Source organism: Microcaecilia unicolor, chromosome 3 (genome assembly GCF_901765095.1).
Source record: "Microcaecilia unicolor chromosome 3, aMicUni1.1, whole genome shotgun sequence".
Classification (NCBI taxonomy): Eukaryota; Metazoa; Chordata; class Amphibia; order Gymnophiona; family Siphonopidae; genus Microcaecilia; species Microcaecilia unicolor.
This window is the reverse complement of record NC_044033.1, coordinates 362,157,915-362,295,577: the sequence shown is the minus strand read 5'-3', so window position 1 is coordinate 362,295,577 and position 137,663 is coordinate 362,157,915. Positions and strand designations below refer to the sequence as shown.

General features: G+C 42.9%; 1 protein-coding gene across 1 annotated transcript; it reads right to left on the bottom strand.

Moving 5' to 3' along the window:
- Positions 1 to 17,409: 17,409 nt before the first annotated feature.
- On the bottom strand, positions 17,410 to 117,001 carry DCBLD1 (discoidin, CUB and LCCL domain containing 1). The gene is made up of 15 exons (XM_030198544.1): positions 116,559 to 117,001; positions 89,550 to 89,768; positions 83,063 to 83,197; positions 68,616 to 68,667; positions 64,220 to 64,292; positions 58,914 to 59,047; positions 54,179 to 54,219; positions 51,260 to 51,466; positions 40,446 to 40,570; positions 39,308 to 39,455; positions 38,207 to 38,323; positions 31,212 to 31,299; positions 29,690 to 29,739; positions 26,457 to 26,576; positions 17,410 to 18,926 (listed from the first exon to the last, which is right to left on the bottom strand). The coding sequence occupies exons 1-15, from the start codon at positions 116,629 to 116,631 to the stop codon at positions 18,385 to 18,387; spliced, it is 2,124 nt and encodes a 707-aa protein (XP_030054404.1). The 5' UTR covers positions 116,632 to 117,001; the 3' UTR covers positions 17,410 to 18,384.
- Positions 117,002 to 137,663: the final 20,662 nt, after the last annotated feature.

The following is a 137,663-nucleotide window of genomic DNA, read 5'->3' as shown; positions in this document are numbered from 1 at the left end:
CATTTTGCTTTTCTGCTTTCAACCTTTTCTTGACATTCAAAGAAGTTGCCATATTTGGACACAGTTAAAGAAAGTTGGATTCTGTGGCCTTCAGGTTTTCTCTCTACTTAACAAACTATGGTGTCCTTTTACTAAAGGGAATTAAGCTCAACACATGGTTCTACGAGGACAAGCAGGCATAATATTCTCACATATGGGTGTCATCATCCACTGGAACCAGGTCAAGTGCACTGTCACTTCAAATCTTTGAGAAAGTGCCCCCACTGCACATGTTTAGGTGCCTTCCCACCTGATGCTCAAGCATGGGACCAGCAGTCTTGTCGTTGTCTGCAGACCAGAGGGGGGGGGGGGGGGGGGGATTAATCTGTCCTCAGCACGTCACTTTTGCCTTTCTGGTGCCTTCCCTTTTTGGGGATATTTTTTCTTCATGTTCTTTTTTTTTATCAATGCTAATTTGATACATGTACTTGTTTGTTCAATTATTTTTCCATTTTTTTTTATTTTTGGCCTTTGGGGCCTCTGAGCCCATTTTTTGCCCGGAAAGCATTGGCCGTTCTTGGGTATGCAACTACTTAAGCTCCCCAGGCCATAGATCCTTTTGACTTTGCATCAACCGTTGTTCCCTTCATGTCATTGAGGGTGCCAAGTGGCTTTAAGAAGTTCACTCAATGCAGTAGGACTATTTCAGGCATAGACACCCATAACTGGTGTGTTCAACGCTTGGGTCCAGAATACTGAGATATACAGTGTATCCTCTATTTGTCCATGCAAGCGAGGACCCTGAAAGCCTGCAGAGACAAGTGTGAAAAACGTTTTGGTTCTGCATCAACATCCTCATTGAGCACGGCAGGGGATTTGGCACTCAGCGCAGAACCAGTGTCGGCATCGACACAACATCCGATAAGAGTCTGATGTTGGACTCAGTACCACGACAGCGTGGAGATCGTACATTCTCTTCATTGGTGCTGGGTACATTGAAGGATCTGCAGTGTGAAAAATCTAAGATGCATCACCATTGTTCTCCCTCCAGGCACTCTGCCTATACCTCCCCTGCATCGATGTCCTCAGTACACAGGATGTGGCCATGCCTCAGTGACTGTTGTCCATCATATTTCTCAGAGAGCCCTCGAGGTCTTTGAGATCTCCTGCGCAGGCTATTTATTACTCAGGCTGTGTCCAAACTGCTTTCCCAGCCACTACTGACCCTACCCTACACGAGGAAATCTGGACTATCCTCAAGATTGAGCTTTCAGGGCTACTACATTTGCAGCCGATACAGACATACAGGATGCTTGAGCCAGCCTTAGCCCAGCCTGTCGATACATCTGAGGGACAGCCACAGGAGAGGTCCCACACACCAGCTTGGCACGAACCCAACTGAAGCATGCGTTGACCGGCAGAAGAACTTTCTCCAATTTCAGAATTTCATCTGCCTCAATGCACCTTGACACAGAGCTGATTCTGTAGTTGACACTCTTCCACGTACTTCCTATGAATAGTACTTCGAAGAGTCAGATTCAGACCTCTCCTGGCAGATGGCTCAAGACCAACAGGACCTCACAGCTAAAGAATCCTATAGCATTCCATCTGATCCTTTTCCGCTGCCTGAGCGATATAGGTCTCCTACAGAAAGTATATCCTTTCCTGGCTTTGTCCATGAGATGGCTCAAGCCATACCTTTCAGATTAGAAATAGAGGAAGAACATTGTTCAGAACATTTTGAGGTTCTGGATTATGTCTCTCTCCTAGAGAAGGAGTCACTGTTCCACTTCATACGATTATAAAACATACTCTACTCAAAAACTGGGAGACTCCACTGAGTGTATCAGTTTTCTTTGGGGTACCTGAACTATTTATAGGATACAAACATCCACTGGGTTTGAGAAAAGTTACCCCATCATTCCCTAGTTGTGGAAGCTGTTTTAAAACGTACTTGCAGTGCAAGATCTCATGCTTCTGCTCTCCAGGAAGAGAAGCTAGAACATTGGACTCTTAATTGGCAGAAAAACTTTTCAAGCTTCATGCTAACCAGTCACATATTGGATTATCAATGTTATTCCACAATTTATGTAAAATCTCTGATAAAAAGTATTCTATCCTCTGAGGAATTTCTTCCCCTCGAGAAAGCTGAGGAATTCCATAAGCTTCACAGGAAATTTCTCAACTGTCTTAAATATCTAGCAAGGAAGGCCTTTGATGTCTTAGTGCATTTCAGCTTTAGCAGTGACAATGCGATATCTCTCCTGGCTTAAGGACTCTGACCTCGAATCTGCTGACCAGGAGTGTCTAGCAGATGCCCCTTGTCCTGGCGAAAACTTGTTTGGTGATAAAAGTTGGGGAAGTGGCTGAGCTAATTTTTAAAAAAATACAGATACTATAAAGACTTTATCCAGACCACAAACATCTTCTGCTACTTCTAGAAGATTTGTCGGAGGATATCGAGCTCCATTTATTGTGTGTCTAAGAGTTGTTTTACTCCTCCTCCACCTCAAAGGATTGCATACCAGTGCTCACTTCCAAGGTAGCAGTGGGGTCAAAAATCCCAGACACCCTCTGTCTAAATAACTGTCAGAGGGAGGCTCATTCTTTTTCAACGATGGTGGCCTCTTCTAACATCTGACCCTTGTGTGCTATATACCATTCAGCATGGTTACTCTCTGTGTTGGCAAAGAAGACCAACTATCCACCAAGAGAGTCTTGTTTCAACTCCCTCTAAATTAATCTATTTCAAGAGGAGCTCTCAGCCCTCCGGCAGAATGCAATAGAACCAGTTTCTGCACAGGACAGGAGTCGAGGGTTCTATTCCAGATATTTGCTCATACTAGAAAAGATGGGGGGAGTACATCCAATTCTCGATCTGTGACCTCTTGCCCCTGCACACAGAAAATTCCTCCGCTTCCGCTGTGAGAGACTGCACTATCAATACAAGGTATTATTATTTTGCTTTGGCTCCTCAAGCCTTCACAAAGGGGTCTGATAGTGGTAGTTACAACACTTAACACGTGGGACATCCACATCTTCCCTTGTCTGGATGACTGGTTAATCAAGGGAGATGTCACTCTATTTTATCCATCATAAACCACCTAGAACTCTTGGAGTTTGTGATCAATTACCCCAAATCACGTCTTCAACCTGTTCAGACCTGATAGTTCATAGGGGCTCTCCTTGATACTACTCAAGGCCAGGCTTTCCTTCCTCAACCAAGAGCAAACAACATACTGATTCCCACCACTCAGGTGTTCAAATCCACCCAGATATCTGCTCTTCAGATGCTCCGCCTACTCGGTTACATGGCTTCAACAATCCACTTCCGAATTCCTCCGTGGATGCTTACGTCTCAGTGGTTCCAAGTCACTCTCCACAGCTATGCCATTCTCTAAAGTGATAAATGGTGACCCAGAATCTCACCCGGGGCCCTTACCATATCACAAGATTCTCACCACAGATGCTTCCATGTTAGATTGGGGCTCGCAGCTTGATGGTCTCCACACCCAAGGTTCTTGGTCCCCACGGGAGAAACAACATAATATCAATATCCTCGAATTAGAGGCGAACTGGAATGCTCTCGAGACTTTTCAAGACCGCATTCTCGATCAGGTAATACTTACAAGGCGGAACAGGTTCTTACCACCTTTGTTGGCAAGTCATATAGCTATGGAGTTGGACAGCTTCTTGGAACATCACTCTAAGAGCTGTTTACCTAGCTGGCACACAAAATGCTGTAGAAGACACACTGAGCAGAGTCCTGCAAACTCACAAATGGTCCTTTAACATCTCTGTACTTCATCGAATATTACAGAAGTAGGGGAACCCAGAGATAGACTTGGTCGCTTCTCCTAACAACAACCTTCCCTGCTTTTGTTCCAGGATATATGCACCCAGCTGTACAGCCCCAAATGCTGCTTTGCTCCACTGGGAGCCTATAAGGGACCATGAATCCCATTGCTCCCTATGGACCTCATCAGATCTGGTTTCCTCTCCTCCTAGAGTTATTATCCAGAGAACCATTGTGGTTAGATTCTTTTCCATCCCTAGTAACACAGAACGAGGGGTCTCACCTCCATCCAGACCCCTCGCTTTCTAGCCCTCACAGCTTGGTTCCTGACAACATAGACTTATGTTCCTTAAATATTCCTGAACCATTCTCTAGGATACTTCTAGCCTCTAGAAAACCTTCTACACAGAAATGTTACCATGTATAGTGGAAAAGATTTTCTATCTGGTTTGCAGCCAGAGCACTGGACCTGCTAGGTGCTCCCTTCTACCCTTATAGAGTATCTCCTCCATCTTTCAGATTCTGGTCTCAAAAATAACTCGGAATACACTTTTCATTCTAGAGTTGATAATAAGCCAGTTTTCAATTGTCCCTTAATGGTTAGATTCATGAAAGGTTTCTTTAATACAAAACCTCCTATCACAATATTTCCGGTGCCATGGGATCTCAAAGTCATCCTAATAGCTCTCATGAAACTACCATTTGAACCACTTCATTCCTGTTCTCTGAAGTTCCTCACAAATAAGATAGTGTTCTTAATAGCTCTCACTTCTGCCAGAAGAGTCAACAAACTTCAAGCCCTTGTGGCAGACCCACCTTACACCAGGTTCTACCACGACAGTGTGTGGTCCAAACCCACCCCAAATTCCTGCCTAAGGTGATCTCAAAGTTCCACCTGAGTCAGTTCATTGTACTTACTTCTTTCTTCTTCTCTATGCCACATTCTTAGCCTGGAGAAGCAACACTGCATACCCTTAGGTAGCAAGCATGCTCTAACATATTATCTGGAGGTATAAAACCTCATAGGGTCAAAGGATACAAAAAGCTGGAAGGATGTCCTAACAGATTAGGGATTCTCATCACCAAACATAACTGTACCTACTTGGCTGGCTGACTGTATCTCTTACACGTATACTCAGGCTGGGCTCACCCTTCATGGCTGGGTCATTGCTCACAATGTAAGAGCCATGGTGGCTTCATTAGCCCATTTCCGCTCTGCTGTCACTGAAGAAATTTGGAAAGTAGCGATGTGGACTTCTGTCCACACCTTGACTGCGCACTACTGTCTGGAGCAGCATTCTAGGCGGGATAGCCGGTTTGGATAAGCAGTCCTACAAAATCTTTTTACTAAAGTCAACTCTGCCCTACAGCCCTTTTTTCCCCCACTAGGCTCACTATCAGCTGAGTTGCGGAATTCATTTATGTTGTGAGTCTGGTAGCTAGTGAGTCCTATATATGAGAATATCATGCCTGCTTGTCCTTAGAGACAGCTAAGATACTTACCTGTAGCAGGTGTTCTCCAAGGACAGCAGGCATATATTCTCACATCCCTTCTGCCTCCCCTTGGAGTTGTCGTCTTAGCTTTAGTACTGTATTGGTGGTCACAGGTTCACGTGTCAGATGGGAAGACACTCATGCATGCGTGGTGGGGGCCCTATCTTTTAAGATTTAACATGACTGTGTGTACACCGGCTTCCATGGATGATATCACCCAAACGTGAAATATATGCCTGCTGACCTCTGAGAACACCTGCTACAGATAAGTAACTTTAACACACAAAAACAAGCTACCACACAAACATATTAAAGCTTTTTATGGTATTTTTCCTGTTTCATCGTGCTAAAGCGTTCATCATTAAATTTTTAAGAATGTTTTTATGAGGGAGCAGAGCATGGCCATGGCAGCATTAACCAGCTAGCTCGTTATGGTTAGCACGCACTAACTGGCTAACGCAGAAATAGTGTAGAAGTAACTCCTAAATAGGAGACACTGAGTGCCCCAGCATTAACTTTCTGCAGGTACCATGCACTAATGGGAACATTAGCGCAGGACATTCAAATAAAGAAAAAACCCTCAGAAACTGTTGCATTAAATCTAAGCTTAGCGTGCAGAAAGGTCCCTCGTTATAACACGTTAAGGCCAGATTTTGCCTCGCTTTAGCAAAAGGGCCTCTGTAACATCTTATACTAAACCATTGGTTCCCAAACATGGTCCTGGAATCACCCCAGCCAGTCAGGCTTTCAGAATATCCAAAATGAATATTCATGAGAGATTTGCATGCAGATTTCTCATGAATATTCATTTTGGATTTCCTGAAAACCTGACTGGCTGGGGTACCTCCACGACCAGGTTTGGGAACCACTAAACACTCAATTTCCTTTGTCTATTGTTGCTTTTCTCCTTGTTTTTGTTCAGAGAATTGGGATAAGAGCTTTTTGCTCATCTGTACTATTTTTTTTATCGTGATATCACCTGTAACTCTGTTATATGATGATAGGCTCTGAACAGTCGTCTTACAGTTTTTCTTTTCAGTAGGGGGAGGGGAGAAATTTACGAGGCAGTTACTTCCTAATCCCTTTGATTTACTAGCTACTTTGAAACTGGCTTGTACTGGGGTATAGTACTGTAAGACTTCATTTGCAACTACCCAGCATTTTCACCCATTTTATAACATCATAACAATCTATCCCAAGTATTATAGCCACAGTCATTGGATAGAGACAACAGATTTCCCTTCTGTTAAACACAACACAGGTACACCTTGAGTCTGATAGCTAGGTATTTCCTTTGCACGAGGGCAGACATTCCCTCTCTTTAGTGCAGTGAATGAGGTCTCTGTAGTACTCCCAACCACAGCCAGCCAGCCAACAGAGCAGAAGTCTGGCTAGGAAGTCAAAACCAAGTCTTTGAAATAACTTGGAACACTAGGCTGGCTTACTAATTTATGGCTTTCACATTAGAAATATAAATTTGAAATTCCCTGTTGGATGAAAAAATGTCTAATTATGTGTAAATGTGGCCAAAAAAAAGTAGACATGCACGAGAGGTACAGGAAATTGAGATTAATGTATTATCTTGAAGGCTTTAGCCAGTTTAATATGCCTCTTATGATAAGCTACTTGGTTAAAAAGAAAAAAAGACCTTTTAGTTGATTTTTGTTCATTGCTGTTAGCTTGTTTTTGAAGACCATCTGGGTGTAAGGTAAATGTCTGTATCTATCTTTTGAAACATTTTATCACTACAGGTGCCATTTTGAATCCTTATTTATTGTATAATTTTCTCATGCATCCTCTTCATAACTAAGGTTGGTGGCAGGTAGAAAGTGTAACATCAATTTTTTTTATTCTGTTAATTTGAGTTTAATATTTTATTAGCCTCTAAATAAAGATATTATCTTCTAACCATGTGTGTGTATCTCTGATTTATACTAATTACAGATATTCTGCATGCTGGCCTTTAAATCTTAACCACAAATGGTCATTGAGCATAATATAAATTTTTAAATAAAATTTAAGAAGATATTGATGTTTCACATTTGTTTAAATATTGATAATTCCAATATAAATGAAATAAAGCAGGAATGTCACATACAGAACCAGCTGTTTAAGAGACAAACTATTGCATGCTGTGGAGGAATAGGCTATGGGAAGAATTCCTAGGAACAAGGACTGATTTTTCCTTAAGTCCTCCACATCTATGAAAAGAACAGGCTAACCTTCCATGTGCTATAATGCCTTGTTTTAACCATCTGTGTGGCCATAGTTTATTATGGGGCCCCAGGCTTGCCTGCTAGTCTTGCTATCACAGGCATAAACAACGCTTTGCCCTCCTATTCTGGCTTTCTTGCACTTCTCTTACTGAGGTTAGTCCTACCTCCCTTTGAGCCAGTGACTTTGGGACCTTTTTTTTTAAATTCCAAGACCATATCTTAGAGCAGTTTTACACGGTTTAATCCCTATCCTCTGTTGCTCCCTCACATTCTGAGAATTACAATTTTGTAATAGATGATCTTAATAAAAATATTGATAGGTTTAGGAGAGAAATTTAGAAAATTTTGAAAGATAAATTGAACAAAACTATAGAACAGGTAGTATCTACACTTGGTCCCAAGTCAAATGTTTTATCTAGGTCCACTAAACCGATTATATCCAAACAGAACACTCTTTCACTCCCACTTGAGCAAACGAGTGGGAAATGTACGTGTAGTGATTCTGAAGACCTCATTACTTCCCTGCTTATGTCCAATCTCTATACCAATGGTTGGTCCTTCAAAATCATTTTTAGAAAGGATCTGGGACAGGGATCACATGAAAATACATTTGTTTTATTATGTTACTTGTATGTTATAGTTGGTGAATGTTTTTTAAGTCACCTAGAATTGCAGATAGTGTGAGATATAAAATAGTTATATGTATATCTCTGTCTTTGATGCTTTTATTTATTCAACAGGGGAAGCAGCAGAGGCCTGACACTTTCTAAATCTGAAATCAGTGTTTTGAAAAAAGGTTCCATCAACAGGTTATAATGCTTTTCTAACTCATATTGGCTTATTCAAGTTCAGTTACAAACTGCAAATCTCACACTTTTTTCTGAGGAATACTTCTACACATAGATTTTTCTATTGTCAAAAATAGTTCAGAATGGATTATTATTATTTGTTACATTTGTATCCCACATTTTCCCACCTTTTGCAGGCTCAGTGTGGCTTACATACAACCGTTAATGTCATTAGTCAATTATGGTCTGAACAAATACATGGTATGAATGAATACAAAGTGATATTGTGGTATAATGAGGTACATGTATGGTAGGAACAATTGGGGGGAACTTAAGAGGGAAATAGGGAAGAAAAGTCAGGTAATGTCCGTTACACTCTTTGGTTATATTGTCACAAGAATTGGTCTGTAGAATAGGATGCAATTTAGGTGGTCGAGCAGGGTATTGTGTTGACTTCTAATTGAGGCTATTTCAAGGTGGTTTCAAGTGTGAGATGAGATCGCTAAATAAGAGCTATGCACCCTCCTCTTTGTTTCTTTTCTGGTCCAGTGGGTGATTTTATATCCTGGAGGACATAGGTTTGAGATGATAGGGCCCTTCTGATCATGGATCCAGGTTTCAGTGATGAAGAGTAGATCAAGTGTGTGACCATCTTTTTTATGAAGACTTTGGAAGCAGAGGTTGATCTAAGGTCCTTTCTGTAAGTTTGTAGTGCTGTGTGTGTGTGTGTGTATATATATATATATATATATATATATATATATTGTAGAAATATAGTCACTTGCTCTCAGTGAAATACAGGCCAATGGCTCAGGTAAGAGCTAGGTCTCATAAAATCAAAAATCATCTCTGATAGAAATTATATTTCACTGTAGCAGGTGCTGAAATGAGGTAATTGAGAGCTGACAGGGGTGGGGGAATCTATTCTATAAACAAGGAAGACTGGCACCTACAAGACGTCATGAACAAAGATGTTTTGGCTTCATGAAGATAGTACTGGGTCAGCTGCACCCCAGATGAGATCATCCAGGGCGGGAGCTGAGGGTGGCAGAATGACCTGTGAAGTAATTTCTTCACAGATGTTGTCCTGAACATATTTTGTTTATACTTAGAGCTTGGGAACATGTGAAGTCATTATCAACTGATAAGAGCCAAAGAGCTCTGGTGAGAAAGTTAGGGTCCATTGGTATGAATAGGGTCAGAATGGTATAAAAGGGGCAGCCTAAAGGGTATTAGATCAGAAGGCTACAGGAGACTCTCCAGAGGGCAGAGGGGTGCGGAAGGCTGGGAAGAGAGATCAGACTGCACCTGCTGTGTGAAGTGGTGTTCCATCATGTACCAGAGATGAATGCCTAATTTGCCTGTTGATCTATGTTCGTAATTTTATTCTTACATATGTTTTTATGCAGTCTGTCTAGAATACTAGCTGGAGTAAACAAATAAGGTAAGGGTAATAATGCATGCATGCATGTAGTGTTTTCTTTTATCACAATTGTACAAACTGTGAAGACTGGTGGGGTTTGGGGGCAAGATCCGACAAAGTCTGCTATTGAGGCAGATATGGGAAGCAACTGCATGCCATGGGATTTATAGTATGGAGTGTTGTCACGATTGGGTTTCTGCCAGGTACTTGTGACCTGGCTTGGCCACTGTTGGGAAAACATGATACTGGGCTAGATGGATCATTGGTCTGACCCAGTATGGCTACTCTTATGTTCTTATGTCATTTAATCAGCAAATCTTCTGTTGGTTTAGTAGGAAAATCAGTATTGGGTGGGTGAAACCAGTAAATTGGGGATAGGAACCTTAATCAAGTGCACAGATAGAAGGGTTGGAGAGCAGGGGCAATGACCTGAAATGTTTGCTCATCTGAGTTATAGGGCCAAAGATAAGGGAGGTGGAGGGTGGGGAAACATGCAAAGAGAGTCTGCATCAAGCTTGCAAGAAGAGGCAAGTTCAAATCAAATAGAATTAGAGAAAGGCCTTGATATGTCATTAGGCAGTAAAAACAGGGTATACTGTATGGGCCAAATAGTTCATCTCAACTATCTAGTTTCAAAACACCTCATCCTATATAGTAGGTCATCTAAAGCACCAATTACACACATAATTTACCTAGCACCTATATGAGTGACTTAGTTATGTGCTAGGCATATGTTCAGCAGTTTTCTATAATTCACAGACAACTGCTTTGGAACATAAATACAAAGTGTCTTTCACAGGGGGAAGAGCATGGGCAGGGTATGTGAGTGGCCAACATTTATACCTGCTATTCACATGGCATACCTGTTCATGCCTAAATGTAGGTATGCTGATATCAACTTCCACTAGTATTTTAGAAAAACACGTACAAAGGGGGATATTCTATATATGACGCCTTAAAAATTGGTGTTGTAAAACCACACGGTTAGTGTGATTTTATATACTATGCCTAAAGTTAGGTGTAGTTTATAGAATACTAGTTAAAAAAAAAAAGGCCCGTTTCTGACACAAATGAAACAGGCGCTAGCAAGGTTTTCCTCAGAGTGTGTATGTTTGAGAGTGTATGTGAAAGTGGCTGTGTGTGAGAGAGAGTGAGTCTGGGTGCGAGTGTGTGCGAGAGAGAGAGTGTTTAACACAGATACACTGTGTGTGAGTGTATGAGACCAAGAGAGTGTGTGAGTGACTGTGTGACAGAGTGAATGCATAGGCGCCCCTTATAAGAGGCTTGGGGGCCTAACCGTGACCTTACCCTGCGCCCTACTTCCCTCCCAACTCAGCTCCCCAACCGGCAGTGCCCTCCCAGCACAGCTCTCTGCTCAGCAGCTCAGCTCCCCGACAGACAGACCCTTGGGGGGGGGGGGGGTGCTCCGCCGCTCCCGCTACTCTTCTTAATGGAACCCCCGGGCACCACCCCTTTAAAAAGAAATGGCTGATGCGGGGGCGAGGCGCAGCACCTCGTGTCTGCAAGTAAAAGAAGCGGATCATCTCATTGGGCCTTCCCTCACTCTGTCCCGCCCTCTGACAACTTCCTATTTCCGCAAGGGCAGGACAACGAGGGAAGGCCCGATGAGAAGATCCGCTTCTTTTTCATACAAATGCGAGGCGCCGCACCACCACGTCGGACATTTCTTTTTAAAGACCGGGTGGCAGAGAGAAGACGAGGCACTGAGGTTCTGGCTCGGGGGGGGGGGGGGGGGGGGTGAGGGACAGATTTGCTGCATCGAGAGGCAGGGAGGGGAAGTGGTATTGCACAGGGAGGGAGGCAAGGAGGGAGAGAGGTGCTGGATGGGGTGGCAAGGCGGGATATTTGTGCTGCATGATGGGGGTCAAGGAAGAAGAGAAGTGATGCATTGGGGCAGTGGGCAACACCACAGGGGAGACAGATTTTGCATGGGAGGGCAAGGAGGGAGAGAGGTGCTGTATCAGGAGGGGTAGGGAGGGACAGAGGTGTTGCATCAGGAAGGGCAGGGAGGGATAGTGGTACTGCATTGGGGGGGGGGGGAGAATGAGGAAGAGATGTGCTGGATAGGAAGAAAGATTCATTGGGGGAAATATGGAAGGGAGAGGGCACGGAGAGAGAAAGAGGTGCTGGACTTGGGAGAGAAGATGGATGGCGGACTTGAAGAGAAAAGAAGTGCCAAATGTACAAGGAGACTTTGTCAAAACAGTTAAGAGAAGAAAGAGGAAATCAGAAACCCGAGACTGGGACCAACACAATAAGAAAAATAAAATGACCAGACAACAAAGGTAGAAAAAAATAATTTTATTTTTTATTGATTAGAATGTCAGTTTTTTGAAGGTGCGTCTGCCAGAACTGGTTTTAGACATGGCTGGGGCTCATAAGAAAAACCTCACTCATTGGCCTTCAATCTCCAGCATAGTGGAGGTAAATCTCCAGCTTTGAGATGGGCTCCACTTGGCATCTCTGAACTCCTTCACCTTTGCTGGCAGGGATACGGAGCCCCACCAGCCAATAAATGAACTGCCACTGCTCTCTGCTGCCTGTTTCTGGCTCTGAGCAGAATGCCAGGACTTCTCAGTGCACGAATTCCTGACATGCTGCTCAGAGCCAGAAACAAGCAGCGGAGAGTGGCAGTAATCCATTTATTTGGCTGATGGGGCTCAGCCTCCCTATAGCAAAGGTATACCTTGAGTGTCTGAATGGTGGGAGGGGAGAGGGAGAAATGCATTGCCCCCTCCCCCCCAAATTGCATGGCTTGCTATACCCAGAAAGAGAGCCTGTTAAAAATTTCCCAGCACACCACTGGGTGTAGAGCCTAAATCATGACATACTACCTCTTGATGGATCTACATATGGTCTATCAGACAACTATGGATGTAAGCTCCACCCCTGGCCCCACCCATAACCCCGCCCCCTTTAGCCTCCCCAAACAGTTGGGCCACCGACCGCCTATGAGTGAATGTGATACAGTGTGAGACAGAGTGTGAGAGATAGAAAGACATTGCCTGTGAGAGACAGATACCTCTCCCCCCCCCCCCCTCTGGTGTCAGGCCCCCCCCCCTCCCTCCCTCCCTCTGGTGTCAAGCCTCCCCTCTCTCTTTCTGGTGTCTGAGCGTTACTGTCCAGGACGCTGAGCTCTGGCTGTGCTTCAAGAAACTGACCAATCCTATTTAATAGAATGCCCCTCCAACATTCTGAAGCCGAGAAACCTCGTGTGGTTGGTCACTCCTGCTTGTGACGAACCTAGAAGTACGTGATGTCAATTCAGGAGATGGATACAGAGAGCAGGAATGCCTCAGCCATGCAGTCAGCTTCAGAATGTTGGAGGTGTGTTTTATTATATAGGATGCTCACATGCCATTCTTGTGACTAAAATTTAGGCCACCTAAAACCAGGCCTCAATGGGTGTGCCTAAAGTTAGGCACAGATCTAGTGTATTGTATAATAGTGTGCATAGATTTTTGAAATGCTCACAACCTGTCCATTCCATGCCCTCTTTTTGACTGTGTGCATTAGAATTTACATGCACTGCTTTATAGAATATGCCTCAAATTGTGTACATAAATTCTAAAGCCATAGTGCTGCTAATTGGTTACATACCAATTATCAGCATTGATTGGCTTGTTAATCAAGTTGTGTATATAATTTGACCATGTGGCCAAATTAGTGCACAACTTAAGGTACCATATTTGGAGGAAATGCTCTTATAGAATAAGATTACTGCCCAAGTAATTTGGGTGCCTAAGTTGTAGTGCCCAGTTATAGAATTGACTCTGCTTTAAAATTCAGACGGGCATCCTCACCATCACATACCCCCGTAAGCATCTTACTTCCATTTACTTAAAGAACAGCTGGACTGAATTTTGGTTTATAATCAGCAAGACTCAGTAAGAGACCTGCCATTCAACAGAGCCGGGAGCACAGCACAGGTGTTAAGATAATTGGCAAGGTCTCTGGAAGAAGCCTTTGTCGTCTGGACCTTAGCCTACCATGAGAGACTGTTTGGCACTACATAAGGAATTGTTAGAAAATGCCTCCAGAGATTCTTCCATAGATTTTGTCCCTGTGAAACAGAGAAATTCGCTCACAGTGAAGTTATTTGCTGTGCAACATAAGCTAAGTATTATTTTCATTTTGTTGATCTGCCTGACAACTTTTTCTTGGAGGTTTTTCTAGACTGATGATGACTTTTTTGACCGATCAGATTGAAAGGTGGCTATAAATGATTTAAGCCCCAACAAATAAATAAATAAATATTGTTGATCAAGGTCTTAGTGAGGTCTTTTTCTCCTTACTTTTTGAGAATCAGATATAAATTCCTGTATTTCCTACAGATCTACCATAATTGCATTTAGAATTGTTCTACACAAATTTTTATGGTATTTAGATCCCCTTTTCTTTTGTCAAAGAGATTGGATCATAAACTGATCAGAATTTTGCAATTTCTGATCTCTGTCCAAAAACAAAAATCAGAACCTAGTTGAACCCTGAGGAATTAAGGCCCACCACTCCCAGATTAAATGTAATTAATGTTACATCTTGGTATTGTAGCAAGTTTGAAAATACACTCTACAGATGCAAAAAAAAAAAAAAAAAAATTATATATATATATATACACACACACATACATACATACATACAAAACACCATTCACCAATGTAAAAAAAAGTGCAAAAATTTTAATGAACATTCATGTGCCATATATAGTGCAAATATATAACTGGTACATGACATTGCCACTGGAGGTTAGTTACTGGCTGTTATTTCCATCACAGGCCCATAAAATTATTACAGCAAGAATGCAAAATTCACAAACATTATTTATATCAGGGAAAATCTCATAAAACAAAGAAAAACCCAAAATTTAAAGTAGGTAGTGTATCTTGTACTACAGTCAAACTCCTACTTTATCAGGCCCAGCATGTGAGAAGGCTTTTGAAAACAGTTATTTTAGTACACAGTACATAAATCTGCTGATATTGCTGTAAAAATCTTCACTTCAAGAGATGATGCACATGGGACCAGGAAGTCCTGTCTGAGCTATGAATTTTCCAGAAGCAGTTGACAGTGTCAGCAGGGGATTTCAGTATTCTGATTTGCTTATTTTCTTCAAAGACCTTTGCCCTTAACACACTTACCACTGCAATTACATTACAACAAAAAAAACCTGAATAAAGTTAAATAAGTATAAAAGAGAGGGATTTACAGCAATAAGAGGAATGTCCTGCTGATGCACTAACATAGTGATAACCAAACACAGTCTTTGAGAACCCCCAACAGTAACTATAATATATAAATTAACATACTGCAACCTAAAGATATGCAAATGTACATTACTTCACTATGAATATTGTGAAAACCAGACATCTGGGATTCTCAAGGACTGAATTTGGAATCCAGTGCTTTGCTGGGTTAAGGGCTCTTAGCTTTGTCTCCCCTACTCAGGAACTGCCTTCAAAATAGCTCCCATTCCAACATGCAGGGAGGAGTAGGTAAGGTGTATTCAACTAATCCTGTGCCCTTGGCTAAGAGGCAGACACATTTTGGTAAGAAAAGAATAATGGCAAAGCTTGGCTGAGATCAGGAACCAATTTTTGATTTATGGGCTTCTCAAACTTCTTCCTAGAGCTGCATCAGTAGGAGAACAAAGCTCTGATTACATGGATAGGCACTTAGCAGAGCCCACTCACCAGTCTCGCTGACTGATCATTTCAGCAGAGGTTGACCAAAACTGATTTTTTAAAAAGTTTTGGCCAAAATGGGTACCGAAAATGTCTAAACACTTCCAGCTGAAACTTCAGCCAAAACTAATCGCTTGGTTTCAGCTGAAGCCAAAAACAAAACTTTGGTTGTGTGAATGTGAACCAAAGAGGCCCACTGGGGATTGTCAGAGCTTGCAGTAGGCAGCCCTCTGCTGGACCCACAGGAGATTTCTCTCCAGGACTAGGGAACTGCGAGCACAAGTTGACAACTGGGAAAGCTATTTTAACAAAGATCTCTCAACAAATCTGGCATATTGAGGTTCTCACGTCGCAGATGTGGTTAAACACGGAACTTTGTGATAAAGTGTAAACAAAACAAACAAACAAAAAAATCATGCCTGGCGATATTCGACATGATTAAATTCTTGTCTGTGGCCAGCTGTACATTCAACAGCACATAAATAAATATTCAGCAGCACTAACTGGTTATTTGGCCTTTGCTCACACCTTTTCAGCAGTAGCTCAAGGTGCGTTACATTCAGATACACTGGGTATTTCCCTGTCCCTGGAGGGCTCACAATCTAATTTAGTACATGAGGCAATGGAGGGTTAAGTGACTTGCCCAAAATCACAACGAGCAGCAGTGGGATTTGAACCACAAGACCGGTGCTCTAATCATTAGGCCACTCCTCTACTCCATTTTGGGAGCAGTTGGCACTTATATGGTTAAATGTTGATATTCAACCCTTGTCTGCATAACATAACTGCTTAAATTAGGCCGCTTAAACAGCAGTCCTATCTAAGTGGTTCAGCTTATGTGGTCAAGGGCTGAATACTACACTTAACCACATAAGCTTTAGCAGCCAACCTAAAACTGGACATTCAGTGTCTGTGTCCGGACATATCCTAGCATTGAATATCCGGGAATACAGCTGGTGGTGGACATAAAAACGCTGACCTCCGCCAGCTGAATATTGACTGGAAGATTACCAGCATTCTCTGCGTACCCAAACTGTACAAGTAGCAAGAGAAAGCAGCACTGAGATGTTTCCCGTTTAAGGACAAGCATGATATAGATTCTTCCTAAAATAGGGTAAAAGGAGTCCAGACACTGGTCTACACTACAGATATTACAGCAACCTGGTGCAGAATCCAGAATAAAAAAAAGCCCATTGATGTTACTGAATGCAAGGACTATATGCTCTGAAAAATTAGTATCAAGAGCAAATACGAATTTCTAGGCTGTACTGGGTATGATGAAGATGCCGCGTTTATTCTAGCTTCTGCATGCCATACGTTTGATTAAACGCGGCATCTTCATCATACCCAGTACAGCCTAGAAATTCATTAGAATTATCCAAACCAGAAATATATAATAATTTAAATAATGAAATACCATATTATACCTCCAAGCAAAATAAGACTCTGCACACATGGACCTCAGCTAATGAAAACAAACTAAAAGCCACAATGCTTTTACAACGGCTGACTGTGCCACATTTGGAGTGAGCTGATGATATCTTTCTACAGAGAGGCTATTTCCTAAGGAGTTTATCAACCCAAATTTACAAGTTCCTGCTAAACGTTTGTATCAAAAGCATTTATTTGGAGCACTTTACCATATAAACCACTATATAAGATCATAATTGTATTAGTTGCAACCACATTATACATAAACACACACACAAAAACATGCAAAGAGTAACCCCCCCCCCCCCCCCCGCCGCGAGACTGGGCCGGAACCGCCCCCCCCCCTCCGTCCGCCACCAGGCCGGGCCCCCCCGCATTCAAATCATCACAGCACCTCACCTGTCACCTCCGTGACTGAAAACGCAGCAGCAGCGGCAGATCAGATTTGCCTCCCTTCGGGCCTTCCCTCCCTGTGTCGTGCCCTCGTCTGATGTAACTTCCGCGAGGGCAGGACACAGTGAGGGAAGGCCCGAAGGGAGGCAAATCCGATCTGCTGCTGCGCTTTCAGTCACGGAGGTGACAGATGAGGCACTGTGATGATTTCAATGTGGGGGGGCCCCGCGGCGGATGCTCCACGGAGCCGAGGGCGGGCGAGACCGGGGACTGTGGTGCCGGGCCCGGGGAATTTTGTCCCCCTCCCTTTCCCCCCCCCCCCCCCCCCCCCCCGCAGCCCTGGATGCATGGCCTAACACTCTTGAGCTTTTATTTAGGTTTCCCCCCTTAAAGTCTTAATTTTCTTTTGATTTTTTTCCACTTTTAAAATCTGAAGATGAATCAATAAGCAGCTTTTATCTTTTGGTGCTGGACAAAAGCTGTACTTTTGAAGTTGTGGGCTTGTGATTGACAATTTGCACTATGCCAAAACCAAATTTCTTCAACAAGGGGTCAGCAGGAAGGGCCCCATCAACTCACAAGACAATTCAAGATGGTCACACAAAGCCAACCACCAGGAATATGAACTTCAAATGCAAGTTGGCCTATCAGACAGCTCTATTGATTTCTCTTTTTGAACAGCAGAATTTTTGTTTTTAAATCCACCTTTCACTTGTCAGCCCCAGGGGAAGTGAAACGAAGCAGAACAAAAAAAACATTTATAGAAGACCACAATGACAAGCATCACCACCAAACAGACCACCACACACTCCAGCGATCCCTGCCCTGGCAGTGCCACACAGCATTCCCCATTCAACCTCCCAGTGCAACAGAACAAAGCAACTTAAGTTATTAATTACTTTAACATTATTAACTTCTATACATATTTGCATAGGCCGTTCAGGAGAGTTCCAGCTGCACAAATGAAGCAGCTCATACCCACAACTGCTGTAAAGACTATGTCTACTAACCAACTTTAAAAGTAAATAAATCAAAGAGATGATCTTAATTTGTTCCTTATTGGCATTTCTTTTCAGGACACACATGGGACCTCGTAAACGTGGGCTTCGCACAGCTTTCCAGTTCCAGAATTTCTTGAAATGTTTAGTTCCTTGAATCCTGGTCATAAAACCTCGGCCACTGCTGTCTTCCAGTTTATTGGTTTCAAGCAGTCCCTTGGTGCCAAGTAACCACTGTTCACCAGCGAACCCACCTGTGGTCTATGATAGTTCGACCTGCTCCCTTGTGTGGCTATATTGCTGCTGTTCACTTTGGGTTTATCATAGTCACTCTCCTCTGCACTCTTTAGGCCGTGTGGTGTCTGGTAGCCCACACCTCCAGGGTCAGATGTAGAAGACTCGGCTTGGTCAGGACAAGACAGCAGGTGCTGGAAGGCTGCAGAAATGGCTGGCACATTGTAGCCTGCTTCAGAGCTGCAAGTGTTTTCCTGTATTTGATGGCGCTCTATGATAGGGGTGGCATACTCTGGCTCCTGAGTGGTTAGGGGCAGCGCATACTCATGGCGGCTGCCTCGCTGTGGGCAAGCATAGTGGCTTTCGATCTCTGCACTGCAGATCTGATCTTTGGTCTCTGTGTCAACTGGTTTGAAGGTGGAGCCTTTTCGAGTCACTGTGTTGGTACCGATCATGAGAGGCAGCTGGTAATCTGAAAGACAGAAAGTAGTAGCTTAGATCAGATAGGCCAGTAGTGCTCACAGTACCACTGCTCGTCATAATACTATTTACAAAGAAACTCCAATAAAGTAGCTAGATTATATTTTTGCTCACTTAATAAATGCTCAACATGCTTGAGAGAGAAAGAGAGAGAGACAGTAGTGTTGGGTAAAGGACTGAGAGGTCAGGCAAGTGACAGGACGATGAGGTTGAAGGGGAGAGCTGGTGTTGCACTTGGAAATTTGTGCATACACTCAAATGAATCTAAGGTTCTGGGGCTAACAGAGTCCATTCCTCAAGCAACCTCAGCAGTCCTAAAAACTTCCTCTTGAAACATCTGTTTGCCATGTAGCACTATTCTCTCTATATAACTGCATTTGTTCACAGTGTAGTTTTAACAAAGAACATTTATCTTCTGTCAAAAATTTGCATATGGGATTGTAACAACACTTGCAGATTAACATAAGAGTTGCCCTACTGGGTCAGACCAAGGGTTCATCTGGGCCTAGTATCCTGTTTCCATCAGTGCAAGACTCCGTGCTACTTAATCCCAAGGGTAAGCAGTGGCTTTTCCCAGGTCTACCTTAATAAAGGTTTATGGACTTTTCCTCTAGAACTTTGTCCAAAATCATAACTAGCCTCAATTTCTAGAGGAAACAAAGGTCACAGAGCTCCTTCCCCTCATCTGCCCACCCAGAGACATTTCTGGAGCAACTGGATATTTTATAGACTGTGGAGATGGTTTTTACCACCAGCACTAAAGGGAGTTGCTGTCTTATTTCTATAACATGGTCTTCCCACAAGAACAGGGGAGTGATAGTTATTCGGTAGCAGTATGACTGGATCAAACTTCTAGGAAAGCTGGGGTAACCTGCATGGAGGGACCATGGTAAAAGCCTAATGCTTAGGGCAACAGATTCACTAATTTTGGAGGCTGTTGGGATTATAGTACTACTCGGTAGTTAAGGTATGGAGGGCAGTCTGGGTATTAGATTACGTTCACATTTTGTGAGAATCTGAGTTGAGACCTGAAAGCCTACTTAGCAAGCAGGGTGGTCAGCATTTTTAATGGATTTTGGGTATACAGAAGGCAATGGTGGGTAAAGAGTTGAACGGTTAGTGAAAGGCAAGAAACAGGTGGTGAGGAAAGGGTGTTGGGTTGCAAATGGAAATTTATACGTTCATCACCCAAAATGAAAGAATCAGACTGGAAAGGCCAATTTGGTCACTTAGCTGAAGCTTGCTGTTCATCTGACATTCAAGCATCCCTCAGTGTAGGCCAAACCGAGCCTCCACATTGTTATGTAACTGAAGTGTAATTATCTTTTTAAGTGAACCAGTAGTGCACTGCTCAGTGACAAATGTGGAGGCTCGGTTTGGGCTGCACCGAGAGACGCTTGAATGACATATGAGCAAGCTTCAGCTAAGTGACTTTGTTGGGCTGTCTGGGCCGTTTTTTTATACATGTTCCTTTGAATTTTGGACACTGTATGCAGTAAGCTTACTTGTGGGGTTGTAGCTTGAAAGTTTATTTTGATTCAGTAAAGTGTGTAGGATTTTGATGTATTTTTGAAATATTTTTGATATAGCTTTGTATGTTCATTCACTCTGTTCTATTTAGTGGAGGGGGGGAGTTGAATCAGTACATTTTCTCTGTTATTTTTGAATTTTTAATGCTGATTCTTTTTTCCTCTTTTTTTTTTTTTTTTGATTACTGACCAATTATATTTTACTCCCAGTTAAGATAGTGATTTGATGTAATACCTTCGTATTTGTCCCTATCGGGAGATTTAAGAACTTTGTTGTTCAAAATTTGGTTTGAAAAGAACAGGTGAATGTGATACAAAATGTCAAACTATTTTTGTTTTTAAGTTTTGATGATGTATGTAAAGTCTATCATTTTCCTTTCACTAATCTGTGAATAAAACTACCTCCTTCAGTGGGGCCTGTTAATTCAAGTGTGACCTGGCATTTCTCCTGTGACCCGTTTCTATTGTGAAGATGGTTGGCAGAAAGTCCAGTAGCAATAGTAATTGTGTAGTCTTTAATGCACTAGAAGAAAGTATATGAGTAGCACAAAGGCATCACATTTCTAGAAACAGGCAGGCAGCCATAGAAAGAGGAAAGGGGGAAGGGGAACTTGGCATATCGCCTTTCTGTGGTTTTTGCAACTACATTCAAAGCAGTTTACATAGTATATACAGATATGTATTTGTACTTGGGGCAATGAGGGGTTGGGTGACTTGCCCAGGGTCACAAGGAGCTGCAGTGGGCCACTGGGCCACTAGGCTACTTCTCCACACACACACCCTAAATAGTAATTTGCTTCCATATTACATGGATTGGCCATACACTCTGCCTCCCTTCAGATATATTTAATATGTCAAACAACTCAAATAGTTTAAGTGCAACTCAGGGAACTATGCAGCTGACATACACCACTATAGCACACAAGTGCCACCCCTCTGAAACAAATGTGACAAAGTGGCATATAGACGTGTGGGCCACTCAGTAAACACCTCTTTGTGGGCACATATTTATGTTTGTTTAAAGTCTCTGTGGAACACCACTTTACAGATGTGGTGCACTGTAGGCATGTGGGAAAGACAGGTCAGTTTTCCTTAAATTTCACATGACCTTCTTTTCACTGCTCTGACACCTCATTGTATCCTAAGAATCTGCTAATCCAGGTGCAGCCTTACTCGAAGATGTGTCACTAATCTACCCAACAGCAACATATCACTTCTGAATAAGACCATCACATCAGATAAGATTTAACAAGTTGGCCCATTTTTAATGACGCAGGGACTGTCCTTTGTTAAATTGTACAGCGCTGCGTAACCCTAGTAGCGCTTTAGAAATGTTAAGTAGTAGTAGTCACAAAATGTATTAGTATGAAGGGCAGTCCAGAGTCAGAGTGACAGTGCATGGCTCATGGCACTAGCACTGGCCTCTTGCCTTATCTGGATCACAGTTCTGACATTCTCTTCCCACCGTCTTGCTAGTACATCACTGCTCAACTGCTCCCATACCCCATAGTAAAAAGATGTCAATAGGTAGATCCATGTGGTCTCTGCTTCCTCACTGTGCATAACCCTGACCCTTCTCTTTCCCCTCTCATTAAGGTTCCTTTGGGACTATCCCATGCACAGATGAATTCTGTCAATGGGCTGACTGCTATCGCCTTCAGTGAAGCCAGTTCCAGGTATCCACTATACTGCCTGTTGGAAAAAAAAAAAAAAAGCATCTTCGTGCATTCCTTTTGTGCTTCTTTCCCTTCAGCTTCATATGATGACCCCTTGTCTTTCATATTTTTATCATGCAGCAAATAACACTTCTCGTCTTCATCCCTCTCCACAGTGGCATGAGAAAAGTGCTACTTAAACATAGAACTCTCCTTTGGGTCACCGAGAGCTACATGGTTATCTCTGGCCATCTTCAAATCTAGGCTAAAAGCCCACCTTTCTGATGCTGCTTTTAACTCCTAACCCTTACTTGTCCTTTACCCTTATTTTATCATCCCCACCTCATTAATTCCCTTATCTCTTATTTGTCCTGTTTGTCTGTCCTAATTAGATTGTAAGCTCTGTCAAGCAGGGACTGTCTCTTCAAGTGTACAGCGCTGCATACTTCTAGTAGCACTATAGAAATGATAAATAGTAGTAGTAGTAAGTCAGATTACTGCAACTCATTGTATGTGGGTTGCAAATTTTATTGAAAAAATTGCAGACGCTGCAGAATACAGTAGCAAGATTGGTCTACTCTATAGAAAAATATGAGAGCATAACTCCTCCCAATTAAAGCTCATTGGGTGCCAGCACACACCAAGATCACATTTAAGTTTTGCACATTTATTAAAATACTGCATGGCTTAACACCGTACTATATGTGCTCTCTTATCATTCGCCCTACTATGGATGTGTCAAAATTATGAGATCCTTAGGTATTGCCATTTCCCTGCACCTAAAGGTGTTCATTACTCGGGTATTTTTAAATTATCTTTTATGTATCTGTCTGCCAGTTATTGGAATTGTTTACCGAAGAAAAACTTAGGTATTTCTTGAAATTAGATAAATTCTTGAAAACTTGGCTTTTTCAAAAATATTTGAGTTTAAGTTAACTTTGTTTTAAAGAGTGTTGTGTAAAATTCTCTGGGCTATTCCCGGTCCTTTTTGTCTTTCTAATCTACGTCGAGCTGTCCAGGTTTCGCAGAATACAAGCACTTATGTCAGGTCATATGCAGAAATGCAAACATACAAATCTGCCCTTGCTCTAAGGCAGGCACAAACACATGAGCAGAGGCTATGCAAGTATGAATGTATTTTATAAGATACACATAGCCACACCAAAGCACAGCCATTTTATTTTACAAAAGTCCTTTTTTGTGGGTGTGAATATACATGGGTCAGACCTTTCACAAACAGAAATGCTTTCTAAATGACCTTCATTTTACCTTTGATTGCATGCACTTGGACCCTCATCTACATGGTAAGCTGTACTGCAGGAAATGACCAGCATCATATCTATGTGATTTGAGTGTTCTAATGCATACTTATTAGAAGTTTCATTAGTATTAGAATGATATTGCATTATATCTCTGTTATTTGAATTTCAGTGCTGTAAATGTGTATATTTTTGACACCATTTCATGGCAATCCTACTATTAGGTTTTAATTTGCTGTTCTCAAGTTTACCTCATTTATAGTATTTATGTTTATATTTGGTTATTTTTACTATGGTTCTGCTGTTAACAAAATTGTAAGTTTTATGTTAAACTGTACCTGCTGAACACTGCTTTGGGTGAATCTCTTCATAAAGGCAGTTAATAAATCCCAATCAATAAATAAATACCCACTGGAAAGTGCTGGCTCTGACAATAACTGGGTTCAAAAGGGATTAGACAATGTTCTCTTAGGCTTCCGTGGATGGCGTCATGATTGTTGGGGTTGTTTGGGTCTTGCCGCATATGAACAAGTGGAACCAATGTTTCAGCCATCATGCTGTGGCTTTCTTCAGAGTATTAGACAAATTTATAGAAGCTGAAAACTGCAAGCTTTTAAATGTAACTCAGAGATCACTCAAGTTCAATAGATCCTTGAATTGCTAGAATTTGGAAGAATATGGTAGGAAATGGGCAATGTCATGCATGCTCCATTTCTCTAAAGAACTACTGCTGTTCCTGCTGAAGATAAACTTGGTCTGGGCCAGTTTAGAAATTCTAATTTTCTTCACTTTATGCAAAATTAGGACTTGTGGGGGAAGAGAAGGTGTGACCGTGGAGCAGGAATGGAGGTGAGAGACTGAAGAGCCTGAGAAAGGGTGCAGAGGGAGAGGAGTATTTGGTTGCACTGACACGGAAGCTAATTCCTGGTGGACTGCCCCTGGGAAGTGCTGGATCAATGATTCTGCATGCGCCCCAGGTGGCAGTGCAAGCCATGATAAAGGCATTCACCTCTAGAGCCCTCAGCAGTCAGCAAAACAGCATTACTATACCATCACCTTCTAACTCTCAAATCCATAGAGGCCAGTGCCAGGCCTGGTATATTTTGAAATCTTTTGGCAGGCAAAGAAGAAAGGAAGAGATTTTATATTAAGGCTTGCTTGCAAAAGGTAGGGGTCTGAGGTGTTATGGTCACAGGGTAATTATCTTCTCTCAAAATATCCCCTTTAGCAGCTCTGAAACCAGAAAAGGAAAGGTACTTTAGCAAGGACTCTCCCTCTGCTGTATACTGCCCATGGGTCTCACAAAATTAATCTACAGTGGGGGAAATAAGTATTTGATCCCTTGCTGATTTTGTAAGTTTGCCCACTGACAAAGACATGAGCAGCCCATAATTGAAGGGTAGGTTATTGGTAACAGTGAGAGATAGCACATCACAAATTAAATCCGGAAAATCACATTGTGGAAAGTATATGAATTATTTGCATTCTGCAGAGGGAAATAAGTATTTAATCCCTCTGGCAAACAAGACCTAATACTTGGTGGCAAAACCCTTGTTGGCAAGCACAGCGGTCAGACGTCTTCTGTAGTTGATGATGAGGTTTGCACACATGTCAGGAGGAATTTTGGTCCACTCCTCTTTGCAGATCATCTCTAAATCATTAAGAGTTCTGGGCTGTCGCTTGGCAACTCGCAGCTTCAGCTCCCTCCATAAGTTTTCAATGGGATTAAGGTCTGGTGACTGGCTAGGCCACTCCATGACCCTAATGTGCTTCTTCCTGAGCCACTCCTTTGTTGCCTTGGCTGTATGTTTTGGGTCATTGTCGTGCTGGAAGACCCAGCCACGACCCATTTTTAAGGCCCTGGCGGAGGGAAGGAGGTTGTCACTCAGAATTGTACGGTACATGGCCCCATCCATTCTCCCATTGATGCGGTGAAGTAGTCCTGTGCCCTTAGCAGAGAAACACCCCCAAAACATAACATTTCCACCTCCATGCTTGACAGTGGGGACGGTGTTCTTTGGGTCATAGGCAGCATTTCTCTTCCTCCAAACACGGCGAGTTGAGTTCATGCCAAAGAGCTCAATTTTGTCTCATCTGACCACAGCACCTTCTCCCAATCACTCTCGGCATCATCCAGGTGTTCACTGGCAAACTTCAGATGGGCCGTCACATGTGCCTTCCTGAGCAGGGGGACCTTGCGGGCACTGCAGGATTGCAATCCGTTATGTCGTAATGTGTTACCAATGGTTTTCGTGGTGACAGTGGTCCCAGCTGCCTTGAGATCATTGACAAGTTCCCCCCTTGTAGTTGTAGGCTGATTTCTAACCTTCCTCATGATCAAGGATACCCCACGAGGTGAGATTTTGCGTGGAGCCCCAGATCTTTGTCGATTGACAGTCATTTTGTACTTCTTCCATTTTCTTACTATGGCACCAACAGTTGTCTCCTTCTCGCCCAGCGTCTTACTGATGGTTTTGTAGCCCATTCCAGCCTTGTGCAGGTGTATGATCTTGTCCCTGACATCCTTAGACAGCTCCTTGCTCTTGGCCATTTTGTAGAGGTTAGAGTCTGACTGATTCACTGAGTCTGTGGACAGGTGTCTTTCATACAGGTGACCATTGCCGACAGCTGTCTGTCATGCAGGTAACGAGTTGATTTGGAGCATCTACCTGGTCTGTAGGGGCCAGATCTCTTACTGGTTGGTGGGGGATCAAATACTTATTTCCCTCTGCAGAATGCAAATAAATTCATATACTTTCCACAATGTGATTTTCCGGATTTAATTTGTGATGTGCTATCTCTCACTGTTACCAATAACCTACCCTTCAATTATGGGCTGCTCATGTCTTTGTCAGTGGGCAAACTTACAAAATCAGCAAGGGATCAAATACTTATTTCCCCCACTGTATAACTTGTAAGCAAATGTTGCAAGTGGTAACTAGTTATCCTGCAGTCATGGAGGGAGGGAGCAGCAGACTAGATTTAGAAAAGGAAACCTGGGATCCAATGAGCCCATTTCATTTCTCACCCCTGTACTGAAAGCTCTGTGCCCTGCGTCAGGATATATCATGTTATTTACCTGCTTCGTTACATGCGGTGAGATACAACTTTTGTGGACTTTCATTTTCTTTGTTATAGCAGATGGTGAACTCTGTTGACTGGTGTCTGACAAACGGAGGGTTAATCTTCTGCCAGCAGCCTATTAAAAAAAAAAAATACCATTATTCAAAATTGAAATCTTATTTCACAAGCACTCAGGGGGTCCTTTTACAAAGCTGAGCTAGCGTTTTTAGCTTACGCTGAGACGCCCATAGGAATATAAATGGGTATCTCAGCATTTAGCACCAGCGGATTTCTAGCGCAAGCTAAAAACACTAGCACTGCTTTGGAAAAGATCCTCTAGGTTAGCTAGTGAAGTTCATATTTTCTCAGAAGACATTTATATACAGGCCATCTAACTCTCAAAATAAAATTTGTGAAATCCTGGAAATAAGCATCTCCAAGTCCTTCAGGCTGATTTAAAATGTTCTCTCAGCATTAGCCCTTTGTGCACAGCAGCACAAGGACTCTATTACACCCCAGGGCACTATGTGCCAACCCTCACAGCTTCTGCTTTTTAAAAATCAACCCAGAAAACAGCAAAATTTGCTTAAGCCAACATTTTTCCAGCCCAGGAAAAAAAAAAAAAAGCATCTGCAGACATTCACACCTACTTTTTTCTGTGAAATAGTGCATGTAATTTTGAAAATACAATTCTAGACAAATTCTTACTTCCCCCCCACCTCCTCTGGGCCTATGCTTTGGAACCACCTCCAACAAAATGCAGCTAAAAGTATGAACAATTTGGAAGAATGTGAATATTTTCACTTGTGATAAACAAAGCAGTGGAATCAAATGCATTTATTGTTCCAATAAATGCATTTGATTCCACTGCTTTGTTGTTTTTTATCTACTGTTTTGTAAGCAGTTGTGTGCCTTTTTTTTTTTTTTTTTTTTTTAATTTTCACTTGTGGACAGCACAGGCAGTTTTTATTCTATCCTTTCACCCTGTCAGTAGCCCCTTTACATTGATTGAGAGCTTTTAAGAATTCAGTCGGTTTTGGCAACAAAAATGCCACATGCTGCAAGTCTAGGCACTATTCTGAAATGGCACGTCTTGTCTGACGATTTCGTTTTTCACAACCAGAGAAATTAAAGCCAAAATTTTATTCATAAAATGAGGTGAAGCGGTGTGGTAGCTGTGTTAGTCCACTGTTAAAAGGTTATAAATATAAATAAAGAAAGCACACAAAATAAGATGACTTAATACATTTTTTGATTAACTTTTGAAGGCAATTTCTTCACATCAATAACGTTTTGTCAGTTCAATAAAAAAAAAAGATATCACCTTATTTTCATTGCTTTGTTTTATTTTTATTTTCATTGCTTTGTTTTATTTTTATTTTCTATAAAATTATGTGAATCTTCAGAGTCCTGTTCTTCTCTTGGTACTTTTTTTTGCACACATTCTGGGCTCGAATGTCTTTTCCTGTGGTGATTTTTTTTCTACTCCTGAGGGTGTAGGAAATTAAACTCTTGCCAGAACAGAGAGATACCATTTCAAAAATAAGGGGTCTTTTACAAAGGCATGCTAGCGTTTTTAGTGCATGCTAAACACTAGGGACATCCATAGGCATATAAGGGCATCTCTAGCATTTAGTGCACACTTATTTTTAGCGCATGCTAAAAATCGCTAGTGCACTTTTGGAAAAAGGGCCCTAAGTGAGCTGCAAGCGTTCTGTTTGTGTTTGCCTGACACTTAACTCTTACTCTGTGGGCTACTTTTAACAACCATTTCCCATGTGTAAAGCCTGCAGTGCATGTGGGAAAGGGCTTTTATCAAACTGCAAAACCACACAGGACCACAAAAGTACATGCCGGAAAACTGTGTGCCTAGTTTCGTGCAATCTCCGTATAGGTACTCCCAGGAGTGTAGTCTGGACAGAGTAGAGGCGATTGCTTGCAGCTCCTGTGCAATGGAACTCCCTTCCATTGCTGAACTTTCCTTAAAGAACTTTATAAAAAGCTTTGAAAACCTGGTTTTTCGAACAGGCTTTCAATTAATCACATAAGGAGTTGTGTTATCATATTGCACTGTTAAAATCCTCCCTTCTCCCCAGTTCTTGCTCTAAGTACTGTCTCTCTCTCCTTCCCCTATCTCCTCTATTTACCCTTCACCTTGTGACTGACTAGTCTACTGCTGAGTGAGTGATACTATCTATCCTATCAAATATTGTAGTTCTTTTCTGAATTTTTCTGTTTTTAGCTTGTAAACTGCCCAGATCTACAAGTTATCTTGGGTGGAATAGTAAGTTCAAATAAACTATTTTATAAAAGTATGCATATATATATACACAGATTTACACCTTTTTGAAAGCACGTGTAAGTTTGTGCATTGAGAACTGTGTGATATTGGGACTAGATCTGCCCTTATAAAACAGACTTAAAACAGGTATTTTGGACTTCTCACACAGGCATCCTGTTGTAAAAAAAATGCTCTGCATGTTTATATTCTCTGATACCAATATATACCTTGACTCGCCACTTTTATTAAAATATTTCAGGATAAAATTAAGAGGTATAATTAGATGTTTTATTTAGAGAGCGCATCAAACGAACGGACAAGATCCACTAAGATGCTGCCTAAGGTTTTCAAGAAAACATACAGAGAGCAGACGACTGGTAACACAGATGCTTTTATCTTTCTGTGGATCCGTTAACACAATCGAAAAACGCAGGGCTCCTTTTACAAAATGGCGCGACCGATTAGCATGCGCTGAATGGGAAGAAACCCATGGGAACAAAATGGGCCTCTTCACATTCAGTGCGCTGCTTCGTAAAAGGAGCCCTAAATGCGGGTTATTAATTCAATGTATTAAAATGTCAAACCATAAAATCAGACCACTGTCTCCTCAGTTACAGAGTAGGGCATGTCAGGGAGGACTGCGGTTTTGGTCTCAAAATGCACAACTTTGTTTTCAATACTGATCCCTCAGTTATCTCCCCACCCACCTCCATGTCATTAAAGGATCAGAGTAACCTATAATCAGTCTGGAATGATCAGAGGTACATGGGACCTGTGTGGTTTCAACAGCACATGCTCATCATCTGTGGATAATTCTTATGTCAGTTTGACAGATAAACAAAGCCTGCAAGGCACTCATCTCCTCCCCTCTCCCCCCCCCCCCCCCCCCCAAAAAAAAAAAAAATCCAATATAGTTACTACAGTTTCTCACATAAAAGGAGTACAACGAAAGCACATTTTCCACAGACCTGTTTTCTGGTTATCGGTTGCACTGTAAGGATCCCCTTTTGTCTTTCTCCTGGAAGAAACAAGGGGTTCATGCATGAGCTTCTCAGAGATGGCTCTTCAATCTTCCAGCCTCAAGTAAGACTGGACTTACAGCTGTCTACATAAGCTGCTACCTCTGTACTCCACTGGCACATTATCATGGAAGAGACCAGAAATTGAGCTTTTTCCCCTGCTGTATCTGAATACATTTGAATGAAGAAGACATTCATTGGACCAGTTCACACTTTGATAAGATATGTTGTATCTACCATGTTCCAAGTACTGGAAGCATGGAAGCTTTGAAAACAATAGAACTCACTCTTTGAGCTTGCCCCTGCTCAAATTATTTTCCAATATAGCTCATGCTTTTTCAGCTAAATTTTAAGGTGAGTTACATTCAAGTGCAGCAGGCGTTTCCCTGTCCTCAAATGTCAGGCAATATAGGGTTAAGAGGTTTGCCCAAGATCACAAGGAGTCTCACTGGGATTTGAACCCTGGCTTCCCCGGTTCTGAGCCCGCTCCTCTAACCACTAGATTACTAATCTGCTTACACTCAGCTACTGTATAGGGACAGCCTAACACATTGACCAGGACATGATTTCATGATTTCTGTTTATTACTGGCATCAACCCCACATCTTATTCTATATTACTTGCTTTTTTGCCCCCTACACAGACTCAAATGATTTTAACCAGTCAACAAAGCAGGCATGTGCTAGAACTCACAAGCCTGTCATATACAAACAACCCCAAGGTTGAATTCCTCCCCCCTATTCACTGACACAATGTTGATATGATCAGCAATATACTTTCTTGTTCAAAGCACGGATTATACAGATTCAATATTACCAGTGGCCCAATATTACCAATTGTGCCCAAAGAACCTTGAGGGCAAAGTGTGGCAAGCATGAATTACTTTTAAATAAGTTGCTAGCCCACCAATCTCCAGTTTTCATTAATTCAAATACTTTCCCCAGCAGCCTGAGACCTCCTGCTGGGCTGAAGTCTTGCAATAACGTCACACTTTAGACTGGCAGTGGAACGTGAGGTCAGGGCAGAGTTATTGAAGAAAGCCAGTGTTGGAACTAACTTTTAAATAAGGTCATATTTGCTGTGCTCTGCCTTCTTTAAATTTTGGGGCGTGGCAAGGCTGGAAGGCATGGGTGATCCTTCCCCTCCCACCATGATGGGGAGACACTCATTTGAGCTTGTGCCACTGAACAATACCCTGTTTTTAGTGAAAACAACAAAAAAGATATAATCATCAGTAGAATGTGTTTAGCAGCATTTCACCATCAACTATTTTTCCATATGAGCATCACAATGCACCAAAATAGATGTTCCAGTCTGTGAAAATGTGGAATTTTGTCTTGTGCTAAATACAGCTCAGGTGTGATTTAGGGTAGCTTCCAGCTTAGGGAGCGACGTAAAATACGGAGCACTTCAAAAGAATGTGGTACTCAGTAAGTTAACATCTTTGCTCATGATCAGAAACAGAACCTACTTTCGCACGGTAGCACAGATCCCAATCCCGGCCAGGAGCAGACACAGGACCACCACTACTGGAGCAACTATTGCCACAAGATGCAAACCTAAAACAGAGAAACACAGCATTGACAAGGGGCAGTGAAGCTTCTTCCTTCTAAGACAAAATGCCCACAGATGTAAAAATATACAACACTGAAGATGAGATTGATGTCAAGGTTGCAACTACTCCAGCCCATGACCACCAAGTTGATTTTTTGGTAAACAACAAACTCCCCCCCCCACCCCCCCAAAAAAGGCGACAGGGTCATGCAGTTAACAACATTACATTGGTTGTCATGTAGTTACATCTAAAATGTAATGTTATTGTTGACATTATTAAGGAATTATGATGTGTTTAGAAGAGTATATGGTTGATGGGTTAAACTGGGGGGGGGGGGGGGTATATGGGTTGGGATGTACTTTTAAATGTGATTTTTTTTGTGGAGCTACCTGGAATCCATGTTAAAATTGTAAATAAAATAGTGACTAAAACTCACGTAACCTGAAAACAATAATAAAAAAAAAATTAAGAAACTTTTTTTTTTTATATGCAAGTCATAACCACAATGCATTGTTCAAAAATAACTGATAAATTATAGAAGTGATATCATACATTTACTGGCTAGGCCATGCTTCTTGTGCACATTGCAAATTTAAATTCTTTAGTGCAGGATACAAATACTACTACTCCTCATTTCTATAGCGCCACTAGACGTATGCAGCGCTGGGCACTTGAACATGAAGAGACAGTCCCTGCTTGACAGAGCTTACAATCCTAATCAGCACAATTAAGGGATAAGGGAATTACTTAAGGTGAGAATGATAAAACAGACAGAGGCATATTTTCAAAGCACTTAGCCTTCCAAAGTTCCATAGAAACCTATGGAACTTTGGAAGGCTAAGTGCTTTGAAAATATGTCTAATAGGTACTGAACAAGTTAATAGGGGTTAGGAGTTAAAAGCAGCCTCAAAAAGGCGAGGCTACAAATACCCACAAAGTCAATACACATCAGAAAAATAAGGGAAGGAAGCAAAAGTCTGTACCCTGGGCACAGTTGAGCTGTGCAGGCATTGCTGCACAGACAGATTTACCGAAAATACACAAATACAACTTTTGAAACATGAACAGAAAAAGGAAGGGGCAAACTGAAAGCCCAGTGGCAGAATCTTCCCATCCTTAACCCAAATAAAATAAACCCCCCAAAACTTCTGCATTAACAGAATTCAAACTATGACTAAAGCAGAAACAATATTTTCCCAGATGGTCTATGGTAATCAGAATGTGTTGCCCCATTGTCAGCAGTCTGGCTGCAGCTCAGATGAAGCTGTTGGAAAGCCCCCATTTTCCCAACTGAGTGGAATGCAGTGTCTCAACGTCCTCACCATTTAGAAAAAATACCACTCCAAACATTTTAAAATCATTTCTGAGCAGATATTTAAGCACAGAACTGTAACAACCCCTTTGAGATGAGGCTATGGACTGTTTATTAATATCCCAATATTACTCCAGCCAGGGCAACTATAGACAATAAAAACCCTCTACAAGCACAAGAAAATCCACCCTGTACAAGCACAAGAAAATCCCCTTTTGTTTCTGAACTTCAAAATGATTTCTTCTAAAGGAATTCTGCACAGCTTTGCAATGCAGAATTTACACAGAATTCTTCCCTGGTAGAGACTTTGCTCTTTCTTCATAAAATTTCTTTGCAGCCAGTTCGTACAGTGCAGCTGTGTGTACAGACCTCCAAAGTCTATAAATAGTGCCCAAAGTTATAGAATAAGGTCAGTTACATGTGTAACTTAATTTGCTAATTGGCAACAAGTACCAATAATTGTCAAACATTAATTGCCACTAATTTGTAGTTAAGAACATAAGAATAGCCATACTGGCTCAGACCAACGGTCCATCCAGCCCAGTATCCTGCTTCCAACAGTGGCCAATTCAGGTCAGAAGTACCTCAGAGAAACCCAAATAGCAGCATCATTCCATGCTTCCAATCCCAGGGCAAGCAGTAGCTTCCCCATGTCTGTCTCAATAGCAGACTATGGACGTTTCCTCCAGGAACTTGTCCAAAGCTTTTTTAAACCCAGATACACTAACCGCTGTTACTAAGTTACTGTAGCAACAAGTTTCAGAGCTTAACTGAGAGAAAAACTATTTCCTCCTGTTTTAAAAGTATTTCCATGCAATTTTATCGAGTGTCCCCTAGTCTTTGTACTTTTTGAATGAGTTTCGATTCACCTCTACCTGCTCCACACCACAGCTTCACTCATTCCTAGATGCTGGTCAGGTAGTTTTTAGTTTATTTGAATCTTTCTGCTGCCTTGGACCTAGTGGATCCCTTCAGATTTCTCTGTTTCTTTCTGATAGTTGACAAAGTCGTAGATAAAGCAAAACACCCAAGTCTTTGTCTTGTGATGTTCCCCAAGAGTCTATTCTCTCTCTTTTATTATTCAACATTTTTCTAAGTTCCTTAGCATTTCTTATCCAGAATTACAATATCAAATTCTTCATATATGAAGACGATATCCTCCTCTTTATCCAGTATCTCCTTCCACGCCTGATCTCACACCTTTTCAGTGCTGCCTGTGTTCTCTTGCTGATTGGCCTTTAGAACACAAGATGGTCCTTAACTCTTCAAAAAGAACTGCTTGTTGAATCTCGGGTTTACTATCTGCTCCTATTCCACTTAACCTTTTCAATATCCAAATCATTCCCATGAGCTTCTTTCGGTATTTGGGTGTTTTCGACTCGTGTTTGATCACCAGGTTTCTCAAGTGATCAGGAAGGGGTTTCTACTAGATCTGCCGTATTCGATCTATCAAACAATTTCTCAATTTTCCTGCCCTCCATACTTATCCATGCCTTTGTCATCAGTCGTATTGATTACTGTAACTATCTACCGTGGTATTTCTGGGTATCTTAAGAACATAACAGCCATACTTGATCAGACCAATGGTCCATCCAGCCCAGTGTATCCAGCTTCCAGTAACTGACTTGCATCTCTATTCGATAAAATGAGCACCTAATTTATATGGCACACAACTCGGGGATGTGGGCAGGTCAGACGCATGCCAAGCAATTAGGCACTATGTTATAGAATATTGTCAGTTACGTGCTTGCCAGTATTTAGATGCGAAAGTCTAATGCAGCCATTCACATGGCATAAGTGCTTGTTAAGTTAGATGTGAAAATGCAGACTTATGCTAGTGGAGGAGTAGCCTAATGATTAGTGCAGTGGCCTGAGAACCTGGGAAACTCTGTTCAATTTCCACTGCAGCTCCTTGTGAGTCTGGGTAAGTCACTTAACCTTTCATTGCCCCAGGTAAAAAATAAGCAACTGAGTATAGGTAAACCGCAAAACACTGATTGTAACCACAGAAAGGCGATATGTCAAATCCCATCTCCATTCCCCATTATTCTATAATGGCAATTATGCAATATAAAAGTCACGCTCGGTACCCAGCAGTTTGGGCAACCTTTCTAGAATTTCCCCCAAGTGGCCACAGAAGCCAGCGAGAAGAGTCGGTGCCATTATCTTTTGCACCACACAGCTCTGTGTGTGTTAACAGCACAGTGACTAAAGTCCAATGTTGTTCTTGTGAGAACTGTGAAAAGTAGGGCTAGTACAAGGTTAACAGGCACCCCCCCCCCCCCCCCCCGGCATATCTTCAGCCTTGCGTTACTCTCTCCCATTAACTTTCAGACCCTCTCAATCATGAACAGCCCAACTTCACTCCTCCCAGAATAATCTGGGTAAATGGGCTATTTGAAAACTGCCCACCCTCCCTGCTGGTAAAAGTAGCTCCTGTTGTATCTGAGTATGTAGTTTTCAGGACCTATTGTTTTCCTTTGACTGCAGCTGCTTTTTTGGTGCACCCAGAAGCTGCTGCTGTGCTGCCCTAGGTGACTGCCTAGTGTTTCCTTGAGGCAGTCCTGAGCATATGATTTCAGGTACTGAATGGCACATATGATGGCTTAAAAAAAAAAAAGAATATGCTGGATGTAGGATGGGGCCATTAGGAGGTGAGCAGGAAGAAAGGGACAGGAAAGGAACTATTGAAGGCTGAATGCTGGAAGAGGTATCAGGTGGAGTAACTCAGGCAGGTATACGAGTTGCAATAGAGTGTAGGAAGTATGAATGTGTTGGGGAAAAGAAGCTGGAGAGGCGATAAACAGAGTACTGGGCAGACAAGCTGGAGAGTTTTCTACTGCCTTATGCCCAAGGCTTCTGGATTTCAGGGAGTTTCTACTACTACTACTAATCATTTCTATAGCGCTACTAGACGTATGCAGTGCTGTACACTGGACATAAAGAGACAGTCCCTACTCGAAAGAGCTTACAATCTAACTAGGGCAAACAGGACAAATAAGGGATAAAAGTTACAAAAGGTGGGGATAAAAGTGGGTGCTGAGAAGTGAGTAAGGGTTAGGAGTTAAAAGTGACACCAAAAAGGTGAGCTTTTAGCCTAGATTTGAAAACAGCCAGAGATGGTGTTTGATGTACAGGCTCAGGAAGTCTATTCCAGGCATATGGTGCAGCAAGATAAAAGGAACGAAGTCTGGAGTTTGAAGTGGAGGAAAAGGGTGCAGATAAGAGAGACTTACTGAGTGAGCAGAGTTCCCGGGGGAGGAGTGTAGGGAGAGACAAGAGTGGAGAGGTACTAAGGAGCTGAGGAGTAAATGCTCTTGTAAGTCAATAAGAGGAGTTTGAACTATATGTGTAAATGGATAGGGAGTCAATGAAGTGACTTGAGGAGAGGGCTAATATGAGCATAGCGAGACTGGCGGAATATAAGTTGTGCAGCTGAATTCTGAAGGAGAGAGAGATGGCTTAGTGGGAGACCTATGAGAAGCAAGCTGCAATATTCTAAGCGAGAGATGATAAGTGTGGATAAGGGTTCTGGTAGTATGCTCAGAAAGGAAAGGATGAATTTTGGTGATATTATAGAGAAAGAAACAACAGGTTTTAGCAGTCTGTTGAATATGTGCAGAGACAGAGAGAGAGAAGTCGAAGAGGACTCCAAGGTTATGAGCTGATAAAACAGGGAGGATGATATTGTTATCCACAGAGATAGAGAATGGGGCAAGAGGAGAGGTTGGTTTAAGGGGAAAGATGAGAAGCTCAGTCTTGGTCATGTTTAGTTTCAGATGGTGGTGAGACATCCAGGCAATGTCAGACAGGCAGGCTAATACTTTGGCCTGGATTCCTATTGAAATTTCTGGTGTGGAGAGGTAGATCTGTGTCATCAGCGAAAAGGTGATACTGAAATCCATGGGATGAGATCAGAGTACCAAGGGAAGAAGTATAGATAGAGAAAAGAAGAGGTCCCAGGAAGATCCCCGAGGTACACCAACTAACAGTGGGATAGAACTGGAGGAGGATCCACCAGAGTATAAACAAAGTACGATGGGAGAGAGAAGGAAATCCAAGTGAGGACAGCATATCAAGGAGTAGGCGGTGATCAACAGTGTCAAAAGCAGCAGATCGAGAAGGATCAGAATAGAATAGAGAACTTTGGATCTGGCCAGGAAGAGGTCATTGGAGACTTTAGCAAGTGCTGTTTCAGTTGAGTGAAGAGAGCGAAAGCCAGATTGAAGTGGATCAAGAATAGTTTGGGATGAAAGTCAAGAAAGCAGTGAACAGCACGTTCAAGTATCTTGGACAGGTAAGGGAGTAGGGAGATGGGGTGATAGTTGGACCGACCAGTAGGGTCCAATGAAGGTTTTAAGAGGAGTGGTGTTTGAAGGCATCTGCAACAGTCACAGTGGAAAGTGAAAGATTGAGGATATGACAGATAAAAGGGATGACAGTAGGAGAGATAGTGCTAAGTATTTTGATAACTTTGTGGTGTACGTGGTACCTTCTTCTGGCCCTGATGTTTCGGAACCATTTGACACAGGAAAGTATCCAAGACTGGTCTTTTTCGTGAGCAAATGCTTGTGTATCTTTCAATTCAAACTTAACACAGAAAAAACACATTGTCTCATCCTTTCTTCCCAATACAACATGAACAAACCCACCAATATAGCCACCCCAGACCATACTCTACCTATCTCAGACAATCTGAAAATTCTCCGAGTTATAATAGACAAACCTAACACTAGAGAATCAAGTGAAATCAACTACAAAGAAAATGTTCCACTAAATGTGGAAACTCAAATGAGTGAAACCTTTCTTCCCGAGAGAAATATTTCACAATTTAGTACAATCTATGGTACTAAGCCATCTAGACTACTCCAACGGAATCTGTGCGGGATGCAAAGAACAATAAATTCCAAACTGCTCAAAACACAGCAGCCTGGCTTATATTCGGAAAACCGAGATTCAAAAGCGCCAAACCCCTTCGAGAAAAACTGCACTGGCTTCCAATAAAAGAACGTATTGCATTTAAAATTTGCACCCTGGTCCATAAAATTATATATGGCGAAGCCCCGAGTTACATGATAGACCTTATAGACCTACCAACCAGAAACATAAGATCCGCACGAACATACCTAAATCTCCACCATCCGAGCAGCAAAGGTCTCAGATACAAATCAACCTATGCATCCAGCTTCTCCTATATAAGCACACAGTTATGGAACACATTACCGTCTGCCGTGAAAACAACATATAACCACCTAAGCTTCCGGAAATTACTGAAAACCAACCAATCCAAAAAGGCATACCCTAACGATCCAAGCTCATACTGGACATAATTTAACCTCCTCCTGATAATTCCCCAATGTGTCTGTCACTCATGAACTTTTACTCTACTACCATATCACCTTGTATTTGTTCTACCGATACTGGTGGTTGCCACTAAGGTACTATGTAAGCCTCACTGAGCCTGCAAATAGGTGGGAAAATGTGGGATACAAATGTAACAAATAAATAAATAAAATAAAGACCCTATAACTCCCTTTTCCTAAGAGAAATTCAGTCCAGGAAACATGCAGCTCAGTAATACTATCCAGCACAGAGTTACCTAGGTCCGACTTTTCCGATGGGATAACTTCTGTGATGGTCCTGTCTTCATTCACTATCAATATCCCCATGCTCTGATTTTTTTTTTGCCAGGATGGATGATTGGAGGAATTATAAACTGCACAAGAAAAGAAACAGTTTAAAATAGTAAATGACCAGCTCTGGGGAGAACAACTTCAGTGGCACAGGAAACAGCTCATAATCCAGACATTCAGGACTGCAGTGGTTTGCTTAACAATGAATCTGCTTGGTGGGCAAACCCTCATCTTCAGTAGCTTTGTATACAGCACTTGGTTAAGCTGGACATTGGCTACATTTCTGTCAGCAGCAGCCATGGTACTATGGTTGTAGTGGAATCTATAGAAAGAAGTGTCTGAAAATTAATGCTGTTGGAGCCATTTTTCAACACACTGTACGCAGCACTCTGTCCTTTTAAGTTGTATGGAGCTGCATTAAGGGATTTCATTAATGACCCACGTTATCTACCCCTTATCATGGGTTAAAGGGCTCTAACACTGGTTTTGGTACCCTATTAAGTGGCTTTGCCCTTTACAGAAATATGACGGGGTTGCTGGTGCCATTTTGGATCCCGGTGTTGGCGAGGGCAGGAGTGACTGGGGATTGCTCGTCTGGCCAATTAGGTACCTGGGATTTTCAAAAGTAGGCCCTGAGGAGGCCTTCAGGAGTAATTTTTTTTTTTTTTAAGTATTGCCAGTCCTTTTAAGATGCAGCCACGAGGTGGCTTACAAGCAGTGTTATTCATTTTACACAACAGTCATATAATTTCTGAGATCAGTGTGCAGTGGTGGGAAGAAAATGGAGATATCGCAGGCTGGTGACTCCTGTGGTAAATGCTCAATTTTTTCACACCTTGATAACTCTCCCCCCCACTTCAAATCATTCTTGCTATTTTTTTCATCCAACTGTATTCTAGACTGTATCATCCCCAAGTCTAATACACAGAGAAGACTATACTATGGTTATGTGGGGAAGAACTTGGAAGAGACTAAGCTTGACCTGAAGTCTTTTGGTAAACCCAAGTCAGAAGCGGTTTAGTGGTCTCCCTCCCCTGGCCACCTTCCCCTTCCTCCCCTACACTCACCTTGCGTCATCTGACAGCCAAGTAGCTCCACCTTCAGTGCAATCCTCTGGTGCCAGGTCTGCGGTACAATCTGCACGTAACGAGCAACTAGGGGAGGGAAAAAAGTATTTTGGGATGTGTCCAGGTAATTAGAGTTGCCCTTGAATATCTGTAATTCAAATGGAAAAGAAAAAAGTGCTGCACTTGAAATAGTCAACATTTATAAATCATGCTATTCTTATACCTCTAACCAATACAACTAAGGAATTTAAATCCTTTTAGAAAAAATGAAGCACATAATACATCTATGCCTGTCTCCACTCACAAGCCATCCAATATCTCTTCTTATAGTGGTTAAAATACTAAAATGGGCACCTGATATCACTGAATGAAAATCAAAAATTCAACTCCCCCGCCTCAATTTCTGTTCTTTTTTATCCCCTCCTTAGGGGGCTGACCAAGGCACCTCCAGTTCCTCTGCTGGTGCGGGCCAGAGTGGAGATCTTGTTTTGAGGTTAAACTCCTCATTCCTGTATGGGCAGCTGCCCCCCTCCCCCATCTGAAATCCAACACATCAGTAAGGCAAATTTAATCCTGCTAGACGGGAGCCACAAGACCGTCCCATAAAATACAATTTCAGCAGATGGCTAAAAACTTACTTGTGAGCAAATCACCTTCCCTTCCCCCCAAATGTCACAAAACAGACTATCAGCACTAGAATATTGCTCCCACCCAAACAAAAAGCAAAAAAAAAAAAAAAACCTCAGAACTTTCACAGCTTTTTGCCACTACCAAATAGTGGAGCATTGGTACATGACTTAAAATACATAAGTGATTAACGCTAGGGGTCATATTTCCATATAATTGGGGGAAGGGGAGTGAAGGGCTGCCAGAAGCTGGGGTGATTTTATTGCAATTTTTAGGCCCTAACATGACTTGTAGTGTTTTACATCTCATTACTGCTTAACCCGCGACAACTTAAAATACTGCTGCAGTCATTTTGGTCAGGCAACATTAGGACCATTTAAGTCACGTTAAAGCCCATAATACTGCTTGATAACCACCTTCCTTAACCCATAGGCATGACAGAAATGAAAGGAGAAATCTAAAGTTTGGTTGTCATCTATTAGACTATTAAAATCATTTGCTTTCTCCTTACCTTTTCTTCCTTGCTGAGGGGTCCCTTGTACGTCTTCCATCTTGAACCTTCCTTTTTAAATGATATCACATATGTCTTCACATAAAAGTTAAAGTCTGGATGCATGGATCCCCTTGTTATAATCCCTTTAAGGAAGGAAAAAAAGAAAAAGAAAATTTGAACTTGCTGACAGTGACAAAATACAGAACAGATGAGGTGCTCTCTCTTAAGCACTGTTTCAGACACATTTTACACTGTGCGCAATTCAGCTGTACATCAAAGAGTGTAATTATCAAGGCTGAGGTCACTGTACAGGTGAATCACTGCTAAACTCGCTAACCAGTGCCACTTAACACACTCAGAAGATGGGGGACAAAATCAAGAAGTCTGCAAACCCTCAAAGATAAATGTGGTCAAAAGAAAATACCTCACAGGAACACCACCCTTCACACACTGTCTTTTTAACAGAAAAATGCATGAAGGAATAAAAAAATAATACAAGTCAAAAAGCACATCAATTCGTGCCACAGCCTGCATCATTAATTCAGTCAGGCATGAAAAATATTTGCCTCTTAGGGGAGAAAGGCAATGGAACAAATATACAGAAGGGAAAAATAATGTGCTCCTTTAGGATCTAATTCACAGAGATATTAAAAGGCAATAATAATAAACAGTATGTCAGGATTAAAGGCCTCAGAGAGATTCCTGAGGTATTGTGAACTGCAGAGGAAACAGCTGGTCTAAATGGTCGGTTTTCCTAATGGAAAGAGGCGAATGGTATAATGTTCCAGGGATTTGTACTGGGACCAGCCTTAGATGGAGTAGCGGCAGCGAGCAGAAAACAGGGGGATTCTTTCCTGCCCCCATAACTGAAGAGGCCACTACACCACCTGGGCGGGCCCTGGCCTTCAAGGTAGGTGTTCGGAGGGCTGTAGTGTGAGAGTGGAGCGCAGCGCAATGGGTAAGAATGGCGGTTTCTGGTGCCCCTCAAATGCTGGCGTCCCCCTGCCGTGCATACCTTGCTTACCGTGTTCCGCCGGCCCTGCTCACCTATAAAGGCAGGCTAAAAAGGTTAGAGCTCTTCAGCTTGAAAAAGGCGTCAGAGGGGAAATGAGAAAGGTTTACAAAAAAACAGCAAGCTAATAGGGAATAGTTATTTACCCCAAATACTGCAGTTCATTAAACAGGTAGCAGATTTAAGACAACTTTCAGAAAATATTAAGCTGGGGAATTCTTGGATGGAGGATGTGGTCCAGGGCAGGACTACAGCTGGGTTTAAACAAATAAGCAAAAAATCAAATTGGTCTGATGCATTATGGTATCCTTTCTGTTCTTAAACTCCTGTTTCTCAAAGTGTATGGAAATAGAAATGTTCCTAAAGGTCATGCGTATTAGTTGAAATGTTTTGCATGCACTGCACTGTAACTTTAGCACATAAAATTTGAAAGATTATACATTAATAGTATAGAGTTTGGAAAGCCAACTCCACCTATTTTACTAACGTATTGTATCTGTGAATATTCATTTATATGCTATTAACCTCTCCTATTATTGATTTTAATTGTACACTGCTTTGATGTTTTTGTATGAAAAGAAAATGTAATGTTATACATGACAATTTATAATTTATACACTGGTTACATATGAGAGTACATAAATTATAAATTTGTATACATTTTTGCTTTCACCATTTTATTTTATTTATAAACCCGCCTATTAACTAGGCTAACAAAATAGGCACAAAGCAGTAAAAATATAACAAAACAGACCATATCATTACATAAACAAAAATATATATTAAAATTACTTCCTGGCAGTACTCAGTTCAACTACTCAAAATTCTAAAATAGATTTCAGCAAACGATATGCCTTCAATTTTTTCTTAAATGTACTAATCTCAACCACAAATTAGTGTCTGTTTGTTCCATATTACAGGTCCTACAAAAGGCAGTGCAGCAGTAACGGTATAATGCAACTGAGTCATAGAAGGCACTAACTGTTGTGTATTTTCAGAACGCATCGATTTGGCTTATAATGTAACAAAAGCTGAGACATAAGCTGGTGCTAAACCATACAAGATTTTAATAGCTAATACTAATAATTTAAATCATACCCTATATTAAAAAAAAAAAAAAAAAAAACAGGGAGCCAATGCAGTGATTTCACTGAAATGGTATCATGCTCTGACTGACACAATCCACAAATCATGCAGACAGCAGCATGTTGAACTACCTGCGAAGCTTGGAACTTAGCCTGATGCACCCCCAAATAAAGAAAGTCAGTCAGTCCTAGAATGTACCAAACTTTGAACCACAATCTGAAAAAAAAAAAAAAAAAAAAAGAAAGAAAATTTGTTCAAAAAAAAAAAATTTTTGTTCAAAACTCAATTGGAAAAAACATGTTTGTACCAATTTAAGACACTTGACCTTGCATGGACAACTTAGTTATAAGTGATACATACGTTTTTTTGAATAAATAAATAAAAAATTATAACCCCCAAGCAAATCTGATCTTTTTTAGGAACCATATCACCACCAAAATTAAATGGGGCATAACCCCCAATCAATACAAGTTCTACTCACAATCATAATTTCTCTTTTGTGAATGTTCAGTGCCAAACTATATTCTTGCATCTAACTCTATTTTACTCAGATAAGGATTTCATCTCTGGTTGTGTAAAATTAAATTATGTACAGGAAAAAAAAAACTAACTTCTCTCCTGTAAAATACACCATAATGGAATCAACTACAGATTAAATAGCAATGCCAACAGAATAGAACCTTGTGGAACCCCCACATGCACTTCATACACAGACATCAAATCTTCTCAACTCATTTGAATGGTATAACTGGATAGATAAAACACAAACCATTCCAATCTCATATAATCCCTTAAACCAATCTCATATACTCTCTCAACTATAATACTATGATTATCAAAAGCAGAAGACATATCTAGTGATACTATACAAAACATAACATCGTCCAACCCCTTCTTAACACATCAAAAACAGACAATAAACGAGTCTCACAACTGTATCCTTTTTGAAATCCATATTGATGCGCAGCTAGTACCCCATGGCAATCCACATATTCAAGCAATTGTTCAAGCACAATTTTTTCCAACTGTTTTAGACAGAGCAGGCAACACAGATAGGATGATAATTTTAAAGTACCACTGGGATCAAGGCCCTCCTTTTTAAGAGGGGCTTCACAGTTGCAGTTTTCAAACAAGAAGGAAGACAACCTTCAGAGAATGATCTATTAACAACCTTACTGAAAAAAGGAACCATCTTTTTGCCCAATCCCTTCAGAACCAGCGAAGAGCATGGATCTAACAAAGCTCGAGCAGGCTTCCAAAATTTCAGAACATTCAACAATTCTGAGGTAGTCACCTCCCAAAAAACATCCCAAACATCCACATCAACATGTGAAGTCCATAATTGTATAGGCAATGCTTAAAACGGGATATGATGCAAAAAAAAAAAAAAAAAAAAAAATCAATTTAACTTTCCCACTAAAATAATCACCAAATTTTCCAGTCAAAGTACCTACAAAAGAGCATCGCTTTGTCTGTGTCAAAAAACAAAGTCTAAACCAACTCACGTGGACAATTAATATAATCAGAAATTTTTTTGTCTAAAATACAAACTTATAACCTGTTCACAACCAGAAATATATTCTCTCAGACAAATCTTATACGATTCATAAACATCCAAATATTTAGACTTCCTCCACAACCTTTCAGTAGCACGTAATCTTTTCTCAAGGTCTTAACATCATGTTTCCAAGGAGAAAAATCTAATGCATCACAATTTGATTACTAGGAGCTATCTGGACCAAAGACTCCACAAGAGTTCTATTCCACAGTTCAACCATCTCCCTTGTAGCAAATTCGAATTTGCACAGTTCAAGGAGGACAACCATGTATTCTCCAGTAACTTTATACCAAAATATGGTCTAACTGAAATCTGATAATTTCCCAGCTCACTAGGTGGATGCCAACATGATAGTACTCAAACTACATACACACAAGATTTGGCTGAAAAACAAAGGAAAACTTAAGTTTAAAACTGTGTTTTGACGTCATAGATTTAAAAAAAAGCCACCTCTTCATAAAATGCAGCGCACACCTCGATGCTCTGGTTTCTAAACTTGTGCTCCCACAGCAGTGCTTTTCTTTGCCAAACTGCCTTTTCAAAACCCTTAAAACCTTTCAGGGCTTCTGCCTCTTCTCCCCAGATTTTTTCACCTCCAGTTATGCAGTTTACTTGGACAGTCTAATGCTGGCTTTCCATCATCACAGTTTAATCCCCTCCCCCAATAGGTTAGCATTAGTGTGAGTCTCGTTTTGGGTGAATTTTTAACTCTGAGAACTTCTCTAGTTTATTAAAGTACTAGCCGTTAAGCCCGTTAAAACGGGCGAGTTTTTTTAATTTCACCTCCATGTGTAGCAAGTCTGCTCTGTCCCCTGTCCTCCCCCCATGTCCAGCAACCCTCCTCTGTCCTCTTCCCTCACCCCATGTCAAGCCACAGTCCTCTGTTCCCTGCCCTCCCAAAGAGACAGTGAGTGTGAGAGTGAGCAGCTAGTGTGTGTGTGCTTGGGTGTCTCTGTGTGTGTGTGTGTGTGTGTGTGAGTGAGTGAATGAGAGAGAGTGTGTGAGTGAGTGAGAGAGAGTGCTTGTGAGCTGTTAGTACTCCCTGTCTCAGTGGAGGTTCAGTGTCTCCTTGTAGTCAGTTGTTGGAGCTGTGTGGCAGTGGAGGTTCAGTGTCTCCTTGTAGTCAGTTGTTGGAGCTGTGTGGCAGTGGAGGTTCAGTGTCTCCTTGTAGTCAGTTGTTGGAGCTGTGTGGCAGTGGAGGTTCAGTGTCTCCTTGTAGTCAGTTGTTGGAGCTGTGTGGCAGTGGAGGTTCAGTGTCTCCTTGTAGTCAGTTGTTGGAGCTGTGTGGCAGTGGAGGTTCAGTGTCTCCTTGTAGTCAGTTGTTGGAGCTTTGTGGCAGTGGAGGTTCAGTGTCTCCTTGTAGTCAGTTGTTGGAGCTGTGTGGCAGTGGAGGTTCAGTGTCTCCTTGTACTCAGTTGTTGGAGCTGTGTGTCAGTGGAGGTTCAGTGTCTCCTTGTACTCAGTTGTTGGAGCTGTGTGGCAGTGGAGGTTCAGTGTCTCCTTGTACTCAGTTGTTGGAGCTGTGTGTCAGTGGAGGTTCAGTGTCTCCTTGTACTCAGTTGTTGGAGCTGTGTGGCAGTGGAGGTTCAGTGTCTCCTTGTAGTCAGTTGTTGGAGCTGTGTGTCAGTGGAGGTTCAGTGTCTCCTTCTACTCAGTTGTTGGAGCTTTGTGGCAGTGGAGGTTCAGTGTCTCCTTCTACTCAGTTGTTGGAGCTGTGTGTCAGTGGAGGTTCAGTGTCTCCTTCTACTCAGTTGTTGGAGCTGTGTGTCAGTGGAGGTTCAGTGTCTCCTTCTACTCAGTTGTTGGAGCTGTGTGTCAGTGGAGGTTCAGTGTCTCCTTGTACTCAGTTGTTGGAGCTGTGTGGCAGTGGAAGTTCAGTGTCTCCTTGTAGTCAGTTGTTAGAGCTGTGTGGCAGTGGAGGTTCAGTGTCTCCTTGTAGTCAGTTGTTGGAGCTGTGTGTCAGTGGAGGTTCAGTGTCTCCTTGTAGTCAGTTGTTAGAGCTGTGTGGCAGTGGAGGTTCAGTGTCTCCTTGTAGTCAGTTGTTGGAGCTGTGTGGCAGTGGAGGTTCAGTGTCTCCTTGTAGTCAGTTGCTGGAGCTGTGTGTCAGTGGAGGTTCAGTGTCTCCTTGTAGTCAGTTGTTGGAGCTGTGTGGCAGTGGAGGTTCAGTGTCTCCTTGTAGTCAGTTGTTGGAGCTGTGTGGCAGTGGAGGTTCAGTGTCTCCTTGTAGTCAGTTGTTGGAGCTGTGTGGCAGTGGAGGTTCAGTGTCTCCTTGTAGTCAGTTGTTGGAGCTGTGTGGCAGTGGAGGTTCAGTGTCTCCTTGTAGTCAGTTGTTGGAGCTGTGTGGCAGTGGAGGTTCAGTGTCTCCTTGTAGTCAGTTGTTGGAGCTGTGTGGCAGTGGAGGTTCAGTGTCTCCTTGTAGTCAGTTGTGGGAGCTGTGTGTCAGTGGAGGTTCAGTGTCTCCTTGTAGTCAGTTGTGGGAGCTGTGTGTCAGTGGAGGTTCAGTGTCTCCTTGTAGTCAGTTGTGGGAGCTGTGTGTCAGTGGAGGTTCAGTGTCTCCTTGTAGTCAGTTGTGGGAGCTGTGTGTCAGTGGAGGTTCAGTGTCTCCTTGTAGTCAGTTGTCGGAGCTGTGTGTCAGTGGAGGTTCAGTGTCTCCTTGTAGTCAGTTGTCGGAGCTTTGTGGCAGTGGAGGTTCAGTGTCTCCTTGTAGTCAGTTGTCGGAGCTGTGTGGCAGTGGAGGTTCAGTGTCTCCTTGTAGTCAGTTGTGGGAGCTTTGTGGCAGTGGAGGTTCAGTGTCTCCTTGTAGTCAGTTGTCGGAGCTGTGTGTCAGTGGAGGTTCAGTGTCTCCTTGTAGTCAGTTGTCGGAGCTGTGTGGCAGTGGAGGTTCAGTGTCTCCTTGTAGTCAGTTGTCGGAGCTGTGTGTCAGTGGAGGTTCAGTGTCTCCTTGTAGTCAGTTGTCGGAGCTGTGTGGCAGTGGAGGTTCAGTGTCTCCTTGTAGTCAGTTGTCGGAGCTGTGTGGCAGTGGAGGTTCAGTGTCTCCTTGTAGTCAGTTGTCGGAGCTTTGTGGCAGTGGAGGTTCAGTGTCTCCTTGTAGTCATTTGTTGGAGCTGTGTGTCAGTGGAGGTTCAGTGTCTCTTTGTAGTCAGTTGTTGGAGCTTTGTGGCAGTGGAGGTTCAGTGTCTCCTTGTAGTCAGTTGTTGGAGCTTTGTGGCAGTGGAGGTTCAGTGTCTCCTTTTAGGCAGTTGTTAGAGCAGTTTGAAACGCAGGCTCATTTTTCAGTCGTGTGCCGGTCTCCCTCCCCACTTCCCACCTCCCCGCATACATGTTGTTGTTCCGCCCCTTCTGCTGACTCCTGCTGTTCAGTGAGCCAAAGGGGCGGGACAGCTATGTCTTTGCTTCATGCTGCAAAGCAGGACTTGTGTGTGTGTGCTGTGAGTGAATACACCTGTTTACCTTTTTCTGTTTTTTTAGTTGCCTCGGCCACTTCGTCGTTCCTGCTGTGCCCTTGTACATGGTGGTTCTCTTCTCCATCCTCCCTCCCTCCCTCCCTCCCCCATTGATGTCCACGCCCCCTCCTTCCCTCCCTATTGGCTGCATTACGTCCTCCTTCAATTTCCACGCCCCCTCCCCTCCATATTGGCTGCATTACGTCCTCCTCCAATTTCCACGCCCCCTCCTTCCCTCCTTATTGGCTGCATTACGTCCTCCTTCGTTTTCCACGCCCCCTCCCCTCCCTATTGGCTGCATTACGTCCTCTTCCGTTTTCCACGCCCCCTCCCCTCCCTATTGGCTGCATTATGTTCTCCTCCGATTTCCACGCCCCCTCCTCCCCTCCCTATTGGCTGCATTACGTCCTCCTCCAATTTCCACGCCCCCTCCTTCCCTCCCTATTGGCTGCATTACATCCTCCATTTTCCACGCCCCCTCCCCTCCCTATTGGCTGCATTATGTCCTCCTCCGATTTCCACGCCCCCTCCTTCCCTCCCTATAGGCTGCATTACGTCCTCTTCCGTTTTCCACGCCCCTCCCCTCCCTATTGGCTGCATTACGTCCTCCTCCAATTTCCACGCCCCCTCCTTCCCTCCCTATTGGCTGCATTACGTTCGGTACAGGAGCTGCTGGTGGAGGCGGGGTTTGGAGTGTTGCTCCTTGAATGTTCGGTCTCTACTGCGCATTTGCGGTGAGTACGGTCACTCGCAATTTATATGTTTGATTATTTTAGCGTATCACCCAGAACTGTATTTGGATTATCTTCTCATTTATTGGTGTCCTCATTTAATATTCTCTGGTATTAGAGTAGGGGTATTAATAAAGGCATCTAGAAATCCTCTAACAGCACTACATGGCTGTTTACAAATAAACACCAAACAGTTTACATTTTGTATAGCACCCTTCCGGTTCTTTCCACTGATCTTTCAGTAGCTCCCAAGTACCACACTCCCAGTTCTCAGGACTTGGGGAAAGCTTGATCAATCCTCATTTCTGCAGAGAATACTACAAACCAAGCCTGTTCCACCAGCATGAACTGGATGGAGGACACACAACCTTTCTCCAAACTGTCTCCCATGGGGTTTATATCCAGGGTAGAGAGCTGCATGGGACTATGAGGGATTTCTCACGGGGATGGAAGAAGTTGCCATGGGATTCTCGGAGTATATCAAAATATCTAGTGATGCCAGAATGAGGCTTGGAATGCACTGACAATTAGAGGGCCAGAATGAGTCTCAAAATGCTCAGAGAAGCAGCTGGAACACTAGATTTTGGAACATTCATTGGTTTAAATAGTGAATACATTTAAAAAAAAAAACCCCCGCGAGGCTGTTAAGATCAGGAGGAAAGGGAGGGCTGCGAGTAAGCGATAACGTCAACTCCTGCCAGCATAGGTGGGGATAATGGAGATTAATTGCGGGTATGGGAAGGGATAGAATGAATCTGAGCAGATATGGGTTAGATTTCATTGGGGACAGGTGGGGAGGGGTGAAATTTCTATCCCGTGCAGCTCTCTAATCCAGACAGGTACAATTGAGGCTCTCTTCCTCTCTAATCAGGACATCTGCAGATCTTAAGTGCACCTTTGTCGAGTTCCAACTCCACATCCTACTGCCTCATGGGAGCTGTAGTTCCTTTGCAGCTCCATAGTTTTAAAGTGAAACTGGCTATCTAGCACTGTCTATACCTTAATGTAGGGGACTTCCTCATCAGCTTCTTCAATTCTCCCTGGGTATTGGGTGATGCACGCTAGCTGCTCCTCATAGTATCCCTATGTCCAGTTCAAGATAATGTGTGCATTTTTTTTTTAAGACTACATCCCCTTTGCTTTCAAAAAAGAGATTGCAAAAAACAACAAAAAGATCAGTATTGAGATGAAACACAAGTTCCTAATCAAGAGATGTAACAAACTTCACTGGAGCTGGAAGAGCCATGGATGTGTGTACCAGGAAATGAAGTGCCACAAGTTAATGAGCAGAGGTCGAGAGCTCATCTATGGAATCAATGCACCTTTCCCTTGCAGGGTTCAAAGAGAAACCGAAGTTGTTCCCTTGGTACTTTGTTTTTTTTTTCCATGCTGTATGGGCAGAAGTACAATACTACTCGGGCTTTCCGCTAATTCAAACCAGGAACATGGCATTTGATTTCAGCAAATACCAACCTGTTTCATGTCAAAACAACTTCCAGTACGACAATTACATTCCCCCTAATTATTACCATCCAGACCTGCTATTAGTCCTAGAGTTACCAAAGTTATGTATATGCTTCATCAATGTTTTGGCTGGAGTTGGTGAAAGCTGTTTCTCCTCAGACTTTTGCAGAGGTTCCAAAAGCAGCTATGCAGTGAATCTGAAATTTTCAAGGGAAACTTGGTCCGCATGAATATTTTCTGGTGGTCTCTTGAGGTTACTGCGTTATGAGGCTAATGGCTCTTCCATAGAAGATTCCTACCTCTGCACATACCAAGGATTTTCCAAGGAGTAGCTGTTAGCGCGATTTTCTAAGGAGTAGTTTTTTCTCAGCTCCTCCACAATGCTCCCAATCGTGATGCAGACAATATCACCATGCTCGTGGTGACACTCAAGCACAATGTTTGTACTCTTAAAATCATAGTCAGGACCCAAGCACTAGACATTTAAATAGTAACATAGTAGATAACGGCAGAAAAAGACCTGCATGGTCCATCCAATCTGCCCAACAAGATAAACTCATATGTGTATACCTTACCTTGATTTGTACCTGCCTTTTTCAGGGCACAGACGTGCAAGCTTGCCCTCCACTATCCTCGCCTCCCAACCACCAACCTCTCTTCCCCCACCTGCTCCGCCACCCAATTTTGGCTAAGCTTCTGAGGATCCATTCCTACTTCACAGGATTCCTTTATGCATATCCCACGCATGTTTGAATTCCGTTACCGTTTTCATCTCCACCACCACCTCCCGCGGGAGGGCATTCCAAGCATCCACCACCCTCTCCATGAAAAAATACTTCCTGACATCTTTTTTGAGTCTGCCCCCCTTCAATCTCATGTCCTCTCGTTCTACCACCTTCCCATCTCCGGAAAAGATTTGTTTGCGGATTAATACCTTTCAAGTATTTGAACGTCTGCATCATATCACCCCTGTTCCTCCTTTCCTCCAGGGTATACATGTTCAGGTCAGCAAGTCTCTGCTCATACGTCTTGGAACGCAAGTATGCGTGTGTTGAAATTCTAGATTTTTCTATTGAATTTTTGGCAAGGTCTATATCCTGACTTTGTGACATTAACAATGCCCCTTAAAAAAAAAAAACACCTCACAAAATAAAGGAACCAATAGAAAAAACGTTAGGAAAGCACTGTTTTGAGTCTGTTCAGCTGAGTGGAAAACACAAAACTGTGGAGCTGAGGAGACTGCTTCATACAGAAAGGGCAACACTTCATCAGAACTCTACACTGGGAGAGCAGTTCCATCAGATGACATTACCCACTTTTGGGCCTGACTAAAACCTACTTACCAACAGAAAAGCGAATTTATTAAATGTTGATTAAAAAAAAAAAATTATATATATAAGTAATTAGCAGCTGATACAAAACATCAGCACTTTATCAACATGGTGTTCCTGTTCCCAAACCAGAATAGCAAGTGACAGAGACGACAACAATGCTGCAGAGGATCTGCCCATGACTTTAGTAATGTTATATTTCTTTACCCGTTATCCTCCTTTTCTCGCCCAGATCTATCTGCAGCCACTCTCGATTGCTGCTGTGGTTGGAAGCCCAGGAAGGGCCCTCGTTCTGGAGCAGGGCCTGCTCTGGATGCCACTGAAAGGTCTCACTGGTCCATGTCCAAAATGATGAAGCTGTAACCTGCTCACCCGGGGTGAGAGACGATTCCACAATCAGGGGCTTACTGCAGTCTGAGAGAGACGAGGAAAGAATTTTATGTTGAGGAATGCCACTAGTAAGAAATAAAAAGATCACTGTTTAACTCCCAAATTAATTGTAGCCGGAGGCAAGCTTGCCAATAGTGAGGCAATGACCCTCCACTTGGGGGAGGTAAAAAAACTCCCAGAACTATGACATGGAAAACCCTTCAACTTCTTCCATCAGCCCAGATTCTGCTGCAGACTGACCAGCCAAAGGAAAGCGCTCAAGCCCCAAAATTTAAGTGTATCTGGCTAGGCAACAATCAGTAGGTAGCCCAGTGAACAGGCAATTCTTCCAGACTCCGGGCAAATTTGGAGCTATTAGAGTTTAGATGGAGCAAGAGACTGAGAACTAAGGGTCTCAGGGCACTGTTTACTAAGATGCACTAGCGTTTTTAGTGCGTGCTAAAAATTAGCACGTGCTAACCATGTAGATGCCCACAGGAATGTTATAGACATCTACATGGTTAGCATGCGCTAAAAATGCTATTGCGCCTCTAGCATGGCTTAGTAAACAGGGTCCTCAGTGTCTACAGGTTTCCCTCATGGTGTCAAGCTGGTGGGACAGCTGTCATCACTGCAGCAGAAGAGAACAGTTCACCGAGGCTTGAAACACCTTGTCCACTAAATGAGGTACTTCTAGGTGACTGTTTAAGGCCAGGATTTTACCTTTTGGTCCTCCTTACACAGACAAACCAGTGTCTTTGAGAAAGCTGACCATTCCTCATTCCTGCTGATGGGAAAGGGGAGGGGTAGTACATATTCCTAATGTTAGGTCACAAAATTACAGGTGACTTATAGCTAGAACATGTCACTTAATCACACGTTTGTCTTTCTAGTATGCGCAGTGACATTTTTTTTTAAGCACCAGCTACCTTTGAAGAAAGTGATAAGCTTTCTGCATAAAAAAGGGCACAATTCTTAACTGGCCATTTTAAATTTTAGGTACTCCAGCTGCCTCTCCAGATCCAGTCTAACCTGATTCCTACTCACCACCTATCACACAAAGTGTCAGCATGACAACAGACTGTCTGAGAACACTTTTATTCATTCATTCATGGAGTTCAACTTTCATATGGTACTCTTGCTCCAAGCATCTCAACTGTAAATTAAGAGAAAATACCACCTGTCTAGACAGGCCAAGTGCTTGATAAACACTGAGAATTTATACATCATTTCTCACCTAGGCAGGGGCAGATTGACCATATGGAGAACTGGGCAAATGCCCGAGGGGCCCAGTGCTGCTCTCCCTCCCCCATGCACACTACAGCTCCCACAAGCCTCGGTGGGCCCTCCCCAGGCATACCTGGAAGGGCCCTGGTGGTCTTGTGGCCTCTTTAGAGGAAGGAAAGAACTCCACTCTTTCCTGCCCACTGCTGCTGCTGATCTTCCTGGTGCTGCCACATCTTTAAATTGGATGCCGAGACCTGTGAGACTACTACAGGAAGTCTCGGCAGAAGAAGTGGCAGCGCAGGAAAGAGCAGAGGCAGTGGGCAGGAAAGAGTGGGTTTTTTTCCTGCCCCCAAAGAAGCCACTAGACCACCAGGGTCCTTCAAGGTAGGCCCAGGAAGGGGCCACTGAGGCTCGGGGGGAGGGGGGGGGCTGTAGTGTGCAGAGGGTGTGTGCTGGAAACAAAGGCAGAGGAAGTGGGTGGCTGGGTGGGTAGTGGCTAAGAGGGGCCCCAATGACCTTTACTGCCCAGGGGCCCCGATCACTGTCAGTCCGCCCTTGCATCTAGGAAATATCAGCAAAGCTCAAACACCATCAAATAATTGTGTGAAGCTTTTAAAAGAAAAATAGGCATCTATGTTTCTTTATAGAACAAGCTTGAAATAGGAGCCCTGTTATATAATTATTCCTTTTGTGTGGATATGCTTGTAGTACAAATGCTTGTATTTTATAAAACTTAAATACACAGGTGCTAATCCCACTCCTCCCATTCTCAATCCCTGAGAACACCTAAGCATTTATCACATAAAACTAAGCACTATGAGGCCGATATTCAGCCCAAGGGAGGAAGCCCGCCTCAGTGCTGCAATCAGTGCTGACTCTGGATATTCAATGCCGGGCCGTTTCCGGTGACCAGCACTGAATTTTTTCTTTGCCAGCTCAAACTTAAGCGACTGTCAATATTCAGCGCTGGCTGGTTAACTTTATAATGGCCAAAGAAAGGACTTAGGCGGTCTGATTTGGCTGCTAAACTTAGCCGACCAGCACTTGAATATTTGTGGATAGCCGGTTATTTTGTGTGATACAAATTGTTAACCACTATGTGGTAACTGCGAATATTCGGCAGAGAAAACCGGCTATCTCTCGCTGAATATTAGCCATTAGCTGGCTAAATGCTATTTAAACCAGCCAGCAGCTGTTCCTGGCAGGTTAAATAAAGCTGAATATCGGCCAGTGTCTCTTCTGATCACCTACTTTTATAGACATCGCCTTCGCCAGCAATTTTATACATGTTCAAATCATTTATAAAATTATCCCCATATTGTATAGATTCTCTGTCTTAGCCACAAGGTCAAGAAAAGGTCATCCATTGTTTCCAGTTCAGATCTTAAACCAAAGAGCGAGGAAGTTACATACTAACACCTTTGACTTTGCAGTCGGCCATTAGGAAGACCGAAGAGTGATCCTAAAGTCTGTGTGTAACACCCCCTGTGTAAGCAAAGGTATAGACTGAAAACATGCATTTCTCCTTACCAGTAGAGGTGAATGTAAACCGCCTGTCCGACAAGGAGCCACTGAGAAAGAACAGAAAAGCAGCCGTTGAGAATTAAACTGATCATGGAAGGTGGCATGCTTCTAGAGTGGTTCCCAAACCCCTCTTCACAAATCCCAGTCAGCCTGGTTCCTAGGGTATCCACAATGACTATGGTAATAAGTAGAAATAAATCAAAACATAGAAAAGAATAAGATGATACCATTTTTATTGGACTAACTTCATACATCTTTTGATTAGCTTTCAAATGTAACCCTTCTTCTTCAGATTGGAAATAAGCAAAATGTGGACAATTATTCAGAATATAAAGTGAATCACAGAGACATTCCAATGACAGTCTCACAGGAAAAGGGAGGGATAGGTTAGGTGAGAAATAGGGAGAAAAATGTACGGCAGATAAAACAGTGGCAAACCAGTAGAATTTTATGGTTTACAGTGGATTGTATTAAGTTAATACAATAAAAAAGGTATCATCTTATTTTCTTTTCTGTTTTGATTTATTTCTATTTATTACTTTTAAAAGTGGACTGACACGGCTACCACAGCACTCTACTCACAAGAAATATGAATGCAACATAACAGCATACATTTGAAGCAGTGCATACTCATGATGCATATTTACTGCAGATATTCTGAAAAACGTATTTGGATTCCTTAAGGATAGGTTGCGGAAACGCTGAAGGCAGCAGCTTAGGCCACCTCAATCACTTGGTTAGCATATTTCTTCCTCACCACCATCCTGCGACTTGGCTCTTCTCTGAGCTGGTCAGATATGTGGGACACAAGCATTATTGTCTTGTTTTTAGATTCATCCCTTAAGACAAATTCCTTCTGGCTATTTAATCAGCTACCCTCATTACTTTACTTCAACACTCATGCAAACAGACCACTCAAAAATACTCAGTACAAGTAATACTGGCACAGATCACCTGAAAGGATACAAGTTGAACAAATACATTATCCAAAATTTAGCAGACAAAACAAACAAAAAAAAAAAAAAAAACAACCCACACACACAAATTCACACATAGCTCTGCTTTTTATTCTGCCTATTTAGTTGCAGAGATGCTGTTAGCATTCAAGATGCAGAGGCTCTTCAGATGAGTGAGAAACTGGCAGAATGAGCTGCTGAGAGGGAAAGGGAATGGGACTTGATATACCTTCTGTGTTTTTTGCAACTACATTCAAAGTGGTTTACACAGTATACGTACAGGTACTTTTTTGTACCTGGGGCAATGGAGGATTAAGTGATTTACCCACAGTCACAAGGAGCTGCAGTGGGAATCGAACCCAGTTCCCCAGTACTAGGCTCTAGGCTGAAGTGTTAACAGGCTAGCAGTGTTACATCTCTATTAATTTAATAGTTGTATAATTTTTGATTTTACCACTCTTCAAAAATGGCTAGAGTGGTATAAAATAAAAACAAGAAATGAAAAGAACGTCAAACCAAACACTCAGACACAACCATCCTCTAATAATCTATCAAACATCACCAACCAGGTCATACAGCATTCAGGTCACTACCTGTCAACCCCTGGAAGCCACTGGCACCAAACGCCTGGAGAAAAAAATGAGTTAAGTTTTGTCTTAAATTCTCTTAACGAGACTTCCTCTCGCAAATCTTGGGGAAGTTGATTCTGTAAGTGTGGGGCCTGCAATAAAAAGGCACTGCCTTGAGTAACAGTGAGGTGGGTCTATCACTTATTGGGAAGGGCCAACAAGGCAGTATTAGCTGACCGTAGGGCCCGGGTAGGACAATGAAGATGCAATAAAGAAACCAAATAAGCTGGTTTACCTTATGAGTTAAAAGCAGAATTTTATTTAATGGCCTGAACTCCACAGGTGGCTCTCAGAGAGCAAAGCTAAAATTATATACCTGAAGAACCGAGGCAGATAGAGCATTTTATTCAGGAACACATCAGCGAGTTTACACCAACATCTGGGTAGAATCAGGAAGGTCAGCATCACCTTGCAGCGATATTCAAAGCAATTTAAGCGTGAATGAGCTAACCTCACACTCAGTGGGCCGGCTGATGTTCAGTGGCACTTTACTGGGTGCCACTGAATATTGGCTCTAGTTAGTCAGAATTAAACAGGCAGGATGGAGTTGTTATAGGGGAGGAGACAGTTATGTTCAGTGTCTGTTCCTGTAGAGTTAACAGGACAGATAGTATTGCATAAAAAGTGATCATATCTTTGCCTGGTTAGTTATCCGGGCACCAGCACTGACTATCAGCCAGTGCACCGATAACTTCTGGGCCCGAGGGTCCTATAGTGCCACTCCGATCACAATCCCCAACAAGGAAAAAAAAAAGACCCAGACCAGATCCCCTATCCCTATACCCCCTGAGGCTTACCTCTGATAGCCATAGAGGTCCAAGGGGTCTGAAGGGTAGGAGCAATGCCCACTTGTTCCTGCCCTTCACGACTCCAGCCTCAAAATGGCCACCACGACTGCTAGCAGTAGTTTTGCACTACTCATTAGTACCACTAGAGGTTGTGGTGGCTATTTTGAGGCCACAGCGGTGAAGGGCAGGAGCAAATGGCATCGCTCCTGCCCTTAGGAACCCTAGACCACCAGAGTTATCAAAGGTAGGCCCACAGGAGCCTACAGTGAAGTTAAAGGATTGTGGCCTTACTCCTCATCTTCAGACAGGAGGAGGGATCAGAGCGAGGGGGGGGGGGGGGAGTGAAAGGAGGAGGTGAGGGCATCTGCTTCCCCTTATGTGGGTCATGAATGAATATTAGATGTGACCTGCATAAGACCAGCAGCAATCACATGCTCGTGTGTGCCAAGGAATGTGGAAGCAGTCCAAGCACTACAGTATCAATATGTGGATGAGACAATGACAACTAGATTGGGGAACTTTTGGGAAAGGGGAGCCTATAAATGATAGGATAGGCTTAATCTTAACCAGCAAGGAACCAGCTGCTGCCCCTAAATTAAAAAGGAAGATGAATTATTTAAACTAGGCTGTGATGGAAAGTTCACTTATGCTGATAGAATGTGGAATCGGCCACAGAGCTCAGATCAAGAAAAATGAAGAGCAAATAAAAATATGAATAATTTAAAATTAAGTGACTGAATTGCTAAAAATAAGCAGGCTGCAAAGAGAAATTAAAAATGCATTTTAAGTGTCTTTCTATTAATTCTCAGTCCAAAAAATAAAAATTGAGTGTATGGCACTATATAGAGAGACACATAGCAAGCACCTCAGAAACCTGGTGGGAAGATAATAACCAGGATACCGATTCCTGGGTACAAATGATATCAAAATGAAAGCATTTAAAATTAGCAGTGGTGGGTTCAGTTCAACTATTCGATTACCTGTCTTTTCAAAATATCAGAAACGACAAAGAGAGTCTAAATATCCCGAAAAAAACACCAAAAAACAACAAGAACGGAAGATGTACAGAAAGACCAAACTAAAATCACAGGTGTAAAAAAGCCTCTTTGGCCGAAACACGGACCGTTTAGGGTCTTAATAAAGGAATTTGGCTTTTTTACACCTGTGATTTTAGTTTGGTCTTTCTGTACATCTTCCGTTCTTGTTGTTTTTTGTTTTTTTTTCAAAATATCAGAAAAGCAGTTTAGAACAAAATACAACAAATGTATTAAGTTAGTCCAATAAACAGGACATCGTCTTACTTTCTTTTCTTTGTTTTATTGCTATTACCTCTAAAAGTGGATTAAGGTGACCTACCTCACCACTTTACAACAAAATACAGAACAATGTAATTCAGCTTAACACACCAATAACAATAAAATCCTAAAACAAGACAGAAAACATTTTATTTGTTCTGGATATTCCGCCTACATAAACTTATCAAGGAGGCTTATAATCCCTACTTAAAAAAAAAAATAGGGACAGTGAAAGGGAGATTTCTAATTGGGGAGGGGGGGAAGCATAAGAACACAGAGGAGGCTAAGACAAGAAATCCCACTGGCTTTGGAAAATGTTCAAGTACAGCAATACCAACTGTATCTAACAAACTTCCTGGTATGTATGACTAAAAAGCCAAGTTTTGAGACCAACTTTAAAATGCTGATATACTGGTAGGGTGCTTCGTTTCTTCTTTATTGCATTTTTTTTTTCATATTGTTGTGGTGCACAGCCTCTCAATTTTTTTTTTTTGGGGGGGGGGGGGGGAGTTTTTTGCATTTTTCTTCAATAATAAAAAGTGTACACCTTTTCTATATTTAAGAAAAAAAAGTTTTAGGGTGGGGGGGGGGAAAACAATAAAGAAAACTATCACTATTGCTATGAAACCAACTATTCCAGACGGAGCTCTGGGATGAGAAACTGTCTTCCCACCCTTCCCCAAGTCCCAGCACACAACCTCCACCTTCTTTCCTTTTTCAGAACATATTCTCCAGGTCTCATAACTGGCAGTAGTTACTGACCTAAGTTATCCACCAGAAAGTACAGCTGGAGTTTTCATGTAAGCAAGCAGTTCAGGTCAAAGAAAAGAGGGCTTGGGATGTTCCGGAGAGTACTGTTTATCTCATTACTGTTTCAGCGAAGCAAAGAAATCAGGGTCTTACATGTTCCAATGCCTTTCCACCCTCTAGTCACCGAGACTAAAATGTTTGTTGCTCCCTGTTATTGAAACTTTTGCTAGTGCCGGTCTCATGCTGCCAGTTCATTATAATTATGTCCCCAGGGGGGCTTTATTTTGTATTCCACCTGGAAGGCGGGTCACAGTAAGACTTACTCCTGTGAAAGGATGCCATTGGCCAGTACTGCCTCATAGTGGCTTGCTCCTTTGTGCTGAATCACATGGATCTGTCCACCCAGTTCATCTGCTATGACTCCTGCGTGGATGGCAGCTCTGCAGAGCACAGAGGTCTGAAAGGCAAAGAGAGAAATACAAGGGCTCAACAGAGATAAACCTGCCATTGAAAACAGGTCTAGAAGTAGGCTCATCACAGTCCACAGACTCGGGAAAAAGAACAGCTTTAATGGGAAAACCTACATATCAAAACCAGGAGGTGAGTTCAATAAACCATCTGATAAGTCAGTTATCTAATGAGAACTGGGCAGATCCTAGGGAAACGGCAACACAAACAACAGTGTATAGGACCACAGATGGAACAACAAGGCAGAGCAGGAATTCAGAGGAAGCAATTTCCAACACAGCCTGTCTGCAAACATTTGCGTCAGGAGTCAGAGTTGAGTTACAGCACAGTATATCAACACTCACAATAGCAAAATATGAAGGTACGATCCAAAAAGCAGTAAGTATGGGAATGTACAGTCCATGTAAAAGTCCATGCAAGCGTGTGTAAACTTGAATGCAGGAGTCTTGGAGACACTTTGCAGGTTCATGATGCTCTTTACTGGACATGAGCAAGACCCATCACAAACTGCAGCACCAGATGACACGGGACAGAAGCTTTCTCCATAGGGATTTCTTCTTCCAGGCAACACCTAGTCAAACCAACATGGAGACGTCAATGAGGTTGAATCCGGCCAGAAATATTGACACCTTCAAGTGCAATGAGAGATAAAGCGGAGAGAACAGATTGCTGAACAACCGCCCCCCCCCCCCCCCTCACCCGGGGTATCTCTCCCTCTCTCAACTCCTGTTCAAACTTGCCTTGAGGCTGCTGGCTGTGGCAGCCATTCACCAAAACTGCCTACAACCAACCCTTGCACCTTCCCACTGCCCTGCAATTTTAAGGCAAATTTGAATAGGTTGAGAGAGGGAGAGATACCAGAACAGGGGTTCGGTTGTTGAGCAGCCCGTTTCCTCTGCTTTACCTCTCATCACACTTGGCGGTGTCGATACTTTGGGCCAGATTTGATCTTGAGCTCCAGAACTCCTGCATTCAAGTTTACACACGCGTACATGGACCGTACATTTCCATACTATCTTTGGATCATACCTTCATATTTTGCTGCTGTGAGCGCTGCCTTTCAAAGGAAGATATACTGTGCTGTAACTCGACTCTGACCCCTGACACAGGCATTTGCTGAAACATGGGCCATGTCAGGTTTTCTAATAAATTGTTTCTTCTGAATTCCGGCTGTGCCTTGTTGTTCCTATACACTGCTACTGCTCCGTCTCATGATAACTGAACAGTACACCATTTATTTAAAAAAAAAATTGCAATAAAGATGCTCTGGGAACTGGGCAGACAAAATGAAGGAAGGTGTTATATGTTCCCAATGGATGCAAAGATTATGTTCTGAATGCTTATACCAGTGGGATAAATGAAAAACTAGATATTACTAGGCTGAGGAAATTCATTTGATCCTGTAATAAAGTGGGCTATACTCGGCAATGAGGAATCTCTTTGCAAAATTTTTATTTTGCAAAGTATTATGCTAATGATAATCAATTATGGTTTAAAATCAGATTTTGCTTTAATTCTGTAGTTCCTGGTGTATGCACCAGTATTAATTTTTATATGTCACTTAGAACCTAATATTACAGATTGGGTGACTAATAAATATAGAAAATAGAATACAATATAGCAAGCTCAGAACCAAGGAGGAGAAGACACCCAATCTGCTAAGCCCATATACAGTACAGGAGGAAGCCAACTTGCTCCAAACATGTCCCTGGACTTTCTGTGGATCGCTACAGAGACAGCTTGAGCGATGCCTTGACTCTACCCTCCCAACCCCCCCCCCCCCCCCCCCCCCCCCCCCCCCCCCCCAATCATGGGTTGGAAGAGAATTAGTTTACAAGTTTCACGTTTAATATAGCTTGATATACAACCCAATGAGACAGCTTTCAGAACGGTTCACAATAAATCAAAGTATATTAATAGAAAAAGAAATACATTAATTGAAAGGAAAAAGCAGATTAGGGAAGACCTCAGGTGCCGAGCTCTAGGCTCTCCACCAAGTGAGCATCGTCACAAGTCAAGAGCTACAGTGGTGGAAATAAGTATTTGATCCCTTGCTGATTTTGTAAGTTTGCCCACTGACAAAGACATGAGCAGCCCATAATTGAAGGGTAGGTTATTGGTAACAGTGAGAGATAGCACATCACAAATTAAATCCGGAAAATCACATTGTGGAAAGTATATGAATTTATTTGCATTCTGCAGAGGGAAATAAGTATTTGATCCCCCACCAACCAGTAAGAGATCTGGCCCCTACAGACCAGGTAGATGCTCCAAATCAACTCGTTACCTGCATGACAGACAGCTGTCGGCAATGGTCACCTGTATGAAAGACACCTGTCCACAGACTCAGTGAATCAGTCAGACTCTAACCTCTACAAAATGGCCAAGAGCAAGGAGCTGTCTAAGGATGTCAGGGACAAGATCATACACCTGCACAAGGCTGGAATGGGCTACAAAACCATCAGTAAGACGCTGGGCGAGAAGGAGACAACTGTTGGTGCCATAGTAAGAAAATGGAAGAAGTACAAAATGACTGTCAATCGACAAAGATCTGGGGCTCCACGCAAAATCTCACCTCGTGGGGTATCCTTGATCATGAGGAAGGTTAGAAATCAGCCTACAACTACAAGGGGGGAACTTGTCAATGATCTCAAGGCAGCTGGGACCACTGTCACCACGAAAACCATTGGTAACACATTACGACATAACGGATTGCAATCCTGCAGTGCCCGCAAGGTCCCCCTGCTCCGGAAGGCACATGTGACGGCCCGTCTGAAGTTTGCCAGTGAACACCTGGATGATGCCGAGAGTGATTGGGAGAAGGTGCTGTGGTCAGATGAGACAAAAATTGAGCTCTTTGGCATGAACTCAACTCGCCGTGTTTGGAGGAAGAGAAATGCTGCCTATGACCCAAAGAACACCGTCCCCACTGTCAAGCATGGAGGTGGAAATGTTATGTTTTGGGGGTGTTTCTCTGCTAAGGGCACAGGACTACTTCACCGCATCAATGGGAGAATGGATGGGGCCATGTACCGTACAATTCTGAGTGACAACCTCCTTCCCTCCGCCAGGGCCTTAAAAATGGGTTGTGGCTGGGTCTTCCAGCACGACAATGACCCAAAACATACAGCCAAGGCAACAAAGGAGTGGCTCAGGAAGAAGCACATTAGGGTCATGGAGTGGCCTAGCCAGTCACCAGACCTTAATCCCATTGAAAACTTATGGAGGGAGCTGAAGCTGCGAGTTGCCAAGCGACAGCCCAGAACTCTTAATGATTTAGAGATGATCTGCAAAGAGGAGTGGACCAAAATTCCTCCTGACATGTGTGCAAACCTCATCATCAACTACAGAAGACGTCTGACCGCTGTGCTTGCCAACAAGGGTTTTGCCACCAAGTATTAGGTCTTGTTTGCCAGAGGGATTAAATACTTATTTCCCTCTGCAGAATGCAAATAAATTCATATACTTTCCACAATGTGATTTTCCGGATTTAATTTGTGATGTGCTATCTCTCACTGTTACCAATAACCTACCCTTCAATTATGGGCTGCTCATGTCTTTGTCAGTGGGCAAACTTACAAAATCAGCAAGGGATCAAATACTTATTTCCCCCACTGTATATGCATCCTTAAAAAGCAAGGTCTTTAGTGCACTTTTAAAATCTAACATGTGAGGACTCCAGGAAGAGAGAGCTGAGAGAAGGGCATTCCAGAGTGTGGGGGGGGGGGGGGGGACAGTTATACTAAAGACTCTACAGTGAACAAAACCATAGCAGATATTGTGGAATGAAGTGACAAGCTCATTATGCTTTCAGAGAGATTTGTAGATTTTATGATAGGTTTTTATTTGTTTGTTTGAAGGTAGTGCTCATCTTTTCATTGGTAACTTGAAGTTACATTCAGATAATTTAACTATTCTAGTTTGTTTAAATATATTATTGCCAACTCTGCTGACTCATTCCTCAGTGACAATGGAGACAGAGTTCATTGAAGTTTATTATTAGTGTTTTATCTGGAAGATTACACACACACACACAGAGTCCTGGAAGAAATAGAGACAAGGAAGTACAAAGCTGATATCCAGGAATCTAATATCTAACATCACAACACCCACCACAAATATCCAACAACAAAATTCAATACACGACAATAACAAAGCAATTACCATCTTCCTGCCTTCTCTTTATGTTATTCTTATGAATTCATTGAAGATATATACTGTTGTCTTAAACCACCACTTGTTTATATTGTTCAAAACAAATACCAGTGCTTACCACACCCTGGACGCTAATATCTGAGCCAGGCACACAAAATAAACAACTCTGTAATGGAAAGAGATCCGAGTAAGCAGGGAGGAACCAGTGCAAAAGCTGCTGCTAAAGCCTTCAGGCCAAAAAGTCAACACAGCAGAGGGAATACACAGAGTAGTCTGTAGGCTAGGCTACCCCTTTAACATAAGAAAGACCAAAGATTGTTGTAGGATTATAAAATCTCCTGTACAGCACTTTCTTCTTCAGATGCAACAGAACCCAATAACCAACAGTGAGAAAAAAAGAAACTGATGCAGACTTTGGGTTTGTTTTTTTGTTTGTTACATTTGTACCCCGCGCTTTCCCACTCAAGGCAGGCTCAATGTGGCTTACATGGGGCAATGGAGGGTTAAGTGACTTGCCCAGAGTCACAAGGAGCTGCCTGTGCCTGAAGTGGGAATCGAACTCAGTTCCCCAGGACCAAAGTCCACCACCCTAACCACTAGGCCACTCCTCCACTCTTCTTGTTACTGATGTATAACTCAGAGCCCATTTTTGTTTTTTAGATTTCCCAGAAGTACTAGGTAATCCCATTCCTCTCTCCTCAACTCCAAGGGCACAAAAAAAAAAAAAAAGTATCACTTCCCCCCTCCCAGTACTGCTTGTTTGACAGATCTCTGGCCACAGAATGGCCTTGTGTTACTCTCTGGTTGGGATTAGACACTTTTTGCACTATTAACCAAGAGTAAAACTTATAGCACTTTGTTCAAGTAGAATGCAGAGAAAATCTCCAACATCCAGAGAGAAGGAGTGGACCAATCTTCTTATTCCATTGTTCCGTGACAGAAACCAGTGTACAGTTAGTTCAGCACATGCTGAAAACTATACTTAATTATATTCCATTATACTTACATCCCGGTATCCGTCAGCTGCATCTCCAGAAACATCTCCCACTATGTCTCTACAGCCAGCAGGACAGAATTTGCTACAACAGAAGAAAAACAGGTTGTTAAACTGTCTAGTCCCCTCAAATCCTTCCACTGCAATATTCTTACATTTTTCTGCAGTACAGAGGCACACCTCTTAATTGCTTCTACCGATATCACACTTTGGTCATACCAGGGCAGTCCTGGCACACATTTCTGCAGGCTGATGTGTCTGTCTACTCAGATCCAGGGTGAGTGGGATTGGCTAGGCCCAAGACAGGTAAAATAATGACTCCAGTTAGTAGTTTTAAATATTTAAGGGTTTATTGATATCCACCTGACATTTGAAGAACAAATCTCTGATGTTCATAAACGCTTTTATGCCCTACATCGCCTGCGAGCAGTGTGACACCGATTTGATGAATCCACTCTATGCATACTTATCCATGCATTTGCTATTTCAAAATTAGATTATGTGAACTTAGTTTATGCAGGGCTTACTCAATCTAATTTAAAGCGGCTGCAGACATTGCAGAATACTGTCGTCATTAGATTGTTAGGCAAAGTTAAGAAGCATGAGCATATTACACCTGTGTTTAAACGTTTTCACTGGTTGCCATTATTCAAAGTTAAGTTTAAGATATTGAAATTAACTCTGTGCTCATTAAAATCGACAGCTATCTTAAAGTTCTTTGGCGATATGTTATTTGCTTAGTTGGGCTTTACGGTCTGTACAGGATAACCGTCTTGTAGTCCCTTCCCTTGATATATTTAGGCAGGAGCGGTTTAAAAAAAAAAAAAAAGAGCCTTTTTTGGTTAGCTCCAACAGGCCAATGTTCAGAACCTAATGTCAATGCTAGAGCCAATTAGTGTTGGATTAGCACCAGCGTTAAGCTGCACACAATGTTTAGACGGCTCTAGCACCAGAAATAACCAACCTGCCAAAGATTACTGAAAGTTAGGTAAACATAGGTTAAAGAGGTCAAAACATGTACCTCAACTTCAGGAAGAGGCTAAAAACCCTTCTCTTCCCAAAGACTGCTTCATAACAATCCATCATGACTTCTACCTCCTAGTATCATCCATTATCCTTTCCTTAATGTTTTTAGTCTCATGCATTAATGTTTCTCATACCTCACACTAATACTATTTACTTTTGTTCCACCTAGAATGTAAACTGCACTGAACCCTAGAAAGGGGATATTAGCGGTATACAAGAATTGATTTGAACTGAATCAGGTATTACATCCCAACGCCCAGAGAAGCAGCGCACAACAGACCCCTGTCCTAATGCTGAAAACTTACTGCCAGCTCAGAACTGGCATTAGGGTGTTTGGCCATGGGCTCTCTTTTCCGGCCCGTGATAAGGAGCACATTCCTCTCAAGTGTAACTCTGAGATAGCTGGTCCGAAAGAGGAGTTGGCACAGTTCACTTAACTTTCTAGCCCTGACCAGAGATGCCTCTCCCTCCCCCTTCCATTCAAGTTATTGTATCCTGCAATGCCAATTCTTCAAGGAAATAAATGAAATACGAATTTAAAGATGGAAACATACAACATGGGCTCCCTGCTCCCCAGTTTGACTGGGCACGTGCACAAGGGCTGTGCTTGCCACACAGCTCTTGTGCGCCAACTGCCAGGCACGTTCCTCCCCCCCTTTGCTCAGTGCTCCCAATGCTCAGTGCTCACAGTGCATATATAATTCGCATGCTATTAGTGTTGAGCACTGGGAGTTGTTTTTTTTCCTGCGCTGTTCCCACGGTATTTCACAGCGCTGAGCATCAGCCTATAAATTTTTGGAACAAATTGCCAAGAATTGTTCGGTGGGGGTGGGGAGGGAAGGAGGGGTAGATATTTAAAAGTTTAAAGTTGCTTTAAAAGACTTGTTTACATAGGTTTTCACAGGATAACGTTCTTGGGAAGGACTGGGTTGAGCACCTCGTTTTTACATAATTGTAGTGTTGATGAATCTAGTAAGAAATGATTGGTCTTGAATGGATGTTAATGGAGTTCAAAAGTGTTGTGGTGTTTTAAACATTTTATTATTGTGATGAACTGCTTGGATTTACAATATGTTAAGCGGTATAGCAAATTTTTAAACCTTAAACAAAATGTCACAGACGAGAATAATAAGAAACTGACATCCTAAGGTTTTTGTCAACTTGAGTGACAATTAAAAAAAAAAAATATTAGACACCCTAAGGTTTTTGTCAACTTGAGTGACAATTAAAAAAAAAAATATTAGACACTAGTGGAACATTAGAAAAGCGGTCATTTTTCAGTCCATAATAAACTAAGGGCTTCATTTACTAAGCTGCGCCAGTAATTCCCGCACAGCAAATGAGAGGACGCCGTACCAGGAATCACTAGCGCAGCTTAGTAAAAGAGGCCCTAAATGAAAACTTTACATATAGAACCAAGGAGGAAACTGTTTCTGCTAAGCAGTACTAAGAAAACACTGTGCAAGCAAGGGAACAAGTGCTCTGAGACAAACCATGAAAACCTAGGCTTATACTATCTCACATTTACCATAAAATGCCATCACAGATATATAAAAATATATTGTATTAAATCCAAACAGATCTATTTTAAACTATACCTCTCCCACTCAGCTACGTTTTCAGCCTGCCTCACCTCCATGCACACCTCAGCTTCCAGTCCAGTTTGAGTGTGCCTCAGACTTTGCTCACTGCCAATTACAACTGCTTATTTTTATAGTGTTACCAATCATATGCAGCACGTTAGAAACACACAAGTGACAGCTGTTGTTCCATGGAGTTTACAATCCAGTCAAAAGTCAAAGAGAACAAAGAGACGTTTAATAGTGGCATCGGGCGGAGGGCTGGGTAGTTTCCACTGTTAAGACTCGTCCTCCTGCTGCTATAAAACTTAGCCACCACTCTGACAGACTACCACAAGAGGCAAAAAAAAAAAAAAAAATCAACAGTCTCACTTTGGAATGGGGTACGCATACATCCGTAATCTCATGTGTAGTGTCACTGCTAAGTAAAATAATAAAATAATTGCAGAGACGACTGAGCCTATAATTCTTTTTGTGGCAATCCCATTGAAAACCATGATGAAAAATAAGCCAAGGCTTTCTGACCAGTGATTTGCATCAACATGAGGCAGAGAACAAGACAGCTAAGGACAGAAAGCTCCATCTAGTCTGACCATTTCTACCACCTCACTCTGCCTACCACTAAGGATTTTCTGTGCTTGTCCTAGACACAAAAATTCTAATAATGTTTTGGTTTCCACCACCTTCCCTGGGACGTTGTTCTATGTACCCAGCACCCTCTCTGTGATGACATACTTGTGTTACTTCCGAGTCTGTCCCCATTTCAGCCCCATATCATGGCTTCTTGTTCTACAACTTCCTTTCCACTAGAAAATGTTTCTAGAAACTCTTCGCCCCTGGCGTGTCTATGACATTCTGCTTTTAAAGTCATCAGCAATAAAAATAATGCACAAGTGCACTGAAAAAAAAAATGGTACCTTAACAGTACACACTATTCTCCTCAAGGCTGGGGAATCAAGCTTTTTTTCAGTGTGCCATTCAAATACTCCAGAAATTGGTGCAAGTACCAATAGTTTCATGGAAATTAAATAAGTCTCCCAAACTACATGTGGGCATCTAATTCCACTGAATGATTTAAAGTTTAATTTATTAAGGTGTCCCCCCCACCATTCTGTGTCTATAGGTAAAAACTTTAATAAATCAAACCCTTATTAGAAAGGATATTATTAAGGCCAACCCAACCAGATTTTTCTATTTTAATGGAATATTTTTACTTCAACACTCAGGAAGAAAACAGATTATAAAGAACTTGCCAAGTCAACTCACAGAGCAGATCCTCACATAGCTCTGCCAGCCTGTCTCAATCCTGACTGAAAATTTGTTTTGTACTCCTAACCCCAGTCTCTCTCAAGCACAAACTAAGGAGGTTTTCTTTGTCTTTGGAAAATACGAAACATGCATTTGGTATTACAGACATTGGTAAAGGTTCCACCCAATGAGAGGCTTTTGTCACCATGAGTGAAACGTCTTAATACTGTAAAATGGTCTCACCCCACACATCCCAATGGGCAGACTGCCACCAGACCCATAAACAAGCCTCATCATCCAACCAACCTTTCACGCCCAAGTAAATCTCTGCAGTTATACTGTCCCACAAATAATTTCTATTGTAAACACTGAATTGTACAGAAGGTATATGCCTGAAGGACCTCATTTTACAGCTAGGCCTGCACTAGGGGCTTATTTGATGTGTGTCACTATAATATATACCATATTTCACCCAGTTAAGGCAAAGCATGTCATTGAACTAAATCTGTAGTGAGACATTAATCGCAGCTCCTAACAGCAAGGCCTATATTTACCTGTACTCGGTCTTGAAGTAATGGCTTGCCCTCTCCAAACATGTGATTACATCTAGAGCAGATAAAAGCAATAGAAAAAAATGATCAGTTAGTGAAGCCTGGAATGCAGACAAAAATAAATGCAGAAGTTTTCTTGAGATGCATTTAATATGTAAGGGCGTCGTCTTTATTTTGTGTGTGTGTGCTACACGCAAGTCTGGACAAATTCAGTTTGCATTTACTGACAGTTAAAAAAGGGGAAGAATTTTCTAGTTCACATTTCCCTTCTGTCCCATGGTTGTCCTAGATTCCCCATTTTGGTTTTTTTGTATATATCCATGATCAAGCATAAGAAGATAAGAGACCAGAAAGCTACTAGCAGCCACCCTAAGGTCATAAGTTTGCTGTCTAATGAACCCAAGAAATTAACAATAAATAACTGTGGATGATGCATCATTAGATAAGATAAATAAGATAGATAGAGTGTGTGTGTGTTTTAGTACCATAGCAACTTGATTTTAATACATTATGGGCTAATTGTATAAAGATTTTACACACACACAAAAAAGAAGTCTTCTGTAAAATTGGGCTGCCATTACATCTGTATATGTGTGCATGCTTACAAGATGAGGCATACTTATATGCACTGTGCGCTGGCGTTCATGGAGGCATAGTTAAGGTTGAGCAGAAGCACAGCACACCTGGCACTGGATTTAGCTCATGCCCTCTCTCAGTAGTAGCTCAAGGTGAGTTGCATTTAGGTAAAGCGAAGATACTTACCTGTAGAAGGTATTCTCCGAGGACAGGCAGGCTATATATTCTCACAACTGAGTAACGAGACGCCATGTTGCCTGGTCTGAAACTTGTATCAAGCTTTTCACAGAGCTTTCTTGGAGCGTGAGACACACTCCAGTGTGCATGCGCGAGTGCCTTCTCACTCGCCACACGAACACGGGACCAACAGTACAATACTATAGAAGATGACTCCAAGGGGAGGTAGGAGAGTATGTGAGAATATATAGCCTGCTGTACTAGGACAATACCTGCTACAGGTTACTATCTTCGCTTTCTCCGAGGACAAGTGGACTAATAGTCTCACAATTGGGGAATCCCTAGCTACCAGGCTCACTAGGATCAATGATGACTTGCACCTCACAATGGTGAGGTCAGAACACAGAGAAACTGGTATGCAAATTGTCAGAAGTGAAGCCTGGGAAAGAATAAAAAGGATCTAGGCAGGTGGAGATAAATTCTAGAATCCAAAGAAAATGTGCATTACTATTCCATCACATTTGTGGAGGGAATGCTGCCGTAGGCATGCTTGCTGAGAACAGGAACGAGACGTAAATATGTAGAATGAAGAGAACACAACAGCCCAACCAAGCTTCCTAATAGAAGCGGACAATATAGCCATGGCGTTGACACAGCAAGTCTGATGAGGATTCTCCTGGATAGCCCAGCCTGGGAATAAGGGGAAAAAAAAAAAAAAGGAAGTAGCTAAACAGACATTTAGCAATCCCCTATGGCGAGCTACCTCTTGTAGGAAGGACGGTAAATAAAGACTAAGGAGAAAACCTGTGGGGCTAAGGCCACATCAAGGCCAGGCCAGTGTCTGCTTGCAGTGCAATGAGTGGAAAACGTGCTTGCCATGCATGAGATTGCGTGAAGGATGGAGGCAAGACAAGCAACTAATGTAGATCGAACTCTGATACAATCCAAGGTAGGAACCTAGGGTACATGCAGAGAACCACTCCACTGCAATGAAAGATGAAACTGTTGATAGGGCCAAAGGTCATAGTCCCAATGAGCCGATGTAACAGCCATCAGAAATAAATAGGTTGAGAATTCTCCTCAACAGGAAAACAAGCAGCATAAGAAAGAGCTTAAGAAACGGGAATACTGATGCCAAGGTCTCAGAAGCCTTTATACAAAGATGAGAGCACTGAGGAAACTGAGGCGAATCTCCACTGAGTCAATGTAGACTAAACTCAGAAAGATGTAGAAGGTATGCCTACCAGACGGCAAACTTATCCTATTGGAAAGAAAAACACTTCTCAGGAGAAGATTCTGAAATGTCGGAAAGACTGTGGAGACACTTTCAGAAAAAAATGCCAGGAAGCTAATGCAAAAACTCGATCATCCAGATCGTATGCGCCAGAGACCGGAGGATGGGATGCAGAAGAGACCCGCTCCCCCTGTTACGTGGGATGAGAGTCAGAGACTACTCCATGGCGCATGGAAAAAGAATTCCAGAGCAAAAGCAATTTAAATCTGCAGAGGACAAGAAGGATGTGTATGAGTGTTGGCTCTTCAGTATTACCTGCTCGACCACAGAGCCTGTCCCAACAGGGAGATGAGAGGAGAAGAACAGAGAAGATTGTTCTCCCAAGGAAGGGGAAATGTAAGTGATGGTAGACTGTTCCGGACCTGGAGCAAAATGGAAGGGACAAAGTTATGTATTTGAGTAACCATGAGAGATATCGCAAGGGTGTTCCAGAAAAGGGAGAACCAGGAAGGAACATCTCTAAGAAGAGACCTATCTTGCAGCTATATGACCTAGTACAGTTATATGGCCAGACTGTTAGTATTACCTGTCCAAAAACAGGCCTGAAGGAGCAGCCGAACATTCTCCGTCATATTTGTATGGTCCCTGACACAGAGGGTAAAATTGGAGCATATGTGGAAACGAGTAGACAGCAGCTGAATAGTTGCAATCATTGTGTGTGTCAGGTCGTCCAGAGTGCCAGAAACAGTTAGAGTGGGGAAGCCTGACAAGGGAGCATTGCAGAGCGGTAGGTACCATAGGAACACGTGAAGTCAACGGCTCAGAACAGTTCTAGGGACTAATGGGGCAGACTCATTCCCAAACAGAAAACAAATGAACCATGGGGACATATGAAGGACTTCTTCTAGGGTCCCCATGGTCTGACAACCCATACAGTTTTGAAAGTGGGAGCCACTGACAGGCCCAGTGCCCTACTGGCAAGAGAGACCAACGCCCCAGTTAGGCAAGTATCTAGCAGGAGCCCAATGATATTGCCACCTGAAGCTCCATATGTCCAAAACTGAGCTCCTTATCTTCCCACCTAAACCAACCTCTTCCCTTCCCCCACTCTCTATTTCTGTTGACAACATGCTCATTCTTCCTGTCTCATCTGGTCATAACCTTGGGGCTTCTACTCCTCCCTCTCCTCGGCACATATTCAACAGATTGCTAAAACCTGTCGTTTCTTCCTCTATATCGCCAAAATTCGCCCTCTCCTTTCTGAGCATGCTACCAGAACCCTCATCCACACACTCATCACCTCTCGCTTGGACTACTGCAACTTGCTTCTCACAGGTCTTCCACTCAGCCATCTCTCTCCTCTTCAATCTGTTCAAAATTCTGCCCATATCAGCCCTCTTCTGAAGTCACTTCACTGGCTCCCTATCCGTTTCCATATACAGTTCAAGCGCCTCTTGTTGACCTATAAGTGCATTCACTCTGCTGCCCCTCACTACCTCTCCACCCTCACCTCTCCCTACACTCCTTCCCAGGAACTCCGTTCACTAGGTAAATCTCTCCTAATTGCACCCTTCTCCTCCATCCGTTCCTTTTATCTCACCACACCTTATGCCTGGAATAGACTTCCTGAGCCATTATGTCAAGCTCCATCCCTGGCCGCCTTCAAATCCGAGCAAAGGCCTACCTGTTTGATGCTGCTTTTAATTCCTAACTTGCCATCTACTCGCAACCTTTATCTTGTCTTCCTCTCTTCAATAGTCCCCTTTCCTTATGTGTCCTGTCTGTCCTACCCTTTCCCTTATTTGTCCTGATTTAGATTGTAAGCTCTGTTGAGCAGGGACTGTCTTCTTCATGTTCAATTGTGAAGCACTGCGTACGACTGGTAGCGCTGTAGAAATGATTTGTAGTAGTAGATAAGAAGCAGACGGAGCTGGGGGTAGTGAAACACAAATCCCCCATTAAGTCCAGCACCTGAAAAGTGCTCCACATGGACTCCCGAGCACTGGTTGTTGACATGCTCTGCACAAACTCAAATGGGCAAAGAAAAGGGCTGACAGGCAGCACAGAAGAGCTGCGAAGAACATGAAACACATGAAGTTCCCGGGATTGGACATGAAGCCAAAAGGTAGCACATGGTACAGAAGGTAGAATATCCCAAGTCGAAATGAAAGACATTGCCCGTGGATAAATATCCAGCCAGTGCAGAGAGCAGAGCCAATGACTGTCCAGAACCATGGGGAGTAGGATACTTAGGTAAAGAAACCATTCTCAACTGTTCTTTGACTGTTTTGCTACTTTCTCAGCAAAGAGACAGGATGGAAAGTATTCCCCTTGCGAACAATGGAGAACAAGGAATAGAATTGCAGCCATCGCACCCTGGTGATATGGACTCGAGTTGAAGGGACTTAAGAAGGGTGGAGATAATTCAGAAGAAACTTCTCATACTGAGAACTGATTTGAGCCATTCCCAGCAGATAGGCCATCTGCCTGAGGCCCGAATAATCATGGTCTCTGTGCAACCAGGAAGACGTAGGGGCACCGACTGGTACTACAGCAATTTCCCTCTGGAGTAATCCAAAGGGGTATGGTGCTGCATCTGGAGAGCCATCCAGGCTGAAGCGCATGCAGAAGATGGAAGTAATATGCTGGGTTGAAGTCCATTAAGGCTAGCAAGAAGAGGAGGCAATAAAAAGACCTCTCTTTTGACTGAGCAAAGAGCTTCCTAAACAAGCAGGAAGTCAGAGAAGGCGCTCGAGAGGATAGAATGCAACGGTAGCTGTGTAGTCCATGATGAGGGCAGACAGACTTTCCAACTGTGTTCTAAAGAGATCATCTCTCTGGCACTTGGCAGTCATCAGCCTCCGCCTAACATAGCAGAGAGACGCAGTCACCAAGGATCATGCGACCATAGCGGAGATAGAACTTCTGGAAGCTGCAGCCAAGACATGGCACCTGACCCAGTACTGGTGATACACCGTCTGTTGCTCAGTCGACTGACAAAGTGACTCGACTAGCTCCAAGGGGAGAGAAGCTGCCAAACTGGGCATTGAATGAAGCTCCACAGATTACACTTGTGGAAAGGTAGCAGGACTGAAGTCCGGAAAATGGCAATGAAACCCCATATTTGAGCTTCCAAGTGGATTCATGGTACTAGCATCCCAGCTAGTGGGCGCCAAAGGATAGCTCATAGAAATCCGTACTCCATTGAGTGTTAATCCAACTCCCCTGGAGGGAGGAGAAAGAGCCCAGGAAAACCAGGAGAGTTCTGAAACTGGTGCATGAAGGCTATATCTATGTGAGGGAGCGGGCCACAGAAGGACCTCTGTACCCCTCACAAGAACCACATGAAAGAACTGATGGACCAGGACTGGTACAGATCTCTTAGGAGGAGACTCGTAGTCCAGGAACTCAAAAAGGGAAAAAGGTCCTCCACCTCTGAAGGTAGTGAAAAGACGTTCACCATGTCCCCGAAGGGAAAGACTGGCTCGTCAATGGAGACGTCATGCCCATAGAGGGAGGGTGGGTACAGATGGAATTTCAAATGACGCCCTCTCCAAGAATTACCGGGAATGCGCATCTGACCGGTGCCAGCCAGGATCCCGTCATGAGAGACAAAATCCTCCTCCTCCAAAAGGGGCATCAAGGATAGAGCTCCAGAGTTGAGTTGAATTAAAACTGCATGAAGCGGTGACGATCAACGTGGGCGTCAGTTGACCCCAGTGCCGCATGCAACACTGGTGATGGAGGCTACATCACATGCCGAGGACCATGCGGGGCTGATACAAAAGGCATGACAGGCGCAAGGACTGTCACCACTGATGTTGATCGAGGCTCTCAAGCATATCAGGCACAAGCACCGTCGATGCTGATGCTCTGGGAGACAGCAAGTAGCATGCCAGGCATCAACAAAGACCAGTGTCTCGGGATCAAGGCTCGTATGTCAAGAGGCTTGTCGGGCGCAAGCATTATTGATGCCAATGCTCTAGAAGAGAGAGTGGAGCAGATACAAACGGTGTAGCAGGCACAAGCTCCTTCGAAGCTGATGCCCCAAGATTAAGGCTTGGCTGTCAAGAGGTATGGGAGGCACAAGCACCTTCGACGTCTATGCCTCTTGAAGAAAGTGAAACAGTTTGGAGTCGCAGTGTAGAAATGAACTGCTGAAGCAGCAACTATACTGGCTTAGTGGAGAAGCACGGTTTGTGCAAGCACCACTGATGCCGATGCAGTTCGAAGGTGGCCAGGCTTCAAGGAGCAGGATCCTGGTGCTCCAAGATTCCTGCAGTGGTAGAAGTTTGAAGGTCTCCTGGTATCAAGACACTTCACCAATGCTGCAGTGCCTCGGAGGCACCGAAGGAAACCGATGCCGATCCTTGACGCTGATGATCCATACAGACTTTCCTTGGCACCAACGGCTGTGCACAGTATCCGCATCAAGTCCTGGGTACTGACAAGGACAAAGTGAAGCCGCATGTCCAAAGCCAGCGCCAAAAACTGGGACTCAAACAGCAGCCGATGACGAAGCAGGTGCCGATGCAACTGCCAACATCGATGCCACCATAATTGATGCCAACGTTGGCATCGAGGCCTTGGATGGCACCAAAGAGTTCCCTGCGAGCCACTCTGACTGAGTTCTGGTTTGAATTTGAAGACACAGAACACAGAAGGGGTATGTAGTCATACCAAAAGTGGCTTCCAACAGAAAAAGGTGAGACTTGACGGTGCCGAAAGAGAACGAACCACCAGAGAAAAATGAAGGGGAAAAACCCCACTGGAGTGCAGGCCTAAATATGGTCTACGGAGCCACAGTATAACAGCAAAATTAAAGAAAAAAAATAAATAATCCAACGGGGATAAAAAGAACCTAAGCAGGGTACGTAAATGAAGAAGAAAAGAAAGCTCTGCTAAGAACTGAACCGGCAGCTGTGAGGAGAGAGGTTAAAAAAATGTCCTTTCCTCACTGCGGAAAAAAAATAGACTGTTGGTTCCGTGTTCACATGGTGGGCATGAAAGCACACATGCATGCGCACTGGAGCGTCTTGCGCTCGAAAAGAGCTCTGTGAAAAGCTTGATACAAGCTCCGGAGTGGACAATGCAGGGTCACACTACCCAATTGTGAGAATACTAGGTATTTTCCTGTCCCTGGAGGGCAGGGTGCAAGTTTGTGTCTGAAGCAATAGAGGATTAAGTGACTTCCTCAAGGAGTGGAGTGGCATTTGAATCCTGGCTTCACTGGTTCTCAGCCCACTGCTCTAACCATTAGGCACAGCTAATACAGATAATACTCCTAATGTGTTTGTTAACTCAACAGTAAACTAAAGGCTAGCAGTGCTAAAAGCCTGGTGGCCATTTGGCAACTTACCAAAAACATATAGGTAAATTATTTTATTGTTGCCAGTGACTTCAGGATTTGTTACATTGCTGCTGAACATCATTGCTCCCATGGCCAACAGGAAGGTGCTGGACTGGGGAGCTAGTGTAAAAGTACCTGCATATATTTCCAGAATACTGCAAATAGTTTTCTCTTTAATATGCTATTACTTTGCCATGAATTACTTTGGTACATAATCTCCTGGAGTGCGTATAATGTGTATAATATTATCAAGTAACAGACATACTGGGGGAAGCAGCTGGTTGACAGCGGAGTACTTCTTTGAGGTGTTAAGTGCCCCTACTGTCCCTTAAAAAAAAAAAAAAAAAAGGGAGTAGCGCTTGTATAGGTGGGAGCAATGTTCCCACTAAGTTGCACTAAACATCCAGTAGCTGGCTAAAATTCAGAGTAGCTATAAAAAGGATAGTTAAACAATAGACAAACAAGTAGGGAAAGCATGCAGAGTGTGGCTCATGGAATCCTTTCCAACCTCCTGGCAAATGTACGTAAGTACACACACCTGAATATGTGGACGTCTGTAAAAAGCACTCACAGGGCAACGTAATGGAAATATTTTGCTCACAGCAACTCAGTGCTTAGAGGGTACACTGGGCGCAGTAGGTAGGGAATCCCACCCAGTGGTCCTGCAGAGCCATAGCTACCTACCCTAGGGACTAAGAGAAAAGGAGAGAGAGAAACCAAGCACAAGGGTTTGCAACTCCACTCTCAGCTCTTCCCTGTTGCACTAAAAGCAAACTTGTTGCCACCCAAGAAAAAGGGAGATAAGAACTACTACAGGGTTTAACCTTTGCCCCAGAAGATACATCAACTAACAAAGGAGATAAGGACTACAGAGCAGCAGAGAGCAAGAGTAAGAGAGACTAAAGGCACCATCAGTCAGCTGCAAGGATTATTACACAGTTGTACATCTGGGGTCAATAAAGAAAAAAAAAATTGTCAGTGCAGTTACCACAGGCTAGCAATGTAGAGAAGGTTTCAGCACCGGCAGTGGTGTGCTAGAGCCGGCTTGCGAGAGCCGTTTGTTGTTTTTTTCCAAAATTTTTGGGAGACGGCTGTTAAAGTAGCTACCAAAATTTGGGCTCGGGTGACTCAGGTCCCCTCCTGGTGGCGCTCCCTGTGACTACAGCATCTTCTTCCCTCACGCAGCACCTCTCTCTCTATCCTTCTCCCTGCACCTCCTCTTCTTTTGCCACGATTCATTTTTTTTTTTAAAAGCAGTGCTGGAACACATCAGCAGGAGCAGGCTGCTTCAGCCAACCCCGGGAGCCTTCCTTCAGCCTGTCCCGCCCCCGAGGGCTGAAGAAAGGCCCCCGGGATTGGCTGAAGCAGCCTGTTCTTGTTCACACATTCCAGCACTACTTTAAAAAAAATTTTAATCACTGCAGAAGAGGCAAGGAGGTGCGAGGGGAGACAGCAGAGAGATGCTGCATGAGGGGGCGGGGGCAAGGAGGGAGAGAAGTGCTGCATCAAGAGGGGTGCAAGGAGACAGAGGCGCTGGACAAAGAGGTCAGATAAGGAAGAAAGATTCAGTGACATGAGGAGAATGAGGAAGAGAAGGGGGCACAGAGAGGGAAAGAGGTGCTGGACTTGATTGGGGGGGGAGGGGGAATTGGAAGGACAAGAAAGGACAGAGGTGTGGGGAAAGAAGGAAGAGGGAGAAGCGCTGACCCTGCAAAGGTAAGAGAACAGGAGCGAGGGAAGAGAGAGGAACACCTGCTGGATCCCTGGGGGGAGGGAAGAGAGAGGGAGAGATGCTAGCACGTGGCAGGGGACAAAGGCACACAGAAGAGTTATGCTGGACAGGGCAAGAATAGGAACAGACAACAAAAAGGTAGAAAAAAAATTTTGTTTTATATTTATTGATTAGAATATATGTCAGTTTTTGAAATGTGCTTCTGCAAGAACTGGTTTTAGACATGGTTGGAGCTCACAAGAAAAACCTCACTCATTGGTCTTCAATCACCGGAACAGCGGAGGTAAATCTCCAGCTTTGAGATTTTCTGAATTCCTTTACCTTTGCTGGTAGGGATACCAAGTACCGCCGGCCAAATTAAATGTACTGTCGCCGCTCTGCACTGCTTATTTCTGGCTCTGAGCAAGTATGCCCGAGAATTTCTGGCATGCTGCTCAGAGCCAGAAACAACCAGCGAGGAGTGGCGACCCGACCCTACTACTTAGCACGGAATGTTACTACTAACTGGGTTTCTGCCACGTACTTGTGACCTAGTTTGACCACTGTTGGAAGCAGGATACTGGGCTAGATGGACCATTTGTCTAACACAGTATGGAGAATTTAGGTCTTACCTGATAATCTTCTTTCCATTAGTTCTTCACACTATTCCAGGACAAGTGGGTAGATACGTCCATCGACCAGCAGGTGGAGATAGAGAATACAAAAAACTGAGCACCACTACATAACTCCCTGCTAGCAGCTCAGCTCCTCAGTATCCGTCCTCAAGCAAGGAAGAAAACACACCCAATCAGGAGCATGGTCAGCAATCAACATATCCAGCCTCAAGAACCATTCAAAGATAAGGCCCCTGGAAAACAGGATACAAAGCCAGTATATAGAGCCGCCAACAAAGGTGTCGCACCACGGGAGGGCTGCTGGAATAGTGTGAAGAACTAATGGAAAGAAAATGATCAGGTAAGACCTAATTTCTCCTCCCATTACGTTCATTCCCACTATTCCAGGACAAGTGGGATGTTCAAAAGCTATCCATACGAGGGTGGGAAGCCGAATCTGCCATATGCAGAACCAACATCCCAAATGTAGCTGCTGCCTGAGCGGCAACAGCCATTCTACCATACTTACTGAAGGTATGCAGCGAAGTGTACACCGCTGACCTACAGATAGTCACAAGAAGACAACGAAGCCTCCGCTCAAGACGTAACCACACATCCAGGAGTGCCTTCAACCTGAGAAGCGCCTCCCAGGATACAGGCCGAGACCACAGCCACCTTCACCCACTGGGCAAAGACAGCCTTGGGCAACATGAGACCCCCCTGCTGTTTACCAAACAGCCCAATAGGACCAAACGAATGGCGAAAAACATCGGGAACCGTGAAATGCAAGAACGCCCTGCTAAGACCAGAAGCTTCCAAAAAAAAAAAAAAAAAACTGATCGCCGACTACAGAAAAAGAAAGACCAACAAACACTAAGGCAAGAAGCATGGTACTGCCCCAAGTGAGACCCCTGCCTCCGAAAAACAGATAAAGGGACCTTCAAAGAGAGAAAGACTGAAGTTGCGAGAAGCAACAGGTTGACAGAAATACCTCAAAGAACACTGTGGACAAAGAGAGAACTAGACAGGTGCTTTAGCCAACTAAGCCATGGTGCCACAGAACGAGGGCCACCTATCAACAGGTTCAAACGGGGAGTGCTGAAGCACCCGAAGGACCGGAAAAAAAACTCAGTCCAGAAGAAGCAGCTAAAGAAGACTCCTGCAAGTAGCCCTGAAAGCAAGCCAGGACCCCCACTGGACCTACAGCACTAGCCCCATGAATTTCCCTCCTGCCAAAAAGCCAGAAAGTGGCCCAGAGAGGATGCAATGGCGACCCAAAACCTCACAGCAAGCCAGACTTAGAAACACAGTTTGGCAGACGCCGATGAGGAAGAGCGCTTCCCGGCCCAAAGCAGGGAAGCCACCACTGAAAGCGAATAACCTTTCTTCCTGAGCCGAGCCCAGGCCGCAGGACCAAAGGAAAGGGGGGAGGGAACCTCCATGGCCACTAGGCCCCGACAGAAAGACCTCGACACTGAGGAAGTCACAATGGCTCCCTAACCAGGAGCCTCACGAGATTTGCATACCATGGAAGCCATGGCCAGGCTGGAGACCAGGATCACCCTGCCCCAGAGGTCTGCCACTCTCCCATACAGCCGACCTAAAATCGGCATGGGGGGAAGGCATACTGAGGTCTCTCGCTCAGACACAACCGTCGCAGGGCGAATAGATCCCTAGAGTCCTATGCCCGGCAGTGGCTGAAGCACTGAGGAACCTAGACATAGGACTAGGCCACCAGCTGAAAACGGCTTGACCAACCGCTCCCTCTGCTGGAAACCAGAACTTATCAACTAAGCAAGTCTGTCTCCATATTGAGAGACCCTGCAAACCAGCCGAAGGCACAACCGAAGTCTCGCTGGCCTGTCCATTAACAAGCTGGACTCCCCCTACAGCAGGCTGCTAGGAGTCCCCTCTGCGAGGCGAAAAAAGGCAACCGCCGCAGGCAAGACCGAAAGGCCCACACGGCGGCATTCCCAACAGTGGGGCAAAGGCCTCCAGAGCTCGGCTCATGGCACGCAGCTCCAGAGGATAGAGGGCCAATGCCCTTCTTTGAGGCCAAGAGCCATGCACCAAGGAACCCCAGCAAAGGGCACTCCCCAGCCCGAGAAGTTGGTATCCATAGACACCACCTCCCAAAGCAGGCTCAAGGAGGACCTTCCCAGGGTCAACGACTGGGAAAGCAGCAACCCCCTCATGCACTGACTGACAGCCAGAGAGCAAAAGAGCCAGATGCCACCGTCCTCTGAAACCTGAGATCAGCGGCTAAGCAGGGCCCCCTAAAGCGGCCGCATAAGAGAAGAAGGAACCCCTTCCATGGCCGCTGCCATAGATCTAAGGACCTGCATGAAATACCAGGCCTGTGGCTGGTGACAAAGCAGGAGCGAGAAACTTGGAAGCTAACAAAGCGTTGTCCCTCTGAAGAAACACTCAAGCTCAAGGGGAATAAAAGTTGGCACACTGGCGCCAGCCTGCTCCTGTTGATATTAAACACCCAAACCAGACAAAAAACTGGGGGTGAACCAGCGCTGAAGATGTCTCTACTCAGGCTAGGCAAGAAGAGACCCGGAGTCATCCAGGTACAGGAGAACACAAAAAACCTGTCTCCGCAGAAAGACCACCACTATGAGCATGACCTCAAAAAGGGTCCTCGGGTCCGACGGAACCAACTGGCAGGGTCCAGAACAGGAATGAACTGCAGGAAAGAGAAGTATGCCTCCCTGACTTCGAGAGCGGAGAGAAACTTAACGGAGGCGATCAGAGACCTCAAGGCTGCCATCCGAAAACGGATACCTGTGGATCCTTTGAGATTCAGAATGGGTTGCACTGTTCCAGTCTTCCTGGGAACCCCAAAAAGGATGGAGTACAGACCCAAAAACAGCTGAACAGACAGAGGCCCCCTCTGACAAGGAGACTGCAATAAGAGAGGGGCTACTAGAACAGGGAGAAGGGACTACTTGCTCCAACTCAAAGTCTGGCAGAGCAAGAGAACAAGCCCAGAAGGGCAGGCTCTGACTCAGGGCCCCCTCCCCCACCACCACCACCGAAGAGATCCCCACTGCTACAGCTGTCTGCCCAGGCCCTCACACCGGCAGAGAACAAAATGGCTGCCATTCCCGTCTCCCTCTGAGGCGAAGCGCCAAGACACTGCACTGGGGACCAGAGCTGCAAGAAACGCATTGCTGCGAATGAGGGCACTTTGTGTGAGTGAGCCCCGACTCAACCCCTCCATTCGGGAACCGGACTGCACACCGTGCAGCAGCCCGAGGAGGAACCCCGCCCGCTGCAAGATGAGCAGCTCCTTGCACTCCCAGCAGGGGCTGCCATGAACGAAGACTGTCGCAGCGTGGGAAAGCATGTGGCACACCGCGCTACACACTCACTTGTCTTTCGTGCATTTTTTTTTTTTTAAACTGGGGCACAGCACAACTCAACCATAAAGCTCTTTTTTTTTTTTTGTGAGCACAGACACAAATCGCTCCCAAGGATGTCCTGAGGCCCAAAACACAGCAGAGAACACACTACTCTGGGTCCATGCTCCCAGGGGACACAGCCACCCCCCCGTCACGAGAGGGCACAGCACCACCGGCCCGCCAAACTCACTGCGCTGCCTGCACTGTTCCTTATCTTCTGAAGCAGACTGGTTGCTGAGCAGGCTCCCATAAGAATGCAGAACACTCCAGGGAAGAAAGCACGAAAGGGACCCAGCACCACCAGGTATGTCTGCCCACTATGCTCAACCGGGAACCAGTGCAAGGCCTCAGAACCAGAGAGACAGAGGAAGTCTGTCCATCCATCCTGCTGGAGATAGAAGATACCGAGGAGCTGAGGTGCTAGCAGGGAGATATGTAGTGGTGCTGTATTCTCTATCTCCACCTGCGGGTTGATGGACATAACTACCCACTTGCCCTCATAGGAGCCAACTTTTCAAAGTGATTGAAGGTGCTGAATTTTTTTTTTTACAGGTAGTGCATTCCCCCTCCCCCTGTCCCCCTCCCTCGTCCCCCCCCTCCCTCTCCTCCCCCCCTCCGAGTTCCAGGCCCCCATCCCTCCCTCCGAATTTTAAAAGTCATTTTATTCTTACTTCGGGGTCCCAGTGGCAGCCGCAGCGGTGAAAGGCGTGCAGGCTCGGTGCTTCAGCCTTCCCTTCTCTCTCAGCTCTGGTCCCACCCTTGCGGAAACAGGAAACGAGGGTGGGACCAGAGCTGAGAGAGAAGGGAAGGCTGAAGCACCGAGCCTGCTCGCCTTTCACTGCTGCTGCCGAGACCCCGAGGTAAGACGACTTAAAATTCTGGACGGCATGCAGGAAGGCGAGGGCGGGCACCGGGCAGGTCGGGCTGGCGAAGGGAACTTCCGGTTCCTGCGGGTGAAATATTGGGGTTGCTCGAGCACCTACGGAGTCGGCGCCTATGCTTGTCCTGGAATAGTGGGAATGAATGTAATGGAAGGCTACTTTTATGTTCTTATACTTGCAAAAAAACCTTTCCCTGGTAGTCGTCCCCCCCCACCAGGTTGTACCTTAAGAGGCAGGAGCAATGCCCACTTGCCAATGGTGGCATCCTGCCTCAGTTGCTGTATCCTGAGGATGAACCAGGTGAAGATGGGCCGGAGGCAGAAATGAGTGGGCATTCTGCTGTACAGACTGTGCATAGATAGTCAGTCTCAAACATAATTACAGACAATAAGGATGCAGCTAAAGATGTGTGATAAATGCAATGGGATCTGCACTAACTTGAAAGTCAAAGTTCTACTCCTGTGACACACAAGAACCACCACTGGGCTCTACCATACCTGGATGCTCACTGCTGGCATAGTTCAACAAAAATCCACGGCCAGAGATATGGGATCCACTTTCAAAGCGAACAATTGCTTCATTAACATCCAAAAGCATTTCCTTGGGAGTGGCTGTCTCAGTTCCACAATGGGCTGTTTAAAAAATTAAGAAAAAAAATATGTACATAAGATGATCATTTAAAGTCACATCATCTCTGATCACGTACAATTTAAGGATTACAAATCTAGTCTGAACACACAGAATACCATTTTCTCAGTTCTCATATAAAACTGAAGCCTATTAAAAAAACAATGCAGTCCCTTTTTCTCTTGTGCCTTTCCATCCAAATTTGGATATATATCATAAAAAAATTAGACTGATCATTTAACCTAACAAGACAAATTTTAGCTGCCTAAAATAAGCCAATGATCAGTCAATCAAATCTAACCAGCTAGTTAGCAGGCTGACATATAAAATTAGCACTAGCTAAGCTGTCTCAATCAATATAACATAATGGGGGTGGGGGGGGGGGTACAACAGCTCCCCAGATTCCCATCCCTCCCAATTAAAAATTGAACTGCAAGATCGACCCCCACCAAGCCTCCCTCCTAAGTGAAAAAAAAAAAAAAAACATGTCTACAGCCTTTTCCATCCTCCAACTGGAGCTTGACACAGGCTTACCTTGTTCCATCTTCCAGCTCCGTTTGGGGAGTAAAGTTTTTTTTTTTTTTTTTTTGGGGGGGGGGGGGGGGTAAGACGTAGAGTTGGCAATGGGTTAGTTTTCATTCAGGTGAAATGGGGGGAGGGGAGGAGCTGTCAGTCTCACTACTTCACTTTTAATTGGCCTAGCAGGTAGAGGGAGAACTTTACTAATTGCTGGCTGGTCAAATTTAAAGCTTTTATTACAATAGCAGGCTTGCACTTGTTCAGCCAAGTTCAACTGATCTAACACCATATTTCCAAGTTTATTAGTTACTTCCTATCCTCCACCAGTCTTCTGAGCAATTTACAGTTCTAAATTGGGTACACAGAAGAGACAAAGTAATGAAAGAACAGAATCCAGAGGTGAGTGAGGGTAACAATAGGAAGAAGAGAAAGAGAGCTGCAATTAATGATAGGATAGCCAAGATATAGAGTAGACCAGTGGGATAAGGGAGAGGTTCATGCCCTGCAGGCTCACACTATGTCACTCTTATGAAATACTTTGTGTAAGAACATCATGAATAAACCGTACTGTTAAGTAAAAGTATCATTAAATAGAAACATTTTAAGATGAGGATTTAAATGTCTCCAAAGAGGTCCGTAAACACAGATGGAGAGGTAATGCATTCCAAAGGGTAGTGATAGTGAGAGAAATGGAATGACAAGTAATGTCATATTTAATTTGCCTAAAAGAGGGGACCACCAGGTGAGGTTGATGTGACAATCTTAGGTGCTCAGGGTGGGGAATAACATATCAAAAGACAGAAGAGACTATCTCTAACCATGGTAGGTTAGTAGGTGACAGCCTACACACAGCAACACCAGCCCGAGCCATCTCGGAAAGAGGAAGATTTGCACTCGGGAATAAAACCCAGTTTTCTCCTCAAGGCAGATGTATAAACATCATAAGTGCTATGTTGATGTAATCCCGTTAGGTTGAGAATTACTAGGAGAGTCCCTTTAGAGAGTCATTTGGGGGGGGGGGGGGGGAGGGAATGTCTGGGAGGTCCCTGGGTGCGATGAGGCCCAACCCAAGAAGAGTACCTTTGAAATAAAATGCAAAGGAATAGTGCCCTGAGCCTGAAGAGTGACCGGGGGGGGGGGGGGGGGGGCACTATTCTGTGCAGGGCATTTTCCCTACTAAGCTGTATGCAGCCTTTCCACCCATCTTATTTGTGTGCAATTTCCTTTGAGCATCAATCGCTATTTCTCATTCTGTAAGTTCAACCGCAGCTATAAACCTACACGGCTATTACTGACGACTTTTGAGCATCAGCCCCAGAGAGAGGAATGCTAGCAGGAAAAGGAAGGTGATAATGTAGCTCTGGATTAACTATTAAGCAAAATAAGCACATGCTTAGGGCACCTAGGGAAGGGAGGGATGGAGGGGGGGGGGGGGGGGGGGGGGGGAAATCATGCCCATAACTCTTTCACTGCTGTGTGCCACATCCATTATTGTACATGAATTTCAGCGTTTTTTTTTCTAATCATTAAATACTTATGATGCTTTGTTTTGTACAATGATATTTCTAAGCCCTTACTGTGTCTTAATGTCTTTTCAGTTATGCACCACTGTTGGGCTGTGTTTAGGGCATCAACTGGATTTAATCCAGCCCTGTGATAATGGCTCTGTATAGGTCTCTATTGAGACTTCATTTGGAGTACTGTGTATAATTCTAAAGATGGCACCTTCAGAAAGATATAAATAGGATGCATGTTGCTGAAGACTGACCCTTTCTGAGTGTGTGAAGCAGCACAGGACTGTACATATCTTGTCCTTCCCTAGCTGGAATTTATTAGCTTTCCTAGTGAAACAGGATGTCCTAGCTCAGATCAAGAGTAGTGATTTACAGCATCATGAACTGGTTATGACTCCTAAATGAGCCATTTTCTTGAAAACACACACAAAAGAAACTTAAAATAAAATGAATAAAATGCAAAGGAATTGTGTAGTCAGAAAATGCTTCCTGAAACCTGCAGAGCAAGGCAGCCTGGATTTCCTGAAATACCTGAAAGGCAATACCAAGACACCACTAAACACACCCAGTGATTTCAGCCGGGATTCTGCTGGATGGATTTGAGACTGGATGGGGAAAACGTCAGTTTCATTTGCATGAAACTATGACCCAGTATGAGCAGCTCTCGGGAGAGATGGGTGGAGCAGAGATAGACAGAGGCATTTCCCACGGTTTTTGCGGTCACCTTTTCATGCAGGTTATCTGCCACAAATCAATACATCATTTTTTTTTTTTTAAATAAGTTCTGTAGGCTTGGCTGGTTACTGGTATTTATTCCTGACATCTATAGTCAGAGACCAAATGTGTAATCACCTGAAAAGCCATAATGACTTGCTGCTCCTAATGTGGTCACTGCTTCCTCTGTTCCCACTCCAGGAAGTACAACACCAAATTCCCTCGGGCCACATTGTAACAGACCCACAGCACTGAAAAGGGGTGCAGACAACATTTGATACTTACCCTGAACCAGTAGCCTAGCCATGGGTGGGTCCAGACCACACACCTTTGGCTCAGGCCTACTCAGAATTGCTGTTCCCTTGCTATGGCTGGTGTGATTCTCCACACCCTGTCAGCTGAAGACCTCTTTCCAGCCAGACCTCTAAAGCTGAGCAGTCACACATACTCAAACACACAGAACTCATTTCCTACCTCAACTCACTGTACTCTCTACACATGCATTCACAGGACTCAAACGGGTCGAGACATCCAATTCCAGGAATATATTCTCATAATTTATAAAAGTACATGCATCTAAACGAAGTTCCAATCTTACAGGAAATCATGGCAGCCATTTTGACTATGGAGCCGGTGGGGGCAGGAGCAACTGCAGATTACTTCTGCACCAAAGAGGTCACTAGAGCATTAGGGCTTTTCGAAAGTAGGCCTGGAGAAGGCCTATAGGTTGGGGGTGGGTGTAGTTTGTGGGCGGCCCGGTAGGGATGGAAATGTTTCAGTCGAAAATGCAAACCAAAGAATTGCCAAATACAGATTTAGGGCCAGTTTCGACACCAAAGCCGAAACTCGATCAGCCTCTACACCTACTCCTCTCAAACCAACCCTTCTACACTGCCGGATAGTCAGCAATGCTATCATTGCACTGGCAGAATATTGACTCAACTGTATACAGAGGTCTTGCTGATCCATGAGGATCTCAATGGACTCAGGGCATGTAAAATAATAAAATTCAAAACCTGAAGGTGAAATGTGTGGTACTAACAGAGAAAGACCTTAAATTCATATCCTTCAACAGCAGTGGAGATAAAAGCAGCAGTACATCATTTGAAGAGATATGAAGAAAACAGGAAGATGAGACACCACATATATACAGATAAAAACCCAAAGCAATTTTAGGTGAAATTGAGGAAGAATATTAGTACAGTTAAAACACCAACTAAAACAGAGAAAAATTCTAGAGAAGCTTATATAAAGATTCTCTAAAGCACAACTAAGAAGCTGAATGTCTACCCAGCACAGAGGAAGACTGGAAGACGCAAACATGAACTCTATGGAATGGTCTGAAGTAACAATTAAAGAATTGGAAACTAGACTGGAGTCCAAAACTAGCGGTGCACAACTTTTTGACTCAAAACATTTAATCAAGAATTGACAAAATGAAAAAAAAAAATTAGTTTCAGACAGCCAGAACACACACCATAATAGTTGATCCTACATAAATCTAAATAAGCATTCTTCCTACTACTACCAAAAGGAGACCCAATTAGTACCCCCCAAAACTACTACCCAATTATTAGCCTACCTATAATTTGGAAGTTGATCACTACAATAAATGCAGGTAGAATATATAGGATCATATTTTCTAATTTTATTATGAAGAAATGAAGGGCAAGAAAAGAGAAGATAGAACCAAAGACCAGCCGGATACTGAATAATGCTACTGTGATGTGACGGGGTGTATGCACCATCCCGGAGGGAGGACAACCCCCTACCCAGCAGAAATCCTACAGCAATATCTCATACAGTCACTACTTGGACCTGAGGTTAGTCCCACTGCACACCCTAAACGGACTTGGAAAAATCCAAAATTCCAGGAATAACATGTATAGAATGTTTGTACGTTTGGGAAGCTTGCCAGGTGCCCTTGGCCTGGATTGGCCGCTGTCGTGGACAGGATGCTGGGCTCGATGGACCCTTGGTCTTTTCCCAGTATGGCATTACTTATGTACTTATATATGTACTTATGACTTGGGACCTCTGTGTGGGAGAAAGTAGCCATCAGGGAAGCTACAAGGGAGGTGATAGGGTGGGGAATTAGATCTTCTGAGAGCTAGTGACAAATTCCCTGAGTGCTGGAAATGAGTGATAGTTACCCAGTGACTGAGAAACTCCATTTGCATATGATCTACATAGGCAGATATACTGTGAACATTCCTTATAAACAGGACCAAAAGAAGAGAGGAGAGGCCCCCCTGTTAGGCCCAAAGGGGAAAGATTTGTTCTTCCCAGTACTTTAGGGCAAACTGAGGGACAGACTGTGGCAGAGTTGTAAACTCACACTGACCTAAAGGGGGGGAGCCAAGACAGGACCCCATGACCGGTGGATCTGCAAGAATTGATGAAAGAGTCTTCTGTCGGAAGGAATTGAGATTGGGCCTCTTTTTGGACTATTAATTGCTGTGGAGGATCATGGACGGATCATTTTTGGATTACTATTTTGCTTGAGGTACACTATTGCATTTGGAATTTTGCCAAGGGTTAGCAGACCTACTTTGAACCTGGATTATTGTGTTGCTGTGGAATTGACGGACACTCGGCTCACACCTTCGGATGGGCGGTGCAGTGAGTTGATACTCGGCCCATACCTTTGGGTGGGCGGTACATGATATATGACCAGGTAGTGCAGCAAGATAGATACTTGGCACACACCTTCGGGTGGGCGGTATAGGACATGTGACCAGCTATAAGAAGTCAGGGTCTACCCATTCTGCAATTAAAGTTTTCAATAGTGTCTCACTCCTAAATAATGAGAGCTCATTTTTGAAAAACGTCCAAAAATCCATCCAAATCGCTATTTTCGAAACCCATTTTTAAGACTTTTTCTAAGCAGTTTGTCTATAGTGCATCCAAATCACAAGGGGATGTGTACAGGGTGGGATTTGGGTGTTCCCCAAACTGCATATAGGTGACACCTACAGACATAATGGCTATTGTAGTGGTGTATAGTTGGGCACAGTAGGTTTTTGGTGGGTTTTGAAGGGGTAATGATGATATATGTACCTTGGACCTTTTATGTGAAGTCCACTGAAGCGCAATGCTCTGCTGGGATGTCTATGTGGTCAGTCTACTAAGAATGCTGGCTCCCCATAAGTCCCAATGGCTTGTTTTTGTGTGTTTTCCCACTGGACTATTTTTTTTTTTTTTGCATGAACCTATGTGTACATGAAGCATTTCAAACTTTTGCAAGAGACTAGTCAAGAAAGGTTGAGAATCACATGTCTAAACCATCCATTATAGCAACAGCTCATAGCCAGAAGTACCCAGAGTATGGCCAGTTGGTGTCACTGTTAAAATGGAAGTGGGTCCCTCCACCCCCCCCCCCCCCCAATGGGTTGTCAACTGTACTCTACATCTAAACAACCACTGGCTGGCAAAAAGCATAAACGCCAGACTTGGAAAATGAAAACCGGATCCCTCAGATGGCAATGCACAACAAAAGGAATTTCAGTGCTATAAGAATAAAAATGCCAACATGTTCCCACCACAAAACATACATCTATGTTAAAACAATAAATCAAACAAAACAGTCTTATTTTACAAACATACATACCATATTCCAACTTGGAAGAACCACTGAAGATCTTAAGGTAAGATGATTCACAGTCTTGAGATTCAATGTCCACATCACCAAATTTTATGAGAAGCTTTTTACCCTCAGGTACTTGGATTCTCCTTTCACAGAAAGTATAGTTGGGGTAGGTACCAGGATAGTTCATGGAGGTCAGTGTGCCACTCTCCTGATGCATCACCATGTGCCCACATCCATCACCTGACAGGAGAGAGGAAGATGACAAAAAGCTGTTTCTACTGACAAAGCCTTTCTAAATCAGGAGTAGCCTATTTTAACCAGCCAGTAAACCATCTGTTTTATAACAATTTTGCGGGGATCACAACCAAAGACTACAAACGTCAAAATGAAAAGCATTCTAAACACATGGTACTCATACAGCTTATGCGAGCTAAGCAACGGAACGCTGCATGCTGAGTGGAGAACAACAGTTAGAGCAGGGGGCTGAGAACCACAGAAGCCAACTTTCAAATCCCACTGATGCTCCTTGTGACCTTGGGCAAGTCACTTAGGGGCCCTTTTACTAAGCTTTGCTAAGAAATGGGCTCAAAGTGTCTTTATGCTGCAATCTCCCACATGCTAAGCCCATTTTTAGAGTGGTCATCAAAGAAGGCTTTTCTCTATTTGTTGAATATATGCCGTGCGCCATTAGCGTGTGGCCAGTTTTAAAAATTGCAGGCAGCACACAGCAAGGTGACACAACAGATGATGTCAACACAAAACGTCCAAAGGACTCAGATAGTTCACATCAGGAGTTTTATTCAACAAAATGTAAAACAGACTCGACATGAATCGTCTTTCGGCCAAAAAGGCCTGCCTCGGAAGTCCTTGTAGTATAGAAGTGTAAACTTCTCAGTACTCTACACGTTTTTTTGTGTGCATCTGTTGCTAGTTTATCAGTGTTCGCTCCAGTCTTGATACCTTCTTGATTAGGTGGTTAGTTTTCAGACATCACAGAACGCTGAGGAGGATATACTGCTACACTACAGGGACTCCTGAGGCAGGCCTTTTTTGGCCGAAACATGATTCATGTCAAGTCCATTTATTTTTTGAATAAAACTCCTGATGTGAACAGAGTCCTTTGGACGTTTTGCGCCATCATCTGTTGTGTCGCCTTCGCTGTCTGCTGCCTGCTTGTTTGACCTTTGCAAGGGTCTTTTTTTCTTCATTCAAAGGCAAGAAGATCGCCACTGTTTGTGACTTAAGGCCATGGAAATCAGCCATTAAGACTGATACGAAATGAAAGCCTCTGTCGGTTGTATTAAGATAAGTGCCTTTGATGCTGTTTGATATACATTTTTTGAATTATAAGAATTAAATACATTGAAACAATATAAAGTACTATTTGTATAATAGAGGAGTTTTTTAGACCAATGAATGAGAACATTAGAGCATGTAAATACTTTATAAGACAACATCCTTTTTCTCATCTCTGTTGTGCACTTTATGATAGTAGTGTGGTTTGCAGAGGAGGAAGAAGTGGTCTTATTGATATGTATGTATTAAACACCATCGTCAGCTTTTAATTAATAGGCGGACTGCTGCTGAAAATCCAGCCCATCAAGTTTTTATAGTATTCTAGCTTTCAGAATGGGGAATGTGTGAACCACAATGCCGCCTAATTTGAACCACACTAACAGGACATTGTGGGAGGATGGAGATGGTGGTTTATTTCAGTCTTCTCAAAAACTATTACACTGAACAGAGATTTTGTTCTGTTACAACTGAGTTTTATTGATCTGCTTATTGTGAGTTAATGAGTGTTTTAAAGACACAAAAGGTAATTGGGGAGTGACAAAAGTGGTATTGCTCTTAAGGGAAAAGTGCAATAAACGACACTTTATCTGAGCTGATGACAGAGCATTCCACATCTGCTGTCTGAAAACAATTCCTGTCTTAGGGCTGTGAAAAAAAGAGACAGGTGATTAGGGTTGTTAAGGTTTGAAACTAACAGAATCTGAGCCAAAAAAAAAAAAATTACAACCAAGAGAAGCTCACAGTCTAACCTTTTCCAATATATACTCCTGTGTGAATTCTGCACAAAAGTCCAAAATTCTGTGCAAAGATTTAAAATAGTGCATGCTGAATTTTTTTTTTAATTCTGCAAATTCAGCATGCGCACTTTTATTTGTAAATGTTTTGCAGAATTCCCTCATCATAAGACCTGACCTCCTCCCCACCCTTTCAAGGCTTCACTCTCAACTCTCTTGCTCTAACTGCAATTCTCTTTCCCCACCCCTTCCCCAGCTCCTTTCTTCCTCTAACTCCCAGCAAAACTACCAATCCTGTGTCCTCAAGGTTCCCCACTAAACACCCCCAACTCTTCTCCCCACCCCCAAGGATATTCCCTGCCTCTCCATTTTTCTGTCCCCTGCACAATATAAGAATTTGTACTTGTGTATTCTGTCCCAGTGCCTAACTTTAGGCATTCTTTTAAAAGTTACACCCCCATTCCCTAGGTATACAATTTTGTGCAAATTCTTTGTGCATTGCCACAGAATTTCCATAGGAGTAAAGACACAAACATAGTACTAAAGTTTACACTGCACATTCTAGAATAAGCAGCATAAAAAGCTTGCTTCAAATAAAATGGAGCAGCAGCAAATAAAATCCGATGCATAACTGTCAATACTTAATTCTTTGCTGAACAGGTAGCCAGCGTAATTACTTGAGAACAGGTGTTACATGGGAAAACTTTGTCATCCCCACTACTGCTTTAGCAGCCGCATTCTGAAATACCTGCAATGCTTTGATACTCAATGAAGACATACCAATATACAAGGCACTGCTGTAGTCCAGACAAGCCAAATGGTAGCCAACCTGCCAGAATATTATTACAATTTACAATAAAATAAACAAAATTAAACATCTTTATTGAAAATGAACAAGGTTACAATATTCAGTCTCAAAACACACTAAATTTCATACAAGTAAAATGGACAACCTTAACCCAGTCCATAAAAAAAGTCCACACTATTAGGAGAGCAAGAACAGAGAGCAGAAACAGCTCTTCTTCCCCTACTGCACCTCTCAATGGCACACCTCTGTAGGGACCTGCCTTTGGAACACCATGCACAGTGAATCAATCCATCGGGTCCTCAGTCCCCCAAAGGGTACAGTCAGAAAGGAAGACATTTTCCCTTATCACCGGCAGAAAAAACTAGAACACGACCATCCAACACAGCCTAAAGTGTCACCATAACCAAGCTGCATCCCCCAGAAAGATTTTCTAATCGCTATTTGGATTTTTTTTTTTTAATATATACCATCTTTCTTAAAAAAGAAAAATCAAACAACTTGAAATAATGTGAAAACACATCAAAGATACGATATTAAGGGGTACATAAGCATTGCGTACTGGGAAAGACCAAAGGTCCATCAAGCCCAGCATCCTGTTTCCAACAGTGGCCAATCCAGGTCACAAATACCTGGCAAGATCCCAGAAAAAGTACAAAACATTTTATACTGCTTATCCCAGAAATAGTGGATTTTCCCCAAGTCCAATTTAATAATGGTCTATGGACTTTTCCTTTAGGAAGCCGGCCAAACCTTTTTAAAATTCTGCTAAGCTAACCGCCATTACCACATTTTCTGGCAATGAATTCCAGAGTTGAATTACACGTTGAGTGAAGAAATTTTCTCCAATTTGTTTTAAATTTACTACTTTATAGCGTCATCGTATGCCCCCTAGTCCTAGTATTTTTGGAAAGCGTAAACAGACGCTTCACGTCTACCCATTCCACTCCACTCATTATTTTATAGATCTCTATCATATTTCCCCTCAGCCGTCATCTTCTCCAAGCTGAAGAGCCCCAGTCGCTTCACCCTTTCCTCATAGGGAAGTCGTCCCATCCCCTTTATCATTTTTGTATCATTACTAAAGCGCATTAGTGTTTTTAACGCACCTTTAAAGTTAAAGCACGTTAAACACAAATGTGCCAATACGTTCCTATAGGCATGTTAGTGTTTGACGCGTGCCAACCATTAACGTATGATAAAAATGTAACGTGCCTATAGTTTGCCGTTGTAAACACAGGTCTAAGTTTGTTTCATGTATGTGGTAAAGCACAGTACTTGTTAGTTACTACATTTTAAAATTTAAATCCATGTGTGAGGAATCTATAGAACGCTACCCTTTTACAATCAAGGGGGTTTTATGACAGGTGATGTCATGAGCCTCTCATCCATTCTATGTGCTGAAGGCAGTGGGTGGAGCTTGCTGCCATATTGTGAGACCCCAAAACATTCACAGATGCTACTGAAAATAATAGCAGACTTGTAAGGTGACTGCCCATATGTGTGTGTGTTTTTTTTTAATTTGAAAGCTTTCAATAACTTTAGGTTTTTTTGTTTTTTTTTAAACCTCGGGGGGGGGGGGGGGGGGAGGTCCTGGGGCATGAGCCACGGTCCATGGGTGCAGGTGCTCCAGAGCAACAGACATTTTTTTAGCCATGGGAGGCTCACTTTTTGTAGGGAGCAGCTTTAAGAAAGGTCCTGGCTCTGACTGAGCCTCAGGCCTAGATATAGGGGATCCCCCCAGAGATTTAAAAAAAAAAAAAAAAGATGTCAAGAAAAAAACCTCACACACAGGGAGTCATAAACCTCAACTTTGTAGAGTGAAAGGAAGAGAGAGAGCGAGAGAGAGCAATGTCTCCCAAGTCCAGTCCTGGAGTACCCCTTGCCCATCAGGTTTTCAGGATATCCACAATGAATATGGATGAACTTGATTTGCATGCAGTCCCCATTAAATGGAAATCTCTTTCGTTTGTTCGGTTTTTGGACAGTACACTGTTGTGTGCCCCAAGGATCACTGCTCATCTACTTTATTCAACTTGTATTTGGCTCCTTTGGTGTCATTAATAGCAGAATATGGCTTAAAATTCTATTTCTTTGCATACAATTCATTGCTTAATTTGCAAAGAATCAATTTGGAGGAACAGTATAACCTACACAACTGTCTGAAGGCATTTCTTATTGACTTACAGGTAATAAGCTTGTTTTGAACTAAGCAACATCTTCTGCTTTATTAGTGTTCTCTTTAAACTGCCCTACTAGTGTACCATAAAGGAGTTTAGGAGTGGTTCTAGACAGTCACCAGTCCACAAAGCCTCAAATTAATAAACTAGTGCATGTCTGGTTTTAATTCACAGATTGTAGTTTTTCATACCTCCTAATCTTTTGTTGGTAATCCATGCCTTTATTATATTAACTTAGTAAACGCCTGTAGATAAAGACCCGCATGGTCCATCCATTCTGCCCAACAAGGTGGCCAGAGCCACACCTACCACATACTACAGCTACAGCCACCCATACTTAACATTGGTTGGCAACCACATATAGGCAGCCAAAAATGGAATCTTGGTTATAACCTTTTATCATCCCCAAGTATTGCCGACAATATTCACCTTACCAGTCGTCTTCCCCTCCCCCCTGAATTGCAAAGCATTCTTACTTGCAGCATGCGATAATAAAGTGATTTATAACATCTTCAGCTTCCACTCCTCACATACAAAAAAATAATCTATTAAACACAGCCAAGCTACACAATACATCGCATCTGCTCTGACCCAAAAGAAAAAGTTAAACACCTAAAAATCCTGACAATCCTTGAAACAAAAAGGCTACAACCCCAAACACAGTCCAGTGACACACAATACAGAGCTGGAAAAACTGGGAATCATCATAAAAGGTTCGTTTGCGGATTAATACCTTTCAAATATATATACTGATATCTCTGATCTGAAGGTGTTGCTTTAAAAAGCTAATCAAAAAAGTGTTTTAAATGTTGAAAGCATTCTTATTTAGTGAATTCATTGCCACTATTGGTGATGGTTATTCTTTTAATTTATTTCAAAATGAGTCATCTTGCTGCTTTGATGTTTTTACCTATTATTGTTTTGTATTTTCACTATAGTTCTCTTGTAATTTTAAAAGTTTGATGTAAGCCACATTAAACCTGAACTTGTTTGGGATAATGCGGCATACAAATGCCATAAATAAATATATATTTGCTTTTCCAGAAATATTTAAAGGTATGGCTCTTTACTCAGATTTATAAGTAGTTGCTTTAAGAGAGGAGGATTTTATTTTGCCATATTTAAAAAAAAAAATTGGTAATAAATATTTACAATACCACCTTTTTTACAGGACTAACATTATTTGATTAACTTTTGACGGTAACCCTTCTTCAGATGTTGACAAATACCAGTGTATGTATACATACATACATATACACACACAACAGAAACACAAAAGCATTCCAATGACAGTATCACAGGAAGAAGGTGGGGTGGGTTATGTGCAAGCAAAGTGGATAAGTGACAGATCCTTGTTAAGTCCTGTCTAGTGAATATCAAAATATTTCATCATTTTGACTTCAAATGTCTTACATCCCTGGATTGTCTTAAAATTTCCTTGTAGCATTCTCACTGAAAGATAATTGATGCAATGTTCTGATTTTGTAAAGTGCAGTCCCACAGAGATGACATCCTGTTTGGCATTGGAATGTTTATTATGATATCTATGTAAACCGAGTCTCGTCTTTAGCATCTGGCTGGTTTCTCCAATACAGCACCCTTCACGCACATTTTACACTGAATGATATATACCACATTTGAAGACGAACATGTGAAGAATCCCCTTATGCCGAATATTTTTCCCATGTGAATGACTGTGGGATCCTGTGAAATGTGCTGGCACAGTTTGCAGCTAGATATATTGCAGGGATGTGTGCCACTTCTTTTTAAGCTTCTATTGAGAACTTGCTTTTTCCTAGTTTGTGTTTTAAGTTGGGTGGCTGTCAGATCATTTTTCTAAACTACTGTTTTGAATATTGAATACTAGTAAGAGGCCCGTTTCTGAGCAAATGAAACGGGCGCTAGCAAGGTTTTCATCGCCAACACCCCCCCCCCCCCGCCCAACCCCTTCGTTGTTCTGCCATTGCTCCGCCCTCAACATCATGACATTTGACGCGAGGGCGGGGCCCGGAGCGATTTCCCAACACCCCCCCGCCTCCCTCCCTGTCAACCCCTTCGTTGTTCTGCCATCAAGGTTTTTGTCGCGAACACCCCCCTCCCTGCCAACCCCTTCGTTGTTCTGCCATTGTTCCGCCCTCAACGTCATGATGTTTGACGCAAGGACGGGGCCCGGAGTGATTTCCCAACACCCCCCCGCCTCCCTCCCTGCCAACCCCTTCGTTGTTCTGCCATTGCTCCGCCCTCGAGGGCGGGGCCCGGAGCGATTTCGGTGGCTTCACCACCACGAACCTTTGAACCCTGGTTTGAAGGAAGTCAGTGGCTTGGCTTCACTGACGTCACTGTCTTCAGAATGTTGAGGGTGAGTTTTATAGATAGATAGATAGATAGATAGATATCAGGTTAATAAAATGGAATGGAAGATGGGAAATAAAGATTTCAGGTTTAATACCACAAAGCAGAGTTTCAGCCTCATTTCAATCTCACCTACAGAAATTGGCCAGGGACATATCACTGTGCCAATTTAGATTGTTTCCGATAACTTTTGACGGTTCTAGATTTGATTGTCTCTGCTGATTCTTCTAACAACAAAATTTGAGAAAACAAGTCTTGGAAAAAAAATATAAACAAGTCTTACAGTAACTAGAAAAGTGTCACAAAAAGCAGTATTTCAGCATCTGGGAACACACACAAAGAGCTCTTTTCGACACAACAGAACTGCTAAATGAGAGAAACCACTGATCCTAGGATTCTTTAAGTCATGGCATTTAGGTGAACATTTTGCAACATGCCCTTGCAAGAGGTGAAGAGCGCTAACCCCTGATTAGCGAACTTTTGCATTCCACATAATTATAGGACAGCTGCACGGATCATGCACATTTCACAGCTCCTAGGAGAATATTTCTTAACTGATCCAACAGGCAGAACCAGACTGTCAGGAACACAGTGTGCATGCAGGCTGGCTATCAGTGTCTGCTTATCTCAGCAATGCAAGCTTAGCAGCTATGGGATCTAGCCATTAACTCAAACTTCAGAGCTTTGGATAATTGTTTGTTTCCTTTCTACGTGCTGGTTGGGGTAGAGATGGCTAGGGAAACCTCCTCAGTTTGGCTGTTCAAGCACCAACCCTAGCACGCTTTCAGATTAAATTATTTGGCAGTGAAAATCAAAACAAAGTCAAGATACACCTCATTTGCATTTCATTCTTATGATTTTACATTTTGTTTTTAAAAGCTCCCCCTCTCTTCTTCACTTCCTATCACTACGGAGTCAAGTAAATCAGGGTGCTGTGGGGAGGACACTTGCCACAAACCCACACAGGTATTAGAGCTAAGAAAACTGTGCAACGAGAACCAAAGATGAAGGGGGAAAATGGGAAGGAACAATTAAAACAAAGAGGGCATATTTTATTTTAAAAATCTGTATAACAAAAAAAAAAAAAAAAATTGGGTAAAAGCTAAAGAGGACGCAACAGAGGAAAACCAAGCGCCAAGTTTGTATTTTAAGCAATTTAGTTAGCACTGTTAACATTAACTGGCTGCAAACCGATGCCATTTTGAACCAAATCTCAAAGTTTGCAATATTTGTGGATGACCTTCAGGTATATATTCCTTTTTGGAAAGCAAGAGGTTCCGTGTTAGATAAACTGTTATGTTCTTTGCAAGATATTATGGGTTGGATAATGATTAATACATTTATTGGAATGTATTAACCGCCTTTATGATGAGATCCACCCAAGGTGGTGTACAGCCGATACAGTTTAACATAAAAACTTACAATTGTGTAACAGCATAACGATAGCAAAAATGGCCAAATAGAAACAAATACAATAAACAAGGTAAACTTGAAAAACAGCAAATTGAAATAGTATCAAAAATATGGATTCTGCTAGATTCTTGTCTTTTTTTGTTGTTTTACTGTTGCATTTACTTTCCTTTCTGCTTCTTTTTTAGTTGGTTGGCGTTCTCTTTTCAGTTTGTTTTGATTACATTGCTATTATATTTTTATGTACCCCACTTTAATGGTTATCCTTAAGTGGATTACCAAATAAAGTAACCTTGAACGATTTTGGTTTAGGGGAAGGAGGGTGGGTACAGAGTCCTGGATACTCAGCAACATGAAGCCACTGCAGTGTTGAGCTTAAATATGGATGAAGCAATCACAGCTACTTACCAGACAAACACACCCAGTCACGCAAGTCTGCTACCTTATTGATTTGCAAACGATATATTAGCAAATAGGCCTCTTTAGAAAAAAATGGAAGGTACAGTAAACACATTTACACTAAGGGTCATGCCTGCCCGTGGTGGTTTCAATCTCAAAATGGCTGCCACAATCTCTGGGAGGCGGCTACCGCCAAGGATGGATTTGGAAGGGGCTACCACTGGCAGGTGGGGCCAGTTTAATTTTCAGTTGCTACCGAAACTGAGCGGCCAATTTCGGTTACAGATTCAGTTTCTGCAAAACAAGACCCTGGTTTTGGGCAAGCTCTACAATAAGCCTTTTGTGAACCTGGATTGCACTGGTCCTTTTTTCAGATAACCTGGAGTGCTACTTAGAAGTTTACTCAGAGGCAGACGACAGTTAAAGACCCATATGGTTCATCCAGTCTGCCCAACAAGGTGGCCAGAGCTGTGCCTGCCACTTTGTACAGGCCCCAGTCACCCATGATTAAACACTGGTTGTCAAGTCTCCACTATGCCAACCATATAGGCAGCCACACAAGACTCCAAGTATTGCTGACAGTATTCAATTTACCACTCAAGATGTCTTCCTCTCTTCCCCCCCCCCCCCCAAAAGCTGCACATCACCTTCACTCGCAGCATGTGACAAAGTGATCTACAACACTGGAATTGCCGAAGTTTCACCTGTCTTTTGGTATTTGTGCGACACAGACCATAGAAATCTGTCTGGCATCAGCCTTAGTTCCCATCACACTTGCTCAACGTAACACCTCAACAGCCATGTTGCATTTCCATCTTCCTTCTATTTAGCCATCCCCATCCCCCGTGTCTATGTTACACATTTTTTAATTCACTCACCGTTTTTGACTACCACCTCTCCTCGATGGGTGTTCCAGGCATCCACTACCCTCTCTGCGAAAAATTATTTCCTGATGTTACTCTTAAGTCTACCTCCCTGCAACCTCAATTCATGTCCTCTAGCTTATTACACTTGATATACCGCCAATCACCATTTGGCAGCTAGGTGGTTAACAATAAAACTCACAAAGAAGAGGAGGCAGATAGGATTAAGATTAGACAAAAAAAAAAAAAAAGAGGTGCGAAGAGAGGGTAGTCAGACAAATATCAGGAATGTTAACAAGGAGGTGCCCGATTGAAAAGCAAGGGTTTGAGAAACTTTTCAACACAGATAAGCTATACCACTAGAACTGAAAAGTTCAAAGCGGTTTACAATACAAATAAAAACCAAGACAATCTTGTAGGACCAAGTCAGTTCTTACAAGCAACACGCATTGAGGAGGCTCCTTACAGACAGCTTCTTCCTTCTACCAACGGTGTTAGGGAAGTTTACAGTTCATCTAAATATTCCTCCCACCATCCTCTGAGTGACTCCCAGGTCCACCCCAACCCACTCAAGGCTTCCACTAGCTACTTACCAGAAGACATGACTTATCGTACCTTATGCATGGGTTTGCAATTTTTTTTTTCTTCTAGTTCCTATGGCTCCACTATACTATCTTCCTGATGCTAAATCTCCCCAATCTTCCTCCAAATTTTAAACCACTATATACTTCAAGACCACACTGCCCGTTCTCTACTTTGTCACCCCACCAGCCATTTTGTGTTCTACCCACTCCTCCACTTGAGCTTCAATGTTTTCTTCCCTCCATTCGGTTATTTCCATTCTGTATGAGCACATCTCAGCTTTGTCACCGTTGTCATGCCTCCCCCAACTCCTCTCTTTACTCTTCTTCTGCTTCTTCTCCGCAGCTGGGGATATCACTTGCAATCTTGAACATCTGAAGCAATTCTCAGCCCACCTGTGCAGATCAACCTACAACCTTCCAATCTTATTCCTATCATTCTCCTTCCCTCCTCGCTCTCATGTGCCCTGTTTTGGGCTCTAACAAGTTGCTTACGTTCTCCATTATCTTATTACCAAGACGACTTGTTGCTGCCCTCTGTCACAGAAGAAGTTATCTTTACTCCCATACACCTTGCCTGGTTCACCACCGTGGTGGTGGTGCTGGGCTGCTACTCTCGTTTCTTGTAGGTTTTGACTTCTCCACCTTAGTTTCATTGCTTTTCTTCCTTCGAAGCCCACTCTACTATTCACTCTGCTACCTCTCCAGGTAGCTGTCATTTATCAAGGTTAGGTTATTTTTGATATACTGCCATTCACCGACTCAGACTTAACGCGGTTTAAAAAAGATCAAAAGAAGAAAAATTATATCAACCACCCCCTAATTTTTCCTCTCTTCCTTTCTCACTGATAGAAGGAAAGCCAACAGGCAGTCATTCTCGAATCACCCTCCCTTTCCCTCATTCTTGAGGATTTTAACATTCATACTGATGTCCCTTATGCTTTTAACCTCATTCAATCTCCAGATTAACCTTTCCCCCAACCACTGGCAAACAGAGACATGTCTCTCAACAGCCTTCTCGCACCCCTTATATGCTAAGTACAATAAAAACTAAACACAAATTCAACTGGACCTCTCTCTTCAGACATTTTACACTTTCATTTCCAGGCTCAGATGAAGGAGTGACCTAGTAGATATAGCAGAGGGCTGAGACCCAGGAAAGCCATGGTTCAAATCCTGCTTCTCCCACTGATGCTAGTTGTGACCTTGGGTAGAGACAAATCTAATGTACCTCAATACAACTCACCCTTGAGCACAGGCTAGAAAGAGCAGTAATAAAATCCAAAGTGAATATTTTCTTGACGTTTATGGCACTTGCGATACTGCCTTTCACAAATAAATTCTGTAAATTGTTTTGCTAGTTACGAGAAAGAAGGAATACTACTACTACTACTAATTTCTATAGCGCTACTAGACGTGCTGTACACTTGAACATGAAGAGACATTCCCTGCTCGACAAAGCTTACAATCTAATTAGGACAGAAACAGGACAAACGAGATAAGGGAATATTAAAGTGAGGATGATTAAATAAGGGTTCAGAGTCAAAAGCAGCATCACAAAGGTGGCCTTTTAGCTTAGACTTGAAGATGACCAGAGATGGAGCTTGACGTACCAGCTCAGGAAGTCTATTCCAGGCATATGGTGCAGCAAGATAAAAGGAACGGAGTCTGGAGTTAGCAGTGGAGGAGAAGGGTACAGATAAGAGAGATTTACCCAGGGAGGAATGTAGGGAGATGTAGGGAGAGATGAGAGTGGAGAGATACTGAGCAGCTGCAGAGTGAATGCACTTATAGGTCAATAAAAGGAGTGAACTGTATGCAGAAAACTCCATTAAAAGGTAAAGCAGAAGGCTCTAAATTTGGGGTGGGCAACAATCCGGTTGGGACTTCAAGATTTTCACAATGAATATGCACAAGATCGATCTGCATACAGTAGAAGCAAATCAATCTCATCTATATTCATTATGGAAAGTTTGAAAACCCAACTGGCCCTTGAGAACCGAGGTTGCCCACCCCTAATCGAAATAGCATTGGGAATTGATACAACAGTTGACTTCACTTGCCAGCAGTGACTAGGAAGCCCCAACTCCTGCCCATGGCACCAAAGGTCTTCTCAAAGAAACAGGGTTTAAAAAAAAACAAAACTCACCCTAAACATCTTCTATGAAGACTTTTTATGAAGGGAGGAACGCAGCAAGTTCTATAAAGAAGGGTCGATGAAGAAAAAGGCTGACCATCAGTGAGATTCTAGTCCACAGTGGACTACTGGAGGAGGGGGCACTGCTAGAAGGATTTCATGCTAGAAGTGAGAAAGATGTAGGGAAAAAGCAAAAAAAAGAGGACAAGTAGAGTGGATACCATTACAAAGCAGCTCTGTGGGCAAGAAGAATGTTGAATCAGATCTGAAGGGGTACAGGGAGCCAATAGATATGAAATAGTAGGTGCCACATGCACAAATCTAGGAGAGCTACAGCAAACCCCAATTGCTGTTTTCTGCATGGTTTGAATTATGGCTGCCCCATCTCCCATAGCAAAAATCACTAAATATTGCAGATAACTGGCTAAGCCCCACTACTACTATGTTTACTACAACTTGTAACATTCTCATTCAAGACTTTGTAATTCTATTTACTATGTAAGCCGCATTGAACCTATGTGTGGGAAAGTGCGGGGTACAAATGTAATAATAATAATACATTACTGACCACATTTCACCAAATAGCTCCAGAGAACCTGTAGTGTAAACACACTGACTTGCAGCCGCTTTGCTATTGCAAGCTTTTAGTTGTTTTAAATAATTTTAAAGTCAATAAAAGCAGGGAACCTGGGAAGTTACCTGTGTATAAGCAGCACACTACTATAAAAACATCCATAACACTTTACTGACACTTCCAAACTAGATCACTTGCACCAGAGCACTCTAGATTGACAGTTCTAAATCAATAAACCATAATAGTCTAAACAATAATAAAAACATGCTAATGAAACACACAAAAAACAGACACCATAAAATACTGTCACAAAACAAACCAACAAATACTCCATAACCCAATTATAAATAAGCATTGATAAATTATATCCATTTAACAAAAAAGTGACCACAATAAAAACCAGTACTGAAACAGCACAACCCCCTCCCCCCCACTACAATCATGCCTCATTTACTAAACTCAAGGCTGGCTAGAAACAGCTTTTCAGTCAGCCTTAAGCTAAGAAATCAAACTATATATGGTAAGTATGTCTCTCCATCTACTACCATAGTTTTGACAACACAAGAGCTTGCATCCCTGTTCTAAAATGCATTACATCTTAACATGAACAAGTCTGACACACATAGCGCAATACTATCTTGATGTTACCACTCTGGGCTTCCATGTTAAAGTGATGAATCTAGCACAACAGTTAAACTGACTATTTAACCTTTCAGTGGAATGAGATTATTTTTTTCAGTAAAATTGTTGAGTCATTTCATACTGACTCAGGTTTGGATGTAAGCTGCTGCTTAATAATGTGTCTCTAAGTTCTGAAACTAGTCCAGGTTAGGATAAAAACCCAAACACATACAAAGGAGGGGCAATCTTCAACTCTTGTAAGAGTGGCTCCTCCCAGGGAAGTAATTTATTAAAATTACTAAACATATTCAAGATTATTGGCAAATGATTTCGGGGGGGGGGGGGGGGGGGTAAGAGAATAACTTGCCACACAAATCTTCAAATCATAGCATGCCATACAAGAATGAGCTTTTCCAAAGTTGGCCAAACATCAACAATCCCAGTATGGGAAGAGAATGCTCCTGTCCTCAGAAACTCAAGTACTTGCTTCAGGCAGATCAGGTTATTCACACCAGGTACCCTGGCTGAGAAATTGAAGGACTGAAACTTCCTACCAAGAAATACATACTCATGCAACATTTACCTGAGCAATTAAATTACTCAGTCAACCAAACCTTAGCTGCTTGCTGAATCACTTTCACACTATGGGCCTGATTTACTAAGGTGTTTTTTTTTTGTCTATGTGAAAAAAAGTTTAGTAAGTTCTGTTAGAAGAATGAAATTTAATGACACAGAGGAAGGCGACGCGATGATGATATGCTTTTAATCTCAAGGGATCTGCCTGTCCTTCTTGACTGAAAACATATCACATCACTCCCACTGATAGAAAACACTGGTGGAGGACTCCTGCACCCAAAGCCACTTAGCGAGAACACTGCCCCTCACTCCAGCTTCAACGTGTATAGTCTCCAGGAAGCACATATAGCTAACACTATCAAAAACCTTTAAACACACAATAACATACAGGCCTTGATTTATTAAAATACATAACTGGGTTAACCTGCATAGAATTAGTAAACAGGTCCCATTACATAAAATGAAACCTGCAGTAAGGTGATACAGACTGATGCATATTTACAGAAAGCATTACCTTTTAGTAAATCAAGTCACTACGGAGAGCAAGATGCAAGAGTTAGAAAACTTACTTATTATTATTACATACTTTATATACCTTGATTCCAATTTCACTCCTCCCACCACATCCCCTTGATTGGCATTCTGCAAATCACAAATACAAACAGATGGTTTGCAATTTGTGTTTTGTTCATCAAGTATTTAAAAAAATTAATACAAACCATACTAAGGCCAACAGATTCCACTGCACAGCAGAATTATGTTTCCTGCAGAATTCTATACTCAAGTGGCAAAATGCAACAGTGTTACCATTTATAGCATAACTTGTTGAATCTCCCAAGTAGCCTATCATACTCTTGAGACATTTCAGACATATTCCAATCATATCCAAGCTAGTTGTTCAAATGTACTAGAGAAGAGGATAGCAAAAAAAAAAAAAAAAAAAAAACTGGTGTCCGATACTTTGAAAATTTTTAAAGCAGCACTGCTTCTTAAGTCATACCAAATGTGTATACTCCCAACCGAAGCTTTCTGTGTAATTTTCCTCCGAGCATTTAATTTTTCTGGTTGGTGCTTCTAAATCTGGGGAGAGTAATAGTTTGGTTCATTCTTACTACATCTGTCTGTCCCTAAATAACTACACTGCAAAACACTGGCATCAGTATAGTGATGATACTTACCTGTACCAGGTATTCTCCCAGGACAGCAGGTCATTCATTCTCACATGTGGGCGATGTCATCCACAAACATGCGAGTGCCTTCCCACAGCATGAAAAACTTCAAATGGATGTGAGAGGGTATATGAGAATGAATGGCCTGCGGTCCTCCCTAGCTAACAGGCTCACCGAAAACAATAACCTTTCGTCAACTGGACCTTGCAGTGGCAAGGGCAAACTAATAATTAACCTGAAACTATATACAATCATGTAAGAGTATAGCCTGGAACAGAACAAAACTGGCGGGGGTGGGGGGTGGAACTGGACTCTAGACCCCAAACAAATTCTGAAGAACTGTCTGTCCAAACCAACTATCGCATCGGGTATCCTGCTCAATGCAGTAGTGAGATGTGAACGTGTGGACTGAAGACCACGTTACAGCCTTCCAAATTTCTTCAATGGAGGCTGACCTCAAGTGGGCTACCAACGCAGCCATGGCTCGGACATTGTGAGCCTTGACATGACCCTCAAGAATCAGCACAGCCTGGGCATGAGTGAATGAAATGTAATCTGCCAGTCAACTGGAGACTGTGCATTTCCCAATGGCAACCTCCACCCTGTTGGGATCAAAAGAAACAAAAAGCTGGGTGGACTAACTGTAGGGCCTAGTCCAAGTAAAAGGCCAATGCTCACTTGCAGTCCAAGGTGTGCAGTGCTCTTTCACCAGGATGGGCATGAGGTTTGGGAAAAAATGTTGGAAGAACGATCGACTGGTTCAGATGAAACTCCGACACAACCTTAGGCAGGAATTTGGGGGGGGTGTGGAGAACTACTCTGTTATGATGAAATTTAATGTAAGGTGGATCCGCCACTAGGGCCTGAAGCAACAGCCACCAAAAACAAGACCTTCCAGATCAGGTACTTCAGATGACAGGAATCCAGTAGCTCAAAAGGAGCTTTCATCAGCTGGGTGAGGACAACATTGAAGTCCCATAACACAGGTGGAGGTTTGACATTTGTCTTTATCAAAAGCAAACCTTTCATGAAGCAAACAACTAAAGGCTGTCCAGAGATGGGCTTACCCTCTACACAGTGATGGTTAGCACTAATCGCACTAAAGTGAACCCTTACAGAGTTGGTCTTGAGTTATTCAAGCAGGGTCTGTGTAGGGCAAGAAAGGGGGTCTAAGGCTTTGCCCTCACAGAACACAGCAAACCTCATCCACTTGAAAGAGTAGCACCTCTTAGTGGAATCTTTTCTGGAAGCCAGCAAGACCCTAGAGACACCCTCATGAAGATGCAAGCAAGCAAATTCTAAGATCTCAACAGCCAAGCTGTGAGGGCCAGAGACTGGGATGCAGAAGAGATTCCACTTTAGAAAGGCTAAAAAGCAGTATTATGCCAATCTTTTACGAAAGGCCCCTAATCCATCAAGGGAATTATATTCCATTTTTTATTCCTTGACTGTCCCTTCAAGTACCCAGGATAAATTAGCTTCTCCAGCTGAGATTCTATCACAATTCTTTATATCAAAACAGTGAACCTTCTACGTCTTTTTCCCATCTCTTCCTTCCTTTCCCTTACCTCCTGGACCCTCTTCAAACATACAAGCTCCCTTACCTCTTCATCCACTTATGAGTGCACCCTCCCCTGGTGTTATGCTATCTTCTCTTTCCTCCTTTCAGCTTCAGATGCCCCTCTCTCTTCATAAGGTTCTTCAGTCAATAAAAACTACTTCTTGCTCTCTTGATCCCTTTCTGTCTCAATGGATTAAAGTTCCTGAATTGGAACTACTTCTTAAAATTCTCCTTCTTATTAACCATAGCCTTTCCTCTGGCCAACATCCTAGTTGATGGAAATCTGCAATAGTCGCCCAATTCTACAAAAAAAAAAAAATCTTTACAACCCCAAGTTCCTGCAAATTATCGCCCAGTTTCTAATTTATGGTTTTTTTTGTCCAAACTTCTGGAAAAAAACAGTTTACCTTCAAGTTTTAGCAATTATGGATAAAATACTTGCACTTCATCCTAAGCAGTCTGGTTTTAGGTCTGTCCCACTTCAGCACAGAAATGGTATTAACTGCTTTACTTTGTGAAATGTATTCTCATCTAGATAAACATAACGTAGTTATGGTTATTTTGCACAGCGTTTGATTTGGTCAATCACTCTCTTCTACTTTCCTGTCTTGAGGCTTTGGGTAAATCAGGTACAGTAATTGCATGGTTCACTTCCTTTATGGCAGATCGCTCTTTCCAGGTTCAAATGTCATCTTCTTCTTCCGCTTCCCACCCTCTTGGATGTGGGGTCCCACAAGAATCAATTCTTTCTCCCCTTAATAATCTTTTCCTGAGCCCTTTGGCAACTCTCATCTGAACTTCAGGAGTCTCCTTTCATTCTATGGAAATGATATCTTACTGATTTATCCTACTAACCTTACCTTGCCCTCCATTCAACCTTTACAAAACTGCCTCTCCATCTCAGACTGGCCATATTCTCACAGATTAGTATTACATAAAGAAAAGACAGCAGCATGTTGGTTCATGGGTGGTCTTTCTCCCCCTTCTCTTCCCTAAAGTCCTTGGGCACACCCTGTCCCTGATGGGAGTCCTTCCGTTATCTTGGCGTCATCTTGGATTCCCAACTTAGTTTCTCATAACAGATTTCAGAGCTATTGAAGACAGGTTTTTCATTCTTCGTTCAGTCTGTAGGTTTTTTGATCATGACACATTTCACTCTTTGATACTCTCTCTCTGTTACTAGGCTTGATTACTGCAACATTGCCAATCTTGGTTGCTCCTGCTCAATTCTCAAGAAACTTCAAACTCTATAAACACTGCTGTTAAATTATTCCATCACGGATGGAAATATTAAGTCCCACTGGCTCCCAGTCGAAAAACGGATCATTTTTTAAGACTCTTACACTTGTTTTTAAAGCTTACTGATTAGGTCACCCCGAATATTTATCTAATCTCACTATCCCCTATTTCCCTACACAGCTACTTTGTTCAATGACCACCACCTCTGTCGTCCTAGTCCCCGTATTGCCCAGCTGGAGTTAACCCGTCATCAGGCCTTCTTTTTTGCTGGGTTTTTTTCTGACATTTAGAACAACTTTATTTTACATATAGTCATTCCAGTAATTAGAATATGGTTAAAGATCACACATTATAGTTATAGTATCTATATCTGTCATTAAAGTATAGTATTTTGTTTATAAAATATAACATCAACTATCATTAGGACTATTAGTAGTTGGTTAGCGTTAGGCCAGTTACTTCAAACAGTGTCAAAACACAAATATTTTCTATATGCTAATTTTCTATACACCATAGCACTTCAGCTACTAAACTGCGAGGTCAAACAAGATTTTGCACATCATTTTTGAAGTTTGCACTACTACCTTTTGACCATATTATACCCTTGTAAGGTGTTATTTTGGATACAAAATTATTGTAAAATTTAAATCATATTTGGATATACAGATTTTTCTTTAGTTATTGCATAATAAAGTGCTTCAGTTTGGTTATTGAACATCACTGTGCTGATATCTGCCAAGATTGCACATTTGAAAATAAAGATTTAAAAAAATAAAATTACAAAATACAGAGCCATCCTATATGCCTCAAAGCAACAAAGGCAAAAACATATTAAAAAGCACATTCAAATTCACAGCAAAATACACTGCTCCATACTCTGCAGCAGCACAAAAGTTTTGGAAATAATACAAACCTATCCCAAACATCTAAAATCCACACCTCATGCAACCTAGTTCCACATATTCATACTGTAACACACATTCTGCCCATACAACACACACCCTGACATTTTCCCCAATTAGACCCCTAGAGAGATGGAGAGAGAAAAACAAATAAAAGAAAGAAAACAATATTCAAGAGCAACCAGCAATAGCAATGACAAAAGGTAAAAAACAAAAATCGTCCAAGAAATGGCCATCCAAGAACAAAGGAACCCATGGGAGGCAAAAGTAAATCAGCTCCTCCCAGGAAGTTAAACTTGTGGCGACCAAATATATATATATATATAATATATATAATGACTCCTAACAGGCTTTTTCTGTTTCTCTCGCTCTCTATGCAACATCTTTCATTTCACAGTACCACATATCTACTGATGGGCTATCCACAGAAATCCAAAATTGCAAAATGAGTTTTTTTGAGCAATGCAATACACAAAACCTGCACGTGACTGGCGACAAGCCCTGATCCAGTAATGGTTGAGAGGAACCGAGAAGTAGCGTGGAATAGTCCCCAGACACCTGATGCTAAACAGTAGTCTCCAGAGATCTCAGAGCCAGAGTCCACAAGATAGGTCTCAGACATTCCAGAAAAGAATGTAGCAGGGTTCCTGAAGAGGATCTTACATTTGAGACAGTTACCATCATCCCACATTTTCAAACGACTCCCCTGTGCTCTAGTGATGTACGTTCTGTGTAAGATTTTAAACTGCATTTCCCGAAGTTCCACCATTTTTAGGAAGGAAAAATCTGAAACAAAGAGGGTTGGGAGAAGGGCAGTTGTGAAGTCCTGCCCCATATCTTGCTGCTATTGTTCATAAAGTTTAGACATACTCCTTGTGTCCAGAGTATTCTGTACCATTCAAGTCCAACTAGAAAGGCTATTAAGAGAGGGAAGAACAGCAGCAAAAAGGATATCCAACTTGGTAGATGCCTAGGTAGTACCATACTGGTAAGATAAACTATCAAAATAATGGGATGTCTGAAAAAACCACCCAGTGATGGGTAGGGGGGATAGCCCAGTGTCGCTGAAGTTGCTCAAAAGAGGAACCCTCTTCCCCCTGCTGCAGGAGCTGATAGAACGCTGAACAGCCACAACGCTCCAAAAGCATAAAGTTTTGACACCCCCACCCCTGAAGGGAAAGAAGGGTTATCAACTAAAGTAAGAAAACAAGACACGTTTGGAGTACCACTAATCTCATCCGCCACCACTTCCAAGCCATTCTAAAAAGTGTCGGAGCCTCCCAGAAAAATTCCCCAGATGTGGAGGATCCCCATGCAATAAATTAAGCAAGGAATAAGGGTGACATCAATTCCTTAAGAGAGCCAGTGGGAAAAAAGTTTTGAACCCCCATCACCATTTCGTGACTCCACCTCAGCAGCAACGCTACATTATAGACTTGAAGATCTGGAAAGTTAAGCCCTCCCTGTGTCCTATCCAAAATTAACTTAGGATATAATACAGGCAGCCTGACCTTGCCAAATAAATGTGCGAAAAACAGTTCTCAAAAGCATTTCCTCTCGACGTTGAACCCAAATAGGCAATGCCCATAGTGGATATAACAGCTTGGGAATGAAATCATTTTAACCACAGCCACCCTACCCATAAGGGACAGAGGAAGATCAGACCATCTCTGACAGAGGGATTTAATTTTGATAATCCCCGCCACAATATTATGCTGGTACATCTCTGAAATGGATGGGTTTAAATATATTCTCAGATACTTCATATTAGTCATAATAGACGTAATTGGAAGTTCACTATGCCAGCACTCCACTCCAATACCCTGTAATGACAGACTGATCCGATTTCCTCTTATCATGCAAAGCCATCATAACATTGCATAAATTAATGGACGTGTACCGACCTGGAACGAAAACCACCTAATCCTCATGAATAATCAAAGGCAAATATTTATTTAACCTACCCACCAACACTGCTGCTAAAATCTTAACATCCTGATTGAGGAAATTGGTCAGTAGGAACGAGGCTGTTCCAGATCTTTGGCTGGTTTGGGCAGAAGGAAGACATGTGCCATATTGGCCTGGACGGATCGCTGTAACAAACTGTCACACACAGAGCTCAAAGATGGAACCATCAAATCATTCAAAATTTTATAATATTCCAGACCCAATCCATCAGGACCTGGTGCGCCTTGGTGAGCTTAAGCCATTTAAGAACAGCCTGAAGTTCCCAAGAGTCTACAGGTTTATTTAGCTCTTGAAGTTTGACATCACTGAATTGGGGAAGCTGCAAATCTCAGAAAAAAGAATCATGGGCCTGCTCATCAATATGGCCCTTCAACAATTGCTCGTAAAACTTTACAAAGTGCTGAGAGATATGTGCAATGCTAGTAAAGCATCTCCCTCTGCTCATCCTTGATGCTAGTAAATCAATTGTTTTTTTCCTAGAAGGGCGGACCAGATTGGCAAGAAGCTTGCCAATCTTCCCTCTCCAATGATGCAGCTGGTAATGCTGAAAATAGAGCTGCCTCTGCAAGAAAATATGTCTGTGATAATTAAAGATAATTTGAACATTAGACAAAAGATCGAACAAATAGAAAATTATAACAGGAGACTGAATATGAGAATATTAAATTTTCCTAGACCAATTGGAATTCTTCCTCTGGAACTCTTTAAAAAATATTTGACTGAAAATTTGAAAATGTTACCTCAAAACCTTGCCCCTGTGAACAAAATATATTATCTTCCTAAAAAATTCCAGGAAGAGAACCATGCGGCTCTGGATCATGGAAATCCTGATGAATTGAAAGATATTTCTTTAATTTTGGAGGACTCTCTATCCGAAGTAACAAATAGGGCTACACTTTTGGTCTCATATGTGTTTGAACAAGATTTAAATGCGGTAATGAAACTTTACTTTAAAAATATGCATCAAACATTTTGTGGCCAGAAGATATGGATATTTCCGGATGTTACCAAAGTCACACAGGATAGAAGGAAAAAATTTTTGGATTTAAGAGAGGAGACACGGTTACTGGGTGCTACGTTTTTATTAGCTTACCCATGTAAATGTATTGTTAAATATTTAGGACTTAAATATGTTTTCTTTATGCTAGAACAATTGAAATCTTTCATAGACCTGAAAAGAGTAGTAAAGACATAACATCTGAAGGGCAAATTTCAAAGTTATGTTGGTGGAGAGGCAGCCATGTCTTACTTTAGTACCTTTTTCTTCTTTTTTAAATTTAGATTTTTCCTGATCTTTACTTTTACACCCCCTCTTAAACAGATTTGTGGTCTAAGGAAGAGACAAAGAAATAGATAACAACTTTTCCTTTTTTGTTATGGAGATATACTATGATGTTGGTATATATGTATATATATTTCTTTATTTCTTTGTGCTCTGAATTACATGTAACAAGTTTTATGCTTGTGTTAATTATATAAATGAATAAATAAAATAATAAAAAAAAAAAAAAAAAAATAGAGCTGCCTCTCCACACTTGGAGTCAGTAGCACATTCATTTCCTTCCTAACCTGAACCAACTTTTGCTTAGAAGGGGAACCCATTTTAGTCATATGCATTCTCCTGAGCTCCTGCAGTTCCCTAGTTAAGTAGGCCAACCTCCCATCCCGTATTCACTTAAGGAGAACTTGGTAAGCCATAATATATCCTCTTAAAACAGCCTTAAAGGTCTCCCAGTATGTCACAGGGCTGACCTCAGGAGAGTTAGTGGCTTCATAATCCTGCCACTTCGTACGTAGATAAAGGTGGAACTCTGGGTCCTGATAACGACGGTATGAAAGCCTCCAGGTAAAATCAGCATCTTTATCCGAAAATTTAAATTTGCAAACACAGGTGTGCGATTCAACATAGTAGGTACATCAATACTCAGTTTATCAACATGTGGGAGCATCCGAGGAGCGAACAGTAAATAGTCCAGATGTGCATATACATTATGTGCATGAGAATAGCAAGTATAATCAAACTCATCCGGGTGAAGGAAGCACCACGAGTCCACAAGCTGCTGAATGAGACAATTTACTCCTTTAATATGATGATCCTTCCCTCCCAACTTAGGAGGCTTACAATCCATTAAAGGATTCACAGTGATAATAAAGTTCCCTCCAACCATTAATTGATAACCTGGTTAAGCAGCTAAATGAGTAACCAAGGTTAAGAACTTGTGACTGTAGACATTAGGCACATACACTGAGCATAACAAAAACTTCTGCCCCCATAGCTTACCCGGACACAATAACATATCTGCCCTCCTTATCCATCACAGTGAAATGGTAGGTGTTTATGGATCAGGACGGCAGTGTCTCACTGCCGCCCATTAATTTATATATTTATTAACATTTTCCAATATTTTACAAGACAATCCGCTTGTTCAGGAAAAGTATCTAGTAATTTACAAAATATGTAAAAAAAGAATAATAATACAAACAGGAAAAAAAAAGTGAAGCTAGAGCTTCACATTAACAGGAAAACTATACTCAAGTCCATACATATGATCCAAGATTTCAGAAAAATACTGGAGACCAATTATCTAAAGGTTTATCAAAAAAGAAAAAAGGAAATTATACAAATACTGTTAAGTAGAGCAAACATTTATAATTAACGCTTATCCGTTTTCACTGAGGTTATGAGTTTAAAAGGGGGTTAGATAGATTCCTAAAGGACAAGTCCATAGACCGCTATTAAATGGACTTGGAAAAATTCCGCATTTTTAGGTATAACTTGTCTGGAATGTTTTTACGTTTGGGGAGCGTGCCAGGTGCCCTTGACCTGGATTGGCCACTGTCGGTGACAGGATGCTGGGCTAGATGGACCTTTGGCCTTTCCCAGTATGGCACTACTTATGTACTTATGATACATGAGACGGCTCTGTAAATACATATTTTTTCTCCTTAAGCCTTATTATACACTTGCAGGGGTATCTTAAAAAAAAGGTACCCCCCAAGTGTAGAACTTCAGGCCTAAGGAGCAGGAATTGTTTCCTTCGTCGTCGAGTCTCCTTAGAGACATCAGGAAAAAGTAAAACTTTTAAACCCAAAAAGGGTTTATCTTTATTTCGGAAAAACAAACGAAAGATCCAATTCTTGTCTGGTAATAATGCAACTGTAGCCACCAATGTAGCCGCAGTTGCTAGTTCGGTATCAGAAGTCTCAAGCAAGAGAGAGACATTAATCGAGCTTCGGGTTGAGAGGTTCCTTTCCCAGGAATATAATAAACCATAGTCATTGGTGGCAAATTCTGTTCGGAAATTAGTAAATTTTCACGCATATAGCGTTTCAGCATATCCATAGGAGTAACATTTTGAAGTCTAGGAAAGTTGATAAATCTTAGGTTATGATTTTTAGTGTAATTATCAAAGGTTTCCATTTTATCTCTAAGACTCGTCAAATCTTTCACCATAGTAGGTTGTAGCGTTTCAAGCTTTATAATTCTCTGATCCAAATTAGCAAATTTCCCATTCAAGTCTTTAATCTGTTCCTCTTGTACCCCCAAATTGCTTTCCAGAGATATAACTTCAGGCTGAAGGTCATTTATCTGCTTAAGGAAAACTTGTCCTAGATTGGAAACCAAATCCCACAAAGCTTCTAATGTCACATCTTTTGGTCTAGTCATAAATTCTTTAGGTAGTTCAAACCTTAAAGGCTGGTCTCGGTCCTCACTCTGCCCCTCTGCTTCTCTCCCCTCAGTTTGCGGCGTTTCCACGGGCAAACTGCTCTCCAGTCCCACCTCTGTAGTAAGGGAGGCTTCGATTCGGCGATCTTCTGGGCCCCTAACCTCTACGGGAGTGGACCCCGTCGAATCCAAGAGGAAAGAGCTGGCGCCAATCGGCTGGGGAGGAGGAGTGCGTTCGGCGGGGCTAAGGGTCACTTCAAAGCCAGAGAGCGCCGAAGTCTCCGTTTCGCCAGCGCGCACCTCTGGAAGCGAACCGCCGTCTTGGTGAACTCCCTGCGATCTCAAATATCGATCCATCGGACCAGGTAATGAGGGAGTTAGCGGGGAAGCCCTACCCGCTAATCTCCCTCTTCGTTTGGGCATTTTTTGGGGGGAGCGTGAGTCGCAGCAAACTAACAGCTTGCGGCCATCTTGGATCAGACTCACTGCCGCCCATTAAAGGCCGAGTAATAGACCTCTCGCACTCATGATCGTTTTAAGTTTTCCATGATCTTAAGCAGTTAAATGGGTCTCCTGCAAGAGAGCTATATTAGTACTCCGCTTGTGAAGCACAGCAAGAACCTTAGTTCTCTTCACAGGTGAGTTAAAACCAACTACATACAGGGTAACAGTTGTAAGTTTAACCATGGAGGCGGCACTGGAAGGAGGAGGGAGTGCTACTCCCTCCTCTATCACTACTACAATATCACTACTACAAGGTACGGGGGGAATGGGGGCTGCTAGACCACCAGGGTGGGGTATGTAGCCCACTAGGGAGTTACTTTTTGTGCCCTCATGTAGGGTGGGGTGGGGGGGTCCCCACAGACCTCCAGCTCCTGTGTTTGACAGGACCAGGCTTTTTGACAGCCTGGACCTGTGAAACAAGTGTAGGAGGCACAATCCTTCCGCACTTATGATCGACGCTAATAACGCATCTAAATTTGCATGTTATTAGCGCTGATCACTGGGGAGTTAATTCCTGGTGCCACTTCGGAATAGCACAGGGAATTGATCATCGGGGCCACTTTAAATCTGCATTATCCAGTTAGTGTACAGTAATGCGAAGGTACTAGCTGGATAACCTCCCATGCCCACAATACACCCTCTCCTGCGGGAAAAAGAAAAAAAAAAAAAAAGAGAGAGAAGAGTGCATATTTTGCAGTAAGCCTTTTTTTTCCATATTAAGCACGTGTTAACAATTAACATGGTTTAGTAAAAGGCCCTCCAAGTTAGCCAGCCAAAAACAGGTAAAAGCACCTCATTATGACCTCGCTGGAATCAACACAAATGTGCTGCTTTAGTAACTGATGAAAGCAATGTTAATGTTTGAAAATGCATCAAGAGACGTCTTTTTCTCGTTGCATAAAATACCGATATTCATTTTGCCAATTATGAGCCTGACTCATGGTAGCTTTGAATGGTGAAGTAACGTTAGAAGTAAACACAAAGCAACTGTGCTCTTTGCAAAATAGATGTGGGAGAGAGAGGAAGCTCCTTCCACAAACCATCAGCAAGCATTACTTCCTAGTTAGGAGTTTCGGTGCCAGTCACCCCTATATTCTCCAGCAAAAAGTGCTGGGCAAAACAGAAACTAGCTTTAAAAAAAATACCCCAAGGCAAAAAGCCATCCTCACGTGTGTGCGATCCACACGAATATAACACTTTTTTTTTTAATTTCCTGGGCTAGCTTCCAAATAAAGGTAAACCTCACGCCCCCCCCCCCCCCCCCGAAGCTCTATCATGGCTTTTTGGCTTTTGTGTTGAGGCTATGGGAACTTCCCCCACCCAATATCTGAGCGGCAACTGGAACGTGTTAACTGGCTAAGACTAAATTGGGATCCAAGAGCCTGAAAACTATTACACTAAGCAGCAGTAGCACGCCGGTCGCACACAGTCTATGCGTCCTGCACCAGCAACTCTCTCTCTGTTTTTTTACCGATCGGCGGGGGTCACTTACCTGGTCTCTCGGTCAGCGTCGATTCTGGAGAGGCGAGAAGCAGCAGCAGGAGCAAGAACCCTGAGTAGCCCATAGATAGCACCTCCCTGTCTGCACTCTCCAACCTGTACTGAGAACCAGCTCTCCTCTCCGGAGTGGTTTAAAGGGAAAAGTAAAAGCAAGCTTCCAGGCAAGGTGCGCAGCTGCAGCGACACCAGGCGGTACAGACCCGGCAAGGCAATCAACAGCCGTAGTAGGAGGACCACCGGAGCCAACTCTTCAAAATGATGGGGGAGGGGGGGAGGGAGAAATTGTACACTCAACACAAATGATCTCTCTCTCCCTGGTAGCCAAAATGCCTTCCCAATATCTGAAGTACACTGGTACGGCCAAAACTACATAAGGAGTATCATGAACCCTGGATAGTTTCAGATAAGAAAGAAAACCCAACCTGCTACAGAAAAGAAAACTAAGTATCAACACCTGGCAGGGCGGCAGCAAGTTTGCTCTCTATCCCATTCCCAGTGCAGCCCCGGCCCCGCCCAATGGTCTGATTGGAAGCTATAGGATAGAGGCGGGGCCCTACAAAACAGACCTGCCCTGTGCAACCCGGCCTCCCCTCCAGTGCGCTGATTGAACAAAGGAGTCTCTGGCAATTGATTTATTAGTTCACTTTAAAAAACTTAAGGGAAAACTTGCCTTTGGTCTGGTTTACACATGTAATCCCTCTTTATAATGGGGATTTACTTTGTGTCATCATGAGAGAACTTGCCAGATTCTCTAGGGGAGGGTTCTGAGTTATGGGTGGCAAAGGATCCAGTCCAAGGAGGTGAGGTCCTGGGTAAATTGCAGAGGGCAATGTTTCTTGTTATTGAGTGACAGCCAGGGCTGCCGAGAGATTAGGCCCGCCCCTGCCACCCTCTCGCTCCCCCCGCCGCTGCCTGCCTTCACGGCTCCGGGACCCCTGCATTTGAAGTGGCAGTCGCAGATCTCTCTTCTGGCTTTCCTTCCCAGTGTCCCACCCTTGTCTGATGTAACTTCCGGTTTCCGTGAGGGCGGGACACAGGGAGGGAAGGCCAGAAGAGAGGAGACCTGCGACTGCCGCTTCGAATGCAAGGGGCGGCCCAGAGCCAAGAAGGCAGGCAGGTAAGACCGGGGACTGCAGCACCAGCGGCCTGACCCCGGTGCCTGACCCCCCTTGGAGGCCCGGGCCCGGGGAATTTTGTCCCTCCTGCCCCCCCCCCCCCCTTGGAGGCCCTGGTAACAGCATGGGGAGGAGTCAAAGTTGATAAATGTCTCAGTTGGGGATTGCGGTATAGCAAAGAGAGGGAGCAAAGTACAAACAAAAAGTCCAAACAGCAAAACAAAAAGTACCAAGAGCCTTCAAAAAAGGGGATAAGAATTTTAATCAAATGTATAGATGAAAGAATCCTAGAATGGACCCGACACGGTCCGTGTTTCGGCGCACAGCGCCTGCGTCAGGGGTCACGAAGTGTAGCAGAAAGCGTACGGCTGGGCTGGAAGCAATATGCTGCGCCACCGTGTTATCCCTTCATACAATATCAAACGCAGAGATACTCTCACGAAACGACTGCTTCTGGTCACAAGATCAGTGAAAGCTAAAGCCAGAAAACCTAAGGCTGAGTCAAGGGGGAGTTATTGTTAGCCAAAGGCAGTATCTGTTTGAGAAGAGTGCTCTGAGTGAGCAAGGTGAGCCCACCTTGAGAGCAGGAACAGGGAAGAGCCTGTTCAAGGCCAGAGGGTGCTGCTCTGTGATTTGTATCCCTGGAGGACAGACAAGAAGGTCTGATCCTGGAGAAGTTCTGCTTCTGACAACCAACGCTACAAGCATAGCCATGGATTATACAGCCCAAAGGGATGGGTGATGAATTGGAGGAGTTGTATGTATTTTGAGATTGCAATATGAAACTGTTTAATTAGGAGATAAGACTGTACCCAGTATCCTCGGATGGATAATGCTAACTGTACATAAGGACTTATGAAGTTTGGATTTACTGCCAGTTCAGTAAAGTTTGCTTAAAAGATAACTCCTTGGTGTGATGAGTATTCCTTGAGAGAGAGAATGAAGTGCTTACTCCCAGACTGTTAAAAGATACTCAGGAACAAAACCCAACTTAACATCCTACAGCCTTCCGGATCTTTATCTGGCCCCGGCTTGCACCCAAGCAAGACTGAACTGTGTGAAAAGTGTGAGTAGTAGAAAAAAAGAGTTTCTTTTGAGGCCTGGGTTGAACAGGATTGAGCTGGTCGGTGAGACCCGGGTTACACACAATAAAGATAAAGTTTTAAAAAATGAATACAAGTGACACCTTTTCACTTATATTCCTTAGGTTCCCCAGGTCAGTATTTTGAAAGATGACAAATACTAAATTTCCATCCCCCAGCTAAATGAATCAGAATCTCTTTTAATCCAGCTTGAAGAGGAGAAACTGATCTGGCTGCTCATGGTATACCAAGCACCTCGTAACAACACATTATCTGTGCTAGAACTCCCTAGACCTGATTACTCAAGTGACCCTGAATTACACTAGGCTGGTGGTCATGGGAGATTTCAATCTACATATCGAAACCCCAGATACCACCACAGCTGCCTTTCTGGACGCAATGACAGCACTAGGATTCACACAGGTGATTCATTCTCCAACCCATGAAAAGGGTCACATGCTAGACCTGGTATTCTACAAAGGGGTTGACATCCCAGAATTCTTAGATAATAGTATTGAAGTAACACCCTTACCATGGTCAGACCATTTTCTAATTAAATTTTCTGTAAGTGACCAACCTGAGACAAATGGCACCTCCCTGAGTTGTGAAGGACATCAGAGACAAAAAAAAGCTGACTGTTGAGAATTTCCTAGAGGCCTTGGACTATCCACATGTGAATGAAAAGACAACTACAGTGTCAAAACAGGTTGACATTTGGAATACACACTTAGCAAAACCCTTAGAGAAAACAGCACCACTACTACTTCTACTACTACTATTTAGCACTTATATAGCGCTACAAAGAGTGATTAGTAGTAGTAGTAGTAGTAGAGTGGAAAGTGTTCTTATAAAATGAGGGCAGTACAAGATAGAACACGGTTGATTGGACACGTCCCCTTTAAAACCAATCAGACAAGGGGAACAGCTGATCGGTCCGCACTAATGAGCGTCTCTTTAAAAGTGGATCGGCGCCATTTTGTATCAGGTTGTCAGCACCGCAAACGAAGAGGGAAGGCACTCAGACAAAGGTAGAAATTCAAACCATAGGAACGGCACGAATTCCATAGCATTTTACTCATAGAAACTTTACATTTTTCTCCCAATTCAGGCCTATCTGAAATTATAACTTTGCAGGTGTAGCTCCCGATAAAGCAGAAAAGTGAAACGGCAGCGCTCTGTTGAGCTCACTGAACAAGTGGATAGACACATTCAGTTAAGTGCCTGTTTTATTTATATGACAACTTCAACATAAAAATAAATGAAAGTGTGAAGGAGAAAAATGTTGGAAAAGAAAAAAATATTTCCCCCAATAAAACAAAAAATCACAAAAATGAAGGTTATCTGACCAGTGAGAAAGTTCGCTCAGCTATCTATATGTTAACCATCTCTCTGATCTCATGTGCAACTTTCTTTAAATTAGTCACCTTATTTAACTCCTCCTACTCTCCTACCTATCTATAGGTTCCATCTTTGCTTATACCCTACACTGTCAATTAAAATGTTCTATTTTGTATTGTGTTGACATTGTAAGTAGTATACTATGCCATACTTTGTATTGTTATTTGAATATTTTTACTGTTCATGTCTATTGCTCATGTTTGATTTATTCTTACTGTACACCACCTTGAGTGAATTCCTTCAAAAAGGTGGTAAATAAATATTAATAACAATAAATAAATAAATAAATAAATAAATTTGCATTAAATGCCAAAAAATAAAGTGGCAAGAAAATTAAACAGTGTAAACTTCAGTAGAAATTAGGACTGTTCATTTAACGTGATTAATCACATTAAGATTTTTAACTTACACTAATAATTTTAACTCAATTAATCGCATCATGCTGCTCTTTCCTATAAGGAGGAAGAAAAATGGCAGAAAGTTGAATGTGAAAGATGTTATAGGGGAAGAAGTGTAGAAGAGAGGAGGAGAGAAAAGAAATAGTGAGTAGAGAGGAGGCCCTGAAAATAGAGTTCAGAGCACAGTTAGAGGAACAGAACCAGAAACGAGGAATAAGATAATAAAATCACCAGCAACAAAGGTAAGAAAAGTGATTTTATTTTTAGTTTAGTAACTGAAGTACAATATCCAGCTTATTTTCGAAAGAGAAAGACGCCCATATTTAGACCCAAATCAGGAGATGGGCGTCTTTCTCTCGTGGACGAAAAATCGGTATAATCGAAAGCTGATTTTGGTCGTCTTCAACTGCACTCCGTCGCAGGAACGAACAAAGCTGATGGGGGCGTGTCGGAGGCGTGGTGAAGGCGGGACTGGGGCGTGGTTATTGGCCGAGGAGAGATGGGCGTCTTTAGCTGATAATTGAAACAAGAAGGGCGTTTTTGACGAGAATTTGGTCCGCTTTATTTGGACCCTTTTTTTTCAGGTCCAAGTCCCAAAAAGTGCCCCAACTGACCAGATGACCACCAGAGGGAATCAGGGATCACCTCCCCTGACTACCCCAGTGGTCACTAACCCCCTCCCACCAAAAAAAAACCCACTTTACAAGCTTTTTTTCCTAGCCTGTATGCCAGCCTCAAATGCCATACCCACCTCCATGACAGTAGAATGTGCTCTATCCTGTGACAGCCTTTCCCTGGTTCTGCTGTGGCTCTCGGGTGAGTGTGACACCTTTTCTGTTAAGGGCACTGCAGAGTCACATCAGCAATGCATTGTGGTGGGTGTAGGGTATTGGGCTTCGTGATTCCACTAGCTTGTGTTACATGCTCACGATGTTGGTAGTTGGTAGGCTCTACTCCCATGGTGCTTTTCCCTCTGCTTACTGGGTCAGAGTGTGCCCTGTTTTGTTTCCGGTAGTCCAATAGGTAGTGGCCATTTTTGTAAGCCAGTTTTGGATCCCTTTCATGTGTTAGCCACGTTACAGCACTTAGTTCTTACCTTGAATGTTGCTGAAAGAGGGCATTGTACAGCATTCTGCCAGCTCTGACCTACTGCTAATCTCAGTACCAGGGAGACTCTTTGCCAGTGGGGCACAACCTCTGATCTGCAGTTAACTGTGAGTAAAGGTGCTTATTCAAATAAAGGACGTTTTCAGCGAGATTAGTCTTCAGGTGTGAACTGCTGTGCCAAGGTTATACAGCAGCAACAAGTCCTGTCCCTGGAGCACTTTTAGTGGGTACTGCAGTGCACTTCAGGCAGGCGGACCCAGGCCCATCCCCCTACCTGTAACACTTGTGCTGGTAAATGGGAGGCCTCCAAAACCCACTGTTGTAGGTGCCCCCTTCACCCCTAAGAGCTATGGTAGTGTTGTACATTTGTGGGTAGTGGGTTTTGGGAGAGGGGGGTTGAGGGCTCAGCACCCGTGGTAAGGGACCTATGCATGTGGGAGCGTTGTCTGAAGTCCACCGCACTGACCTCTAGGGTGTCCAGTTGGTGTCCTAGCATGTCAGAGTGGCGAGTGTACTACGAATCCTGGCCCCTTCCACGACCAAATGGCTTGGATTGGGATGTTTTTGAGCTGGGCGTTTTTAGTTTCCATTATCGCAAAAAAAAAGAAACACCCAGCTCAGAAACGACTAAATCCATGGCATTTTTGTCCGTACAAACTGTATTTTCGAAACGGAAGATGGACACCCATTTTTTTTCCTAAAATACCGTCTGTCCCACCCCTTCACGTACCCGTTCTCGGACATAGACGCCCATGGAGATGGGCGTTTGCGTTCGATTATGCCCCTCTCTGTCAGTTTGAGAATTGATATCTGCAGTTTATATTTTGCACTATACAAGTGAAAATGTGAGGGGGACACTTTATGCGATTAATCACACGATAAAAAATTTTGATTGCGACCGGGCGATGAACAGCCCTAGTAGAAAAATATAGGTTTCTTAGACAATTCAGTTAAAGCAGATTGAAAAATAAGTCTGCTTCTCTTACACATCCCACTTACCCTCAGCCATCAGATCATATCTGATGTTATGACAAACTAAAATTAAATCAAAGTTTTGATGTCACCTCAGTAAGACCAAGACACAATCCTTCCACTGCAAAACACTATACATGTGCAAAACCACACTCAGAACCTTAACATATCAAAACAGCACTAACATTCAGGACTCAAAAGAGCAAACAACCGTATGTGTGAAAAGGCAGTACTGTAAATATTACATCAGGCATTACAACACCAACACGCCATCTAGTGAGAAAACGGAACAAAAAGAATACTACAGGTCTCTACACAGAAACTACATGCTAGCAGAATACCACACTTTGGTCACACACATAAAACATAGACAGACCCCTTAACAATTACTAAACAGTAATAGAAAAATGAAGGCAAAAAAAAAAAATGAACTGGAAACCTCAAAGTCAGACTATGCATACAGCAATACTAGAGAAAGAGAAACTTAAATGCAAATTATCAGAGTTGCAAATGTCTGAAAGCTAACATATTCCAATTAATAAATTCAAAATAAAATACTTTTTCTACCTTTGTTGTCTGAGCATTTTATTTTTCTATTTGCTTTGGTCTCAGTGTCTCTTGTCTGCTTTTCTCTGTTTTTTTTTTCCTGTCTTTGGAGGGTTTCCTGTCTATTCAACATTTCCTCTTTTTCCATGTCTACCATCCATCTTTCCTCTGTGTCCTTATCCTGTCCATTCAACATTTCCTCTCTTTCCATGACCACCATCTTTCCTCTTTGTCTTTATCCATCTTGGCTAGCATATCCCCTCTGTGTCCCTGCCCCTATCTCTTTCTTCATGTTCAGCATCTGCCTTCTCAGTGTCCTTATTCTCCCCTATTCAGCATCTCCCCTCTGTGTTTCTACCTTGGCCTGTCCTGCATTTCCTCTCAGTGTTCCTATCTTTTCCACTGTAATCAGCATTGACCCTGTGTCCCTATGCCCCCTCCATGTCCAGAACTATCCCTGTGTATCCCTATCCCCTCTCTCTCCAGAATTGCCCCTTTGTGTCCCTGTCTCTATTCTTTCTCTTCCCTTCCTCCTATATTCCCTACCCTGGGGCCTGTATCTCTCCCTTTCAAGTCCCACCAGCGCTTCATTGTCCAGTTTTTCTCCCTCCTGGGTTCCATTGACTTTTCCTCTCTCTTCCATCCAGTATCTTTTCCACTCTCTTCCCCTCCTCAAGTCCAGTTTCTATCTCCCTCCCTTCCCCCAGCTGGTCCACATGTATAACTCTTCTCCCCCTCCTGGGTCCAGCACCACTTGTATGTCTGTCCACCTATTCCTTCCCCCCCACCCCACCCTCAGTGCAGCAAAGTGGCACCTGTACCTCTCTCTCGCTCCATGCTACAGGTCCAGTATCTCTTCCCTTCCATGCAGTTCAAGCAATTCTCCCTTTACCCTCCCTCCCCACAATCCAATAGTCCTTCTCACTTGCCTTGATCTCTGCCAGTAGTAGTAGTGACACTGCAGTGATTACAGCAGGCTGCCTCAGAGCCTCGGCCTTCCCTGTGATGCTGTGATGTGTCCCACCACATCTGATGCAACTTCCTGCTTTGTAGGGGTGGGATGCAGTGTCACTACCACTACCGGCAGCAATCAAGGGAGAGGAAGAGATGGTAGAAGCCAGGGACCATATCTGCACTGAGGTGAGAGTTGGGGAACCACTGCAGAGAGAGAAAGGATCCTCTCAGGTCCCCTAAGTTGACAATTTGTGGTTGGTGGTTGGTCGGCTGAGCTGGTTTGCCACCAGATTTTAACTTATAGAGGCAGGTTGCACTTGCAGCTGGGGAGGCTTAGCCTCCCCATGCCTCTTATACTAGGCGCTTATGCTCTGCTTCTATTGGCCCTTATGTCTTGCCCCCTGGACTTGTGGGTGTTCTTCTTGCTCTACTCTGATGCTGCAAGTTAGTTGCACCATCTTGCCTTAGCAGCATGTGCACCTCTGCTCCCCTGAAGTGAACTCATCTGTTCATCTACTTTTGCACTACCCAGCATCTTACCCAGTGCATTTTTTCCTAGTAAAAGAGGTGCCAGTACTCAAATGCCAGGCCACTCTTCAGGGGTGGGGTGATCACTGAGGGACCCACCCCATAATAGCGAGGCTCCCTGCAACCAGTCACAGAAACTATGAAAAGGCAGAATTTGTGTGTAGAGCTTGAGCTCTTTCATTAAAACTCAGAGACCATGGGTCAGTTTTAGCAGACAATGGAAAAGGTGCCGGTACTCAGTACCCCCAAGTAGCCCCTCAAAAAAAGCCCTGATCTTACCCCTGAAACTACTTCCATCTGCCTGCCAACTCTCCCACTTCTGCCATAAAGCATTTTTCTCTTTAAAATTCCATCTCTACCTCTAGTTGCAGCCTTCAGATCTATGAAGTCTCTTGCCTCAGGGAGGCTGCCTTCCGAATTTCTTACTACAAACTCTGAGTAAATTAGCTACATTTTTTCAATAAAGTAAATTTGAGAAAAAACAGAGGCTTCTTGTGTGTGCTGATACGGGAAGTCTATACTACTTAGATATTAGAGCATGTGTACATTCTAAGAGGGCCAGGAACATTAAATAAAACATAAAATAACACTTTTTCATACCACCCAAGCACGTACACTTCCTCCTTAAGACCTCCTCAGGTCCCGACAAATATTTAAAACTAATTTGAACAATTTTTTCCATCCGCAGCCAAAACAATCATTTTACACTAAAAAGAATTTTAAATTAACATTTCCAAGCCCAAATTCCCTTATATCTTGCTCCTCCAAGATGCTCCAGTGCTCTTTTCCTGTCCTGCAATCAGGCTCAGGTAACTCTCCTCCACTGCTGGGCCTAAGCATGAACTCTCATGATAGACCTACTGGACAGCCTAAAAACGGAGGCCCCAGCTTCATTTTGGGCCTGCCCCAGAGCTTCAGAGTATGTCCATGCATGCGCAAAAGAATTGCTGCAGCCTGAGCCAGCTCTCAACTCCAGCATTTTCTTACTATGCTGTTGTTGTGGCTGCACTCTCTTCGATGTGGTTGAAGCACACACTGCCTCAACAGTATCCCGGTACTTCCAAAATCTACACCAGGACTCCCGGCCTGACCCTACAACACGTCTGGGACCTCCTGCCTACCCAGCCTGTTCCGGGACTGGGACCAGCTTGAAGCCAGCCCTTTTTTCTTCCCCCAGCCAGGTAAACAAAAAAAAATTATTAATTCCTTGGATTACAGTAACTTAGTTTTATTTCTCTTCAGTGTACAGTGCAGTAAAATGGTATTGTATTACTGTGTGTTTGTCTTTGATCACATCAGCTTCTGCTCTGTGCTGAAGTGTCTCTTTAGCCTGTTCAGCTGCACTCTGATGTTAATGAATATCATTAGCATTACAGATAATGAACAGATTGGAATGTGGGAATGTGTTACCACAGTGTAGTTTATGTCCTAGTGTTCTTTGCCTCATAGTATTAAAATAAGACCTTTGGACTGCGATTAATCTGTCAGCAAACTGAAGAGTCACATTCAAAGCAGTTGTATGCTTTGTGTTCAAAAACGTTTGCCATGTAGGCAGAGTATGGAAGGAACATTTTTTGAAAATGTAATTTGTAGGCCTTGTCTACTCTTTGAGCCTAAATTTAAAATTTAGGTAATAGTCTGTTGGTGTGTTTTGCACATGCAGGGAGTAATTGTGAAACTGTCTACAATGGGACAAAATCTGCAGACACAAACTATGCATTAACTTTTAGAGAGCAATTTTCAAAACTTTAACACTGATATAACCAGGCTTTATTAGGGTGGAAGAATCATTTACGCTCTTTTGTAAGGCTTTGAAAATCTAATTCTTTTGAAATTTAGTTCTGTTTACCTAGAGAACCACTCAGAAAGGAATGGAAGTATAGCTATTGAACAGAGAATATATATTACCAAAGTTAATAGTACTACTGACTGATGTGACGTGTATGATTGATACAATTAATTGTTTTTGTCCTCTTTGGTATGGAATTTTTTGTTAGAGCTGTCCTATCACAAAATGGATTTCTTTATAAGTTACAGTATAATTGTAAGTTATTTGTATTTTTAAAGATGTAAACCGTTCTGATGTACTATGCAAGAAGTAATGGTATAGTAAATAGATAAACGATTAAAAATGTGTATGTGGCTAAAAGTAAGCACGCTGTATGAATGCAAGTATACATCTAGTCATGCCAAAAATTAAAAAAATAGATGGGAATTAGGGGCAGGGAGGATAAAGTACATGCTCGGATTTTATTTTGAAGTAGGACACCCTGAGGAGGACATTAGAAACACCTATTGACCCCTGAAGCAGAGAAATCAAACCACAGCTCATGATGGATAGACTTATCCATACAGATGTGGATATGGATTGGATTGGATTTATCGGTTTAATATAACACAATATACTTTTGTGTCTAAGCGGGTTATAATAAAAGAAAATAAACATACATCACACAAAATATAAGAGTACAAATTGCAGATTACATTCATTAAAATACTTCATCAAATACAAATAGACCATTGGCCACTCACAGTGGTATGACTGAATAAGAAACTTCTAAAATTGGCTGATCTTCATAAAGTCCATAATCAACCATAGTATTGCTGAAACAATAAAGTCTTTAAAAGCTTATGAAAGGCATTTTAAGAAGACAAATCAGAAAAAACTATTCAGCCTAGAATTCCATAAAGAGGGCCCAACATGTGAAAAGACCCGCTTCCAAGTTGACGACAACCTGACAGTGTCCACACCAGGTAATTGAAGAAGTCCTTTTTGCGAGGAGCACAATGCCTACAAAAGGAGAATACTTATATATTTTCCTAGATAAATATACAGGGCCTCTTAAATTTAAGGCTTTAAAAACAAAACACAATTCAATTCGCTTTGAAACTGGTAATCAATGTAGTTCACACAAAATTGGAGTAACATGGTCCGATTTTTTAGTTCCAATAATCAGCCACGCAGCTGTATTTGTATTAGCTGCAACCTTTGTAGACTGGCTTTAATAGAGCCTATCAGTAGTGAATTACAATAATCCAAACTACTAGTAATAAAAGCATGTACCAGTTTCAACAGATTTTCTTTAGTAAGTATAGGCTTCAATTGTTCAATGTACGCAAGTGATAAAAACATGTTACCACATGACCTATTTGTAATTTGAAAAGTCAAATCACTATCGTATTGGACACCCTTAGTGACAAAAGAGAAAAATGTCTAAAAAGTGACATAAAGCAGCATTTTGACGTTTTTCCTCACAAAAATGTCCAAATCATTATTTTCATAACCTATTTTTCAGATATTTTTCTATGCTGTTCATCTGCAGTGTGTCCAAATCTCAAGGGGGTGTGTGTTGGGAGTGTGTTAAGGGAAAGGGAAATGGGACTTGATATACCACCTTTCTGAGGTTTTTGCAACTACATTCAAAGCAGTTTACATATATTCAGATACTTATTTTGTACCAGGGGCAATGGAGAGTTAAGTGACTTGCCCAGAGTCAGAAGGAGGTGCAGTGGGAATTGAACTTAGTTCCCCAGGATCAAAGTCCACTGCACTAACCACTAGGCTACTCCTCCACACTTCAGGGTGGGATTTGGGCATTCCTAAGACTTAGGACTTTTTTCAGCCATAATGAAACAAAACAAAACTGTCCAGGACTAAAACTAAGACGTTTTGAGCTAGACCTGTTTTTAGAACAAAAAAGACACAAAAAGATACCTTAAATGACCAGATGACCTCCCCTTTCTCCCCCAGTGGTCAATGACCCTCCTCCCACCCCCCCCCCCAAAAAAAGTGATAAAAAACATTACTTACCAGCCTATGGAAGGATATTTTGCCGCAGTTTCTCCACTACTATGACTTCATTGGATGAGTTTTCTTCCACAGTCTTTTTAAAGACTACATTACCATCGTGGTTGTTTTTTGAATTACACTTGAGTTCAAGATCTCTGTTTTATATCTTACATACCACCAGACTCCTGGGGCAGGCATTGTTGCCGAAACACGGTGCCGTGTCAAGTCTTTTTTAGAATCAAGACATTTATTTTGGACATACGCTTTCGTCCTTTTGTTCGTTGTGGAAGTGTCCAGTTGATTACACTACTTCTCCTCTTATACGGCTTTGAAACACGTATTTATTTATTATTATGATAATGTTATTTCTTCTGCCCCATCTTCTCCAATTGAGTTTTTTGCTGTTGTTTGGAAGTTGATCAAACGTGTTTGACGCTTATGCCACTAGATTTTGCCAAGGCCTTTAGCAGCAAGGTCTCTAACATCTATTCATCAGGTTTTTTCAATGTCTAGGTGTTCAATTTAGGCTTTATGCAGATGATATTCAGTTTTTCTTCTCTATGACTGATACTGATGAGAAAAGATTTCAATTTTTAGCTACTTGTGTGCAGTCTGTGAGGGCTTGGATGGATGTTAATCGTTTTCAGTTGAATGTTTCTAAATTGCAGATTTTATTTTTATCTGGTAAGCGTTCCCCTTCTTTGGTTCCAGAAACCTTTGTATTTGATTCTTTGAAAATTCCCATTGTGTGGAGCTTAAAGTATCTTGGGGTTTGATTGGATTCTAATTTGTCATTTTCAACTCAGATACGTGCATCTATTCAGGAAACTTTTTCAAATTAAGTCTGATTAAGGCGCTGAAGCAGTTGTTGTCACCGTCTGACTTTAGGTCTGTACTACAGTGTGTGATCACTCTCTTGTTTGATTATGAAAGAAGAGTAGGACTTGGGGGTGATTGTGTTGGATGATCTTAAGGTGGCTAAACGGGTTAAAAAGGCGATGGTCAAAGCCAGAAGGATGCTTGGGTTCATAAGGAGAGGGATGACTAGCAGGAAAGAAGAGGTGATAGTGCCCTGGTATAAGTCTCTGGTGAGTACATTTAGAGTACTGTGTGCAATTCTGGTGACTACACCTACAGAAAGATATAAAAAGGATGGAGTCAGTCCACAGGGCGGCTTCAAGACTGGTGAGCGGTCTCTGTCATAAAATATGTAGGGACAGGCTTATGAACCTCAACATGTATACACTGGAAGAGAGCCGGGAGAGAGCAGATATGCTAGAGATGTTTAAATACCTCAGTGGCATTAATGTACAGGAGACGAGAGCCTTTTGCAAATGAAGGAAAACTCTGGAATTAGAGGGCATAGGGTGAAGTTAGGAGGAAATAGGCTTAGGAGGAATCTAAGAAAAGGGTGATGGATGCGTGGAATGGCCTCCCAGTGGAGGTTGTGGAGACAAGGACTATGTCAGAATTTAAGAAAGTGTGGGACAAGCACATGGGATCTCTTAGGAAAAGGAGGAGTTAGTGGTTATTGAAGATCAGCAGACTGGATGGGCCATTTGACCCTTATCTTCCGTTATGTTTCTACTGTATTGTATTGTATCTTAGATTACCTCTAGGTAAGATCTGTCCTTTACAAATTGCTCAAAATGTTGCTGCTTGTTTGCTCACAGGTACCTCTCGCTTGGCTCATATTCTGCCAGTACTTAAGGAGCTGCATTGGTTGCCCATCCAGTGAAATCTTGTTGCTAATTTTTAAGGCTTTAAGCAACATTGTGCCAGTTTTTGTGGCTAGCTCTTTGAAGTTCTATCAGTCTGCTCATGCATTGCATTCTTCAGACAATCTTTTGCTTCATATTCCTTCCTTTCATTTTTTTTAGGCTAACTGAGTACCGTTTGACTTGTTTTTTATATTGGCAGTGCGAGGCAGTGGAATTTGTTGTCCTTTAAGAGATATGACTTCACGTCTTTAGTTCTGTTAACATTTGAAAGCTTTCCTTTTTGCCTAAGCTTTTATGGTGTTTAAGCTCCTTATTGTTTTAGTGATGGATGTAGTCAAGAATCTTTTATTGCATGCGTGTGTCTGCGTATGTGTATGTCTTCTTTTAAAATTATAATATGTATGTTATGCTGTGATCAGCCGAGAGTTATAGGATCGTGTGGAATAGAACATTTTTAAATAAATCAATGTATTTGTTGTTGGGCTATTATCTGTTTGGAAGAAGAGAGAAGAGGAAGCCAATCTAAAAAGATCTGGCAGTTGAAATCCCATTCCAGAATACTTGTCAAATTTTTCCTGAGGTATTTTTGTGCCTGTTCTAGGTATACCTCAGATTTGAGAGTGTTTTCCAGGAAAATAATTTGTGCTACCTCCTAGGTAGCCTACAAAGGAGTATTCTAGACCCAAGAGGAGACATAATTTTGGCATTCCCTGTGTAGTTTTCTGTTACTGTAAGGTTCTGAAAAGGATTGATCGGGCAGGTGTTGAAGTGGCTTATTATATTATTGCTTGCATTACTGACACTGTTGTGGTCCTTTTACCAAGCTGTGTTAAAAGGGCCTCTGCACTGGTGTCAGCACATGGGTTTGCCGCGCATTGAGGCCCCCTTTATCGCAGCAGTTAAACGGATGTTTAAAAAAAACAGAACAGGAATGACTGTGCGGTAAGTTAAGCACTTGCTATGCAGCCATTTCCTGGGGAATCTCTTACCCCCTCCTATTTAGGATGCGGTAAGAGTTCCCGCAATAACCTGGCGTTAAGCAGGCAGCATGCAGTGTTGCCCGATTACTCCTGGGTAAGTCCCTGGCGCTAAAAAGGTATTTTTGAGCGCTGGAAATGGCATGCGGCGCACACTGGCATTACTGCAGGACTCCTGTGGTAGCCCAGTGGAAGGGCCAATTTGCTGTGTGCCATTGCTGCGGTAGCCCTACTGCAGCTTAGTACAAGAGCCCTTATTTTTATCTCTCTGCAGGGCCGCCGAGAGGGGGGGCAGGGGGGACAAAATTCCCTGGGCCCGGGCCTCCAAGGGGGGCCCAGCTCCGCAGTCCCCGATCTCACCCGCCCTCGGCTTCGTCGACTGTCCACCACTGGGCTGGGCCCCCCGCATTCAAATCATCACAGCGTCTCACCTGTCACATCCGTGGCTGAAAGCACAGCAGCGTTAGATTGGACTCGCCTCCCTTCAGGCCTTCCCTCCCTGTGTCCCGCTCTTGTCTGATGTAACTTCCGCGAGGGTGGGACACAGGGAGGGAAGGCCCGAAGGGAGGCGAATCCGATCTGTCGCTGCTGCGCTTTCAGACATGGAGCAAGGTGACAGGTGAGACGCTGTGATGATTTCAATGCAGGGGGCCTGGCCCGGTGGTGGATGGAGGGGGGTGGGTGGGGACTGAGGCACGGTAGCCTGGGCGGACTGGGGCAGGGCCCTGGTGGCAGAATACATCATTCTCTTCTGGACTGCTAACTACTTTCCTGTCACTCAACCTTCAAGTCTTTGCCATCATTTATATGATTTATAGTATATTATGTTATTACATTCATTTGCAGTTTTGATGCTTTGCATTGTTCCTGTTTTACAATATCAATTGGAATAAAATATTTTTCACCTTTGAAGAAATCTCTTTTATGAATTATAGCTTGGGAGACCAAAAAAATTGTTTCATAATTGTACTTTTTATGTCTTGAATGCTATACCATGTAAAAACAAATACGTGCGCACAAAAATACATCACACAGCAAAACCCACAAAGCCTTCCCTGCCATGCATCCCCTCCCCTCCCTCCTTCCACCTTGACCCATTTTTTCCATCTCTTGAAGCATCCCAAGTCCAAAGAAATGTAATTGAAGCAATAATTATGAATATTACCATGAAGAGGATCGGGGTGGGGTGGTTTGGGGCAGGAGAAGAGGGGGAGGAAGAGGTTTGTGGCCCCAAACATTAGGGAGATGGGATGTCTAGAGTTCTGTGCTGGGCAATACACTCTACTGCCCCTGTGAGGTGCTTCAGAGTGTCACAGATGCAGGTGAGTGTATTTATTTATTTATTTATTTGCTGCATTTTCCCACCTATTTGCAGGCTCAATGTGGTTTACATTATGCCGCAATGGCGATCGCCATTAACGGAATGAGAATTACAGAGTAATGTTTCAATTATGGTGCATAAAATGGCAAGTAAATTAGAAGAAGTAAACAAATAATTCATGTCAGTATATAAGATAAAGGATAAGGAATGACGTTCAATAATAACTAAGTGAGTAAAGTAACCAAATTAAGAGAATTAAATTCTGGCTTGTTCTGGTACATTTTTGATATTAAGTCTTTTATGGAGGATTCTTTTTATAAGACTCTTTGCCTTGACCAACCCCAGTAAAATGCAGAGCTCCTGAATGTTTGTTTCCACATTGTCTTCTTAAATATATGTGTACTCTATTTACTGTCAATTTTTTTTTTGCACACAGGCCTCCCAGCTTTCCCACCACCCCTTGATCCACCCCAGTTGGGTCTTTCAAGGAGCATTCACCTGTTGTTGCTAGCTTGTTCCCTCTGTTACCCTCCCTTCCAGACCCCTCCTCAATCCCCCTCCCCTGGAACCTCTTTTTTTTTCCAAATTCTCTAGTGCAGGAGCCCACAGCAGAGCCCTTATCTGTCTCAAGTATGAGGCTTCCTGGTTGTACATGTGCTTCAGTTGATGCCAACCATCATACATGCGGACAATGTTGCATCTTTTCCCTTCTCTAGAGAAAAGGTGCTTTTCATTGGACAGGAACAGCTGTGCCAAGAGCAGGGTGTCTTGATGTGTAAAATTGTACTTTCACCCCATGTAGCCCTTCTTTCTGACATTCTGTAAACACAGAATGAATGTCAAAAACCACAAAGTCAGACATATACACACGCAGAATGCACATGCCACTATCTGATACATCTAAGGTAGGGACGGGGCCACTGAATGTCCAAATGTAAAGCCATGAGCAGAATGCATGTGCCACTGTGTGACATACCTAAGGCAGGAGCAGAGCCAGCAGAGTGGGTGAAGCTTCCAGAATAAGTTGCACTCACGCCAAAAGGGGGAGTCACAGAAGTGCCCTACTCCACCTCCGATATCCTGTGTGAATCAAATCTGTGTTACTAATGCACATGAGTGATATATAGCTGCCCATAGAGCTGCACACCTGTGGGCCCTGCCCCTGATATCCTGTGCGAATCAAATCCAGAAATGGTATCCATGTCACTAAAGCATGCCAGTGATATATAGCTGTGTGCTGCACTTGGATTTCATCCACAGTGCAGCGATGGCAGAAGGAAGGGCTCTGCAGGTCAGGAAGCCCAATTTTACATATGAGGATAACCAGATCCTCAAAGGACTCTTCCTATGCAACAAAAAGTATCTAGTGCCTCGGGAAGGGAGAAAGAGGAACATTTTTAGAATGGAGAGGGGCTGGAGATGTCTCTAGTCCCTCTTCAATGAGAAAGCATCCTTCCTGAGAGGCGGAACATGGTAAGCAGCATATTCATGGCAGGGGGGGGAGGCACCAACATTCGAGGGGTACCGGAAACTGCCATGCTTACCCATTGTGCTGCACTCCACTGGCTCTTCTGCTGCACACTACAGCCCTCCCAAAACCTACCTTGAAGGCCAGGGCCCACTCGTGGTGTCGTAGCCTCTGCGGCTGCGGGGGCAGGAAAGAATCCCTCTCCTCTGCTTTGCTCTTCTGTTCTGTGGGCTGCACCACTTAAAAAAAAATCATTTATTTATAATTTTTCATTTTACAAGGGTCACTTGCAAACAGTAATACAGAGATGACTGCACATTGATACAAGATAAGAAGAAAACAATCCCTAAGAAGAAAACAATCCCAACTAGATGTATGGATTATATACACAATCTTTCTCTTTCTTAGACCACAAAATGAAGAAAAATAGGGAGAGTGAGATAAGACAAGGAGATCAATTAAACAGTAAACAGAAAAAAAGAAAACATGGTATTAACCTGATTATCCCCAGATGTTACTCATCTAATACATTATTCCACATTGATCATCTGGTTGGCTTCCTCAAGACCAAATACGGCATATAGTCAATTCATTTCATTGAGAACATACTTATTGTCCAGGTTTTAGTTAGAAATAATACATCTGATTACATTCTCTCTCTTTTAAAAACCAGAAATTATTTAACAATACATATACTCAAGTCTCTAATTCAAATCCTATTGATTAAAGCAATTCCAGTTTTCACAGGCTTCACTCCGAAGTAATAATTAAGGAAATATTTCTGAGGAAAACTTGGGCAGCACCACTTATGGCACAGAAGCGCAAAGCAGACACAGGGTAGTGGCAGAGGGCAGGAAAGAGTGGGATTCTTTCCTGCCCCCGCAGCCACAGAGGCCACTACACCACCAGGGAGAGAGGGGTTGTAGTATGCGGGAGGGGGATGGTGGCGATGGTGGGAGGGACATGGCGGCGATGGTGGCAACTGCGGCGATGAGGGGGGTCAAGTTTTAGCACAGTATAAGACACTCATTACAAAGACAAAATATGAGAAAACCAATGGACTATATTAGGGGCTTATAGCCCATTTAGTTATGTTTAAACAAATGAGAGATCTGCATGAAAGAAAATATTTTTATTATTTTGACTTATGAAAAACACTTGTCCCTGAAACATGCTCAAAACAGAATAATCCATTTGTAGAAAAGAGATGAGGTGAAGATGTGATTCCATGTGCCCCCATGAAAGGAGAGTTTAATTTTGCTTCCAATCTTTATAACACCAGGCTTCCCAAGGCAGATTAGTAAACAGGATATCCTCACTGAAATTTGGCCATCTATTACTGTATTGTATAGAAAGTGTAGGAAAAGGATCATAAAATATAGCCTTTATTAGTGCTGTTTCCACCAGCTACAATAATCTTTTAAGTGACATTCAATTTTATTTCATGATATTTATATCTCTATATGGGATGCTTTCAAATAAACTAAAAAGCTGTCGAGTAAAACAAAACAAAACTTTTGTTCTTCACCTTTTAAGACACTGGGCTAAAAAAGGGGGTGGGGTGGGAGAAGGGGAGGAAGAATAGAGAAAGGAGATGCTGGACTGGGCGGGGCAACTGATAGCTTGCAGGGGGGGGGGGGTGCCAGAAACTCCAGCACCGGCCCTGGAGAGAGCTTGCACACACATTTCTCTCCCCCCCCCCCACCAGTAATGCATATTTACATTCTTGTTCTGTTGCCGCTGATATCCTTTAAAAAAATTGTTTGATGTAGCTTTGTTCTCTTGGGGGGGGGGGGGGGGGTTCTGCACAAAGGAACAGCATTTGGGTGAGGGATGGGGGGGGGGGGGTGGATGACTCCTATTGAGACATGGGGATGACCCTTTTATGTGTCCCACATAGCAACCCTTAATCCTCTGGTGTTTCTCAGAAGAAGCAGGCACTCCACCAGCGCACCAGGGGGAGAGGCTGGAGGTCATGTGTGCAACATTGATAAACACCCCCGGTAAATATTGTGTTGTACAGGTATTCACAGAACAAACAGGGAGGTTTGTGGAGTGGTTGGTATGGCTCAAAGTGGGGATAGGCATCCTTAGATGGAGTATGTGCTAGATAAGACATTTTAACACTTTTAAGTTTATTGGGTTTACAGCTGTATTACTGTTTCCCTACTGTAGCAATCTGATATTATCTTCTTTTATTTGAAGAGCACTCAGACACACCCTTCTTGGAGGGGGGGGGGGGGAGTGCCCTGCTCCTCCTATGCATCATGCTGGCCCCACTAATATCCCTGGTGAGTATTGTGAGGCACAAGTCTCCATAGGGCAAGGAGGAGTGGGGGACATGGTGGGGGGGGGGGGGGGGGGGAGCCATGCACCCGCCGCACCTGCTGCCTCACCCTCTGGGGTGTGTATTCTTATGCATTTGTATTAAGGTGGCTGTTATGTGGCATATGTGTTTATGGATGGTTTACACTTTTATATGTCTTTTTTTATATATGTAAGTGTATTTATAACTGATATTTATACTAATTTTTTTATATACTTTTGGTCTTATGATTTATACTAATGTAATTTTATTTCTTTATATGTTTATTGACAGTTCTGCTACAAGCCCCAGACACAGCACTTGAGAGGGCAAAACATGGCCATTTCAGGCTTCTAATTATTTATCTACTTATTTTTGTTGTGAATAAATAGGACTATTTTGGAATTTTATTTGCACTCTGCTTATTTTTCTCCGGCCTGGATCTTGTAGATTTACTGCTTATTTGTTTTCTTGAATCTAGCTCTTTCTATATACTAGGAGTAGCCAGTCAGTCTCATCTCAGCTAGCATCTGATAGTCCCTCTCTGGCCATATTTAAATCCAGACTAAAGCTTCAACTTTTGAGGTTGCTTGTACAAGCTTGACCATCTCTCTATATAAAATGCACCTCCAGCGTTCTAATGGAGCCTCACTTTCCCAACGTTCTAAAAGTGAGGCAGCTTAGATCACTTTTCGTCCATGAGTGTCTGCCCCACCCACGCGTCAAATGTGATGACGTCGAGGGCGGAGCAATGACACTCACTGACCGTGTTGCACTACTGATTGCCTGTGCCTTGGGTGAAGCCTTGGATGACGTCGCAAGCAGGGACGCCGTCACGCAAAACACAAAACCTCAACCCAGGCAGGGGGATGAGTAGGGAAACACGCGGAGCATGTTTCCCTACTCCTCCCCCTTCCCCTGCCTAGGAATCAGCTGCCAGTGCCCCCCCCCCCCCCCTCGGCGACAAAGCGGAAAAAACAAACAGTCACTGAATCGCTCCAGGCCAGCCAGCAAAAGTCTATCACACTCCTCCACACAGTACCAGCACGGGGACCAACCGTGAGGAAAGCGCAGGCGAAGACAGCCAGTAACCCATCTCTACTTCGTGGTCCTTACTCTGGAAGCTGTGTCTTGATTCGGTGATTCTCCAAGCCGGCGTTCTCGCGACCCAGGCAGGCGGAGGAGTATGGACCTACTCCTCCCCCTGCCTAGGAATCAGCTGACAGTGATTCCTGCACACGCCTGCACTACCAGCTCCAGCCACCGCATGTGCACCCAGTTCAGCTCCCCTTCCCAAACACTCACACGGACTTCTTAACCACCTTGCCTTAATTGGCACCGCAGAGGAACAGGAGGGGGACAGCGAAGAAAAACCAGTGGTGTTCAGTTAAAAAAACCACACAAGTCCCGCCCCT

Bases quoted from the DNA above. Each gene is read 5' to 3' on its own strand.
- DCBLD1 (XM_030198544.1), bottom strand. From the start codon at position 116,631: ATGGGCTACTCAGGGTTCTTGCTCCTGCTGCTGCTTCTCGCCTCTCCA. The intron at 54,220-58,913 runs GTAAGTCTTACT...GTTCTTTCTCAG, and splicing joins AATGGCATCCTTTCACAGGA to TGGCTCCTTGTCGGACAGGC. The intron at 38,324-39,307 runs GTGAGTGTAGGG...TTTCTTGTGCAG, and splicing joins TGGCTGTCAGATGACGCAAG to TTTATAATTCCTCCAATCAT.